This window comes from Leuciscus leuciscus (assembly GCF_965113295.1).
Source record: "Leuciscus leuciscus genome assembly, chromosome: 20".
Taxonomy (NCBI): Eukaryota; Metazoa; Chordata; class Actinopteri; order Cypriniformes; family Leuciscidae; genus Leuciscus; species Leuciscus leuciscus.
The window spans coordinates 6,103,259-6,247,437 of record NC_138744.1 but is presented as its reverse complement, the minus strand read 5'-3'; the positions used below and the strand labels follow the sequence as shown (position 1 = coordinate 6,247,437).

Below are 144,179 nucleotides of genomic sequence, written 5' to 3'. Positions count from 1 at the left end.
CTCCCAATTAGGTTAGGAAAGTGCAATATCTGTCAGCAGCGCAATACAAATATGTGTGTTTTTATCTGCGATGCGCTCCCGAGGAGAGGGGCCTCGCAGCCCTACAACTTGGGTGGCTGTTTTCAATCAGTCACGGGGCCCAATTGAATTACGCTGTGTTTTAGTGCAGTGCCCGACTCCAGACTAATGCGATTTCTGCAGCTCCCTGAAGATCAATTGATCAGATCTAATTCACAGCCCTTCCAAAGAGAAAAAGAAATAGAGAGACGGAGAAAGAGAGAGAGAGGATGCATTTTTGTGTGGTATTTTTGGCAGTCATTGACTTTCGCTTGTTCTTTCGTTGGGGTCTGAAATGGAACTTGCTGGCAAATGTTTAACTGGAATGCTAATTTGAGAGCACATTGCCAAAATCGGTCATTTCCAGCATTTCTAGCTTTATCAAATTATTTCTGGGTCATTCAATTGCTTTGCTCGTGAATCTTGGGTTAGAAAAGTCAGCGATCTCGTAGTATTTATATATATATTAATATTGACAATTAAAATATATGGCGTTTAGAGATCATATAACACAAATTTATTAGTGGGCAAAAAAAGTGTATTATTCATAAGTGTATCTATAAAAATAAATATACAATAAAAAGGGGCAACCTACAACTATTACTTTTAGATGCTATAGCTCAATCTGATATAAACCTAATATTTGTTTTTGTTGGTGTAATTTGAGAGCACATTGCCAAAAAAAATAATTTCTAGCATTTCTAACACGTGGGTCATTGTATTGTTTTTGCTTGTGAATCTTAGATCAGAAAATGAGTGATACTGTGACAAATGAGTGACTTTTCTAGCGCATTTTCTTGTTTATATATATATATATATATATAAAAAATACACTTTTTGCCCACCAGTGAATATTATATGATATATTTTATGATATATTTTCATTAAAAATGAATTATATATATATATAGCAAGAAAATGTGTGTGTGTGTGTGTGTGTGTGTGTGTATATATATATATAAAAAAAAAATATATATATATATATATATTTTTTTTATATATATATATATACACACACACACACACACACACACACACACATTTTCTTGCTATATATATATATATATATATATAAAACAAATTTAATGCAAATATATCATAAAATATATCATATAATATTCACTGGTGGGCAAAAAGTGTATTATTATAAAAATGTAAATAAATAAATAGATATGATTCTGATGTTAAACAATATTTTTGACTTAAATCAAATTTATTTTATTATTGATTCATTTATAAATTTTACCACATGAGCCAAAATTTTTAAGTTAACTTTTTTTTGTGCTTATTTCCTCTTCCCTTCATTGAACCAACCCACCCACACATGTCTAGGTCTAATGAGAGTCTAATGAAAAGCCACTTGTGCACTTGTTGATGAGTTTCGCTGAACGTCCCCCCCACCACACACACACACACACACACACACGCTTCACTCCCCAGAGCAGCTGCTCCTCCTTCTGCAATCACTCACTGCACTGAACACAGGTCAGAAATCAACACACGACCAACAGCAGAATTCCTCATACCTCTCCATATCCGTGAGTCTGGACGAGTCTCTGAAGCCTTTGGCAAAAGGGTTGCTGTCAATCTTCAGTTTGGTTATCTGTAGCGAAAATCGGAAACGACTAAATTAATCCAGCAGATCTTTTCCTCTCCCACATGATGCCATAAGCAGTAAATTAAACATAAGGCCGGATGGGATGACTGACGTCTTCCAGTAAATTGTTCTGCTAAAAGTGAATCAATTTTAAACTGTTGCCAAAATATACGTAGGACTATAATTTACAGCAGAATAAAAAGAGCTAATGGGGGAAATACTGTATATAAAAAACATACATCTAGCATTCTTGCATAAATACTGGCTTTTCTGGTGCCTTACTAGGAAATCGGTAAACTGGTTGATTTGTACTCACCAGCTGGTTCTGGTAAGCAGTGACTGCAGTGAAAACGGTTTCAGTGAAGACGAATGTGCGAAACTCCTCAGACTTTAGGTTAAGAAGTGAGGCTGTGTGATCTTTCTTCTTGATGATATGAACTCGGGGTTGGTACTTGTGCATGGAGTTTAGGATGATCTGTTAAAGGAATATGAGAGAAAAAAAATTGTGATTTGCTATATTTAGGCTATACCTGATTGTATATTATATAATAGAGTGTATTTCAATAAAAGACCAAGAACAGTTTAATAAGCAAGAATTGTGCAAGAACTGTGTGTTTATAATGTAAATAATGTCTAATCAGAGTTTGTGATATAAATACATATAAAAACAATAATATCATCCTTCCCAAACCCTTGGAGTGTATTAAGCATTTAAATAATTATACTTAAAAATATAAAAAATTATTATATTAATTCATTAAACATTATTATATATTGATAAAAAAAACACTATTATGCGTCATCAGCCTATGCTGTGTATCAAAATGTTGTGTTGTATTGTATATCGGCTTATTGAAAAACGAATGTTTTTAGATGTAGGCTATAGGTTTGACTGGAAAATCTGTAGGCTACATCATATTATTTAAAAACACAAATGAGAGAATTGGATATAAAAGGCCAAATTTCTTCTGTTCACTTTACATTCCTAGCCTAACGCACTATTCTTATTTATTCCATTAGGCTGCTACACAGAATAAAATGTAAAGCCGCAATTGCACACTGATTATTTGACTTACGTGTCCGTGTTGGTCCAGTTCGTTATTTGTAAGCTTCACTTTTTCGAAGGAAACCATCTGTTTCAATAGCTGTTCTCCTGTAAACGGCGAATCTGGATGCACGTACAACCTGTAAAATAATAACAGAAAAACATCGTTTGTTTATTTATATATTCATTATCCTTATATTATAATATATAAGGCCTACATTTCGCAAAATTCGATTTGCATTTGAATTCATATCTAAAAACAAAACCTTTTTATGTACAAATATACACAGAACGTGCGAGATTTTAATTTGTTAGAATTATCCGTACACATTCTAAGCAAATTAGACTATTAACATAAAAACATGTTTCGTTATGATTTATTCCCTTTTACAGCGGCCGTTCACAATTTAATAATTAGAAAGCAATTAATAGTAAATTCATAAAATAAAATAAAAACAGCAAAACAACGCGTAATATAAAAAGCTTCCTACCTAGCAGGTAACGGTGGATCTGCCTTTCCCGCCACAAGCCATGAGGATCTGTGGTAGGCATATCGATATCTTTTATTGTCCACTGGAACGATGTCCATAAGAACGATATATTTGGCGTCCGGATCCACTCCGGAAAATGACACGCGAATTGTCGGAAACATTCGCCTGTTGAAGCAACGTAAAGTGGCATTTACGTGAGCAAACATCATTTTTTAAAGAATAGGCCTATGTGAAACAGATATGCAAAAAATGAACTGAAGTAGCATATTTTGAATTCTGACAACAGAAATAGCCTATGTCTTTAAACAAGAATAATAGCCTTTAAAAATAACAACCTAAAAAGCGAATAATTCAATTCATCTAATAGGCTAAATTCGTCTAAAAAAAATAATAAGTCAAATCATATCATCATTTTTACCTTCCAGATTTTGTGATAATCATTTCCGTGCCGAGGTCGTGGAATTTGTCCCACAGTTCTTTAGTCTCGAGGCTGCAGGAGATCTTGGCCATCTCCTCGCTGGGCACGGTGGGGGTCGTCGGGATGAGCGGCTCGGTACATAACGGAGCTCCGGTGCCGCTGCCGCTGAAGTCCCCGTGGGTTTCCAGCGAGGGCAGGTCGCCGAGGTTTGGGTGGCACGACGACTTCTCCACGAATTGTTCTAGGATTGAAAGACCAAACATTATGAAATATATAGCCAATATGTGCAAAAAATGTATTGCAGTTGGTGTTACAAAATATATTAAAGTCTGGGACTGTACAGGTTCTAATAAAATATAAAATAACCATATAGCTAGACTACATGAACTTGGGCATAATACCGTTTGCATTATTTGCTTTAACATTGCATAGTTAGAATATACGATATGAAATGTAAAAATAATTGCATGTAGAAACACTTAACATCGCTATATTCTTTATAAAACAACAAAAACAAACAATATAATTACCCAATATAAATACAAATAGCCTACTGTGGGATATTTGTATTTGCTTTTTTGTTTATGCATGGATTTACTATATAGGCTATATGTTTTTTTTTTTTTTTTACATTTTCATTAATATCTCTGAAATGTAATAGGCCTTTTACAAACTAGCCTAAAGAAGCACCAAAAATATTATAGTGCAGTGGGCATTAAACACACCGATATTCATGTTTTTGAATCTTATATTTAGCGGTAGGTCAATTAAGACATCGTTCTTATTTTGATTGTAATGTGTAAATGTAAAAAATAAAATAAAATAAAAACTGGAAGGCATATGAGATGGTTTATGGTTCACCTATACATTTAAATCTATTGATTTGCCCGAAAATCATACAAAACCCTTAGTCAGATAGCCTACAAAAACTTTTTAATTTCATGTTTTCTTTTAGCCTGTACCTTTTTTTAAAAAAGCTTAGGAACAGAATTACTCCTCATATTGACAGGTCACCAATTTACCCCATTTCCAATATTTCCAATTCTATGACCGCAAGAGCACTGAAAGCCTGTGTAAATACTTATGTAATTTATTTATGTAGGCTATGTAAGTATTTATTCGACCGATGCTACATATAAAGGATGTTTGCCTTTATATAAATACTGCTCTAGTTTGACACTGATGTTACCGTGCGCCTCACGTGCAAAACAAAACACGAAACACTCGCCATGAAAACTTTCCCTCGTTAAAGAGTCAGATCTTACCCAGCGGCTTGATGGTATTTTCCTCCGACTCCTTGTCCTTCGATTTCCCACTTGACATGAGTGCGGCTATGGAGAACGCGTTCGCCCTGGAAGAGAGCTGTGGTTTTGGGGAAGAGGTGTACTCCATGATGCGGGTGCTCAAAACTATTCTCAACAGCACAAATGTCCAGATGAAGCCCCGAAGTTACTTTAAATCGCAAGATGATATTTCAGTCAGGATTGAGAAGATTGCAACAGGCTGTTACTTCCAAAGCGGCTGGGACATTGTGTGTGTCCTGCTCCAGTCACCTTCTAGTTCTCTTGCACAAGCAAGGTTTTCATTGTAAGTGTTGGGACACTTGCAGTCTCCTTAATTTCACTAGCCCCTCCGTCCTACACAGACACGACCAATCGTTGTGCTGCTTTTAGATCATTGGCTCTTCAACACTCTCCAATGTGAGTTTATTTACAAATCCTACTACGATGAAGGCTCAGTTCATGAATATGAATTTATTCACGTGGCGTATGTCTTTCTGATTGGCTGAAAGAGTGACGTTAGTGAGAGGGCGTCAGTGAGCTGGCGAATCATAACGAATACTTTATTGTGAAGGCGTGGCTTGTTATGAATATTAATGACCTTTTGTGACTGGATGCCTCAAGGTTACCATTCAACGTCATAAATGACGTTATTCATATTCATGAGTTCATCATTGCGATTTCGCCTTCTGGGCGCTATGATTATGATTTCAATGAAAGGGTCTCATCATGGTCAGACCTGAGAGAGCCGTCAAAATGCTAAATAAACTCCATCAGTTTTACAAGTCACATCTGTCTACACAAAAAGGCTGGTTATGTTAGCTATTGAAAACCTAAATGTCCACATTTTGTGAGGAAATTTACAGACCTTCTTAAGAAGACAAATGTTTTATCACCTATCACAATTTCACAAATTTTATATATTTGAAATCCAGGCGTTTTTAAAATGTTAAATAATTTTTCTGTAAAGTAAAAAAGTAGGCCTATTGTAAGAATTTGAAATTCTCCATTTATACTGCTTGTAATTGATAAATTAATTTGACAAGAAAACAGTCAAACAAGAGTAAAATAGTATATAGCCTAGTATATTATTGTTGTTGTTGTTGTTATATTTTCTGTATTCACTAATTCATTCTTTATCTGATTAGTAGAACTACAGTTAGGATACGTTTCTCTGTTTTTTTCTGCGTTATCCTTTTGAACTTTTGATAAGAATAAATCCTGTCTAGACGCCACCTCAAGCCACTGCTCTCCCTTGATGCCAAAATTGAGACACAGGCCCTTTGTCAAGTCAAACACTTAGTAAGCTTATGCCGATCAAGCTTGGTGAAATCATTACTGCAGATTTAAACTAACACGTTTTCCACAAATAAAGCTCTTGTCTGTCGGGTTATGCCTAACCAGTTCAATTTAGCGTGATGAGACTTTTTCACTTATTTAAATATTCATGTTGAATTTATTTATAGGCATAGGCTATAGTAGCCTACCCTAGGCCTATATGAATTACACAATAAAGGTATACCCGTTTTTGATTATTTCCTGTTAATTCACCATTGATACGTGCTTTTGTAGTCTGTAAACAAAATATATATCGTAAAAGCGCTGACTCTTGTGTTTTTTCCGCTTGAGGAATCACCTCAATGTCACTCTCTCTGGAGAGACGCAAGAGCCCCAGATCTACAGCGTTTAAACCCATTAAGGCGACACTCAAATGCAAATCCAATGCTGCAGATATATTATAAGGGACCTTGGCTGGAAAAATTAGATTACTCTGCAATTGCCAGCGGATAATGTGCTAAAAGCTTTCCCACTTAGCGTAACTTCTTACTGAATATTATTCACACTTTAGGGGCCGATGTGCCAGCCGACCAAAGGCTACTTTTAAAGATACAGCAAACCCCCGAAACGTGCCCGTCAGGTGCAATGTTGCCATGTCCGCATGTTATCAGCGACTTTGGCCTTACAGTCACGGCTTTGCTAGCGCTTGGCAGAAAGTGACCACTGTAGTTGCCAAATATCACCAACTACAATATGTTATACCATTATTAATGGATGTAGTTTCCCCCTCTTGAATTTTAACAATCTTTTTGAGTGTGTGTGTGTGTGTTTAGAGATATGCCTATTAAAATACAACATTGGTTTGTAATTTACAGTTTAGCAGTGTTTAATTTATGTTTTATATATATATATATATATATATATATATATATATAGCCTATATATATATATATATATATATAGCCTATATATATATATATATATATATATATATATATATATATATATATATATATGTATGTTGCAACTCTCTTATTATGACTTTATCGAACCACTTTGGTTGTTTTCTTTTGAGATCTGGCAACACTGTTTAAGCATGTAGTAGCCTATTCCATACTGGCAAAAAATAGTGGGAACGTAACAAACAGGAAAACACCTGACGGATACATTTCGAGGATTGCTGTATCATGGTCTGCCGTTAACAAACGACTGTTTTCCTCATTTCTGTACATCAGACGGGGATCATATAACGGTGGTGAGTCAAACTTTACAATTACTTTGGAATAGGCCTAAAACTAATGTGCTGTCTGTCTGTGGTAAACAATGTTGTTATATGAATATGTTGATATTTAGGTTATTATGGAGTCCAATCTAAACGGAATCCATATAGGTGCATTCATTTCATCCCATTTAGCCAATGTAAAGTCCAAATCATATTGGCCCAAGAAACTTTACAGCTGTTTGTTTTGTTGGATGAGTGTGACAGACTGAGTTATGTTTCCCAGTATTATTGCCTGGTTTTACATATATATATACATACTGTATATTCTTATATGCTGGTGACTCATTTTTAAATTAATTTTTATTTCCAGGTACAAAACTGAAAGCATTTTTGGACATTTGTTAAATCACTTGACTTTTTGAGCTGTCAGATTATTTCATATTTGGTGTTCATGTTGTTGGTGTTTAGACTATTGCTTTATATCCCCAAAAAATAGGCATCAACAAAATATGTTATGTTTATGCACATGCACATTGTCTTTTTATGTATAATTATCTCATGAAGTGTGAATTATATTGTCACCATTAAAATTCCTGTTAGGCCTATATTAAGTGGATTAATTATATAGTGGATTAATCCAGAGGCGTGAAATACAACAATCATCCTTCATTCAGAGGCCTCAACAGGAAAAGTAAAACATTCGGTCAGCTGTACTAAGTTGCCATGGTTAGTAATGACCTTAAAATTCTAGGGCAGCAAAATAAGTCGTGTTGCATCAGGCTAGTTCTAAGAAAAGTAGAGAAGCTTTTCCAGTTCCCCCTTTACTTCCAAGGCATGCCCTTCCCAAGCTAGCCCGGGCTGACAGGCATGCATAGGCCGACCCAGTGCCTCCGTTCATATGACTAATTAGACAAGCTTCACGCTGCGCTGTTCTTTTTGATGCTGAGCTCTAGTGCTAATTGCCACGTCCGTCTTGGGGCACATAGAGGTTAAGTTCAAATGCAGCGCCGGCTCGCTGCACTCCTCCACCCCGCCGTCTAAACCGCCCCTTCCCTCTACCCTTTTTTTGCCCTGACCTGGGCCGGGACCGGAGCCTGTTGGGGACAGGCTTGGGATCAGGCGGTGTGTGTGCAGGGAGCACGGACTGTATAGAGGATAAGTGTTCGGAGGAGAAGGAGGGGTAATGCGGAGAGGGTGTTGGACGTATCTCAGATTAGGCTCATTAAGGACTGAAAGCGAATGAGGTGTCTTTGCTCAAGCAGCGATAAATCAACCCAGGAAGTTTGAGTCTGACCTCTTGCCTTCTCATCACCTCAGACCCCTCTGTACTTCCAGCTTGTATCAGGGCCCATCGGAGGGGGAAGGCGGCCCCAAGTAAGAGTGAAAATAGCTTCAAGTCATTAGTCTTGTGTGAGTGAGTGAGAACTTGTCAGAGTGCTGCTCATAGTTTGGTTAACGCTGCGGCGCAAGTAAACACGGTGCCAATAACACTGATGGATGTGGCTTTGACTTCTTGAGGGTCACCTTTAACACTAGTTGTCTTCAGTTTACACCACCCTTACTTTCTACTGTGGTCATTGTTATGTTTATTTAAATCAAAGCTAAATCATTTATTAGAGGATGACTCTAATGTCCCAAATATTTTTGATTCAGAAATTTGGATTTTATTTTTATTTAATTTTCTAAAACATTATTCATCTTTCACAATTACCATGCAGTGGTTCTCATTGTCTACAGTAATTTGCAAGGTTATTGGCTCATTTATATTAAAAAAAGGTTCAATTAAAGTTGTAATTGAACTGATTAATCAATAATAATAAATGCTTATTTTGTAAATATACGTTTCATTGGTCCATTTTTAAATTTATTTTATACACACAAAATAAACAATTAAAGAAATATTATATATTAATAAAATAATTGATCAAATGGATAGTAAAGACTTTTAAAATGTTACAAAAGGTTTCTATTTCTATTTCTAGAGCCCTTCGTTCGTACTTTCTATTTGTCAAAGAATCCTGAAAAAAAAAATATCACTGTTTGCACAAAAACTGTTTTCAACATTGATAATAATAAGAAATGTTTCTTAAGCACCAAATCAGCATATTAGAATGATTACTGATGGATCATGTGACACTGAAGACTGGAGTAATGATGCTGAAATTCAGTTTTGCACCACAGGAATAAATTACATTATAAAATATATTCAAACAGAAAAAAATACAGTTTAATTGTTTCAGTATAAAAGTGTTTTTCCACCTGAAAAAGTGTCAGAATCACTGCCATGCACTAACCTAAAGGGTTAGTTTAACAAAAAATTAAAAATCTGTGATTATTTACTTTACCCCAAGTCTTTCCAGCACCGTAAGACTTTCATTTATCTTCAAAACACAAAGTCCCCCTGTAGTCAATAATTGTATTCCTTATTTATCCCCTTATTAATTTATCCCCGCCTCCACTCACTCACACCAGCTCAGAGATCCACTCGGCCAACTTTACTGTTTTATTTTGGTTGACTATGTTATAAAACCGCTAATAATGTGTTGCGAATGTTACACAAACCATGTTCCCGTTCACCATCTCAGTCTGCCTTCTAACAATCATCAGAAATGCTTTGAACAATCAACGAATATGCTTCGCAGCATAGTTAATGATATGCTAAAACACCGCCTGCATATTGATGTGATTGGTTACAAGGTAATTTGTGACGTAAGAAACACCAGCGATTTGAGACTCTGCTGTTTTAAAGAGAAAATACTCAGCAATGGTCTTGACTTATGAATTTGCACATGGTTTGTCTTAAAGCATTAAAAACACCACATAGACATATAAACAACATCAAAAACTTGATATAAAAATGAAATTTTAATGAAATCTGAGCGATTTCTGTCCCTCCATTGACAGTCCACTCAACTACCACTTTGTCGCTTCAAATAATTCATAAAGAGATCGTACAACTAATCCTTATGAATCAAGCAGTTTAGTCCAGTTTTTCTAAAGAGACACGGTGGCTTTATTTGATGAACAAATGCAATTTTTTGCTTCTAATGAGGCTATTTTTCTGTGTGAGGTTGAACCTCTAGGTTCACTGATCAATGTTTATATGTGAATAAAAGCCTAAATTCAATCTGTTCATCATATAAATTCATATAGATACATTTATTTGATCTCTTTATGAACTTTTTTAAGCGTCAAAGTGGTAGTTGCGTGACAGAAATCTCTGATTTCATTTAAAATATCTTCATTTTGTGTTTCGAAGATGTACAAAAGTCTTACGGGTTTGGAACGACATGAGGGCGAGTACTGTAAATGTTGACAGAATTTTCACTTATGGGTGAACTAACCCTTCAGTGTAGTTATCACTTTAGTAATCATGCCGGAGTGAACCATCCTATATCTGCCCACGTCAGTGTCTTTCCAGAGAGTGTTTGTGTGTTTGCGAGAGTGTGATAAAAGCGTTGGCATGGGCAGCCCAGTCTCTCCATGGTCACACCGGTCAGCATGTGCTCCTCACAACCTTCAAAGGTCCCCATCAGAGATGTGATTGGATCTCTCTCACTGCCTCTGTCTTTCAGCTCTCTTTATCTCTTTTCCTCCCTCTCTCGCATTGGCAATAGGAAGCGGCAGAAAAAAAAGGAGACGGCGTCCGTCCGTCCTTCCCCTCCCCTCCGCTCATTTTCTCTGAGATGCTCTCCTGTCTGTACATGACTATCGGACATTCTCCTGGTCAAACAAGTGTAAAATCTTTAAATGGGAATGTTTGACTTTGCCACAGCCATGAATAATAGAGAAGCCTGGTGGTTAAAAACTGTACTAATGTGGTTTAACACACTTGCGAAGGAAGAATATGAGCGGCCCATCCCACGGGGGAAAGGGTGTGACAGAGAGAGGATGTCTGTGATGCTGAAAGCCTTTTTGCAGCATCACACTGATGTTGTTGAGGTTTTAGCGGCGAGCGTGCGGTGATAAAAGCCATCAAGACTAGCAGGTCTCCGGTAATACAACGCTGCAAACTGCAGAGGGACCGGAGCCTACAAACATCTCTTTAAGGAGCACTTTAATTGTGTTTCTACTCGGCCGCTTCTATCCCATCCCCCTTGTGTCTCTCCAGCGGTGATCACATTTCTAAAAAGGACTAAAGTGGTAATCGTACTCGACGCTCTAAACTCTGGGCGTTGACTTGGTTGTCCTTTCTTTACTTTGACCTTTGCTTTTGATCTTTTCTCTTAACTTCCACAGATTTTCACTAGCACAAACCGAAGAACATTTTACCACTGTCTACTGGATAAGTGTGCAAACTGTATTTAAAGGGTTAGTCTACTCAAAAATGAATATTCTGTCATTATTTATCGAGACTTATTTTTTCCCCATGTGGAACACAAAGTGAATAATATTGAATGTTTGATATGTGCTATATTGCCATTGTTATGAGTTTTTGAAATGCATTAACAGACCAACGTTATTTTTGAGTAAAAAATCTTTCCGCCAACCATAGTTCTGAAATCTTATTTGCATATTCCAATATGCCACATGCATTTTTGATATTTGATGTTAATGATGCCGAACACCATTGATTCTTCATTGTCACTATGCAGTGTTATTTTAGTATTATTTATGTACTGTTATAATTTGTATAAATATTTTGAATTTGCTTTTTTTTTTGTATTTTCACATTTTTATATTTTTTATTGGTTTAAGTTTTAGTCATTTTATTATGTGCTTTTTTATTTTTTTATGGCCATTTACAGTAGGCTAGGTTTAATTTTTTTTCAGTTTTAGTTTTTATTTATTTCCAGTTAGTAATTCTAATGCTTCAAATATACATTTATTTCAGTATAATTTGTTTAGTATACGTTTTTCATCTAATACTTATGTTTTATTTTATTTCAACTTTTTTTCAAATAACAAAAATGTCTTTAATAGTTTTAGTTTTAGTTAACAATATCACAATAGCCTCGTGGGCAGCACGCCCAGGTTCGAGTCCCGGCCCGTGGACCTTTCCCGTCAACTTACTGTCCTATCATAATAACAGCAAAAATAAATCTTAAAAAAATTTGTGTGTGTTTATGTGATTTTTTTTTTTTATTTAAAATTCAACAAAGTTTTCATATGCAAATGAATTGGTGGAGTGGAAGCTTTTCAGTGAACTATAACTTAAATTTGCATGGCTTCAGAAGAGTTTATGGTGCTTTCTTTGTTCTTTTGGATCTTGACAGGCTGTGGTCACTAATGTTCTTCAAAATCTGTTTTGCATTATTCCACAGAAATCAGTCAGTGGTACAGATTTGGAATGATACGTGGGTGAGTAAATCATCACAGTCATTGATGAGTCATTCATTTTCACCAGAATAATCCTTTGAATGTTTTAAAAAATAAAAATCCGCTGTCCTGATGTATTCAAATCACGTTAGTTTATGGAAGAAGCTCAGTTCTGCACCGTATAGGGACATTCATTAAAATACAGAACAGATTAGAGGCAGAATTAGTCTGAGCATTATTTTTCTCAAATGTGCCCTTCTCAATATGATAACTCATTCTGAAGATGAAGAGCAAGGAGGAGTATTTGTGAGGTACATGTGAACAGGGGCCATGGTGATAATTTTCAGCCCAGCTCAGGACAATGTGCTGCATGTGCAAAGAGCTTCTGTTAGTATTTCTGACTTTAACCTTTGCTCTGTTTAAGTGTCTCTCCTGGGCCTTTCGCTCCTGTCACTCACAGCCTTCTGCTGTGGTTCAGGAACGCTCTCCAGGTTGCACCGCTTTAGGATTCTAGACTTATACATTGTTACAAAAAATTATGCTGTATTTTGAACTTTCTATTCATCAATGAATCAAAAAAAAAAAAAAAAAATTCACAATTTACCACCCAAAAAAACAGCATGTTAATTATTAACGTTACATAGAGGCTTAAGCTGAGATGAGAGTAGATGCCTCTCACGCTTCAAACAAAAATAGGTCTGGGCAACAAACTCAAACTCCTCTTCTCATATATCGAAATCATCCAACATTTCTCTGTAAAAATTCTCGTTTTAGACTTCTAATTTGTGACCGGTGTTTTGTTTTGCTCTATCCCCTGTGCTTCCACATTCATCAATACATCATGCGTTGAGTCTGAGTTCACTCTACCGCTGGAACTAGACTCGCGTATGGCCGTTACCGGAAGCCAGTGATTATAGTTTATAAAGTTATAAATATGGATATTTTTCTTACAAAAATGCATCGCATCGTTTTAGAAGGCCTTTATTATCACCCCCCTGAAGCCGGATGGATTACTTTTATGATGGATGGATGTGCTTTTTTGGCCTTCAAAATCTGGGTACCATTCACTCCCATTATAAAGCTTGAAAGAGCCAGGATATTTTTTAATATAACTCAGATTGTGTTTGTCTGAGAGATGATAGTCACATATACCTATAGGATGGCCTGAGGGTGAGTCAATTATGGGATAATTTTCATTTTTGGGTGAACTATCCCTTTAAAGTCAGTTACATAAAAAGGCAGATGTGCACCCTTACCCTAGATTGAATTGCTTGTTCGTCAAACTAGTTCTTAAGCACAGTCTTAACACCAAATGATTTTAAAATTCGTATCAGATTTTCAAAATGTGAGAGACCACAAACATGACGATAAAAATAAAAATAAATCATAGAATTAACAGTTTTGTGCCACGTTGTGACCAAGACAGCACACCACACACCAACAGATTCCATTCACAAACAACTAGAGTCCTAGAGATCTTGTAGTTTGTGGGTGCCTTAAGTTGATGTAACTGGCCCCAGACTGTTTGCCCCAAAAACAACCCATAAAAGTAGTCCATATGTCTTCTTGTGTTGTGAACAGACTGAAATCTACATCTCCAAAACATTTCCTTCTGTTTTTCACAGATGAAATATATGTTTGCAACAGCATGACGGTGAGTAAAGGATGACACAATTTTAATTTTAGGGTGAACTTAGGAAAGTGACTGGTTTAAAAAGGACAAAAACAGAAAGAATTTAGAAAGAGTGAAAATGTTTATCTGGCTCTGTTTATGTATGCGGATTTCACACACTTTCTCACACGTGAACTGTATTAATTTAAGAACTGTGAGGTTTAATCGAGCTCAGTCTTGATTTATGTAGGGTTTTGCAGGCTGTCGGATTGAGCCGCTACATAGTGTATCCACCATACGCATAACACAAGGGGAATTAGTCATGACACTAACATAACATTTGAGAAACTGTAGTTCAGTGAGATTCCAATAAAGGCCCATTGTTTCCCTGTGTTGTTACCTCTAGAATCTAACCAATGTCAGTCTCATGCAGAAGCCTTTTCTTAAGTATTTAGCAGAGATTTTCTCAGAGATTTGCCCTAATACACTTTACAGGGTCAAATACAGCACAATGTGAGTGTTGAAGGGACAAAAAAAACAAAAACTATTTCAGGCCTTTGAAGGTATTAGCACAGCTTGTGAATTCCTCTGTTCAGGGTGTTCAGGGGCAGATGTTGCAAATAATAATTTCTACAAATGATAATACTTTCTGTTATGTTTTATTTTTATCCTTCAGTGAAATATTATAATACTTGGTCTATTTTTTATTAACGTGACATTGATTTCATGAGAATTACAGACATTTCTAATATATATTCAAAAAATGTTGATACAGTGTCAAAATGTCAAAGCATTTAAAACTATTTTTTTAAATTTTTAATTTTAAATGTGATCTTTCAATTCTGGGACATTTCAGTTAGTATAACCTCAGATCTTTTGTCTGTCAAAATGACAAAGCATTTTATATTTGTTTTTAAAATTTGAAATTTCCAATGTGATTTTTACATTTTGGTACATTTCAGTTATCGTAACCTCAGTTCCCCCGTCAAAATGACAACGGTTTTAAAATGAGAAATTTTAGATTTTGATACATTTCAGTTAGCATAACCTCTGGTCCTTTTTCTGTCAAAATGCCGAAGCATTTAAAATTTGTTTGAAAAAATTCAATGCGTTTTTCAATTCTGGTAGATTTCATTTAGCGTAACCTCAGTTCCTTTGTAGTCTGTCAAGTGTATGGGTGAGACCAAGAGTGAAGGTGTGAAACAGACAATGCACTGGTATTCATCACTCCATGACTGACATCTGAGGTCAAGCCTCTGTTACCATGATGAAATGTTCTCTTTAGTTTAAATATACGCTCAATTAAAAGACTGCTAGAAAGGTGTGGGGGAGTGTGGCGTTGAGCCCATTTCCCCCTGAAATGCCCCATGCTGGGCACTCTCTCTGGAGGGGAAATCTTGCTGATTAGTCAATGATTGAGTTTTTTGTGAGGAGGGACAGAACCAAAAACTTCGAGGATAAGACAAGTGGTGGGAGAGAGGGTGCCAAGGGGGATGTGAAGACAGGGAGGAGGGGAGGTGAGGCCGAGGTACAGGAGGGCTTCCTCGTGCCTCCGCTGGAGCAGAAAATCTCTCTGAAATTGGTTAACGTGCAGACGGCCTTCATCTGTCGTGGCAAGGGGTCATAACTAAATCTCCCCCCGCCCCCCTGGGCTGCGTCCATTACCACCGTTGTTTGTCAGGCACATGGGGCTGAGAGTGTCACTGCTTCCCAGACGTCCCGAGTGTGGCTCATTTAGCGCTCGAATACTCCGGTTGCATTAGCACTCTATGAAAGGCGTGAAGTAAACACAGACAGGGACATTCACACCATTACAAACTGCTAGATGTCTCCTTTGCTCGTCCTGTTGCTCTCTGACAAAATATGAGTAGGAACACTTAGTTGCGGTAAGGTCTATTTGAGTTGTATTTTTACAACTTGTGCTTGTATCTTTAAATAGCATGATGTCAAGTGAATGGGATTAGGACCTCACATGATGAGGATGGAACATAACAAAGAACCATTAGACACAGTGAATTGTACCTGTAGGTTATTGTTAAAGGGGAAGTTCACTCACTTTCATGTCATTTGAAACCACTGTCATTTTTATATACTTTTAATATTTTGAATGGGCTTTTATTTGTATACCAATTTTTCATTTTAATTTTAGTTTACTTTTTTTTTTTTTAAATCAGTACTTCATCTTAAACTTGTTTTATGCTAGTTAGTCTATTTATATTTTGTCCGCTTTGTTTTAATTAATAAAAACGATGTTATAGTTTTAGATTTAGTTAACAATAAGAACACTGTTTTAAACCTGTATGTATTTCTACAATACATTAGTGGACCCCATTGACTTTTAATGTATGGATAAAATTGAGACAAAATAATCAATAATATAATGTTTCTTATAAGAAAGAAAGTTGTACAGGTTTGCAATGACACGAGGTTAGGTAAATTATGTCATCATTTTTACTTTTGAGTAGGCAACCAATCAGAAATCCATAGCAATGCCTTAGCAACCACCCAAGTCACCTTCAAGTCAAGTCACATTTATTTAAATAACACTTCATGCAATACAGATTGTTTCAAAGCAGCTTTACAGTGATAAAAGGAAAATGATTCAAGTTCATTTCGGCTGTACAGCCCAAAAAAATTGTGTCATTGTGTCATTGTTCAGCTGAAGTTAGTTCAGTGTTGATTCAGTACTGTTGTAAAGATCATCAGTTATTAAATTAGTTCATTTAAGAAAGTATAAGTCATCGTCCAGCTCAGTTCAGTTCTTATCAAATAATGTCAGTGCAGTCAAATCAATAATATTGTTGAATATTAAAGGGGTGGTTGATTGTGATTTCACTTTTTTAACTTTAGTTAGTGTGTAATGTTGCTGTTTGAGCATAAACAACATCTGCAAAGTTGCAATGCTCAAAGTTCAAAGCAAAGGGAGATGTTTGCTTTTAAAGAAATTGCTTTTTAAGGACTACAACAAACGGCTGGTTGGGACTACACGACATTCCTCATGGGTTAGTGACATCACTAACCCTAAAATTTACATAAACCCCGCCCCCGGAACACGATTTATAGATTATCAAGACAGAATATGCTAATCAATGACTAGAAGATAACTACACATAAGCTACATAAATTCATCAACTAACCATTCAGAAATGTCCTGTTGCTCCTCTGGCCAATGAACGAACACAGGGATATTATGATTCAAGCTGCATCACAAGTTAGAAACCAGATTGTGGTTTCCGAATATTCCAAACCAAATATTCTTCCAGTTCCTTTTGCTTTGAAGATCGGATTCATCACACCAGTATGGAGACGAAGCTGGTCATAGGTCTGTGCAGAGGACTTGTCTGGTTCTTGTGGTCTTTGCTGGGGGTCTGTGCCAGTGTCTGTCACCAAGTTTTTGTCGTGAATTCAGTATGTTATAATCAAATTTGTGATGAAGTCTGAAGGATGTATGATGTTCTGAAATCACTGTGGTTTTTCTGACCTTCATCTGCTTCCCATCAGACCTCCTTGGAGTCATCGTGTGAGGGTTCTCCTTATCTTTCCAGGTCTGAGGATGAACGTACAGATATATGTCTCTGAGACCTTAACCTTTGGGTTCTTTTATATACCACAGCATTGGTGTCTCTGGACTGAAAGTGTTATCAGACTGTGGATTTGAACTCTTTTCTCAGAACCTTGAACTTTAGACCCAGTGTACATGTGTTGAGGTCAGGCACAGGGAGGAGGGCTGGAAGCTTGCAGTCTGTCAAGGGGTTAATCCTGCTCTCCTTAACCCTTCTGAAAAAACCCAATTACCACCTCCCTCACCAGAGCATAACAACTGACCACATGAAAACAGTTAAAAAAGAAATTTGCACCCGGAGAACACAGTGCTACATATCTCCAAAGTCTTGTGTTTGAAACTAGATATTTTGGCTACTCTCAGGTCCATTTCACACATTTTACCAAGTTTAAATTAATTCAGAATCTTCCTTTCAATATTATATATATATATAATTCCAATACTGTAAATTATTTATACTTAGGTTTTGATTGTCTTGGCATTCGCTTCATTTTGTACAGATGTGAGTTGTAATATATGTTTACACTACCACCTAGGTGTTTACATTTTTTTTTAAATTAATGCTTTTATTCAGCCAGGATACATTAAGTAAGGAATAATTGATGACGGGCTTTTGAATTATTAGAAAAATAATGCACACCTATTACACCTGGAGTGTGCATTATTTTTCTGTAATTCAACGGCCTGAAGTCTATTATACCGCTTATACTACGGTTACCACACCTCAAAACATTGTTCAGATGTTGTATTTCAAGACATTTGTCAGGTTTTTGTCCTTAAAACACTCTAGGACTAATTTCTTACGCATCTATTCCCAAGCTTCTGTTGCCAATTCCAGGACATCATTTTAGAGCTAACAGAGGCTTAGCCATTGCTAGCCGAGTAATGCAGTTATTAGAGAGAGGGAGAGAAAGCGAGAGAGAGAGATTATTACCTGAATCTGTGTGTCTCTCAGTCTCAACAGTGTTCAGCAGCAGCATCTTTACTAATAGCGAAACTGTAAGTTTATCTTCTCCAAGAACAGCACCCTTTATTACCTCGCTAGTGAGAATGTCATGTAGCTTTTAAGTTGCTGAACTATTTTACTGATGAAATTGTCAGAGCACGTTTCTGCGCAAGTGTGTGTCTCTACTGTATGTGTGTGCGTTTGTGTGCAAGAGAGAGCGGGAGAAAGAGAGTATGTACTTCCAATAATTCCTATTGTTTACTATGTTTCTTTGCTTGTTCAGTGTCATCGTAGGTTTTGGTTATTTTGCCGTTGAAGGTTGTAAGGACCTTTGAAACAAACTGAGATAATTTGGCGGAGTGAACTGTAATGCGGGAAAGACCTGCCTGGAACTACTTTAGCCGTGCGCTTCCCTGAAAATAATTGCACACCAATAAGATTCAAGCATTCAACAGCCCCGCGGTATAAACTGAAACAAAAGTGAGACTAAAGACATTTATAATGTTACAAAAGATTTCTATGTCACAACTTTCCATTCATCGAAGAATTTAAATAAAAAACTGTCATGGTTTCCACAAAAAATATTAAGGAGCACAATTGGTTTTAACAATAATGATAATAAGAAGAAATGTTTCAAATCTGCATATTAGAATGATTTCTGAAGGATCATGTGACACTGAAATTGGAGTAATGATGCTGAAAATTCAGCTTTGCCATCACAAGAATAAATTACATTTTAAAATATATATTTGAATAGAGAGCAGTTATTTGGTGAACATAAAATACTTATTAATAAAATTATTATAAAAATGCCTACCGACCCCAAACTTTTGAATAGTTGTGGCTATGATTTTAGAATATTGAACGGTTACTGACAACATGAACATTGGCCTGTAACTCGCTTAGGCTGTATCTTGATATGTAACGTCTTCTCCTGTTACACTGGCTTGACCAATAGAGGTATAGATAAAATGCTGGAGCTTTGCTTCTAAACGGTTCCTAAGTGAGTGCCCGAATGATATCAGACCACAAGGCTGGTGCTGACAATTCCTGCAATCACTATATTTGTAGACAGTTAGCTTCTAAAGATGCCGTCAGGCCGAGGCGATAAGACATGAGCTGACCGGCTGCGTCTCTGTATGTGTGCGAGATACATGGGGTCAGCAGATGATAGCGCCACAGGATCAGAGACAGAGAACCAGTGGAAGGATGCTCTAACAGCCTGGGTCCCACAGATTACAGGAGGAAATGGCCCCCAGGAGATGCCAAGGCTCCTTGGCTCTCCTCCCTGCCTGTCAATGCCCTCCACGAATGATGGACTTTCTCCTCAATATCACAGTGCATTTCTTATCCTGTAAGGTAATGAAATCAGGCCTGACAGCACACAGTGACATTCTGCAGCGCCGCAGCATTATTGGCTAATAAACTCCCTCTTTTCTCTCTAGTCACGAGTCAGACAGGAAATACATTACGCGATGCTAATTTTATGAAAAGCACCACCATAAAGTTCGAGCTTGCTGAATGGCCCGAAGGTATAACGGAGAAATGACAACACTGAAAATGGCTTCACCAGTGTTTTAATAGGAGAATACGGGAATACTTTGTAATGGTTGGTTAACCCATTTACTCGCAATCCCATTTCCTTTAGTTAAACTTTCCTTTTTCTGAAGCTCTGTCATATAAGATGGATTCTGCACTCGGTTCATTGATTTGGCTTCAGAACGACCGGATACATATTGCGCTGATTTCTGAAACATTCTTAAAATGATGTTATCTATAAGCAGATGCTTTGTGTTATTGCTTTTTTTTGGTTGCCGATGTCACATGCCATATAGATATCCTGCAACAACTATAACTTAAATACTAGCATTGTGTAGTATTGATTGCATGACAAAATATCTGAATATGATGCAATATACCATTTGAAAGTTTGGACTCGGTAAGATTATTTTAATGCTTTTCAAAAGAAGTCTCTTATGTTCACCAAGGCTGCATTTTTGATCAAATAAATATAGTGAAAACAGTAATGTTGTTAAATATTATTGCATTTAAATAACTTTTATTTATATTTTAAAATGTAAATAAATTCCTGTGATGGAAAAGCTGAATTTTCAGCATCATTACTCCAGTCTTCAGTGTCATATGATCCAACAGAAATCATTCTAATATTCTGATTTTGGTTGTTGAAAACAGTTGTGCTGCTTAATAATTTTTGTGGAAACTATAAGCGGGAACTGCTCGCTCTCACACTCCCTGCTTTGTGTTATCAGTATTTTTTTGTGATTTTGGGTGGGGGCGCTCAGGCCTGGTGTGGAGACGCTGTCTGCCCACTCCCCCTCAAATGGAGCCAGGCTTGGCTGATAAGCCGCGTCCCAGGCCTAGCAGGGAGCCAGGCCTATCTGAGCCCCCTGAGTGACTGGGTGACACGCTCTTCCTTGGCCCAGGCAGATAGACAGGGCGAAGGACTGCACAGTGAGGAAGAGGAAGGAGGGGGATAAGGATGGAGCCATTGTCAGCGCCGCTGGGAATAATCTGCAATTTCCCAAAATTCTATGGATTTGATTAGTTGTGCAGAATGGCACATGGTCAGTCTTGTTGATAATTAAAGGGATAGTTCATCTAAAAATGAAAAGTTTGTCATTTAGTTGTTCCAAGCCTGCAGGACTTTCTTTTTCAGGAGAACAAAAGATTATATTTTTAAGAACGTTTGACTTTGATAAACAATTTTGGTAACAACTTTTCACAGAAGAAAATAAGTCAAACTTGTGGAATCACATGCGACAGAACTTTCATTTTTGAGTGAACTGTCTCTTTAAACAGCTTGCAGAACAAAACACCATTTAAACAATTCTGTAATATAGTAAACTTTAACTACAGTGTATGATGATATATTCTGCATGCCATATTTAATGTATGCCATATGATATCTCTATAGCGGTTTTCAAACTTTTCGATGCCGAGGACCCCAAATATGATGATCTTCTTTTGCGGGACTCCCTCCCTAAATGTAAATATATTTTAATTTATGCAGACACATTATAGCATGTGTGAAAATAGTAAACAAGATATTATAGAGACAGCATGCTGTTGGATAGATTACATAATTTTAGTAATCAACATATCTGGAAAATATTATCGGCAGTGTTATATGTACAAAAATGAAGAGAAACATTTTAAGTTTATTAATTCTGATTTATTTTTTTAGCTCTTTTAATGTTTTTTTTCCCCCCTGAAATTATCCAAAGACCCCTGAGTACCGACATGTGGCCCTCTGGGCGTCCCAGGACCCCAAAAAAGCCACATTTGCTGATAGTGCTGCTTTGATAGTGTCACAATTCAGTAGATATAATATCATATAAAAAGTATACGCTACACCTCCAGCAGTCATTACTTAATGATCCCAGAATTTCATTCTAATTTGCTGATTTTTCTAATTTTGAAAACAGTTGTGCTGCTTAATATTTTGGTGGAAACCGTGATTCATTTTCCCATGAATCTTTGAATAGAAAGTTCAAAAGAACAAGTATTTATTTCAAATAAAAACATTTTGTAACATTATAAAAGTCTTTACTGTCAATTGATCAATTTAATGCATACTTGCTGAATAAAAGTATTAATTTCTTAACACTTATGCCCTTAATGTATTAATGACCTCAAACTATTGAAAGGTAGATACTGTTTTTATAGTGTCCCACAACTACAGTGCTGGATGGATGATATGGTGCAACATGATTTTGCATGTTGACTAAAATATTATTATGGGGGTTAAAAGCGGTGTCCCTATCAATGATGAGCTACAAATGTACAACAGATTAGTCTCCGCTTTAGGTTTGCTATCCTATCTTGGCGCTATCTGAACAGAAGCAGGGTGGTCCACAGACATGTACATCAGTTTGTTTCTCACACATTTGAAGTGCAGAGCAGAACCGAGCTCCCACACTCACGACGTGACGTACCGCAGGAAGATGACAGCTCAACGCTGACTGAGGCGAAGCATGGCAGCTCTTCGTCTGCTGGCCGAGCTTGTTTCGGGGAGGGAATGTGGGTGGTCAAAGGGACGTTTGTGTGTTATGTGTGTGTAAGCAAAAATCAGACCAGACTGGGTGAAATTCAAAAGGATCTCGTCACTACGAAGGTATCCTTGGAAGACCATACAATTCTGTCAGGGTGACCAAAACAGTTTTGTCTGCTCAGTGACAAGAAGTGAGATTGCTTTGGATTGGTTACAGAGCTCTGATAAAGTCTCCTGCTTTTGTTTATGTGGATGAAACATGTATGTGTTAACTAATGCTACCGCCTTTGTTTGTAGATGTGTGGATATTAGACTCATGTGGTTTTAAAACTAGTTTAATGTCTCTCTTTGTTAGTATGAGAATATGTATAATCGTATGTTCGTATTTGAGCAAACACGTTCAACAGTTTGGTGTTTCACTAACTTGGTTTCACTATTTGGTTAAAATACATTAGTTAACATGAACAATGTTCAATATATTTATATTTTTTGTTTATTGTTCTTAGTTGATGTTCATTTCAACATTTATTTATACATTATTAAAATCAAAAGTTGTATTTGCTTAACAGTTAATGCACTGTGAACTGACATGAACAATCAAACCAAAATTATATTTTATGTACTAACATTAACAAAGATTAATAAATGCGTTAAAATATATATTGCTCACAAATATTTTCTACAAAAATATTAAGATGTTCAATTGTTTTCAACATTGATAAGAATAATAAAATAATCATATTCTTAAATAATAATAGATGTTTCTTGAGCACTAAATCAGCATATTGATTTCTGAAGGATCATGTGACACTGACGACTGGAGTAATGATGCTGAAATGGTGTCATCACAGGAATAGATTCAAATGTATATAAATACACTGGGAAAAAAAGCTAAATTTTTGCTGTTTGTTCAAATGGCTTAGTTAAAATGAGCTGAAGAAACACAATTGCTATACATTAGGCCTAACTTAATTTCATAGTGTTTAATCCACTTACATATATTTAAAATTGATGTTTACTTAATCCATTTGTGTTGTGATTACATTAATGATTTTTGTTGCATTAACTGAAGCTGGGCAGGGGATTTTTAGTTTCCCAACATGCTTTAATGTTATTTTATGTGTTTTTGAGTGAATGGAAAGACCTGATAATGTTTATTATTTATGTTTGACATTTAAAGGAGTTTCTATTGTGGAAGTTTTTATGTTACCATTGTGAGCTTATGGTTAGGTTGTGGATAACTGCATGTACAAAGATGCATGTTGCTTTGTTCAATGAGCAATAGCTTTGATAATGCTATAGTAACAAGAACCTTCGTGCTGTGCTTGCTGAAGACGGGCTTTTAATTGTACAACATAATCAAACAGGTATTTTCACTCAAAATCACAGACTTGAATATGTTGGATTCATATTTTTGAACTGAAATAAAAAAAATAAAAAAACATTAAGTTGAACTAAAAATATATTTAAAATGAAGATGTAAATTTGAAAGATTTAGTGAAAACACTTGCCTTAATTTTTTAGTAAAATCAAAAGGCCATTTTTTTCAGTGTTGAAAACAGTCCTTTTAAATTGTAATATAATTTCACAATATTACTGTATTTTTAACCAAATAGCTCATTGATCATGTTAGTTTGAGTAATACAACTATAATGAGAGCTTATTTTAAACTGTAGATTTAAAGTTTTATAAAGTCTTCTGTGGCTGCATTTATTTGATCAAAAATACAGTAAAAACAGTAACACTGTGAAATATTATTACAATTTAAAATATCTTTTCTATTATAATATATTTAAAAAAAAATATTTATTCCTGTGATGGCAAAGCTGAATTTTCAGCATCATTACTCCAGTCTTCGGTGTCACATGATCCTTCAGAAATCATTAAAATATGCAATGTTAAAAACAGTTGTGCTGCTTAATATTTTGGTGGAAACCATGTTAAATTTTTTCTAATTTATTTGAAATAGAAATCTTTTGTTACATAGTTGTAACAACAGTTGTAAAAGTATACATTTCTTCCAGAAAAAAAGAAAGAAACAAAATGCAACTTTTAAGCGGTATAGTGTATATGTGTGTATGTGCGCGCACTTGCAGCTCTGAGACACTGTGCAGAGCCACAGCGCTCCCTCACACTCCGATAGTGCGGCACGGACACCAGGCCAATCCCAAGAGAGGCTATGAAAAGCCAAAGAGAGGACGAGAGCTTTACCGCAGTGTTATGCTGAACTATAGTGGGGCAGCAGACAAAAGAGAGAGAGATATTCCAGAGAGAGAGAGAATGCGGAGTGGTAGACGGTTAGAGAATGGCTATAGCAGGGTTTGATAGGAGCCGGCAGGGGGAGGTCTGCTCTGATAAGAGGGAGACAGGCAGGCTGGAGAGGGAAACAGCAGAACTGATAGAAGGAAACTTTCCTTCAGCAGGCTCTCACACCCTGGCCAGTGTGGGCACCATTTAGGTCAGATTCAGAAAGAAATCGATCAGAAAACAGGGCGAACGCAGTGGTTAGAGCATGTGCTCCCTCCAGAAATGATAATCCATAGTGATCATTTAGAAGATTGAATATAGTCTGCTTTGTGGTCTCTACCCAAATAATGTCCTCTGTGTTCTGTCTGTTAAAAGTGGCAAAAATACCAAAAAAAAGATGCAAAAGGTTTGTGATGTATCATAAAAGTCATGTTGTAAAAGGATATGTTACTGTTGTATGAAAGACTCTTAAGTTTATATCAGTTATCAATTTATTCATCATATGCAGGGACCTTATTAGTCGTGCATTCTTTTTGCATATTTATGCAAATGTGACACTCGAGGTTTGTGATTGGCAAGACAAATTAAGATCAAGCCTTCTTTAAATTTGCACATTATTTTACAGGGATATTAAAAATGTTTTAAGTTAAAGTAAAAAATTTGGTTTAAAAAAGTATTTAAAATATATATATTTTATGTATCTTTATTCAGCAAGAATGTAAGATCAAAAGTGACAGTAAATACTTTTACATTTGTTAAAAAAAATAAATATATTTCCAGTAAACTTTCTGTTCATCAAAGAATCCTAAAATAAATAAATAAATAAAAATCACAGTTTCCACAAAAATATTAAGAAGCTGAACTGTTTTCAACATAATTATAACAATGATAAGAAATGTTTCTTGAGCAGCAAATCAGCTATTAAGAATGATTTCTGAAGGATCATGTGACACTGAAGACTGGAGTAATGATGCTGAAAATTCAGCTTTGATCACAGGAATAAATTACATTTAAAACTATATTAAAATAGAGAATGGTTCCTTTAAATCTTATTAATATTTCACAATATTTTTTATTTGATCAAATAAATGCATAAGCATAAGAGACTTTTCAAAAACTTAAAGAAATCTTACTGACCACAAACTTTTGAACAGTAGTGTATTTATCATTTTAGTTTATCATTTTTATTTTATCATCATATTTGTGCGTCTATTATCAAAAGTTCTCAAGCTCCTGTCTTAGGCTATGATCTGTCCGGTGTCGGACTTGTTTGGCTTAACTATGTTTCAGGGTAAACAAAGTGTGGAAAATTTAGATTTTAGCCATTTTTCTCACTTCCAGTGTTGGAAAAAAAAAAGCCACTGCTTCAGCCAACGCTTTATGATGGTGGCAGTTTCTCAAAGCTGGATCTCATGAGGCTGCGTGAAGGTCATTCACTTTGTTTCGTCTCAGCTTCAGTGTCTCACATTCATCATACTCTGTCTTCGGTCAAGTCAGTCAAATTTCTCTTTATCTCCTCACATCTTAGTGAAAGGGGTTTCAAGTGCTCCCATTCACCAAATTAGTCTGCTACTCCAGATAGGAAATATGATGTATTCTGTCAGCTTTTGTGCACCGTTAATGATCTGATATTCTTTTGTAATAGACAGACAGACTGAATGACAAAAAGACAGACGGACGGATAGATAGAGAGAGATGGATGGATGTGGCCCAAAGTTAACATTTCATAATTGTTTGTTAACTATGCTTAAATTAATAAATTGCTTTAGGAATCTTATTGTCTGGTAACATTTTGTCATTTATTTCTCTCAAATGTTTAGTGGGTTTGAAAAACCGCTGCTTTAGAGCAACCCTCCCGAAAAGACCAGCTTATTCCAGCACATGGGTTTAATTTAAACACAAAAAGATCAACTTGCTGTGATATACTGAGCGTTTGTTAATACAAGGAGCATTGAGCAGGGAAATACCCTATAATACCCGTAAGTCTCCTTTAACATCTTCATTAAAAACAGACCTGGCTTTAACTGTTGATTGTGATATTGGACAGTGAAGCCCTAAGGGCCATGACACCCTTTCTGTCCAAAACAAAGAAACAGATCCAGTTCTTCCAGAAGTCTCCCTGACAGCTGCACCTGCTCACCCGTCCTGCACCGCAGCCGCAGAAACTCATATTGCTGATTGTGCGTCATTGACAGAACCAGGCTTGGTGTGTATGAGGACCAGGAGTGTCTGGTGTGGCCGTGGACCCATTATCCACTCACTAATTGCTAACAGTTAAGAGAAGAGATAACAGTTTTGGCCAGTGGAGGAAACAGTTATGTATTATTAAAAAGAATTATGAAAAACAAGAAATCAGACAGGTGGTGGGGTGTAGCAGTAAAACTCAAGTTGTTACTTAATAAAATAAAATAAACGAATAAAAAAAAATATTTTCCGGATAATATTTTAATAATTTACTTTAGTGAAATGACAATATAACAAAGTTATTTACTTTTATTAAAACAATTATTTAATTTAGGTGTCTTTCCTGCACTTTTCTCACACAGAATAAATGTTTCTATATTTTAGGAAGGGGTACATTTGTATGGGTACTTTGGTACCAAAAAGTTTCATTCTAAAGAACATATGGATGTTGACAAAGTTTTTAATCATTCACCTTAACCAAAGTTAATATTATTTCTTCTTAATTCTGCTTTTTGAAGTTTGGTTGGAAATCAGGAAATGAATTGTTCTACTGACAGCAATAGTTTTTAACATTAAATAAAGTCTGTATATAGTTTTGTAAAAAATATAAATAAAAAGGTAACACATTTTTTACATTTTCCAGATAATATTTTAATTATTTGCTTTAGTGAAAAGACAATTTAAAAGACATTTGATTTTGTAAAATACATTTTTCAGGGACTAAATCAGAGCCCGTCTAAGGAGAGCCTGTCCACTCCCTATTAAGTCCTATTGTACCGAATTTTGGTTGTAGTTCCACCAGAGTTCCACTGGGGGCGATCGCCCATGAGTGCAAAATGAATGGGAGTCTATGGGGCTAGACGGCTAAATTTGTCTCTTTCACCTGATTGCCGTTGAGAAATCTCAGATTTGATTGTAGGTTTTGCAAGTTCAACATGGGTTATAGGTCGAAAGTTGAATGAACGAGTACTTATGTCCTTTCGATTTCTTACAGGTTGAGTTGTTGTTGCCCATAACACGCTAGCATTCTGCTAATGAACGCTGATTGGTCAGTGAAGGACTGATTACGACCAGAGATACCGCTTGATGGCATCGTGGCATCCGAAGCGGGACCAGAAACAAACAAAACAAAAACTCTTCTAGCACATGTATTTACCTGTGTCAGCTGTGTTGTCGATGCCTCGAGAGAAAATAAAGTGCAGAGCGCGAAAGCACCAAAGTGACTGAAGGATTGCCGTAAAGCAGTATCTCTGGTCGTGCGATGTGTATGACGTCATTGACACTTTAAAAGACTTTTTAAAGCAAATAAGTGACTAAAAAATCTAACACCCAGCAATGTGTAATTTCTTTGCATCTCCTTTCGAATACAACATTCAAATTACTAGACAAAAAATGATATCCTGAGAAAAGTGGATTTTGATGGGTATAGACCTTATGCGCCAGAGAAACGCGGGCGCCGCCATCTTTAGAATATTATCTTTGAACTTCCGTTTTTGCGGTCGCTCTGTATATTCCTATGGCATTGCTGTCCAGGAGTAATTCGCTTTTGAAGTGGATTTACTTAATGTAAAGTTAACGAAAGTTATCATGAGGATTGTAATGTTTAAAGCAGACGACTTAACAAATGTCAGTCGACCGGGAAGATTTTAAAACGAGCCGTTCATTCATAAATACGCAATATCGCTGTGAAAATACAGACCGGAAGTCAAAAGACAATGAGTGCAGCGCTTAAAAGGGGCGGGGCTACATAAGGTCTATAGCGTCATAGACCTCCATTCGTTCTGCACTCGTCCTGTGAGCGCCCTCATATGGAACCAGAGTGGAACTGCAACCAGTTCAGAAGCCGGAAGTTTACTGAGAGTGAAACTTCTCCCCTTATTAGACATTCTCTGGACTAAATGTAGAATTTAGAAACCCTTGTTATTAGCGACACCGGTGGTCGTTATGTGAACTGCAGCCAGCAACTTACTGCTCATGCTCATACAGGAGACTGAACGTGATTCAAGGCCCTGGTATACTAATAATGAAGTTCTTTTTTATTCTTTGTAAAAAGAAGTTGGAAATACCTTTGCAGTGATATACTTTTAACGCACATCCAGATGCTGATGAATTTAGCTTTCCTCAAAAACTAAAGAAACACAAAACAAAAAATGACAGTAGTGAGAAAACAGAAGTTAAGAAAGCATTTGATCGTAACTATGTGGCTAGGCCTATTACACAAGCTTTGCAATTCACCGGCATCATGTGGACAGATTAGGTTATTAAAATAACACTCTTATGATAGTTTGATTATAAAGTATATTTAATAGATTAATTCTGACTTGAATACATCAAGTACAGCACAGAATGGCTCTTTCGGCATTATCCTGAACATTGTATAAGCATTCAATTCAGGAGGGGTGACTCTCGGGAGCGTGCGTAAACGTCACACCCTTTGAATTTTCATGGCAAAAATGTCCCGAGTCCTTCACACAAAAATCAGTCTACATGCAGGCTTTCATAGGAAGTCGGGGAAGGTCTCGTAAGTTTTGTCACAAGCTGTTCGCACATTGGCAATTAAAAAGCGATTTATACAGTACATGACAGTTCTTACATATAGCCCCTTTAATTTAGTTGTCTACATTGCACTTAATATTTGTCTCACACGCAATAAACATTTTTATATTTTAGGGAGGGGGTCTCTTGCAAGGTGATTGTCATATTTATGGGTCCTTGGCATCAAAAAGTAAAAAAAAAAATTCCTGTGCAACATACGAATGTTGACAGTGATTCAATCATTGACAGGAGAAGAATGCTTCGGTGTCAGGGGGAATGATGAATAAAAGCCGACGTGATGATTTCCCTCTGCTCTGTGGTGCTACTGTGGTGAAAAGGCTTTGAGTTCGGAATGTCTTGTTTAGGTTTAGGGTGATTTAGGGCTATGGAGATGAGTGCTGAGGATGCTCTTTACTGCTCTGTCATTTGTCAGTGAGTGGAGAGAGAGAGAGAGACAAAACCATGGTACACTACCTCTGCCCAGCTCAACTTTAGAGATCCTGATGAGAGCCAGGGATTAACTTTGGCTCCTGACTCCAGATTCCACTGGCTGGGGTTTGGGGGTCTGGGGTCACTGACTGATTGGATGAGACTCGGTGTCTGCTCTTGACCGATCTCTGACATGGTAACACTTAAGGGTGAATTCACTAAACGTTTGGACTTCTTTAATGCATAGTATTTCAGTGCAAAAAAAAAGAAACGTGTCTCATTCACTAAACACCCACAATCCAGTTCAGCCGGACACAAAATGCACTGAAATTGCTCTGCGCTAAATATTTTATATTAAGTTATAGTCTTTTCAGCGCAATCACGTCTGCTGTTTTTTTGTATATTTGATTCGTTACGTGTCTATACAGCGAAAGTGTTTATGAATATGGTTGTCTTTTAGTTTTCGGAATTATGTTTAATATAAAATGCATAATTTCTGCCTATTTTAAGGGAAAATATAATTTGATGAAAAAGTGCATAAAAATTCACATGTATAAATGTGTATATATAAAGATATAAATTTAATATGATTTTGGGCTATTCTTGACAGTGCAAAAAGAAATATAGCTGAAAAAAATCCATACTATTGAGCCCTGGATTGTCTATAATAAGTATTTTAAAAATGTAATTAATCGTTTTAAGATTATTTAATTATTTACAAGTATGAATGTAAATATAAACTTATAAATTGAAATAATACAAATTAAAAATGCATATTTATCAAATAAAAATATAAAATGTATTTTTGGTTTTGGGAGCAATGAAAATGTTGACAAAGCAAGTAGAAATCTGACCTAGCAGGAAATAAATCCTTATTGTTGAGCCCTTAAAATAACATGGATACAAATTGTACGTACTGTATGTTATGCATGTCATGTCATCTGCAGATTTTCATAAACCAGCAGGTCATGTCAGACAAAGTAGTGCATTAAAAACGACCTCTCTACATGTCTCTTTAAATAGCGGAAACCTTCCTGATTCTGAACATCTTCCCTCACTGTCTCTCAGCAGCGAGATCAAAAGAGCATGAGGGGCGATGATGAATGTACGAGCGTTGCAGACTCTAATCCCTGTCCAGCCTCTCTGTCCCCACAAATACCCTACACTGAAGAAGAAAGAGGCCTAGAGGAGAAAGAAAAGCACAGGAGACAGAGAAAGTGGAAACAGGCTTGCTTTCCCAGACTATGGCGATAGACTTATCTGCTATAGGACAGTCGGGCAGGCCTGCCTCAGCTCATTGGTTCTCATCAGGAGCAGCCAGCCAATAAAAGATATAAGTCTGAGAGGAGCCAGCCAATAAAAGATAAGACGGTGAGTGTATCTGTGATTTCCTTAGTGGAGAGTACAGATATTAATTATGCCACAAATACTCACTGTGCCATTTGGTCCCATTATATAGTGCATTTAATACAATTGGGAACCAAGTACCAGTTCTTATTCAATGTTTGTGTCTGTGAGCGGTTCTCATGCTTGCATTCTTCCATGATGAGGAAACAGCACTGCAACATCTCTACTGAATCTATAGCGTGAGACAGACCACTTGATTTAACTTTTGTAAAAAAAGATGGCACCTACAAGAGGATAAAAAATACCAATACCCAAGTAATTACATTTAGTAATGATAATAATCACTTTTTCCCCCGCCAAAGCTATAGTTCATTAGTCTAACTGTGGTGATAGATATTGATATTAGTATTCAGTTTGATGCTGTCATAACTCACAAGTGTGCACTGTAAACCCAAATAAGTTAGCAGAACTCAAAAAATTTAAGGCAATCGATTGGCTCAATTTTTTACGTTTTGAAATTCAAAGTTTAAGTAAGCAGAAATGGCAGATTTTAAGTTTTTACTTAAACATTTCAAGTTAAGAACAATTAAAATCAAAGTACACTATTTCATTCTTTTAACTTAAAACCTTCATGTAATCTCAATGTGAACACTTTCATTAATATTAATTTAGAGTTTTAACAAGTTAGTTTGCTAACATACTATTATGTTATCATGCTAACAATAGTATGTTATACAGCACTTGCTGTTTAAGTGCAACTATATACAGATTTTATTTGCTCTCAAATCAAGCCGCATGCATGCACCACTTGTCACCATGATGGTAACTATCCTAAAACCAACATTAACAGAAATTCTTCTAAATTAGCATAACAAAACATTAATCAATACTCAATCTCCCACTTAACATTAATCTTGAAAAAAAAAACACACAAAAAAACATTATATTGCACTTAATTTTAGCATTTACTCTCCCATTCAAGTGCCATCGGCAAAGCATGCCGGGAAATAGACATCCCAGCCGTTTCACTTAAACTTAAGTTTGTTTAAATTAAAATAAATAATTTCATAAAACTCAGAACAATGAAACAGTTCAGTTTACTTAAAATATATCAGTTCTGTGAACTTGAAAGAAAAAGAAAGTGCTAAATACTCATAAAAGTTCATTTGACTGAACTAATTAGTTTATTTTAAGTTTGTCCAACTCAAACCAATTAATTATTTTGAACGTTAGGGTTTACAGTGTGTTTATCAAGTATTTTAGCATGATTTTCCACCCTGCTGGTTTTAGATGACTTAACATCTGGTTTGTTGGTCTGTTGGCTGGTTTAATAGCAACCAGTCTATAGTCTGTTTCCTGCTGGGTTGCCAAGTTTGGCTATACTTTTAAACTTTTGATTTCCCCCCTCGTGGGTTAAAGGTTTGACATATTGCATAAATTATATTTGACTGCACATAATATTAATATGAACATAATATTTGATGTTCTACCAGTGATAAAACTGTGAAGGAGGGCCACAAAACTAGAGAGCCTTTGAGCTGTGTTGATATGTGTGATATAGTGGTTTCCAATTTGCATAACAATGTGTTATGAATTTTAGGGAGCGGCATATTTTGGTTGTTCCATCACAGCAGATTATGTTCATTTGGCTACTTTTGGGATATTTTAGACCTCTCAGCCCTGATTTACTGCACAAATAAGTTCTTTTTTAGTGAATCAAATAATTACAGCACAGCAAATCAAATCTGATTCTAAAACAAATTACTCTTATGCACAGGTTATTTTTAGTGAATCAAACTCATGTAGCTTAAAGGGATAGTCCACCCAAAAAAAATTTTTTTTTTGTCAGAATTTACTCACTCTCATGTTGTTTCAAACCTGTATTGATTCCTGTGTTCTGCAGAACATAAAAGAAAATATTTTGAAGAATGTTGGCAGTTTCGCTTCCCATTGACTACCAGTGTACGGACAAAAATAAAATGGACATCAGAAACTGTTATGTTGCCAATTTTCTTCAGAATATTTTCTTTCATGTTCCACAGAAAGAAAGAAAAATACAGGTTTGGAACGACATAAGGGCGAGTAAATAATTATTAAATTGTCATGTTTTGGTGAGCTATTCCCTTTAAATTATAGTTACAGCAAGTTGTTCACAAAAAAAATTTAGTTAAAGAAACACATTTAGTCACTAGTGTCTTATAAAAATAAATGACTGAAATATGATACCGCAGTTTTTTGTTTATTTTTATTTAACATATAGATAAGGGTGATTATTGGATTGCATGTATTCCCTACTTTATGAATATATGCTAAAAATAATAAACATACCAGGACAATTTAGTTTCATAAATTGCACAGCTCTGCTAATCCATTGTTTTTATCATTTGTTTTTCACGATTCCTGTCAAACTGTAGTTGAACGATTGAGACTTGTCAGTCACGTCCCCAGGGCAGGACTCCCTCTATTCAACATATGCACTGGGAATAGTTATATAAGGTCGCAGAGAGTCAATCCCGTTACAGATGAAAATGTAGCTCTTATTGATCCCGCAGACTTGATTTTAGTCTTTTCTTGTTTCATCTTCCCTCCTGCTTATTCTTCTTTAGCCTTTTTTCCTTTTTTCATCCTCCTGTCATTCTCTCTATTGTCTAACTCTTGTCTGCTCATTCGTTCTCTCTCTCTCTTTTTCTCTTTTTATTTTCCTGTATGGATTCCACAGTCAATTTGTTTACCGACCACTGTAACTACATCCATTAGTCTGACCCTAAGAGCTTGAGGACAGGCCTGTGACAGCCATCAGACTAATGCAGCTCTGACACAATAATTACACAATGACCTAAAGAAAGGGCCCTGCTGTCCCGTTGTATGTGCGGCAAGTAAACTTGGTTACCGCAGCGTCCAAGGTTCTGTCCAGCGCCACCCCCATAATCCACCAGCTCCAACAAAGCCTCTCTGAGACGCATGTGTTCGTGTGACAAAGGAGAAATTACGTTGAATGTTGATCAATTCTTCTTGTTTTACTAACAAGATAGCTGAAATGACCTCAGTATTATACTCGTCTATATGGCAGATCTTATGTTTTCAAAGTTGTTTCGTCTGTCTTTGTAATGTTTCTGCTAATGTTTACATTTTAGTTCAGAGAATCAGTCAAATTCAGTGATGCAAGTCTAGGATAATGAAGGCCTTGTGTTTCAGTTATTTTTACCATAGTAAAGGGATGTTGTAACAAATACGCAAAGCAAAATTACAATAACTTGCATGCATTATGTTGTCCGAGTTGTCAACACTAAAAATATCCACAAAAATGTTGTATTGTTGCATTCAATTCAATGGAGCTATTTAAATAGATGGGTTTACGACTCATTGTAGTAATTAATTGATTAGGTTTTACAACTGATGAATTTACAGATGTTATTTGCTTATTTAGTAATAGTTTCTATTATTGCCCATACAAACAAGACTTTTATTTTGTATTTTTTTTGTGTGTTTTCAGGCATAGAGTATTATTATAATAACCCAGATTTGTTTTTTTTTGTTTTTTTTTACTTTGCTTTGTTTTTCTTTGCTTTATTTTTATTTTTTCTTCTTCTTTTTTTCTTCTTTTTTGATTTACTTTGTTTTGCTTTTTGTGTGTGTGTTTTGTTTTGCTTTGCTTTGCTTTGCTTTTTTTCTTTGCTTTGCTTTGTTATTTGTTATTAATAATTAATTGATACGGTTTTACAACAGATGAATTTACAGATGTTATTTATAGATGTTTATTTATTAATAGTTTTAAAATTATTGACTATAAACTATATCATTTACTATTATTGACCACACAAACAAGAATTATTATGTTTTCAGGCATAGAGAATTTTAAAAAGATCCCAGATTCTGGTTCGCTTTGTTTTGTTGTTGTTTTTGCTTTGATTTATTTTTCTTTCTTTTTTCTCTTTTTTTCTTTTCTTTTTTTTGTTGCTTTTTTTCTTTGCTTGTTTTTTCTTTTCTTTTTTTTTTGCTTTGCCCACCCCCCCCCCCCCCCCCCCAATTTTATATTTATTTCTGTCTGTTTTATAAGTGACTTTGAGTTATTAACATGCATGTTTCATATTTTATATTCATATTTCACATATTCTCGTATTTTTCAGCACCTTTGCATCTCTGTTAAAAAGTTCGTCAAAATAAGGATATACATTATGTTAATATGAAGGAACTGTTTTTGAATTACGCCATGATCCCATGTTTTTGAATCACGCATTGCATTGTGGGTTAGGGTTAAATGAAACGCCCCTAAACTTTTCATTCAACTTTTCATAATGTCCTAGCATCTTTTCCATTTTTATACAGATTCTTTCCTTACACTGTGCAATGTCCAAACATGTCCTTTGCGGTTCCGTTTTCACATGCGTGTCTCCTTGTACTCAGATCTCAGTCTTTACCTCTGCTATGAGGTATGAGCCCCCTCTCACCACTCGCTAATGACGGACAGCTGAAGGCACACTCTCAGGGCCCCAATCAAATTTACAGCCCTCTAATTGGATTAAAGAAAGCCAGGGGGAGGGCTTTTATATCTGTGTCATCCTTTCTCTTTTTGTCCTCTTGTTTGCGCTTTGGCCTGCGTGCAGGGGTGGCTTGTGGCGGTCTGAGTGATGGACAAAAGCAGGAGCTGTCAGCGGAGCTGGGGGTTTGAGCCGAGCCAAAGAGGGGCCGATCCGCCGGTCTGCTGCAGAGGCATGGCCGCTGCAGTCAATTTTGATGGGTGACAATGTTTTGTCTGCAGGCTGAGGATCTGTCCACAGACTGGCTGAATGAGAGGACGCTATCCACGGCTGACACTGGGAGCGAAAGCAAAAAGGCAGGGCAAAGAGTGAAACATCACTTAGCTCATTCCCGCACTGCCAGCGCATCCATTCTCTAGTACCACGAGTTCAATGCCAGACAAAGCATATGTCACTCCTTGTTTTTCTACCGCAAATAGCAGAACTGAAAATAGAAAAGAGCATCAACTGGAGCAGAAATTATGCATTAGAATAGAACCTTTTGTGTATTAAAAACAAGATGAGATCAGTTATAAACAGTGCAAAAAAATATGCTACTATTCAAAGGTTTGAGGTCAGTGTGATTTAAAAGGCAAAAATGGAATTAATACTTTTAATTCAGCAAGGACTCATTCAATGTATCAAAAGTGACAGTAGAGACATTTCTAATGTTATAGAGATTTTCCTATGTGGTTTTTCAATTTACAAGAAAAATAAAGTCTGTTGTAAACATAACTTGATGATACTTTGACATTTTGTTCTACAACCTAAACTGCACACACTCACACCCCAAGCTTTCTTATATAGTTACTTATTAAAAACATACGTTTTCAAAAATGCTTCAAAATTCATGTTTTCGCTATGGGTGTGTTTTACAAATTATTGTCAAATTATGTTTAACACAGGTTTTATTTTACACATAAATCAAAAATCCCCATTAATAGACCCTACATGAAAAGCGGCGAATAAGTGTTCTGGGTTTTGATGTCATACCTGCAAGTCTTGAAAAAATGTATCATGGTTTCCACAAAAATATTAAGCAGAACAACTGCTTTAAACATTGATAATAATAAGAAATGTTTTTTTGAGCAGCAAACCAGCATATTAGAATGAAGGAAGCCTGGAGTAATGATGCTGAAAATTCAGCTTTTCAATCACAGGAATAAATTACATTTTAAAATATATTAACATAGAAAACAGTTCATTTAAATTGTAAGAAAAAAAGCAGAGAAAAGGTTCTCGTAATTGTTTATCCGATAAGTTTACAGACATTTCCTTTAACCCTAAAAAGTACAACACAATGCAATGTGTAAATCAAAAAATCAATATGGAAATTCCTTCATATTAACATATACTGTGTCCTTAGAGTGTAATATTTCATAATATCACCTTTTTACGGTATTTTTAATAAATAAATGCAGCCTTGGTGAGCATAAGACACTTTTCCAAAAACATTTTTAAAAATCTTACCGACCCCAAAAGTGTAAATGCTATATTTGCAGAGTTCAAAGGTGCTGATGCTTAGAGTCAACAACCTCTCAAAACACAAACACACGCAATCGACTGGCCGCATGGTGACTGTCTTCCTGTCAGTGCGTTGTTCTGTTTCCTTGCAGATTTTATGATCAAAGTGTGCAGAAAAGGCCATCAGCACCTCAATTAAATTAGTTTGAGAGGTTACATAGAACAGTCATTGGAGACCACAGCATCAGCACAGTGTGTGTGTGTGTATGTCTGTTCGAGCATGTACACGTAAACGCACACGTGACGGCCTTGCTGTGCCTCTTCAGAGAGGTGGCAGCAAACACACTTGTCACTTTCTGCATTGTCAGCAGTGTTGCCGGGGTTCTTGACACCCATGTGTATGTTTTTTGGGCCTGTCCGTGGGAATGGGCAGGAATAGCTTCCTCTATCAGCCAGTTCACACAGGATCCTGTCACCTTCCTCATCCCTCACCTCACCGCTGCCATTCTTATCCCAGCAGGGCCGATGCCACTGTATGGACACTGTCCATGCTGACCACAGGACCAGAAACCCAGACCACTGCAAGGGCCACCATAGATAAGAGACTTCAGTCTGCTGCCTGACAGCTTAAAATTGCGTCTCAATGTAAGTAATTAAAAGATTGACGAGCTTTACTTTTGACAAATACTGGACGTTATACAATGATTCACATGTGCATAAAATAAAGATGAAGCTGTTTTATTCTACATTAGGGTTGCCATGACCAGCTGTGGAATAAATTAATAATTGACACAAAAAATTATAAATTTCTCAATCCTCTGGGGTAAACAAAAAGCTAAAAAATTGATTTGTAAATTAAAAATTGTTATGAATTATTAATAATATAATTAATATAATTTCAAATGAAAGAAATCAAAATAAAACACTTAAAAATACATATTTTATAGTGGTCATGTGACCATTAAATGACATCAGAGAACCATAAACATGCACATTTATTGTTAAATTGTTGAAATATTAACAATAACTTTTGTTTTTGACAATTCCTTTGGTTACTTAGTAAGTAATTGTTTTAGGTCAAAAGTTATGTCATTGGTCATTGCTTCATCCATGCAGATAAGTGTCAATACAGACAGAGTATAAAACCACTGTCTCATCCGTTGTTTAGTAAGAAAAATAGGAACAAGCACATTTAAAAAAAAATATTATATCTGTGTTTGATGTGATGTTTCCCATAAAATGTTGGACAGGAGTTGATTTTACCTATTTGGGATTAAATGGATCCCCCCACCCCCACCACCACCACCACCACCAGCAGAAATATGGTTCGTTTTGATTGCATGTTGACTGTTGACTGTTGGGCGGGACATATCAAGCAGCTCCTCCTCTTTTTTTAAAATACCCAATAATATTTTGTTTATATCACAGCTCAGCCAGAGCTGTTGAGCTCGGTAAAGCCACATTTGACACCTTATGACAGTCACAGTCTAATAGATTAGTCTAACCCTTTTAAATTGAATATGAAACGTTACTAAAGCAAAACAGTGATCATAATCATGCTGAGGATGTGTAGTTTGAAAATTGTGTAATTTATGTTGATATTTGGCACCTGTGTTATCTCTTCTACTCACAGGGCTGAGTATTTCTAAATGTTTCTCCTCCCAGTCTCCATATCGCTTTAGAATATAGCATTTTGTGTAGAATTCAAATGGCTCTGATATGTTTTGTGGTCTGCGCCGACTCACGCATAAGATCCGCTCTGCTATCGTGTCTCTGGACCGGAGCAGACTGTGTGTGCGCTGCTGCGGTTCGCGTGACGCTAACGTGAAACCAGACTTCACTCACCCCAATGGAAAGCATATTTACACTGTCTGGATCGTTCCCTATCCCCTATATAGTGCACTGTGTACCATTCACCATAATGGAAAATAGTAATTGTGTGAACAAGTGCCTCAGCTTCAGCTTCTATTTATAATGTAGGGGGCGGGACGCTGTAGATTCTACAGAGCATTTGATTGGACAGAAAATCTGACGACAAGCTGAAGTGCAGAGTGATGTCATCAAAATCGTTGATTCATATTGGCAGAAGTGAGAGACTGCTCATATATTCTAAATGCGATTTTTTTTCATTGTTTTGGAGCACACTAGCTTATAGATAGCCTTAAGCCGTAAACTTCAATTTTGATTTCATGGGGACTTGAAAGAGTACCTACAGCTACAGTACATCACATAACAGCAGATATGAGCATGTGTATATCACCATCATTGACAATATAACTGTATCAAACAGCTCGCGCCCTCCTGATCTTCTCTGCGTGTGAACTGCTGAGCTGTCTGCAAACAGCTGAAAACAAACAGAGCGTCGGAGCAGGACTCCTGTTGATAAACACTTCAGCAGCTGCCATTCTGCCATGTAGACCGTCAGACAGACTCAAGACAACTTAATCCTGTCCCACTTATCTTCATCCCTCGCTTTCAATCTCTCTCTCCATTTAACTCCATCTCCCGCTCTCCTCAGCATACTTAGAAGAGGCGTGTGAGGCGAGAGGGGGCTGTTTGTCTTCATGAAAATCATTCTGGAAACCTCCGTGCCCCGACACCAATGCTAACATACTGCATGGATTGTCACATGACCCCATTATGTTACATGTTTAATTCATTGCATAGCCTTTTGGAAATGATGTATATTACAAACTTGTGTATATTATCGCAATAGTAAAAGTGTTGATATTTCGCACACATGCAGTGTTTGATGAAATAGCATGCTAACATACTACCGTATCTACTAGGGGTATAATACGTGTATTCGTCCCGAACCGTCACGGTACGGATGTCATGCTTCGGTGCATACAGTCAGAAGACGACTCCAATCCAGAAGGGGGCGCGCGCACGGTAATGCAATGCTTTTTGCTAACCGCCTCAACAAGAAAAATAGCAGAAGAAGAAGCAAAACAAGTTCATATAGCACGCAAGAGCTTGCAAGTAGCCTATACGCTGAGTTTCGATAAATTAAATAAACTGGGACGGCAAAAAGCGTCATCCTGTTTATATTCTATATTTTACAAAAGCACAATGGTTTGTTTTTATTTGTGAGTGTATTGTACACAAAATAAAAATAGACCCTAGATGCTTTACTCTTATCTGTATGACCAGATAAGAGTTGTTTCCGCTGTTATGAGACAAAATCATTTGGCATTGTGTTGTGGAAGTCTCACTACAGTCCAGTGATGAAATATGCGTGTCCTAGAAATGGGAAGCCGCAGGTGCCACTTCACTCGCCGTCTCCTCATGGAAAGGTGAAATAGGCTCTGATGTAGATGGCACATTTTCTCCTTCTCGCTCATCTTTCCGTGATTTCTTGAAAAAGCGTAATATTGAACTTTGTGCATCCGAACTTTGTCACCACATGTTAATGAGCTCTCACTTGCAAAGAAAATGACAGCGTAAGCTACAACACGTTAATCAAATCAATAAGTTTGAAAACAGCAGTTGCATTTTACTGCACAGCATTGGTCAATCTTTAAATTAGAGTAACAAATCAACAATTCCTTAATTTGTAATTTTAAGCAATGAGGAATCTGTGGGGTGGGGTGGGGTCAGAATGTTTTTTTTTTTTTTTAAATGACATCATCCAGATGTGCCACTCCCCGGAGTTAGGCAGAAAAAGACTACAGGAGTGCAAAAACTAATCTCTGCACAGGTTTCATTTTTCATTATTCTATTTATTTTGTTCATTTATAACATACTTTTTCAGTTTTTTAGCTGATTGTGACCAGATACCTTTTGTTTGTTTACAAAAAAAAATATTACCTATGCAAGTGTGCATTCTGTTCACTGCTTAGTGCTTAATACACTAAAGGAGGCTGTACTGTACCAACTAGGGGACTAACATGCCGCTATAGGTGGAACAAACTGTAATTTGCAATTTAATGACAAGAAACCTGCATTGGGGATTTGCTGCTTTTTCCTGTACCGAACTCCTATCGAACTGTGACCCCAAAACCGAGGTACGTACCGAATCGTGGCTTGTATGTACCGTTACACCTCTAGTATCTACATTGCAGAAATAGTAAGTGTGGAATTCTTGTATAATATTTCGAATTTAGCTATGTTCTTCGGGTGTGTGCATATATTCTCATCGCGATCCAGACCCTCTTATTCGATAGCAGAGCGGGATGCCTGAGGATTAGCGGTGAGCACAGAGTAGCGGCTCTGTTTTCTCTCCCGATCTCCCTCCGTCCGCAGACCCTTAAGTACCTGGGATCGTGCTGCTGGTAATAAATATGTGGAGGCTTTAGTGTAGTGTAAACACGTCCCTTGTACCAGAAGGTGTAAACCTCCTCTCGGTTCGTTTTCGGGGGGAGTTAAAAACGAGGAGCCTGTCTCCACCTTGTTGCTTTACGGTGTGTTTGTTAACCTGTGACGTCCAAGTTCTCACACAAGCACCTTAACCTCTCTGTGAGTCAGGTGTTTATTTCTCTGTGTGTGAATGAACGCGAGGATGAGTCCGCTTGAAAGTTTTTCCCACATAGATCTTTGTGATTTAGCATTAGTTCATTCCTCTGGAGGCCATGGCGTGAGCAAAAGGCATTACAGGACATAATAGGCCTTTTAACCCCTAACTTATCTCGTGCATAGATCCCATGCATCACTCCACCAAAGGGTGGTGATTGGAGAAGGCCATGGCCAAGAGCAATGGCCGTCCTTCCACTGGAATGTACCCTCACCTTCATTTTACCCATTAGCCCAGGAATCAGCAGTCTAGTGCCCCTCAAGTATGCTTGGGATTTGGCTAGGATTAGTGCGTTACAGTTTGTGATTCTGACTGATTCTCATGAAGCTGCTAATGGACAGGAGTCGACTCTTTATCATGACGCGTCTTTATATTAGCACAGTTACTGTCACCATTAACGTTCTTCTGAAATGTGTGATATCTTTAGAGAGAACATTGACTCAGGCAAGCAACTATTACTACTGTTCATACTTTTCGTTATGGATTTGAACAAACCCCTAAGCATTAAACTTTGGCTTGTATCTCAACCTGCACTGTTTGTGCTGCGGACATCAATAATGGCATCAATGATGATGCTATTACTTTTCTAAGCAATCAGACTTATATTTTTTGCCTGGCAGACAATAAAATAGAGGGGAAAAAACTCATAGAGTTACATTGAAGGAAGGATCTGAGCAGAATATTTACTAGAATATATTTGACTTAGCAACCACATAGCATTGCCAAAGCAACCACCCAGAACACCTGAGCAATCACATAGCAACACCCTGGCAACCATCTAGAACACCCTAGCAGCCTCATATCAATGTTCTAAAAACCACTCAGAACACCTTAAAGACTGAACACCTTAGTGCCCAAAACACCCGGACAATTACTTAGCAACTCTCTGGCAACCACACATATCATCCTAACAGCCACATAGCAATGTGTTATAATCCACTCAGAACATCTAAATAACTGTATCGCAACTCCCTGGTAACCATCTAAAACACTTTTATAACTGCATATCAGTGTGCTAAAAAAAACACTCAGAACACCTTAACAACTGCATAACAATGCCTTGCCAACCTCCTAGAACACATGAACAATCCATATCAGCATGCTAAAAACAACTTGAAACACCTTAGCAACTGCATAGCAACACCACGGCAACCATCCAGAACAAAGCAATATTTTTTTTTTTTCATACCTTTATTGAAATTATAGTTCTATATTTGATTATTAAGAGTCGTTAGATCTCAAAAGATCTAAAAACAAATAAAAAATACAGTAAAAAAAAGTGTTATTGTGAAATATTATTACATTTTGAAATCTATGCAATTTATTCCTGTGATGACAAAGCTGAATTTTCATCATCATTTCTCCAGTCTTCAGTGTCACATGATCCTTCAGAAATCATTCTAATATGATGATATGCTGCTCAAGAAACATTTCTTATTATTATCAATGTGGAAAACAGTTCTGCTTAATATTTTTGTGGTAGTGTACATTAATTAAATCAATTGCATTTGAAGTTGACAGAAACATCAAATTAAAGACTTTTTAAATACTAAGTGGACATTCTCAGCAGGTGCAGCTTGACGTAATGAGTGTGTACGTGATGCATATCCTCTATCTCCCCTCTGTGAATCACATCTGAACCATTAGCGGCTTTTCTCTGTGCCATTTTAATCAGATGAAAGCAGTAGATAATGCCCCCCTCCACAGCTCCATCAGTCTTGGCTGCCGGGTGGGATTTTAATTGGCCACAACTGGTCCGAGATTAACAGAGGAGACCAGTGGTCGCCCCCCTCTCTGATGGCTATCAGACATAATTACCTCTCCTCATGCAACACACTCTTTCCATAATTTCACATAATCTCCGGGCGTCAGCCTTAAATCACCTGAGCTTTACGCACAGGTAACATTTGGTTCTTGGCTTAAACACAAAGATCTGATACTTCTCACAACCTGAGGTGTTATTTTTCAGTATGAATTTTGCTCACAATTATGAGACCAAAGTGTCCATATGAATTATCTCAAAAGTCAAGGTTCTTTGCCCAGTCCTGGGGGGCCTTAGCGAGAAGAGGAAATTTAAACTGTGCTTTTGTGTGAGAAAGTGCAAAGTGTGCTCCATCGTTGTCTCCAAATCCTCCCAAAGCTTCAGCTGTCATTACTCTGTTCCTATCTATGTAAATGGCATAATTCCATACATCAATGGCAACGACGACAGCCGGAATCATGGGTAGATTATGTTCTTACTGAAAGTGAACGTGACCCTTGAGGCACAGATGAAATGTGATTCATATGAATGTAAGAACATTTGAAGTCTAATCTTATCTTCCTGTATGACAAAGATGAATGCGAAAGCACAAGTTCATCTATTGTAACCATCAGAAATAAAATAAATGGGCTGCTTAAATCCATCAATTAACACTTATGATTGGACATATCTGTTAAAAGCAACTTGTGGTTTCAGAGGTGTGGTTATTTTTGTGGTTTCAGATGTGTGCTGTATTGACAAAAATGTATTCCTGTCAAAACACAGATTCCAAAGTCCTCAGGGCAGTGTGGAAAGCTAAATGCTATAATTACTCAGTAGCTTTCATTTGTGTTATTTGACAGTTTAAAGAGTTTAAAGAGTTTTGTGTGTGGGGGGGGGGGGCAATTTTATGTCTTATTTGCTCAAACGTTTTATCGCTTTGGGTAAGACTTCCTCTAATTGGAGAATAATTTCTTAGGAATAATTCACAAAGAGAGAGAGATAGAGAGAAATCTGTCATTATTTACTATAAACCTCATGTCATTTCTGTAAAAAAAAAAAGTATTGTTGGTTTAACTTAAAAAAGTAAGTTCATTGAAATAAAACAAATTGAGTTAATACAATGAATGAGATTGTTTAATAAATAGAAATTCAAAATATGTGACCCTGGACCACAAAACCAGTCACATGGGTAAATTTTTTGAAGATTTGAAAAATTTAAATTTATTCATCACCTGAAAGCTGACTAAATAAGCTTTCCACTGATGTATGGTTTGTTAGGATGTGACAATATTTGGGCCGAGATACAACTATTGAAAATCTGGAATCTGAGGGAATCTCCTTTAAAGTTCTACATTTATGTTCGCGATTGTGCTGCATTCACTTACGAAAATAAATGTTTTATATCTTTACAGTAGGAAATATACAAAATATCTTCATGGAACATGTCTTTACTTAATATCCTAATGATTTTTGGCATAAAAGAAAAATCTATAATTTTGACCCAAACAATGTATTGTTGTCTATTGCCACAAATATACCCGTACGACTTGTGACTGGTTTTGTGATCCAGGGTCACATATTATGTTATCCGAACCGCATTAATTATCTAAGTTGATTTGACAAAAGAATTAAAGTTGTGATAACAAGTCATGAAAATAAATGTTTACATGGTACAGGTCCTGATGACTGGGCCTGTTCGCACCTGGTCACTTCATGCATTTTTACGGATCGGACAGCAATCCGATTTGTTAAAACTGTTCAAATTAACTCTCGGCCATATAAATGTGTTGCCGAAAAACAAATATAAATCCGATCAGCTATGGTCAAAAGTGTTGGCAGTGACATAAATTTTGTGTTTTGCTAAGTTCGCTGCTTCAGTCATTGTGGTGTTGATTCACATTGTTTTAGATTGTTGTGCAAAGTGATCAGATGATTTTAAATAATTGCAAAAAGCTTAATTGGCAAAAAAAACAAACACAATTTCACAATTTCTTTGCCACAAAATGACCAGCTAACATCATTTCACTAATCATCAGCGCATGGGAAAGTCTGAACAAGCACTATTATTAAGTAATGAGTAATCATTGCTATAAAAAGCAAGAAAGAAGTGCTTCCAATCATTGTGTTCTTGCGTTAGTAATGGGTTACCTCCAAAGAAAGAGGTGCAACCGTCATCGTTTTGCATCGAAATGGCCTCACATGCAAGGAAATTGCTGTGAATATTGCACCTCAAAAGAACCATTTACTTAATCATCAAGAACTTCAAGGAAAGAGGTTCAATTGCAGTGAAGGAGACTTCAGGACGTCCCAGAGCATCTATCAAGCACCAGGCCGGTCTCCTCGTGAGGAGTCGCTGCAGAATCGTGTCACCAGTAGCAGCAGGTGGTTTTGAAGATGAGTGCATCTGACAATGGCCTGGCAGCAAAGAAGCCACTTCTCGCTAAGAAAAACATAAAGGACGGACTGAAATTCTGCAGTAAGTACAAGGATTAGACGGCAGAAGACTGGTGCAAAGTTATTTTCTCTGATGAAGCCCCCTTCCATCTGTTTGGGACATCTGGAAAATTATTTTCTTCAGAAGGAAAGGTGAACCATGAGTCCTGTGTCGTGCCAACAGTGAAGCATCCTGAGACCATCCATGTGTGGGGTCGCTTTTCATCCAAGGGAGTGGGACCTCTCAGAATTCTGCTCAAAAACACTGCCATGAATAAAGAAAGGGGTCAAAACTTCCTGCAAGAGCAACTTCTCCCAACAACCCAGGAGAAATTTGGTGATGATCTGTGCATTTTCCAGCATGATGGAGCACCATATCACAAGGCAAGAGTGATAATGAAGTAGCTCAGAGATAATTACATTGACATTTTTTATCTGTAGTCCTGGATCTTAATCCCATAGAGAACCTGTGGTCAATCCTCAAAAGGTAAGTGAACAAGTCCACAAATTGTGATCAACTGCAGGCACAAATAGATCACCATCAGTCAGGATTTGGCCCAGAAGCTGATATCCAGCATGCCAGACTGAATTGTAGAGGTTATGAAGAAGAAGAATCAAAAATGTTAGTATTGACTTCTTGCATATATTGTATGTGTTTGCCAATAAAAGCCTATAAAACGTATGAAACCATTTACATTGATAAAAGTGTGTTACAAACTATCCAGAGAGTTGTCATGACTGAAATGAAGTCATTATTCACTGAAAATCTTGACATCTGCCCTCGGCAATATGCACTCCGTGCAATATTTCAGAGTAGTAGTAGCAATGTAAAGAATTGTTCTTTTGAGTCAGAATCATTTCAGTAAATTGATTGACTCAGTTCACAAAACCACTCTGAATGATTTGTTTATTAATCTTCTTGAGTTCAACTGACTCAAACCAGTAGCTGTGCAACCGCTCATTTCAAGGGGTATATCAGTGAAGAATGACATAAATTGTGTCTGTTCCTCACACAAAGCTATCTAATGACTTGGAAAATCGTGTATGAGTCATATGAGTATGATACTTTTATAGTGGTCTGCCGTCCTTTTTTGAAGCTTGAAATCTTCACATTTTGGGGTGAATTATTATTTTAAAGGTTAAAAAAAAAATATTTTCAGTTATCATCCTGACAGAGGAAAGCAGCCTACTCTTTTCCCATTGAGGGATAGCAAGTTTTGCTCCTGGCGAACTTGTTGATGAACTGTCAAGTTCAGAACAAAAGAGATCTCTAACAAGGTTATTGACACAGGGAACTTTCTGTTCCTTAGCAAAACAGTGTTGCCAAAAGGTTTAAGGCAACACTCACAATCATTAAGTAGCTTGTAAAAGCAGCAACCTTTTCATTCATACTCTGGGAAATCGGATGTAGTATTTTACTGGGAGGTTATTTTCATGTCAACTTGGGTATTTTTTCTCCAGCCTGGCACGAGGGCTGTAGTTCATGAACTAGCATACAGAGCTGACTGAAACTGAACGAGTCCCGGAGAGAAAATGAATAATAGGCCATGCAGGATCTGACCTTCTCAACTTTGTATTCAAGACTGATTCTCTTCTATTTGAGTGGATGTTATTGCATTTTTATATACATATCTAAAATGCTTTAGAACTTTGAGATTCAGAAATATATCCAGGTTTGAGAAGAGTTTCACTAGCGCACAAACGGCCCATACTGTAAATATTCTCCGGCTGCTTTTTCTACTACGGCTATGCCAGAGGTTATTAATCTTACATTTTTATTTGTTAAAGAGATAGTTGTCACTTCAGAACACTTAGCCAAACTTGCATGGATTTATTTCTTGTCCTTTTATGAACTTGACCTTTTTGGGTTCCTATTGACTTTCATAATGTAGACAAAAACAGCTCAAATATTCTTTAAATATCATATTTCACAGAATAAAGAAAATCAGTTCAGGTTCGGGGCGACATGAGGTCAAGTCTCTTATGTTCACCAAGGCTGCATTTATTTAATCAAAAAATACAGTTAATAGCAGTAATATTGTGAAATTTGATTACAATTTAAAATAACTGTTTTCTATTGTAATATATTTTAACATGTAATTTATTCCTGTGATTTTTTTTCAGCATTATTACTCCAGTCTTCAGTGTCACATGTTCCTTCAGAAATCATTAATATGCTGGTTTGGTGCTCAAGAAACATTTCTTATTATCAGTTCAGTGTTAAAAACAAATGTGCTGAAACCATGACACATACTTTAAGGATTGTTTTATGAATAGAAAACTCAAAAGAACAGCATGTATTTAAAATTGAAATATTTTGTAATATTATAAACGTCTTTACTGTCACATTTGATCAATTTAATTTTGATTAATTAAAAAAATCTTACTGTACTGTGAATGACAGAATTATCATTTTAGTTTACTTTAATCAGAGATATGTAGATTACAAGTAGTTTGTAAGATTCATTATTGTTTGGCGACCATACAGCTAATAACTGAATAAAACAGGCTGCAATGCAGCAAGAAGTAATATGAGGGATTTCTAAAATAACGAAATAAAATTGAATACATTTACCAGTAATAATTTCTCACTCATATCACGCCAATGATTAACTCTTTCCATTGCAAAAAGATGGCGTGTTTGGTTTGCCAACCTCTGATTTATGCAGTCTAAAGGCCTAAAGTCCAATACAACTAAACAAGACAGAAATATAAAAAATACTTTCATTGCCATTTTTCTCTCTCTCTCAAAAAAAAAGGATACTTGAATAAACTGTTCAGTAAAACATATTGGATTGCCTCAGAACAAAATTGCGATAAATCAGCAAGAATGAAACAATTTGGACTAAAATCGGTGAATAGTTAACTCCATTTTCAAAACCAGCATAATTTATCTATGATGCTAATATTTCCGTTTATATTCAGCTGTTGCCACTTCTTAAGTTACGAGCAAGAAGCTGCAACTTAAAATGGAAGATTTATGTTTCATCCCTGTCGATCTTCCTAATGGATCAGGATGACTGTTGCGTGTGTATGTTGTAGCGTGAGTGTTCAAGCATGGTAGGAGGCACTGAGACATGTGAGGAATGCAAACAGACAGTCGGCTTTACAACTCTTTGGCTCCAGTTCTTATCAGGCCCCTTTAAATTCACCCCAGCACAGCAGAGCCAGAGAGAAGCATGTAGTTTGAGTATGCGAGCAGGGTCAGGGTTCATATTCTGACCATCAGCTGATGTTCTCTTTCTTCCAGAACAGTGGCTTGAGGTGTATTTTGCACCCTTGCAAGGGTCCTTGGCCTGTAAAAAGTTGAAAAACCGTGGATGACGTAAGCACACGAGTTACTTGTAAGGCATTACACCTAACTCTTCCCATGAAAACTAGTGTTGCAGTGCCCTAAATCAGGGCTGTAGATTATTTTCTCATACTGAGTCCTTTGCGTATTAACTCTCATTCTCCTCTTCCGCTATAGATGATGTCACCAGAGAAGGCCTTCCAGTGTGAGTCATCTGGGAGCGGAGAAGGTGGATTTGGATCCCAGGTCCAGCTGACCTCTGGAGCTTCTCACCCGAACTGTTTGTGGAGCCAGACTTCAGATTAGAGCGGCTGCATTTCTCTGCTCCTTTGACTTGCTTTCTTTTCTTTCTGTTGAACTTGTCCGTCACCCCTTCCTCCCTCCCGCAGTTCATGCTTTCCAGATATGTCACTCCAGCAGGGATATAAAATACTTTACTTCATTGCTTTACTTTATTTATGTAATTTATGGGGGGAATTGTACTTTACTTGAGTACTATTAAAAGTGAATAGGTGTACTTTTACTGAAGCACATTTTTTTTCTTATTCCTTTTTTATTAATTTATCTGCTTTAAAGTGCACCTCCTACTTCTGGAGTGGACGGTCAAATAACAACAAATCAATACTGTACGATGCCAAACAGTGTTGCATCAGTGGGTAAGCATAAGGAAATACATCACTTTTACACTACAGTATATGATTTATTTATGCATGGTATCTAACACATAATTCATTCAGTTGCATAAAGGAGTGACGAGTGAGTCATTAGCTTTACACTACTTCAAAATTAAACTTACGTGAGACTTTAAGTTCTGTTGTATAAAATGCATAACTGAAATTGAAATAACTTTTATTTCTCTTTCTGATCAAATCTATTTCAGAGTTGATTTGTGTCATCTTTCATATGGACACCCCCTTCTAATGTCATAACTCAACAACATGGATATCATTGAGTTTTAAAGTTTCCCACTGGCCACTGGTAAATATGATATTTCTGACTTCACTTGTAGGACATGTTATTGCAGGTGTTAAAAAAACAAAGACCATAAACTATCCTATTATATATATTTATATTTTTTAATGTAAGTGGATGGATGGATGGATGGATGGATGGATGGATGGATGGATGGATGGATGGATGGATGGATGGATGGATGGATGGATGGATGGATGGATGGATGGATGGATGGATAGATAGATAGATAGATAGATAGATAGATAGATAGATAGATAGATAGATAGATAGATAGATAGATAGATAGATAGATAGATAGATAGAAAAGCTTTTAAATCATACTAAATTATGTTTTTTTGGAAAATGTAAAAATGCAGACCGGTTTCTGTGATGGGTCTGTTTAGGATTAGGGAATTTTGAATATACCGTTTGTACAGTACAAATCACTATGTCTATGGAAAGTCCCCATAAACCATGAAAACACAGTGTGTGTGTGTGTGTGTGTGTGTGTGTGTGTGTGTGTGTGTGTGTGTGTGTGTGTGTGTGTGTGTGTGTGTGTGCGTGTGCGTGTGCGTGTGTGTGTGTGTGTGTGTGTGTGTGCGTGTGCGTGTGTGTGTGTGTGTGTTGGGCCTATAAACTGTTGGCTTAAAAGAAGAGAGATTTTATGGTGTTAACTGTCTTTAAACATGTTGTTGTTGAGTTTCACCATCTTTCTGGTTTGTGTTATTAAACTATATGCCTCACTCCACTCAAATGAGTGTTTGCTAATTATCAATCTCTGTTCCAATCAATGTGATGTCTGTGTCCAGTGTCTGACTGTTATTGGTGCGAGAAAAAAGTGGTGTGTGTGTATGTGTGAGTGTGTGTTTTGCTTGTGAGCGAATGACTGGGATAAGAAGAGGGTCTTGGCGCCACAGTGTTGATCTTTTAGTTCTGTCTTTCCTGACACCCTCCCTTCTTCAATGCCAATATCTAAGCACTGTACAACAGATCTTACACTAGCTACTCATCTTTCAGCATTCCCGTTTTAGTAGGCACGGCTTCAAAGCTCTCCCGTGCCATCATATCAGCTCAAGACACCACATATCATAAAAACAAAAAAACGACTCACTCATGGCTGTCTGGATATGAGAGCCTGCAATGGTAACCTGGCAATGAAGTTAATTTTCCTAATACACTGCACAAGTCGACTCGTTGGTCCTTAAAGCACTAGAAGGCACTGGATACCAGCCGTTTGAAAATCAACACAGATAATCACCACGACAGCGAGCACGTGGAGAACACAATCAATAGCCGCCGCTCACAGCAAGGTCACACCGTGACATGCAAACAAGCCCTGGCTTTCCTGTCCCGCATGCTAAGTAGCCGTGACTGCTACTTGGGAGATGTTTGTCTCTCGGGGAAAGGCATTGCAGTGCCATTGTTTGTGAAATCTAATAGGCTTGTGTTGTGTTCGCTCGCTTTGTGCTGAGCAGTGAGCTTTATTCCCTCGTCGCTTCAGCAGCCTGTTTGTCCATTAATGCTCCATTAGGGAAATTAGTGCTGTAATTGGGGAGGCGAGAAGAGATCAGGAGACTAAAGTGAAGGAGACGTGACTGTTAGTCTTAAAGGGCCGGTGGACGTGGCGCGACCAGTACCTGCTTGATGTTAAGGGAATTACTAACAAAGTGAAAATGTTAATTGATTTACTCTGAAGCTAGAATATAAAACAAGAGTTGAGGAAATGTAATGACACTAAATGCTTACATCTACATTCTAAAAATGGAAGCATTTTAAAAATGCTTTTTAAATTTACAGTCTTTCTTTTTCCCTGGAAAAAGCACCAAAAAAGACTCATCCTGCACTCACATGTGTATTTTTATTTTTTTTAAATCTTTCATCTGTCCAGTCAAATTCTCTTTCTCTCTCTGTGGAGAATGTCGCTCCTCCTAACACCACCTTCCATTGCCACTGACTAGTGTTATCAAGTAATGGTTTATGGCTGTGACAGAAATCACAGCCTTCTGGCTATTTTAAAAAGCCACAAACCCTTTCATAAGTCCCACCAAAACTTCCTGCTTCAAAAGGAAACACATCAACACAGGAAGGAAAACGGCTTTTGTCAAGCCACTTTATGGGGTTTCAGATGTCTCAGAAAAGCTGATGCCACCTGTTTCAATATTGTATTATCTAATCCAATTACATTTTTACCCTACTATTCAAAATTGTGGGGTCAGAATAAATTTTTTTTTTATAAAGAAATGAATACTTTTATTCAGCAAACATGCATTCAATTGATTAAAAGTGACAATAAAGACATGTATATTGTTACAAAATATTTCTATCTCAAATAAATGTTGTTCTTTTGATCTTTCTATTCATCAAAGAATCAAAAAAAAAATTATCATGGTTTCCACAAAAATATTAAGCAGCACAGCTATTTTCAACATTGCTAATAATAATAAGAAATGTTTCTTGAGTACCAAATCAGCATATTACAATGATTTCTGAAGGATCATGTGCCACTGAAATGATGCTGAAAATTCAGCTTTGCATCACAGGAATCATTTTTTATCATTTAATCATTTTAAACCGTAATAGAAAACAGTTGTTTTAAATTGTAATAATATTTCAAAATATTACTGTTTTACTATATATTTATCAAATAAATGCAGCCTCTGTGAGCAAAAGATATTTCTTTTTAAAAATCTTACAGACCCCAATCTTTTAAACAGAATACTGTTATAACAGTGTGCAGTTATGTATACATGTACTTTTGGATGTGCATCTATCTCCAGTCATGCAGTAAATACTCATTTATGATAAGAAAACCTTGTTTATTTAACAAAACAGAGGAGGCAGAGAGATGGAGGCGGTAGTGCGTGTGTGTTTCAGGGTGTCTGTTTGTGTGAACTTGCCTGAAATTCTCCAGGTCTGCCCTCTTTGTTATAAGTGTTCTTAAAGTAGCTGGCAGAAAAGTGCTCTTTTTGATAAGCTGCAAGTTACTGAAAGCTAGCTAGAGTAATCCCCACTTACTGTATAGACGCTGCGATATTTGCTGTAGCAACATAAACCTGAGTTTGATAAATTTAAGCATTTAAGCAATGTCATTTTCAATATTGTATTTTTCTGTCTATACAGACCAGGGCTGCGTTTCCCAAAAGCATCGCAAGCCTAAGTTGATCGTAGAGACCATTGTTGGCAATTGTTCTACGATCAATTAAGGCTTAAGATGCTTTTGTCCAAACACTGTCCTGCAGAGTTTAGCTCCAACTTGCTCAACACACCTGCTCATAAGTTTCTAGTACTATATATGCCTAGTAAGACCTTGATTTGCTGGCTCAGGTTTGTTTAAGTGGGGTTGGAGATTAATTCTGTTGGACACTACAGGAGTGGGATTGGACACCCCTGCTGTAGATGTCAAATGGTTTTCATATGTAGATTAATCGTTTTACTTCAGAAGACTAGTAATATGTGACCCTGGACCACAAAATCAGTCATAAATAAGCTTTCTATTGGTGTATGGTTTCTTAGGATATAACAATATATGGCCGAGATACAACTATTGAAAATCTGGAATCTGAGGGTGCAAAAATACTCACAAAAATAAAATGTTTTATATATTTACGGTAGGAAATTTACTAAATATCTTCATGGAACATGATCTTTACTTAATATCCTAATGATTTTCGGCATTAAAAGAAAAATTTATAATTTTGACCCATACCATGAATTGTTGGCTATTGCCACAAATATACCCGTGCGTCTTACGACTGGTTTTGTGATCCAGGGTCACATATGGAGTCATATGGACAAATTTTTTGTCTTATTCATAATTGAGAAGCGTTAAAATTCTCATTTTGTGTTCCACGGAAGAAAAGTGGTATTAGGAAATTATGAGTTTTCATTTTGTGTGAACATTTTGTGTGTTAAATGTGTTGTTCTGAGGTAAATGAAGGTTCTTGACTCCTTCGAACACACTATCACTGATGTGATATCATTCTCTCAGGTCTGCTCACGGCCCGGTAGCCATTACTGTGTGAAAGGGAGTCGGGCTCGGACCCCCGTGGCTTCCTGCCAGACTAATTTCCTCACGCTCTTCCTGAACAAGACATCATTTGAAATGAAATACAACCACTTCTTCCTTTGCCTGGTGGTGGCAGGCTTTAAATAGCACATCTGGGGACACCAGTTTGTCCCGCCACCCTCATGCACGGCCCAAACCCCCGTACATGATGATTCATGCTCTGTTTTCTCTCGAAACAGCTCAGCATCCTGGCATTGTGAGGACGGCCTAAACCTCGGGCCGAAATAAGCATGAAAACCGTGGACGTGGATTTTCCCGGGTGGTCGAGGAGATGTCAGTCACCATGGCAGAAAATTATTTCTGCTCATGACAGCTCATTTCCAGCCTGCTGTTTATTTGTTCTGCTGTGTTTTTTTTTTTTTTTTGGCTGGGTAATTTACCCCAGATCGGTGCTCCTAAAGTCTTGTCCCGGGGACTTTTAACAACTTAGATTTTAGCATCTCACAACTGAAAGCTATTGATGAGCCACTAAAAGGATTAGTAGCATTAAGGCTAACTGTATTCAGATATGACTAATGCCCGAGCAGGACCCGCAGGACTGAGAGGTGTCAAGGCAAATCGTTCAATAAGGCCTCCATTAATCCCCCTTCATAGGCCTTGTTTACACCTGGTATTTAGATGCATTTTGGTCGATCGGATGACTAGTAGACGAGGGAGAAACATACCCGTTTACACCTGGTGTTTTAATCCATCTCTTTTGTCCACTTTCAACCACTTCTGTCCTGATTTCTTCGGTCTATAGGCGGGTAAATGTATGGGTTTTTCCAGATCTTTCGATCTAATGGACAAAATAAGCTTGTGCAATTTGCATATGAACGCACCTGGAGAAATCGCCGAAAAAATATACGGAGAACAGCTTTCGTTTTTCTGCTCTAACAGCCGCAAGACCAACCCGAACACTGTGAGTGCGTGTTCCAAATCAGGAATTATGAGAGAACATTGTGCTTGGTACATTTTTCATCATTCAAACCAAACCAAACCAAAATCCCATCTGGCTTGTGCACTTCCCATAATGTTTATGCTTTAAGTAGGCGGAGAGTAGGCATCTTTTGTGGCTGTTGAACGCATTCGATCACATGAGCGTCTACACTATACGAAAGCAATCCGGTCAAATGCGCTTTCGACAATATCTGAAAGTGGTCGAAAGTGGACAAGCTCAAAATGTTTTAGACCCCGTTTACACCTGTATTAAGCGTCGTCCACTTCTGATCCGAGCAACCCAAACACATCTTGATACCAGGTGTAAACAGGGCCATAGACCAAGAATCAGACCAAGTCATGGAAACCAAGTCATTTGAATGCACATCTCTCATCATCTTTCCTTAGATAATGGTCGTGCTCATACTATATACTATACTTTATACTGACTGCGTATTTATTTTAACAGGTTCATTCTAGAATACACTCTCTGACGTACTATCTACAACAACAAAAAAACTTTATTATTTATTTTTTCTGCTAAGGTGCTCTGGATAGTTTAGTGTTGCTATGCTGTGGCGTCTTGGTGGCTGGTTTCTGGCCCAATTCTCTTTTTTTCTCCCTATTTTTGGCTCGGGTCCTTCTTTCAATGTAAGTGTATGGGAAGTGGCCACATTGGTCCTTGCAGAGTAATGTTTTTCAAACTGAGAGGAGGAGTTTGGGAAAGGCCCTGCCACTTTTATTCCATTAGATGATGACAAAAGGGATTATGTGTTAAGAGGAGTGCCATTGGAAGGATATCAGCCATTAGACCCTTTTCACTTTTACTGACCACTTTGCTGATTCTATGAAATACTATTAGGGTCTTTGGTGGCAACACTCACCACATGGGGCTTCACTAAACTGTATGAGGGCAACAGTGCTGTAATTATGGGTGTGAATAGGGAGATTATTCCACACCTGACCCTTTTATGAGATTGGGAAAATATATAGGAGCCTCTCTGGGGTCAGAGTTTATAGGTAAAGGATGAAGGAGATATCTGATTTCAGCATTATAACATATTGTGATTTCATAATAACAGAGACCTGAAAGTCAATGGTTAAGTTACACAAAATTGGTTCACAGGTCACCAGTTGGTGTGATTAAACTTTACTGTTTATATTAGCATATAATGATAAATGCTGGAGAAAATTCTTCCTCTGTTTCACAATAGCTTAATTTTGATGTCATGTTGACTTTTATTTAAGATTCGTAATATTTATCCTTATTTATCATCCAGATTCCCATGGCATTCACCAACATCACCGACCCATTCCGGACAACTGGAGGATGGCTGTGATGCTGCAGTCATAAGGATAAAGGTGATATTCTTCCATAGCCTTGTAATAGAATAACTCAATCCCTATAAAAGCAATTGTAAGGTTATTATCTTCTTAGGGTCCCATTTGTAGCGAGTAGCACTTAGGGAAGGAGAGCTCGAGACTAATCTCATAGTTGGGTTTCTTAGTCATCAGATTTACCTTCTGCCAGCCACAGTGAATGTCATTGTGGTTTTTATCCATCGCTAATTCCACTGAGTCTAGTGAAACGCTTGTGAAAGTTGGAAAATGAATAGTAGTGGATGACCCTGGCAAGGTGTGAAGTTGTGGTGTGGTTGGATGTGTTACATTTTAAAATTCATTAAGCTGTGCCAGTTTGCGTTTCAATCTTATTGAATTCCATCTGTGCATACTTACAGTGATTTGCAATGACATCAGTCATTTTTAGCTATGTTTCCATCCACCTATTTTTGTGTAAATTTTGGAATGTGGTATAAAGAAACACCGGATGGAAACAGCAAAATGCACCTAAATAAAAATCAATTAAGGCAGATAATTTTTTTATTTGATAAGAAGAAATGCGCATTAAAGGGTTAGTTCACCCAAAAATGAAAATTCTGTCATTACTCACCCTCATGTTGTTCCAACCCCGTAAGACCTTCGTTCATCTTCGGAACACAAATTAAGATATTTTTGGATTAAATCTGAGAGCTGGCTCACTCCTCCATAGGCTTCTAAGACATTATAACTTGCTGGCCCAGAAAATGTATTAAAGACATCGTTAATATAGTCCAAGTGACTACAGTGGCTCAATCTTAAGTTTATAAAGCGACGAGAATACTTTTTGTGCGCAAAAAACAAACAAAAATAACGACTTTATTCCACTATTCATTTCCTTCTCTCTGGGCCTCGAGTTTTTTCACGTAGTGTTTTAGCGCAGCGCGTCTGTGTTGCACGTCACACGTAGGCTCACTATTGGCCGACGCTGGTCATGTGTGTGATGTGTGTGACGTACAACACAGAAGCGCTGTGCAGTTATACTACGTGAAAAAACTCGTGAAAAGCCTATGGAGGAGTGATCCAGCTCTCAGATTTAATCAAAAATATCTTAATTTGTGTTCCGAAGATGAACGAAGGTCTTACGGGGTTGGAACAACATGAGGGTGAGTAATTACTGACAGAATTTTCATTTTTGGGTGAACTAACCCTTTAAACTATGATGGAAATACATTTACCGAATAAATTCCTGGATGCGCAAAAATAAATCTCATGTGACTTCTCCTCAACAGTGGATGTGATTGGATAACTGGACTAACTAGCGGATCAGTCTCATTAGTCAACATTAAATGTTGGTTTGGTCATTCTGAAATGCCAAAGTGAAAGTCTGTCATGACAATGGTTGGGCATAATTACCTCCCAGAAGCGTCTTAAACGATGGCGTTCCCAAACACCAGGCATCCGAACGCAAGATAACATGAAAGTGTTTATTGCGTTTCATCTGCATGCTCTGAGGCACAAGTCATTTATAATGTAAGCAAAAAGAACCACAGTGGCTTCCCTGAATGCAACAACTTCCATTTTTATTACTGATATTTTGCACCGATTTCCCAGGAAGTGAGGATTTTGTTCTCTTGAACACATGTCATGGAAACGGTGCTTTGTTCGCAAATGTTTTATGCGATGTTCCAATTTTGCACATTAGTTAAAATCTAAACCTGGGATGGAAATACAGCAACTGAGAGTTGGCGATGTCTCACAACGTGAGCAATTGGAAATGCTACAAAGTTGTGCTTTGTTGAGTTTACATTTATGCAAATTAGCAGTGGCATAATGTGCAGACTAGTACAGACAGTGTTGGATAATGTGGCACACTTTTAAAAAAGTTATTAATATTTAGTTATTTTGTAAATATTCATTCATTCATTCATTACTCATTTAGCAATATTTTAGATGTTTCTTAATTTCTATGGAAACGTTTTTATTTTATTTTTTAAAACTGTGTTTTTTATTTTATTTTACTGACTGATGGTATCCTGCAATCCTACATTTTCCTCTTAAGGGCCGGCCGTCACAGGGGCTTTTATAGACGATGGATGTCACAAGTGTCAGACTAAATAAACGGAGTGCAGCGCTGCTTATTTGTATGGCGTTAACAGGCGCGCAAAACCCCAAAGAGCCACGAAAGAGCCGGGCCGCCACCCAACAAGCAGGTAAGCATGGGAGATGGCCAATTCCCACACACAGAAGAATTCGCTGGCAAAATATACACCGGACAAACGCTCACCCGCGCATACACACGTTTTAGCAAATAAAAAAGGCCTATGAGCGGGCCAGCTCGTATTGATCTTCTAACATAGGATTATACAGTCTGGCTCTATGGGCTTACCCGCTTTAATTCCCTCACAAAATAGATAGACTGACTTTGGCTCTATACATATCTGGATCAATGCAAATGTACTTATGCTCCCATGGTTCAATTTTAAACGAATTCCATTAGCCATAAGTAAAAGTTTTCTAGGGTAATGTGATTAGGGTCCCCCTCACCAACAGACTTTCTACTCTTCAAGCGGTGAAATGTTTCTCTTTTTTTCCCCTTGCGCCAGGAGCAATATCCCTCCGACAGATGCTCCTGTGATTGCGGTAGTAGCGGCGTAAACGCCACCTGTCTCCTCTCCTCTCTGTTCCTCTTTCTGAAACACCAGTTTCACTCAGTCTCACAGGCTCTCTGGTGTCCTCTTCGGTTATTCCCGAATCAGACTCCTCCAATGGCATCATCTAATAAAAGCTACCGGCGTGCTGCCTCTCTCCTTCTTAAAAACAAGACTTCATTATTAGATTTAATGCATGAGTTGGATGTCAGCTGGCATCTTTGCCTCCATCTTAAATGCTAAAACACTGAGCTGGTGTGACAAGTGAGACACAGGGCAAAGCTCTATGTAACTGTTGCAACTATGGTCTATGGTCTCTTTAGAGTGTATTTCTAATATTGTTGGGCTATATTTATTGGTGTTTTTAATTGATTGATAAAATATCACCAACATAAAATATAACTTGGTCTAAGAAAATCTAACTTAAAACTATTTATTTACTTAATTTTTTTATTAATTTTTATTAGGGTATATTTATTGGTGTTTCTGAATGCCATTATTCTGGAAATAATGGCAACATAAAACTTCTCCAAAAAATGTTTTTTTTTCATGTTTATGTAAATATGTTACATAAACATGAAACAGGTCATGAAAAAATTTTTGAAAAAGTTTTTCAAATTTCTGCATTTGAATTTTTAATTTTATTGGGCTGTTTATTAGTGTTTTTGATTGATTTCAGCAGATTGAAAATTATGGCAACATAAAATCTAACATCGCTATAAAAACTTCTCAGAAATATGTATTTATTAGTTTGATTGTTTATTCAGTTTTATTTATTTAAATTTATTTATTTACATTTACTTATTTTCCTTTTTTTTTCTTTTATTAGGCTATGTTTATTAGTGTTTTTGATTGATTTCAGCTAATAGAAACTAATGCCAACATAAAATCTAACATAGTTATAAAAACTTCTCAGAAATATGTTTTTTTTTTTTTTTATTGTTTATTCACATTTATTTATTTAAATTAATTTACTTATTTTCCTTTTTTTTTCATCTTTAATTAGGCTATATTTATTAGTGTTTCCCGACAGACAAAAATGATTGGCAATAATTTCTTTCTTAAAATGTTTTTTTATTTATTTATTTATTTTTTATTTATTTACTTTCTTGAATTACTCTTCTTGAATCATAAATTATTCATTAATAGTCCATAATAGAGTGCATTAGCGCCCGTCCCCTTTTTCCACAGCGTTGGTTCCAGAAGTATTTTTTTCCTTCATTTTTCCCGGGATTTTTATTTTTTTTGAAGTCTTTGTTAAAGATTTATCAACCATGAACCAGGCTATGAGGTGAATCACAACAAAAAAGTTTAAAAAAAATCGAACAAAGGTACAAGACTGTATAGGCTACTACAGCTTCCTGCACTGCGAACAGCATAATCGAATAAAAAACAATGGAGAAATATAAAACTACTTATTTACAAATGTTTATGGAGCCTATATATTTTAAGTTTATTGCAAAATATGCATATATATATACAAACGTTTCAGTATTTTGAGGGAGATCTAGTTGATTTGCAGTGCTTCATGGGAGTGGGTGGAGCTAAAGAGCTATTTTCAACTCTCTGATTGGTGTAATTTTCTGTACACCACCATGGGTAATGTAGTTTTTCAACAGGAATTCCACTGTTAAACACGATTATTTAAAACAATAAGCTTAAATAATGTAGGCTGACGGTTATAGCAGAAGCAAATACCACAGATTAACATCCTCGTCGCTCACAATAGGTGTATCTTTAAAGGTTTATAACAACAACAACAACAACAACCTTTATTTATAAAGCACATTTAACACAATAAAAATTGATCCAAAGTGCTGTACATAGTGCATAGCAGGACTACACTATAAAAAACAACAATTACAAATTTCCAAAAGCTAAGGAATAAAAATGTGTTTTCAGAGTTATAAGTTATTGTTCAAAATCAATTTCCTTATGGAGAAATTGAAGGCAGTTTTTACCTCCTGAACCCGACTGTTGTCCTCTATTACAAACATTTTAGTTATTTTTCTCTTGCCTTGAGCTTTTCCCTTTGCATTACTTTTTTTGCATACTTCATCTCATCTTGATAAATTCTCTAAATGAATTACATCTGACAGACTTATCTATTCCTGATTAGATCACACCATGTCTTTTCCCATATGAAGGTGTTGATCAATATGGACCCGATTATGATCTGTTCAATTACGAATGCGTCATCAACGCGTTACTCGCACGCTTACCCCTAATCCTGTCATGACATCAGGCTGTTTAAAACGAGCTGCCAAGGAATACAACTAACCACTGTTCGTTGTCCCAGGCAACTCCGCAAATTAAAATAAACAGTCCTGAGGGAAAGCTCTCCCACCCTCCCAGGCCCTCGGCCTGACCCTGAGCGAGCGAGAGAGAGAGAGAGAGGCTGACCATGAGATGGAGAGAGAGAGAGAGTGGTACTAGATGATGATGGCTGAGGTTGCTACTGTTCGCTGCAACATACAGGCCTGCAAAAAACCTCATTGTCATCGCCAGAAAAACAGGAGACAGCCATTCAGTTGTAAAAATTTGCTGACAAGGAACATTGTCTCCGTTTAAATAGAGAGGATAAATGTGAAGATGGATTCAAGTCATTAGGCTCAACCTAATCAAATCACTTTTGGCCATTCATAGCTCCTCGGGCTTCTTGAGTGATGCAGACAATTGAAAATAATTTTCTCCCTGCATCAAGCGCATGCCAAATTGTTAAAAGGAATGAAGAATAATTTTCTCCTTTTTACTAAGTGAATCCACACCACAACATTTTCTCCCTCTTTTGACAGACAATCAAGTCTATTAGACTTGAATATTCGAGTGAGAAACATGGCCATTTTTTCTCTGAAACACCGTACAGCCACTCAAACGTGAGACATGCGTCTTCCTTTATTATGGCGTTATGGTCATTATTTTTGTTGGTCTGGTATTAGTAAAATGTATGGAAATGGCTTCCTGCAGTGATTAAGTACATTTATTCATATGTATCTTAATATATTGGATGAAATATTAAACTCAGTTCATATTAGTTCCAGTGGTCATTAATGGTTCAGTTTTAAATAATTTCCCCACTTCGGTTTGAGGATCTTGCGATGTTCCCGGTTGCTACACTACACTAATATCTAGAATGGGAAATTGTCATTTTATCAAGAAATAATCCAGGTTTTTCTTTAGGTTTTCCTTAATTTATTCAAAAAAAAAAAGAGAGAAAGTGATGTAATTAGAATATTGTTTTAATTTGTACTGAATCTATAGATTTTTTAATGTTTTTAATGGCATTTTCAATTCTGTTACTAACAAAAACCAGTTCCATACTGACTTTATTCTCCAGGAAGAGATGTTTTTTGTGGGAAGCAACAGTATAAATAACACTGAAAACTATTTTTTTGTATCAGTTTTGCTTGTCTTACTTTAAAACAATTCCCTCATGTTTGAAAGAACACAGAAATCATTAGTAATTTCGCATTTAAAAACATGAAAGCACTTTATTTCCATCCTGTTCAGTTTTTTTTTTGTCATATTCAGTTCAGTCATATTTTCATTTTGTTGCCATCTTTTTAATTTCCTTATCAATTAATTTATAGTGTCTGATTTTGACCAGAGCATATTTCTGAAAGTCTTTTTCTAGAAAGACAACCTTAACTTAAAGTCCAAATCTATTCATATTCATTCAAATATACTATAAAAGATACTGAAGAACAGCTAATTACCCTCTATAACATCCATCTATATAAAATGTCTTCTTAAGGGATATATAACTGAGATATGAACCACAGAGTCAGCAATTGCCAACTTGATTTCGCGCTCAACCTCTCTTTCCGTTTTCTTTTCCCTTGTCCATGAGAACAGTCTCCACCCAGAGTTACTGGCATTTCACTGCAATATAAACACCACAGAAACCCAAACAGTGCATTTGCTCGTGATTCTGCTCACTAATGTTCATGACTATTTATATTAGCCATTTATCTCGTAACATATACTTTTGTCCTGCACCCCTGCAGCTTTTGGCTGCATACCATTTTTCCTTTTTTACCGAACATGTGTGTGTCTCTGCGAGATTTAGAATCAGCAGTTGTGCAAAAACACACACACACACACACACAATGGCCCACAAAACACCATGTCCAAATGTGTCCAGAGGTTTATGTGGGTGAAGATGTATACCGTAATTGTGATTTTGTGTGTGTGTGTGTTTCTGAGAAAGGTGCAGGTCCAGCTGCGTGTGTTTGTTTGTCTTTGGTCTGTGTGACCCGGGACACTGACAGACGGCTGAGGCTGGTGGACGCCCGTGTGCCACGGTCATGAGAGATATATGGTTCTGTGAACTGGGTTCACACCGCGTCCCTCCCTGGCATCTGGGTTCGGACCAGCGCATGTGTTCGTCAACACGGTGCCCCTCCATTGCCTAACGTGTCGGGGTTTCCGCCTAATATAGCCAAGGTGTGTGTGTGTATTATTTTTTCCTTATTGCTCATGACATTTACAGTCTCTGTGAAATGCTGCCGTTTTATGATGCCATTGTTCGGGTTTCTGTGAACCTGGAAGTGGGAAGTGACTGTGATATTGACAATCAAACACACAGAATAGTGTACAGTATATCGAACCGCAGCAGTTTTAGCCTCATATGTCAAAATGTCAGAAATATACAATAGATCCTATTCTGTCACCAACAACCAGTTAGGCTTGCTGTTTTCAAAACTTACCTTCTTAACAATATATATATATATATATATATAGGGGAGAGCGGGGCACAAAGTAACACTTTTTGACTTTCTCAGTTTGTGTAAATCTACTTATGGTTCAGAGTATTTATTTTTTCCCACATTAATTTCCCACATGTCTAGTACAATTATGTGTTTTTGTTTTATTAATACAGTATATACTTTTTTCTTGATATACCCCGAAAGAATGGAAATGAAATGTGACAACATGCCCCATAGGTGGGGTACATAGTAACATGTGTGGGGCACATTGTAACATAACATATGACAGCTTAAAATGTTATCTGATCTAATAAAAAAAAAAAATATAAAACAAACTAAAATATTTTCTAAATAAAATACAGTTAAAAAACGTTTTCATATAAAATAATGGCAATTTTTAATAATTAAATATAAACTCATTTTTGAGTTTTGACTACGAACACATGAAAACACAGCTATACAACATAGTTCAAAACAAATAAATAATTAGTAATTTCTGAACATTGACTCTCAGTGTTTATTCACCTTTTTCTCACGTTTTCTCAATAAAATTTATAAAAGTATAGAATATAATAGCATATTTCTAATAGGGGCACATTGTAACGCAGTGTTACAACATGCCCCCGCATGCACAACTGGGATTTAAACCCTGCTAGTGCCTTCTGCTAGTTAGCGAAGCATTAAATAACTATCTCAACTGTTAAATAACATCTTGGAGATTAAAATAATATCAGATTTGTCTTATTTTAAATAAACACAAAAAATAGAGATGAAAAATTTACTTAAGTAAGAAATTTACTTTTGTTATGGTTTAATAAATGTCTATGGATATCTTCCAAAAAAATAAAAAATTGGCGGAATTTTTTATAGTGTTGATATGGCAACTAGTAAATACACAAAGTTTCGTCATCCAAGCATGTGCGGAAGTATTTAAAACAAGTGTGTTACAACTAGCCCCGCGTTAGGTTGTGCCCCGCGCTCCCCTATATATATATATATATATATATATATATATATTAGGGCTGTCAAAAGATTAATCGCGATTAATCGCATCCAAAATAAAAGTTTGTGTTTAAATAATATATGTGTGTGTACTGTGTATAATTAAATTTGTATATATAAATACACACATGCTTGTATATATTTAAGAAAAATGTGTAATTTTTATATAAAAAATATATTTATATATTATATAAATTATATATAAATATATACAGTATATGTATGCAAATATTTCTTAAATATATACATGCATGTGTGTGTATTTATATATACAAAATAATTATACACAGTACACACACATATATTATGTAAACACAAACTTTTATTTTGGATGCGATTAATCGCGATTAATCTTTTGACAGCCCTAATATATATATATATATATATATATATATATATATATATATATATATATATATATATATATACATATATACATATCACTATTATGACAGGCTATATTGTCATTGCAATGAAACTATTTCACTGTAATATTGCAATAAGTTTTATTGCAATGACAATCTTCTTAATAAAATATTAAAGATTTTATTTGATCACATAAAAGAATTGGCTATATTAAGTTTATGGAAAAGTATTATTCTCCCAAAATAAATGTGCCAAATATATATCTGTATTTATGCATATAGCTGAAGAGAATAAAATGTAAAATGTTCATATTTACTAATATACACATATACACACACGAGAATATGATATAAAAAAGAACTAAATTTAAGGGAAATAAATACAAAGTGCAGTTTAACTTACATGAAGCCTTACATTTCCAAATTAACATTTGCGAATAGTGGACACGATAAAAAATTACCTTATTGATTTTATTCGTAATAAATGGCTTAAAGGGAGATATAATTTGCTCTTAAACGCTCATATGGTTGCCTTCTATCCTCTTTGTGGGCAAGATAATTAATACTAATGACCTCAGTTGTCAGTGCCAGTAATTTCATAATAGCCTTCGGAGGACTTGCTCATTTATTTTGGAGAATTAATTAACGTCTGATAATTATCAATTCTATTAATTACACGTGTCAATATTTGGAGGGAAATGAGCATCGCTTTTTTTTTTTTCTCAGACTGTTTCTTATATGTTAGTGTGGGTAAACAAACAACAAAAAAAAGAAGAAGAAGAAGAAGAACGAGACAGGCCTCCCATATTTTTCACCCTCCCATATAAACAGGACCGGCCAGATAAATGAGTGCGGTGAATTCATACACAGGGAAATAGCCAGTGTTCCGGGAACAGCTATAATCTGTTTCTCTTTATCATTCGTCCGGAATGACACCGTTTAGCATCGCTCCTCGTTCTTCGGGACTCCTCTGCTCAGAATTCCAGGGCCGGCCGATCTGCCTCGGACGGCAAAACTAAATAAAGATGTTTAGTGACAGGCTAATGAACAAATGGGCCCTCTTGATTTAACCTTGATGAATGGTCCGGCCAGGTGTTTTCAATAACGACAATAAGCACTGCAAGCCACAGGCCCACTGATACTGGTATAATGCATTATTAGACCATTAGAGGCTGGGGATGGGAGACCACTTACGCACTGGCCTATCAATAATGCTGTGTCCCAGTCTGCATTTAGGCTCGGGGAATTAGTCATACTGATATTCTATTTAATAAAAAATCACGAGAAGACGCATAAAGAATCTCATTACATTTTAACAGGGTTACAGTAACCCGGGAGGACCGCAAGTTTAATTTTCATAAGAGCATCCATTCTTCAATTATGTCAAGCAGAGAAAATGTAAATGGCAAATGGAATGCTAACAATATCTCTACAAGCGCATTGGCAGATAGAAGCCCAGGGTCCGGACGGTGCCGTGCACGTGCACGTGTGTTTATGTGGAAGTGTTTCAGAGAGAGGACAGGGAAGTGCAGTGGTTTGTGCAGTGTCGGTTGGGATGTCGAGCCATTTAAATGCAATGCAATCAAAAGATAGGGGTATTTCTGCAAGTTAGAGACCGAGAATTGGTGTGACTTTGGTAGCGCTATCTATCAGCTGTAGTTGTTTCAGATGCCAGTGTAAGTGAGAGGTGTCAGTCCCCCCTCTCCCCTCTCCCCACGGTGAAAGCGCTTACCCCTGAAGTGTCAGTAGCAGTATTGGCATGTGGCTATCAGCGCCCGGTGCTGTGGGGCCTCTGCAATAATAAACTGCTAATTGAAAGGCGCTCTCAGAGAAGGCCTGTTAGCGGGGAGCCAAGTTGCTGAAAGATTACTGCAGCACGCCGGCTCGCTTAGGTGCTGAAAGAGCCTATTACGCCTCTGCTCTCTACCTGTAAGGGGTGTTAATACAAACCTGTGCTCTCACTTTCTCACTTTTCTTTTTTTCCAATGGGCTCCAACAAGCGAGGCTAGTGTCAGGATGGAGTCTGGGAGTAATGTGGCAAAGTTTTCATAGACAAATTTGTCCTGAGACTCACAAACACATAACAGTAATATTTTTAGCACAAGGTTTCATTAGTTAACTACTTTAGTTAACATGAACTGAGAATGAAAGATACTTCTACCGCATCTTAGTTTATGTTCATTTCAATATGTACTATGGAAATTAAATGTTGTATTTGTTCACATGAGTAAATGCACTGTGAGCTAACATGAACAAAACAATGAACAGCTGTATTTTTATTAACTAACATTGACAAAGATTAATAAAAATTGTAGCAAATGTATTGCTTATTGTTAGTTCATGTTAGTTAATACATTAACTAAAGTTAACGAATGAGACCTTATTGTAAAGTGTTACCAACATAACTTGATTTGACTTGGATTCTCAAACGTTATTTAAGATTGAAATGATTACAACAGTCAAAATAATATACATTATTAAAAAATGAAAGAGAAATAAAAAAATATTGATTATCTAAAACATGTGAATATTGAACATATAAAATATATATATGAATAAATATGAATATATAAAAACCGCAGAATATTGTTAAAATAAATAGTAATTTTTTAAAATAAAATTGGGAAGTATTTAAATAAGTTATGTTAGTGTTTGATATATTGCCTTTTAATAATAATTTCATAATTAAAAGAGAAATTACTATATTGTGGCAATGAGAATGGGGGGGGGGGGGGTCTAATAAAAAGTCATTATTATTATTTGTTGCTTTTTTAAAGAAAATAATATTTTCAGATAATTAAACTTTTTGAGCCTTGTGACTTTTTTTTAATGACAAGTTATTGAGAAATTAAAAATGATTGTATTGCAATATATATATTTTAATTAGGTAGGCTATAGTGTTTATAGTGTTATTACACATATGGATATATGTTACACATTGTTTTAGTGTTTGATATATTGCTTTTATGCTGATTTGTTTAAAACAATAATTTATAGTTCAATAACCCCTCAAATACATTACTATATTATGGTAATGAGAATCATTATAGAAAATAATAGGACTATAACAAAAAAATTGGGGTGAAATTGGTTTATAAATAATAATGGCACAATACAAATTATCATAATGGCCTAACAGCCTCTATACAGCCTTTATACAGCCTTCAAAATATAATTTTGATTTTTTTGTGAGCATAACATAGGCTATTTTTGTGTGATTCTCCAAGTTCTCTCCTCACCTAGCCATCTGAAGTCGAACTGAAAACCCTTTCCCCCCCGCCCCGCCTGGGCCTCCACATGTGCCGGACCTTTAGAAAGCTGCAGAACAGGGGACTGTGTGCCGCCCGGCCATGCAGAAAGCTCATAATCTTTTAATACGCACCGAGGAAGGAAAGATTAAAACATTTGGGTGTTGACAAGTGACAGAGAGTCTCTTCTGGTGTGTAAAGCATTCTGAAGCCGTCACACACCGAGGGGTTCTAGATCATCCCAGACCCTCCACTTTAATTAAAGTAATTGGCTTTCCACATTTCTATCTATGGACGATCAGGTATATCTTTGAGTAAGAGGCTTAGTGGAAAAATATTTCGCATAATTAGGCAAAAAAAAAAAAATGCAAGGAGGCCACTGGCGATGTCAGACCAATGATTGATTTCAATCCGAAATCCTCTCTCAGCCTGTTCGCTCGCGGTGTCCGCACCACCCAACTACTTAACAGTTTGTTCTCTGCGCTTGTATTACCTAAAGAGGAGCAGCTGCAACTTTATAGCAAAGCTTCTGTGTATTGTGTTGTGTTTGAATGAAAAGACATCTTGTCGGAGTAATTGCATTACGGACCCAGTGTGTCTCAGCTGTGGTGCCATATGTGTTTCTGTGCGTGTAGGGGAGGAGGTTCTGTGCTATTTCAACAAATAATATTGTCGTAGGCTGCTGACAGAAATATCTTTGCTTTTGCGGCATCAGGCCCAATGTTAATATCTTCTGGTAAATTATGTTGGGTTTTTACTGCTCTCTCCCAGTAATTACCCTGTCTCTTTGCAAAGCCTGTTGCAGTTCATTTCTCTTTATGCTCACACCCACTGACGGCCTGTGGCATAAGTCCATCACATGACGGCATGTTCTGCACATCGGTCTAATCATATGGAAGAGATGATCACAGGGCAGGAAATCACTGAACGGGGCCAAAGGAAACAATCTTTCTGCACTGGACTAAGCCAATCATGTCCTCTCGCAAACCCCCAACCACATCTTACCCGCAAAGTGCTTTTGATACAACTCTGATTAAATGCTCGACTGAAAGGGGCCTGTTTTTATCGCCACAATACATTAACTTAGCAGAAGTTTTGATGTATGTATGTGCCACAGATTGTAGCCATTTGGGTAAAAATTAATGTAAGATAATGGGATATTCACCCCAAAAAATAAAAATGTGGGCATCATTTATTCCCCATTATGTCATTGCAAACCTGAAGTATGTTCTTCTGTGAAACACAAAAGAAAACATTTAGAATGTTTCAACTGATTTTATTCATAAGACGAAAGTCAAAACAACACTGGACCCTATACATTTTTTTAGATTATTAAAAATGATAGACTATCTGAAACAGTTATAGATTATTTGTGACCCAAACCAGTCATAAGTCGCACGGGTATATTTGTGGCAATAGCCAACATTGAATGGGTCAAAATTATCGATTTTTCTTTTATGCCAAAAATCATTAGGATATTAAGTAAAGATCATGTTCCATGAAGATATTTTGTACATTGCCTACCGTAAATATATAAAACATTTATTTTTGTGAGTGAATGCAGCACAATCGCGGACATAAATGGACAACTTTAAAGGTGATTTTCTCAGTGTTTAGATTTTTTTGCACCCTCAGATTCCAGATTTTCAAATAATTGTATCTCGACCAAATATTCTCCTATCCTAACAAACCACACATCAATTAAAAGCTTATTTATTCAGCTTGCATGTGATGTATAAATCTCAATTTAAAAAAAATTTACCCATGTGACTGGTTTTGTGGTCCAGGGTCACATTTGTTAAAATAAATGTGTATATATATATATATATATATATATATATATATATATATATATATATATATATACACTCACCTAAAGGATTATAGGAACACCTGTTCAATTTCTCATTAATGCAATTATCTAATCAACCAATCACATGGCAGTTGCTTCAATGCATTTAGGGTCACATTTGTTAAAATAAATGTATGTATATATATATATATATATATATATAATATTAGTTAGTGTTATAGTGTTTCATATATCATATATTGCCTTTATGGGTAATTTTATTAAATAAAAAACTAAATTAAATTGAATTGACCTTTATTGACAAGAAAACGTAAACATTTCTCATAATATCCTCTTTTTATGTTCTGTATAAATCAACCATTAATGTTTTATTTATTATATATATATTATTTATGTATTATCTCTGTTTACTAAGAAATGATAGGAATATTTGAGCATTTAAACAAAGAATACACACACCACACCTAAAAGAACAAGTTAAAAATGTCCAAATCCTCTCAAAGAGCCTGTATGTGTGTACCTTAGGGATAAGACAGGGAGCAGAGACTGATATCAACATGTGTGTGTGATCACCTTGGAGAGGCATCAGGTGACTGTAACACACTGAGAGGACGGAGCATCTGTAATCCTGAAAGCGCTGTATTGGGATTAAAGCAAGGTCTGCGGTCAGTCTGAGCAGGTGTGCCTGGAGAGACAAGAGCGGATAGAAACCTTAAAGGAACAGTTCTAGGAAGATTTATTCACAAAATAATGAATTTTGAAGATCATAGTTTAATAATCAATTGAATAATAATACACAAAGCATGTCGCAAAGGGAATTAGGCACAGACACACTTTTCTTGTGCTTTGCTCAGACAGCTGATAAACTCTCACAGTGATTGATGCTCTGTTCTCCGAGATAAATGGCATCTGTGGGACCCAGGAGGATTCTAATTGAATTGGTTTCCAGAGAATACTAATGGGGCGTAATGTTGAGATAACTGAAGCCCTAAGAATAAGTGATCATTGACAGCATGTGTTTCTTGCCAGTAATAAACATGTCACACAGACGGGCAAGTCAGTAGCTGCAACGCAATTACCTCACTGCACCACACACTGCGCTCAAACCGCTGAGATGTTAGAGAGAATAGCCAAATGCAAAATCATTTCACAAATATACTACTCTGAAAAGTTCCCAAAAGTGTGCAAACATAAATAAATAAAAAATGTAAATGTAAATAAAGAAAAAGTTTATAAAAGTTTTTTTGAAGGAAGAAGAAGTCTCTTATGTGCACCAGGGCTGCATTTATTTGCTTTTTTGTGGAAATGATCAATTTTTTTTAGGGCTGTCAAAAGATTAATTGCGATTAATCGCATCCAAAATAAAAGTTTGTGTTTACATAATATATGTGTGTGTACTGTGTATAATTATTTTGTATATATAAATACACACACATGCATGTATATATTTAAGAAATATTTGCATACATATACTGTATATATTTATATATAATTTATATTATATATAAATATAATTTTTTATATATAAATTACACATTTTTCTTAAATATATACAAGCATGTGTGTGTATTTATATATACAAATGTTGTTTATGTTTAAATATATTTATTTAATTAAATATGTATATAGTGCCAGTCAAAAGTTTAGAAAATGTTTTTGAAAGAAGTATCTAATGCTCATAAAGCCTGGATCTATTTGATCAAAAACATCTCAAACATCTCATCGACAAATCTGCAGCAACTGCGTGATGCTATCATGTCAATATCGACCAGAATCTCTGAGGAATGTTTCCAGCACCTCGTTGACTCTCTGCCACGAAGAATTAAGGCAGTTCTGAAGGCAAAAGTGGGTCTAAACTGGTACTAGGCAAGGTGTGCCTAATAAAGTGGCCAGAACTATATAATTCACCAAATTGAATTGGTGTTATTTCATAGTTTTTATTACTCGAATTTGATTGAACTCATGCATTAAACTGTTTTGACACTCGCATATATACTTACAAACTTAGTGCGGCGAGAGAGATTGAGGGAGAGAGAAAAAGAGCTCAATGCCAATTTTCACTGTCCCATGATTATACTGGCACGCCTTTAGCCCATCTGTGAGATATTTGAGTTTTGGGGAACCTTAAGGGCACAGAAAACCCTTTACATAAACAATGATCCCTGATTCACACTTCAGCCAGCCAGGCCGCTCATGCATGTGGTCAGTGGGTGGCTTTCTGAACGTCCTTCTGATAATACTACATTTTACCATCAGATTGAACTCATCACCTCTTCAGGGCAACAAATGCAGAATGTTAGTTTATATAAAATTTATATTTTATTTAGAATTAAAAGGAAATTATTTAGTGTTATATAGTTAAAAAGGGCACTTAGGTATGCATCACTTTTCAATCTAAGTGCATAACTCAAACAGGACAAAAAAAAAATGTGAATAAACATCCTCCCACCCACCATGCCTTAAATGATGACGCAGCTGCATCTGCTTGTTGGCTTTCATGATGGGCCAAGTGTCCTGGCAAGCCGAGCGCCTGGACAGGAGGTGTCATCAGCTAACAGCAGAACCTACGCTCTCACCCTCCGAACGGGCCAGATCTCAGCTATGTTTGCTGAAAAAACAAATTCCTTCAGTGTGGCCACAAGCTGTGCTAACACCACAGACATTTTCAGTGGCACCCCTAACCATAACTTTCAAGATGGGCACCGTGTCTCGTTATTGTATTTAGGTTATGTCTAGCACCAGTGATTCACTCGGAGGCAATGAAAGGCCATGGTGAGATCAGTACAACGGCAGAAAACAATTCATCGCTTGGCACCTGAGACCGGCATTGTACGGACACCGCTTCTAGGTAATGGATGTTGCACGACTGTCTGTACCAGCTCATGCATTATTATGGGATTAGACTAGGCTCAAAATGATCATCATCATCATAGCGTTATGTGAGATAAAAAGCTAAACCATTTAAACCAGGTAAACAACTCAAGCCGAGAATTTGTAATGAAGAATATAAGCTAAATATTTAAAAATTGCCATTTGCGTTGACTGTCAACGGGAAATTAATTTATAATGAATTAATGATTAATTAATAATTGCTCAAATAATCATTTGTTATTAATAATATACATATATACACACGTTGTAGGGTAAGTCTCCCCACCTTAATTTATTTCTCCTGATCATGGATGACACAAATTCTCATCTCAGCACTTTTGATGAACGTATTGTTACTTTTATTTTAAAATTATATTGTTATTATCATATATGTATATGTTATTAAAATGAATGGGGTTATTATTCAGTATTTCCATGAATTTTATGTACATTTTAGACATCTTCGCTTTCATTAAAATCTATAGGTTAGTTGAGTGAAATTAAATTTGCATTCATAGTGATGCTATTATGACATTTCTTCAATTAAAATATTGGAAATTAAATGTCACAGAATGATTTTTGACTTTCAGATGAATCTCTTTTACTGCGATTCTGCTTTGTCTGTCATTGGTTATTCAATTATTCGACTAAATTGTCAAAATTCAATTTTAAATAGAATACTTGATTTAGTATTGTATATTAATGACAATTTAAAAATATATAAATAATACAAATTATATCAAAAGTCATACATTCTGTAAAAATGTACCTCTTTGAATAATTTTACATTTTGTTTTATAACAACTAAACTAGCAAATGTTTCTATTTATTTCTTATAATAACACATTGACTGAAGCATCATCATCCAGCACCTGCTAAACTTGTGTCTAAATATGTTCAAATTTAAAAGTAGATACACATTGTTCTTCTTTATGTCTCCCTTAATCATTAATATGTTATAATAATTTATTACAAGGAATTAAAACAGCGTTATTTCTTTCTATGGGAACCAGACAAACTGTATAAGTCACTGTATCCGTTCGGTTCTCATGCATGTTTTCCAGTGAAAGTAAGCTTTTTCTGATCCCGAGGTCAAAAGGAAGAGAAACGTTTGTGATGTCACCATCAAAAAGGAGTCCAGCCATAATTCTCAGCATGTTCCAAACTAAACAGATTCCTGTTGCTTTAGTTCCATCAGCTCCTTGCCCACTTCAAGAACTTTTACTCAACTTATTGTTCAAAAGGTTACACTGTGAACTCACATAAATGTTTCACAAAAGGCTTTTGGACACATAAGCCACACTTAAAAATGTATGACTTTTATTGCTAGCCTAAATACAATATTAAACCAATGTAAACAAATGATTCCACACATTTAGAACTAAACATAGCCTACATACTTACTATTTTAAGCCATTTTTACAAATGCAATAACTGGAGCCAAACTATAAATGAATGTCTGAAGACTCTACTGCCCTGTTTCACATGCAAGGCTTAAGCCTATATAGCCTTTAGGCCTACATATATCTGTTGTTTGATTATACAAATCCCAACTTCTTTTTGTGAAATTATTGTGCTATTTTCTTCTAAATAAATGTTTGGTTATGCAATGCACCAGCATTCATTCCTTTGAAATGTGTGGGGTTTTAATTGTCCCATACTTTTTGGTGCCTCTGTATCGATTTGCTGCATCACAGCGACATCAAGCGGTTGATTTCATCAGAGCACATGATTCCTGAGTCAGTGTATTCCGATTCCAGAACAAATGACTCTTATGGGCCGGTTCTTTTTAGTAATCTATCTATCTATCTATCTATCTATCTATCTATCTATCTATCTATCTATCTATCTATCTATCTATCTATCTATCTATCTATCTAGGCTAATCAAATTTCTAATCTATCTAATCAGTTTTTAATTTTATTCTGATTATTTATTATCTTCTGTCTCCTCAAATTATATTAGGCCTATAATTTGGCAACGGACTGCTGAAGTCAATTAATTTAACAAGAATATTTCCGAAATATATATTTTTCAAAAAATACTAAAAGATTTATTAGTGGAAGTGTCAATGAACTGTAATGAATGAACGTTAGATTCCTTATGATTCCCTGCTCCAGGGGTTTTCACACGAATTAAATTAAATGAATTGAATGAATTGATGAATGAATGAATGAATGAATGAATGAATGAATGAATGAATGAATGAATGAATGAATGAATGAAAAGACGTAGGCTATAAATAGATCAATCAATTATACATTAATAATAAATATAACGGCACAGTATGAGTAAAACGGTTAATAATGCAATGTAATAGAAACTAAATATTTTCCAAATACTATTTTACACATATCAGTAGCCTACAAATGAGTTCTTAATACACGAAAAAAAAATATGTCTGCCTTTTAAATTTTATGATTGATGAAAACCGCGCCCCTAGGCTACATGTAATTTAAAGGATATGTTATCTACCAGTATATAACTGTTATGCATTTTATTTAAATGCATTACCGATTGGTTTGACGCTGGTTGCCGAGATTCTTTACCATCATCATGGCTACCCACAGGGTCTTTAATCGCGTTGCCATGGTAAGTGACGCTGACAGATGAGCGCTGCGTCCAGACGGGGGCGATGCCCGCTTCATTCAACAGATCACTGAAGTCCCAGAGCTCTCAAACTGTGCAGACACACAAATGTGAGGCGTTTGGAAGAGTGAAACAACTGATTGCATCGCGTATCTACGCTCCTGTTGTTCCTCTATTACGGACAGAAATATGAAAACATGGTAGCTAAAACGAGAAAACCAAATGTCAAGGACCAGAGCAGCGAGAAGGACAGGAGTCAGTCCGTCTCGGGGAAAAGCAGGCGTGGGAAAGATGGGAAAGGCTCGGCTTACCAGACTAAAAACGGACTTTTTGCTGGGTTCATTAGAAACAAATTGGGGTTGAGCCCATCTGCTTTTGCAAGAGGAATAACTGTGCTTGTTCTCGGTAAGGCTTTGTTTCTTAGCCGCTAGGTAGCTAACGGTTATTCAGATTAGCATCTAGCATGTTCTCAGGATCAAGCAGCTCGGCTGGTAAACAACAAAGTTGTATAGAGCTTTAATTCTTAAATTACACTAAATTACCAGTTTAAAATCTGGGTGATTTGTGAATGCTCACATGTTAACTGTACTTGGCAACCAATCAAATTTAATTTCACTTCAGTTATTAGCCAATGATGACCACACATGTAACGTTCCTAAGATTTGTTCATGACACCCACCCAGAGTTTTAACACAAAATGTTAATTGATTCAAATAATGAATCTGTATTAAACTAAGCAATTTCTACACGTCATCTTCTAGACTAGAGTTTGGTTGGTCAGATAAGAGTCCTCCAGTGAATGTGGCCACGTAGCGGTCTGTCTGTCTGACCTGGGCAAAGTCACCTGACCTGATATATTTCTCTCCACAGCTGTTATTGCGGGATTTTTACACTGGTAAGTAGCTTTAGACTTTTAAAACTGATAATAATTTTCCTCTGAAGACTAAATAAATTGTCCTGTATATCTCAGGTATCATCTCTCACGTCTATTTGAAAATGACAGACACTTTTCACACATGTCGTCCTTGGAAAAGGAGATGGCTTTTCGAACGGAGATGGTTATTACTTCTTTCTTGAATTCACATATGTGTGTGTTCATGTATATATGTTTTACATACACTGGTTTGACAATGAATCTGAAACACCTGGCAGACCACAATAATTTATTAGTATGGGCTTGGGTTACAGCATCAATTCATCTTGGAAATTACAGATACAAATCCTGCACAGTGGTCAGAGGGATGTTGAGCCATTCCTCTTCCAAAATACCCCAAAGTAGCTAAAAAATATTTAGATCTGGTGACCGACATTAAAACTTCACTATCATGTTCATCAAACCATTCTTTCACAAGTTTTGCTTTGTGTATTGGTGCATTATCATGCTGATGCCCGCCACCCCCTTCAGGGTACAATATTTGAGCCGTTAGGTGCACACGGTCCTTTAGAATGGTTCAGTAGTCCTTGGCAGTGATGCGCCTGTTAAGCTCAGTAGAGAATGCCATGATGTTGCAGCCCAAAGCATCACACACTGATCCACCGCTGTGCTTCAATCTTGGCAGCAACAGTCCGGGTGTTAAGCCTATTTAGGGCTTCTCCACACCATTACTCCCATGGATGTGGGAAAGACAGTGAAGGTGGACCCATCAGAGAACAATACATGTTTCACATTGTCCATAGCCCAAGATTTGCACTGTTGACACCATTGAACCCGACATTTGGCATTGGCACAAGTGATCAAAGGTTTAGTTATAGCAGCCCGACCATGAATATTGACTGTTGGAGCTCCAGACAAACCGTTTTCGTAGAGACAGGAGAGTCGATTTGTGTGTTTAATTCTGCAGTGATTTGGGCAGCTGTGGTTTTATGTTTTTTGGATACAATCTGGGTTAGTACCTGGACATCCCTTTCAGACAGCTCCCTCTTGCGTCAACAGTAGTTACTCCTGTTGGATGTGGTTCGTCCTTCATTGAGGTATGCTGACATTACCCTGGAAACCATAGCTCTCGATACACCACAAAGACTTAGCCTGGAAATCCAGACCTAAATCTAATAGATTAACTGGTCTGGCGTCGACTAATGAAAATCGGCCAGCTCGAGGGGCGGCACCAAGCATGCATTTGAAAATCTCGCTACACACAACTGGATAACACTACGACCAATCACAACAATAAACCCCATACACTTAGCTACCAGCGGAGCTAGCTGGTAGATTAGACTCTTACTGTATCCGGTCGGCAAAATAGCAAAAACGTTCTTCTTGCAAAGGAACGATTCGAGCGGCGTCTTCTGTTCCTGTTTTAGATAAAAAGCCAAGTCTAACTCGATCATTGTAGCGGCCAAAGCCGTTTCAAACAACGTCGCAGCGCTGTCGCCATCTGTTTAACTCTCCTCTGGCCCGCTTATATCAGATAACCCGATGTGATTGGTGCAGCTCAGATCGAGGGGCATATTTAATGAGCATCATTACTCGACACCATAGTAACTCGCTGAGCAAATTGAACTTGTGCTCTCGCGAGAACTCTGTATTACCAGGGTAACAAAGACTTGCTGTCCCGGTCACAGTTGAGCCACAGAGACATGGACCAATGTGTAATATCAGTAAAGGTTGGCCACCAGGCTTCGCATATATAGGCATGAAACCCCCAACGCTATATTGGCCAGTGTTTCAGTTTCATTGTTCAGCCTCAGTGTGTGTGTATACGTTACACTTTTCACCTTTTATAGGGACTGTATTACTCATATTTCAAGACCATCATTGAGGCTACTTCCTTCATGGATGGTCTTTACATGATCATGAATGACCGGCTCACTGAATATCCTCTGGTGATAAACACTCTAAAGAGGTTCAACTTGTACCCTGAGGTAAGATGATTGCCATCTTCTGAATGTCAATGAAATGTCTTCATGCCACAGTTTTTGCTTGAGCTTTGAAATTAACTTTCTCTTGTACTGCAGGTGGTCTTGGCCAGCTGGTACAGAGCATTCACCAGCACAATGGATTTCTTTGGGTTCCCTACAAAGATGTGTTGGACCATCAACAGAGGGGAGGGTCTGGATCCAGTGGAGAGTTGTGAAGGTATTTGACAAGCCTTGTTTGACCCAAACATCTACTTGTTGTTAAATATTTGAGCTTTTGAAGTAGAGTACATTGTAAATAACACTATGAAATGGGATAACTTTATTTATTATTACAATCACCTTCTAATTTGTCTCACTGTCCTTGAAAAGTTTCCTTGTTTGTAGTTACAATTAAAATGCATGCTTTAGAAATGTCTTAAGCCTATTTTTGCACTTTCAAATTTTTCACTTGCTAACACACTCATCACAAAGATGTTTATTTTTAAAGTGTTTTTTGAATGTGCGAGAAAAAGTGAAGGCAGAAGGTGCCATTTTATTGAATGTGTGACTGACTGTGTTCTTCATTTTGCAGATATTTTACTTACTTGAGTGGCTTTTCCACAGGTCTGGGAGACCCTGCATACTTCTATGTCACCTTTGTGTTCCTGTTAAATGGGGCGATGATGAGTCTGTTCTTTATTTATGGAACATATCTAAGGTAATAGAGCCTAGATGGCCCATTAAACCCCTCAGTCAGAGGAGAGTCCTTTCGATCGATTCAGAAGAAAGTGGATCTTTAAGAAGTTCAGTTTTGATTCCAAATGGTTGATCCTAACTGTGTTGTTTCAAAAACTAAATCAAAACATGCACTTTCTATTTTGGCTGTTGTAGTGGCAGTCGACTGGGTGGCACTGTCACAGTTCTGTGTTTCTTCTTTAACCATGGAGAGGTAAAGCTGATGTTTTCTTAAAGGGATACTTCACAGTTTTTTCATATTAAACTATGTTATTCCTTTAACTAAGATGAGTTGATGCATGCCTCTCTCGTCTCAATCGCTCTGGCGCGCGGCGACACTTTGATAGCACTTAGCTTAGCCCAGTTCATTCATTAGGGACCAAACAGAGATGAAGCTAGAAGCGACCAAACACCTCCACGTTTTCCCTATTTAAATACAGTTACACGAGTAGTTACACGACCAAGTATGGTGACACAAAATAAAACGTGGCGCTTTTCTAAGCGGGTAAAAAGGATAACTATAATGAATGGCGGAATAGCTCTTGGAAGCACTTCGACTCGGCGACTAGCTTCATCTCTGTTTGGTCCCTAATGAATGAACTGGGCTAAGCTAAGTGCTATCAAAGTGTCGCTGCGCGCCAGAGCAATTGAGTGCATGCACTGAGACGAGAGAGGTATGCATCAACACGTCTTAGTTAAGGGAATAACATAGTTTAATATGAAAAAATGGTGAAGTATCCCTTTAAGCATGTGTGGATAGTGTTTTATTTCACTATGTACAGTCTCCTAGTATTTAGAGCTTTCATCTCTGTGTTGAACCCTTGACTCCCAGAGTACTCGGGTCATGTGGACGCCACCTCTGAGAGAGAGCTTCTCTTACCCCTTCCTGGTTCTGCAGATGCTTCTGCTCACATGCATCCTCCGGTAACTTGCTTTATTCCTATGTATTCCTACTTCATATTAAATCTGTCATGCTCACGTTCACTCTTTATATTTGTACTTTGAGATGGCTTAAGATCTTTTAGATTTTATATAGTCATCTAAGACATTTAAGCAATCTTTGTTAGTTTTTCCTCTAACCCATCTACTTTTAGTTAAATCCCATGTAATTTAATGCTGCGTTTGTGTTGATATGTACTTTATTTATCATTATAAGTACAGATTTTAATTGTTCTATACAATTAAGATTTATTCTTATTGGAAATTTTTAATTTTTGGAAGGACAAGGAACCCAAGCAAGCATACCATGATGGCTCTGGGAATCTCCAATGTTTTCTTCATGCTGCCGTGGCAGTTTGCTCAATTTGTCTTACTTACCCAGGTAAGTGATTGAAGAAATGACTAGATGGTAAGCCAAACGAAATGCTTAGTGTCTAAATGTTGATATTTGAAGGGAGTACAGGCAAGCAGCCAAATATAACATTTAGTTTCTGCAACCTTTCATCCTTGAATGTCCCGCTGAAATTGAACACAATTACGTCTGACTTTTACACTAGATAAAAGTGTTCCTGAAATAATAGACATACACTACCTTTCAAAGGTTTGGGGTTGGTAAGATTTTTTATGTTTTTAGTTTGATCAAACATAGTAAAAACACCAATATTGCGAACTGTTTTCTATTTAAATGTTTTAAAATGTCATTTTTTCCTCTGATGGCAAAGCTCTTTAGCAACATTAGAAATGTTTTTACATTTGATCAATTTAATGCATTCTTGCTGAATAAAAGTATTAATTTCTCTCTTTCAAAAGAAATACCTTCCTCATCCCAACTTTTTGAATGGGAGTGTATGTTTCCTAAAAAGAAATGTATACAGTTCACTTCCAGAGTCAGACTAATTTGTAATCATATTTTTGCCTGAAGAAAATTGACTGTAGATAAGTCTAACATGATTGCATGCCTCAGGAATATCACGTTTTAAACTTAAACCTTTATGAGAAAATTGTTTTGCAGCAAGATAGCAAAGGATGCAATGACAAGAATGTTTGTGTGTTTCACAGGTTGCATCCCTTTTTGCTTCATATATCCTGGGATATCTGAGTCCGACGAAAATGCAGTCCATCTTAGTGACACACATGGTAATGTAAAGTAATCTAGACTTAATTGATGGAGCCACAAAATTGCTCATGTTGTCTTTCTGATTCACTGATGAACTGACCGCACCTCACAGATCTCCTTGGCCGTCTGTTTTCTGCTAATGTTCGGGAACTCGATGCTGCTGACGTCCTTCTACGCCTCTTCACTGGTTTCTATCTGGGTGAGTTGGACAGTGTGAGGTCTCATTACTGTATTCACATCCATTTGCTACTTGCTCTGGATTAGATGGTTTATCTTTTTAATGAAATCTGAGCGATTTCTGTCCCTCCATTGACAGCTACACAACTACCACTTTGACGCTTCAAAAAGTTCATAAAGAGATTGTAAAACTAATCCATATAAATTGAGTGGTTTAGGCCAAATTTTCTGAAGAGACACAGTCGCTTAATATGATGAGCAGATTGAATTTAGGCTTTTATTCACATATAAACATTCATCAACTCACACATCAGTTGTGGTAAACGGAAGCTCAAGCATGTTCACTTGATGTACGAGAACCAATGACGTTTATTCTCGTGTTACACTGCATGTTTGAGCTTCCTCAAGAACCAATGAGGTTCATTCTCGTGTTACACAGCATGTTTGAGCTTCCTCAAGAACCAACGACGTTCATTCTTGTGTTACACAGCATGTTTGAGCTTCCTCAAGAACCAATGAGGTTCATTCTCGTGTTACGCAGCATGTTTGAGCTTCCTCAAGAACTAATGAGGTTTGTTCACGCACGCCAAGACAAACATACTGTGAAGAAACCAAGCGGCAACCTTCCTGTCACTCTCTTTAAACCAACATAGAAGTGATTTAGACTGCAATTCATCGACTGGCCTTTAGAGACAAAACAAAAGGGAGTCAATCCCATATACCCCCCCATGTTTACAGCCTGGTGCAAAAAGTGGTCTATATAGCTAATTTTGGCCCACTTTAGACTTCAAAAATGCTCTTCAGAAACCTACGAGTGACGTCACGGACACTACGTCCATATTTTTTTACAGTTTATGAAAGAAACATCAGCTTTACTGGTTGGTCTTCTTTCGTTTCAGGGGGTTATTGCACTGAGGGACCGTTTGATTGGTACGTTCAAACCTGGAATCTTCACATGGGTAAGAGCACATCCAGTGTATGCTGATGCATCAATAAAAATGTGCCTGACTAACCAAAAAATTTACTAACCAAAAACAATTGTGTTGTTTTTGTTAGGTCATGCAGTGTCTTGCATGGGTGGTCTCCACTGTCATCCTGAAATTCATGCTCTCTGTGATCTTTGGGGCATCAGATGATGTGAGTCAAATGAGAGCAGTGCTGTGAACCATATTCTGTTTTCTCTTGCTGTGAACATCAGTTAGCTTTAGCCTGAGGGGTTCTTTAAACAGTTCTCAGGACTTTTGACTTTTTTTTTCCGTCTTTTTCTTCTTTTTCTTTTTTTGTTAAATAGGCCCACATCAGCAGTCTTATCAAATCCAAGTTCACAAGCTACAAAGACTTTGACACGATGATGTACACGTGTGCAGCTGAGTTTGACTTCATTGAAGCAGAGGTGGGCGATGTGATCAGGACAATCTATTTTCTTGCAATCACTGAAAGCTTTTTTTCACAAGCTCATTTCCTGTGTTTTCAGACTCTCATCCGGTACATCAAAACCATGCTGCTTCCAGTTAACATGCTGATAGTGGGTTTTATTGCTGGAAGGGTGAGTTGTTTTCTCTTAGATAATGGATGGTTTCCCTCTCCTAAGTTGTGTAATGTGTGCCCTGCTTTTATCTGTTTGCCCCAATATTCTTCTAAGTCTACGGTTTTCCATCAGTTTTCTGAGTTTATCAGTTAGTTTAGAGTTTAGCCTTTTATAGAGGGGAACCAAGTTATTTACGTACTAATACTCCCTGCATATGCTTCCTCATTTTGCTTCCTGAGGACAGACTCTGCAGGATGTTGTCATTTTCCTCAAAAATGAGAGGGCAGAAAAGTCAGAGGATGATGAAACAGAGCAGTAAGTATTCTATGTTTTCTATTCTATTCTAGTATTCTATGCGTTCTACAGTACTATTGGCATGATTGTTTTGGACATAAATGGTGAACAGAAAAAATGGGGGGAAATGTGATAGGAAAGAAATTATATTACTCTGTGTGTGTGTGTGTATATATATGAAGAGTTCAGATGCAAAAGCCTCTAAGTGCCATCTGAAATTTTCTTATAGAATGATCATTTTTATCAAGCTCGTATATTTAAATTCAATAATTTCACTTAAATGGCAATGAAGATTACCTATTGTCATTTAAGTGAAATTACTGAACTTAAATATACGAGCTTGATAAAAATGATCATTCTATAAGAAAATTTCTGATGGCATTTAGAGGCTTTTGCATCTGAACTCTTCATATATATATATATATATATATATATAATACACATACAGTGCGTGCAGAATTATTAGGCACGTTGATTTTCTGATCATATTTTTTTTCCAGGCACATTCAACCAATTCCAAACCACATTAATTGTAATAACTACTATTCATTTTGTATTTAATCATTTATAAGTGATATATAATTGTTCATGAAGGCTGGAAATGAAAAACGCCTTATATTCAGGTGTGCAGAATTATTAGGCACGTTTTCTTTTACAGATAAAATAAGCCAAAAAAGAGATTTAACTCTTTAAAGAGATTTAAATTTAATTTTAAGAGATTTAAAATTATTAAATCCCCATGAGAAGGATGCAATACTAATGCAATACTAGAAACTGCAGTTAAGGCATGACCATTGGACAGTGAAATACTCATTAGGTCAGACAAAAACAGGTGAAGAAGAAAAAACACATGTTAACTGCAAAAGAATTAGGAATTAAGGTGAAGAATTAAGTGTGAAACCATCAGGAACCCTTAAGTCTCCAGCGCCACCATTTTCCAGAACTACAACTTACCTGGAGTCTCCAGAAGAGCAAGGTGTCAGGGTCTCAGAGACTTGGGTTAGGTAATGAATCCTAAAAATGACCCCCACTTAATAAGAATCTCAAGCTGAAGTGTAGTAAAATACATGAAGACTGTTTTTTATAGGCTTTATAGACAGACAGATTGAGAGTGACTCTTGAAGGACCAGCACCAGATCCTCTTGTACCACTCTTTGAAGAATTCATCTTCCAGAATCTGACAGTAAATTTTGGGAGTTAATTTTTAGTCCATCTCTGCAAAATAGACTTCAGGGTAGGAGATGGACTAAAAATAAACTCCCAAAACATATTAAAACGTATTCTGGAAGATGAATTCTTCAAATAGTGGTAGAAGAGGATGTGGTGCTGGTCCTTCAAGAGTCACTCTTCAGTCTGTTTGACACTTAATTCTTCAACTTAATTCCTAATTCTTTTGCAGTTAACATGTGTCTTTTCTTCTCCACCTGTATTTGTCTGACCTAATGAGTATTTCACTGTCCAATGGTCATGCCTTAACTGCAGTTTCTAGTATTGCATTAGTATTGCATCATTCTCATGGGTATTTAATAATTTTTGACTTTTCAGTCTGAGGTAAATCTCTTTTTTGGCTTATTTTATCTGTAAAAGAAAACGTGCCTATTAATTCTGCACGCACTGTATGTGTATTATATGGTTTTATGCCAGTTATTTAAATATTTTGCTGTAGTGTGTCAATAGGAAATATCAGTTTACATTTCCAAACATTCCTTTTTCAATTAATTGTAATAATACAGTGAGATCTTTGTATGTACACGGAGTCTGACAACAGCCGGTGCGCTCCACACAGAGATCCTGAATAATAATCATTTAAACATACAAATGTTTTGGGTACAAATGTTTTGAAAAAGTTTTTTTATGCTCACCAATGCTGCATTAATCTGATAAAAAACAAAACAGTAAAACAGTAATATTGTGAAATATTGCAGTTTACAGCAACTGTTTTCTATTTTAAGATATCATTTATTTCTGTTATGGCAAAGCATAATTTTCAGCGTCATTACATAATAGACTGATTTGATGTTCAACAAACATTTATTTTTATTAACAATTTTAAAAATAGTTGTGCTGCTTCATATTTTTGTGGAAATTTTGATCGTTTATTAGGATTATTTGATGAATAGTAAGTTATAAAGAACAGCATTTATTTGAATATTTTGTAACATTATAAATGTCTTTACTGTCACCTCACCTTAAAAAAAAAAAAAAAATTTATTTCTTTCAAACGTTTATGTTTTACATTGGACTTTGCCCTTCAATATAAAAAATGTTTTCTCTCTCTTGCAGGGCCCAGGTGTTGGCGAAAGGAGTGGTAAGATAGCTTTTACCAAAATGATGTACAAAAAAATATGTGCAATAATATAGTGACTCATGGAGTACTAGTTGATATCCAGAGGCTATATTTCTCTTGTCATGGTTGTGTCCATTGTTTTTCTAGCTGGTGTACCACAGTCTGCAGCTGGTGGCGTTTACAGTGCTGGCTGTGCTCATCATGAGACTGAAGCTCTTCCTCACTCCTCACATGTGCATCATGTCCTGTTTAATCTGCTCCAGACAGGTGACCCGACCATTCACGCTCTATTACAAACCTTCTTTTCTTCACCAACGCACTCCAAAATATTCAGAATGCAACAAATCTGATTTGGGCTAAAGCTTTAAAATCTAAGATGCGGTTGGACTCACTAATGTTTTGGGTTTCTTTGGCTCTTCATCTGCAGCTGTTTGGCTGGGTAGGAGAGAAATTTAAACTTCAGATGACAGTCGTGGGAATATTGTCCATCATGGCAGTTCAAGGATTCGCCAACCTGCAGAATCAATGGGGCATCATAGGAGAATTCAGTAACTTCCCTCAAGAAGAGCTCCTGGAGTGGATCAAGGACAACACAAGCCCTAGTGAGAAACTCCTTCACTTTTAACTGTGCAAAATGAAACCACTCATTTAATGAACAATTTCTGACTCCTGCATCCATGCAATATTCCTGTAGATGCTGTGTTTGCTGGTGCTATGCCCACCATGGCAAGTGTGAAACTGTCCACAGGCAGAGCCATAGTGAATCACCCACACTATGAAGATGCAGGATTGAGGTAGACATGATTTAACATACATTTTGTCTCTCTATTTAAGTACTTGTCCAGTTATTATATTCTTATGAGATTGTTCTGTGTAAAGTGTTTGATTTCATCTTGTCATTATTCAGAGAAAGAACAAAGATGGTGTACTCCATGTACAGCCGAAAGCCAGCTGAGGAAGTAAAGCGAAACTTATTAAAGCTGCAGGTGGACTATTTCATCTTAGAGGACTCATGGTGCACCAGACGCTCCAAGTAATACTTTCAATTACTACCACTGAGTTTGATCATTTCTTATGGAAGCTTGTTTCTACAGAGCCCCACACATGTGGGAAAAAATATACATGTATATCGTAGGGCTGGGTGATATGGCCAAAAAATCATATCTCTGTATTTTGTAGTTAAATGGCGATATATACGATATATTTCTCGGTACTTTCTGCATTTTTCTATATGGATAAAGAAAATCTGTATTTATTTAAAAAAAAAATATTTCACCTCCTGCCCAATGATATCCTACAAACAATGTTGATATTGAAGGATATGGAAATTTAGTGAATGTAATGTAGGCTATGCAATATATTATGTGCAAAAAGGTGGTTAAAATCACATTACATTCTAACATTACAATCTAAAAACAAAAATAATGCTTTTGTTTTTAAATTGACTAAAGGCTAAACTAAAAATGAAAATAAAAACAAAAGCACAAACTAATTATATTAGCCTGCATTTTTATCACTTTCATAAAAATATACTTGTAGGTTTAAAATTCCACATATGGCACATATACTTTCTAACATTTACAGATGGAGAATATACCTGTAAAATGTAAGTTAAGCACTGAGGAAAGCACCACATCTCAAATGCATTAAACAGCGCAAGTGTTTATCTGTCAGTCAGCAACAGTAGTCAGAGCATCTGACAGGGCAAGCTGCTTTAAACTTGTCAACTATATCTTACCAGTTATTTTGAAGCCCTTAATATAAGCTTGTGTCATGTTTAGGACAAATGGTACTATGTACCAGTGTAATTTGTTCCCTTGTTTTAGTTTCATCAAAACGAGGGAACAAATTAATGCAAAGTGGCTACAATTTACTAAAACAAGAGAACCAATAAAGTTGGGGAAAGTAATTATAAATTTTTGTCCGCATGTCATGTGTGGGGCTCCGTATATTTCCGACAGGGAAATAATTGTGATGAAGTCTGAAAAAACTAAGTCGGAAGTCGCAACTCTGAAGAAACGTAGTCGGAAGTAGCAACTCTGAAGAAACGTAGTCGGAAGTAGCAACTCTGAAAAACGTAGTCGGAAGTCGCAACTCTGAAAAAAACGTAGTCGGAAGTCGCAACTCTGAAAAAAGTAGTCTGAAGTCGCAACTCTGAAAAACGTAGTCGGAAGTCGCAACTCTGAAAAAACGTAGTCGGAAGTAGCAACTCTGAAAAACGTAGTCGGAAGTCGCAACTCTGAAAAACGTAGTCGGAAGTCGCAACTCTGAAAAACGTAGTCGGAAGTCGCAACTCTGAAAAACGTAGTCGGAAGTCGCAACTCTGAAAAACGTAGATGGAAGTAGCAACTCTGAAAAACGTAGTCGGAAGTAGCAACTCTGAAAAACGTAGTCGGAAGTCGCAACTCTGAAAAAAACGTAGTCGGAAGTCGCAACTCTGAAAAAAGTAGTCTGAAGTCGCAACTCTGAAAAACGTAGTCGGAAGTCGCAACTCTGAAAAAACGTAGTCGGAAGTCGCAACTCTGAAAAACGTAGTCGGAAGTAGCAACTCTGAAAAACGTAGATGGAAGTAGCAACTCTGAAAAACGTAGTCGGAAGTAGCAACTCTGAAAAACGTAGATGGAAGTAGCAACTCTGAAAAACGTAGTCGGAAGTAGCAACTCTGAAAAACGTAGATGGAAGTCGCAACTCTGAAAAACGTAGATGGAAGTCGCAACTCTGAAAAACGTAGTCGGAAGTAGCAACTCTGAAAAACGTAGTCGGAAGTAGCAACTCTGAAAAACGTAGTCGGAAGTAGCAACTCTGAAAAACGTAGTCGGAAGTAGCAACTCTGAAAAACGTAGATGGAAGTCGCAACTCTGAAAAACGTAGTCGGAAGTAGCAACTCTGAAAAACGTAGATGGAAGTAGCAACTCTGAAAAACGTAGTCGGAAGTAGCAACTCTGAAAAACGTAGTCGGAAGTAGCAACTCTGAAAAACGTAGATGGAAGTCGCAACTCTGAAAAACGTAGTCGGAAGTCGCAACTCTGAAAAACGTAGATGGAAGTAGCAACTCTGAAAAACGTAGTCGGAAGTAGCAACTCTGAAAAACGTAGTCGGAAGTCGCAACTTGTTTCTCTGTCAAAATTGTGATATATAAACTCGCATTTGTGAGGAGAATTTTTAAAAAAAAAAAATTTTTATGGCAGAATCAAGCTTCCATAATTTCTTGTATCTCACACGCGTTTCTTCTTAATCTCCAGACCCGGCTGCAGCATGCCTGAGATCTGGGATGTGGAGGACAGCCAAAATGCAGGAAAAGTGCCACTTTGCACTCTCATGACGAGGGATTCTCGTCCTCACTTCTCCAACGTCTTTCACAACAACATTTACAAAGTCCTTCGAGTTTCCAAAACAGTGAGAGATATGAGATAACAGCAGATTTCCCTCTACGTTACTGTTTTGTGTCTTTGATACGTGTGTATATGCACAGCAATGATTATTTTTGTAAAAGTCAGATCTGTTTTTGAGACCTGCTTCTGCCACTTTGGTGTCCGTTTTGTTTTGATCAACTGTATGAAATGTTTAAACTGTGGCGAATCAGGTGATTCACCGCCGAGAGTCCATCAGTATTATATCTGCCCTCAACCATCTGCTCTCATGCTTGTTGAAATGTATTTATTTTGTCTGGATGTCTGTGATTTTTGCCATCTATGGCATATATGCTGGTTGCATATGGTCCAGAATATTGTTTCACTTGATCTAAATCATTTCACTTTTTATTTGACTCCTTTTAGGATTTTTAACCTGTGACGTTTCGTAAAACCCTTTTTGTGGAAAGTTTTAAAGTTTACATTTATATATCTATATTTTACAAAAAATATATATAGTTTAAGGGAGGATTATGATAATCTATAGTTTTTTGTTTTGTTTTTTGTTTTTTAGTCTACCAACTCAGTTTTATTTGTCATCTGTTGTAGATAAAATGCTTGTTACTCTGTTACTTTTAGGTTTTGAGTGTAAAAGTCCCGGTCAGTGTTATTAGAGAAGTTATCTTCTGAAATAGTATTTTTTTATCTCATGGTTTAAAAATTTTGTCAAGCTCAGTTGTATTTTCATTTGGATCATGTCAGTGTCATTTTCTCTCTCTGTACTGAGGTTTACCAGTGTTCAGTATTCTGTTCATTTCCCATCGGCCACTGAAATGCAATTGTCAGGAAATGGCAACAGTTTTTATCTCAATTGTCTTTTCCGATGTCATGGAATAATAATAGTCCTTTAAAATCAAGCTGAGGTAACTGTAATCACTGCCATGGAGTTATTAAAGGTACCAATTTGTAGCATATTTTCTGTTGTAATTCAAGTGTCCTTTACATTTTTCATTTGACGTGCATGTGAACTGTAAAAGAAATTCATGTTCTCGTGTGTTTTTTTAATCTAATGTGAGGTACTAAACATTTTGTATTTCACTAATTAAATGTTTTGTTATTTTAATCATTCATTGGGTCTTTGTTGTTTGTGTAAATATTAAGGCATTAAGTATTTGTTTTAATCAACTGTATTGGACAATGTGGCCAGTTAATTCGGCTGATGAAGCAGTCCACAGGTCTTTTTGTTTTTAAATTGCTATCAAGAGCAGACATATATTTGACAAAGTCCTACATTTTAGTTAACTTCTATGGAAAGGGGTCTTTAAAGCTACACTATTTAACTGCTTATAAAACTACATATTTCTTGTGGAAGATCATTGTTTAGGTTTTGCTTCGGATCTGCACGAAAATGGTTCGAGGCACCTGTGAACATGGATACAGGACATACATACACAGCATTATATATATATATATATCAGTGGGGATCTCTTTAAGACTGCAAGGGAAGCTCGGCTTCCCCTATAATGTAAAAAAAAATATTATACTATTGTGTTAACATTTGGACTAAAAATGCGTTAGAAAACGTTCATCTTAAAGAAGAGTTCGTTCAGAATCAGCTACATATAACAGGTCGGCTGACTCGACTTCCTTCTCATTCATTCCCGTAGCGTCACAGTGCATTTCCCTGTTGAAGCCCAGCGTCCATTGACTTCTGTTTTTTTTCAGTGCTTCGAAACTAGACGGTCATTGGATAAATGCTACGATTATGTCCCGCCCAGAGACGCTCAGCGAATGAGGAGTGGGCTGGCCTGGACCCCGGGCTTCTGCGTGATGATTGGAGGATCTGTCGAAAGGCTGCGTCTCCTTTTGATTGACAGCGATTTCATTCAATAAAAAGTCGATCCCATCGCAGATTTTGCAAGTGTAGTCGAAAGACAAACTGCTGCAACCTATTTCTTGGGATTTGCTTGTCGAAATTGCTAGCCAATTTTCATAATACATTTCACACAATTATATATTTATACCTTTATTATATTATTACTTATTACTAATAATAATATAAAAAATATAATAATTAAAAAATAATTATTAAAATAATTAAAAATATATATTAGTAGTAGTATTATACTTTATTATATTATTACATTTATACAATTATATTTAACTCTGCTGGCCATTGAGAGGACACTGGTCAAGTCACTGGAAAAGACGCCTAGTTGGTACGGCAGGGTCACAGAACATTTTCTTGAAAAGGAACGTACGTATGGACAGTTTTTATGATGTAGGCCGAAAATGAGCTTCCCCTCTTTGAAAGACCAGCAGCCGCCACTTATTTATTTGTGCGTGTGTGTGTGTGTATATAATTAACCGGAGATTCATGAGGGTTTTGGTAAAAAATGTTAACGTTCGTTGTGAAACTTTTGGCTTCATGCTACCCACAGCCGGAACTACTTTTCTCCGTGTATGGATATGATGTGACGAACCGGCGAAACAGGTATGAATGCAATTTCCTGCGAAATCCGTCCTGATCTTTATATACTGTCTATGGTCCTGATAGCTCTGAAACAGCTTATAAATCATTATAGTTTTATGAAATTATAAAATAGATAGTTTGAAAGATGAAAGAGTTTTTTTTTTTTTTTACTCCCATTTGAATAACTTTTCTTTCTTTTTTATTAAGTTACATAGTGTAGTATATCATTAAGACTATTCAGGGAAATATCGAAAAAATAATGAACACACGGTAGATTAAAGACAACAGAAACAGTTATTGCTTTATTAAACAACTTCATTACAAAAGACAACTCTATCCCGTTGTTTGTATATTGTACAAATGCAATGTATCTCCTATTTAAATCTTGATTTGGCCAGTTCACAAAGGGAAATATCTGTCTGAACTGAAATAGTACATATACATTGTGCAGACAGAAGCTCAGAACACCACGGCAGCAATACTTGTTCAGAGTCCTACTGTGAGGCTTATACAGTAAGGTACTAATGGTGTATGACACAAAACAATCTTCCAGATATTCAATATTACTCTCACCCGCACTCCAACATTGATCAAATTTAGCAAGTAACTTACTGCAAGAATAAAAGTGTACAACCTACTGATTTAAAAACAATCATAGAGAGCCTTCACATGTAGTAGTCAGAGGTATTTCATTTTCATTGTGGGATTTATGAAGTACTGTGTAAGCATGAGGACAGTAAGCTAGTTCACTACTGCAAGTAAACTCTACTCATTTCAAATCAACTACACTTGGCAACTTGAAAGAATACATAAAAACAACATAAAATAAATGGCAATTGCTCTGTTGGAGTATCATAAATATTGCAAAAAAGGGTCTTCAACATCTGTAGCTTTTAAAAAAATGTTTTCAGCGTGAAAAAAATAGGGTTGGGGGGGCAGAGGCTGCACCTTTTTTTTGTCCAGTGTTCAAATTAAAAGACATTTCTCATCAAATAAAAAGCATAAAGGAGGATCTTGAAACACTGAGGAGATTAAGTAGTGTGGGGAAAGAGTGCAAAAAAAGAAGTTTCCTGAGACTGCTCTAGATTAAATAAGTTGTTGTGGTGATGGCAAGCCTATCTAAAGTGCACATTAACAGCGCTAACAGAAGAGGAAAGAAATGACAGGCCAACAACACTGCAGCAATCCTTCTGCCCCATCGCCTCCGCATACTTGACCATTAAATGACCGTTAATAAATTAGTTGATTAACACATTGTACAAATCAAAAGTACTAACAATACAAAATTCTATTTCATAACACTAAAAAAAGAAACAATGTAAACATGAAAAAAATGGGGGCAAAACTCTATAACACAATCTAGTTTTAATCGTCCTGACCTGCTATTCATTTTCAGAGTGACTGCAAGAAAGAATGTAATCATTTGTTTAGTTTATTCTCATTCTGTGCTATCAACTGTTCCGTTTTTAATATAGTATGTGTACATAAATCATCAAGCATTCTGTCAGACCGTCAGTGGGAATGACATTTTTACAATTAAAGTACAATAATAATAATTTATTTTGCATTCAGGTTTATTTATGTCCTTCGTGTGACATTTTAAAGTGTTCGCTTTTCACGTTATTTTATTTTTTTTCTTCCAAAAACCGTTTTGGAAGGTCAGTCATGCAAGCTGAATGTCACTACCTTTGGTCTCAATGAGACATTTTCTCATATGTGCATTTGTTTCTTTTAAATAGCAGCACTCTGCAACAAACAGCATTTTAATGTGCTGAAAAGAAAATCATCTTAAAGCGATGACTTGAAAACCGTGGTACCATGAAAAACAGGAGTTTTGAGTGTAAAACTAATTCTAAAAGACTTTCTCTTTACTATATATCTTGAGAAAAATAAAATAATCAAATAAAATCAAAAATCAAATATGAAACCAAAGAGGACTGGGTTCTTCATAACATACCCTATGTCTGAAAAAATTGGTGCTTTATTCATATTAAAAACAAATTGTACAAAATAAAAAAGGGTTTGTTGGTGTGGTTAAAAATAGAAACTTAGATAAATATACCTGGAACTTTCTCAACGCACATCTATCGGGCACGTCTAACTTTGGCTTGGCTTAGGCAGGTTGGTAGGGCTCACAGAACAGAGCAACACTGTTCCAAACTAGAGGATTCTGGGAAGGGCCCTGCAGGGTGTCCACAGTGAGCTCTCTCATATTGACGTCTCTGCATCCACACATTTATCCCCCTGCTCGTCCTCCACGTTGATCTTAATGCAAGCCGTCTTCTCTTCACTGTAACGCAAAGAGAAAAGATGAAGGGAACATTTGCAATAAAAGTCGCCTAGCACACTTTTCCTAAATGTTATTATCACACCACCATACTAGCAACATACAGTCTCACATTAGATGATGTCATACATCAGAAATGTGCAAAAGCATATCCAGCACACAAACTTTTCACAGGCATACTTTTTAAACAATAGATAAAGGCCTGGTCACATGAAAACAAATGCGTATCATCGAAACGTATAAAAGTCTAAAGTTGTATGTGTGTGTGTGTGTGTGAGAGAGAGAGAGAGAGAGAGAGAGAGAGAGAGAGAGAGAGAGAGAGAGAGAGAGAGAGAGAGAGTGTGTGTGTGTGTGTGTGTGTGTGTATATATATATATATATATATATATATATATATATATATATATGTCAAAATAAATTATACATTGAATACAAATATAACAACATTTCTTTGTTTATTTAAAAATGACTACAAAAAATATAAAATAAGGCTTGACAACTATTAAGACTTAATAACTTTTATAAATATATACTTTAATAAAATACATAAATATTAATTTTGTATATAAACGTTTTTCTTTTTACAAATGAGCCAAAATGCATTTTTTTTATTCCTTAACAAAAAATACTTTAAATATTTATAAACCCATCATTACCTAAGTATTTGCACTAATGCAATGATATGCATTAAAATGAAAAATTGATGAACAGGCCTTTACTGTTTAAAATGTACAGCTCTACATCTTTTACATCTATACAAGGAATAGAAGCAATGAGAGGAAGCAGAGTACTGTGATGTGAGAAGTGTTTAAAACAGGGATGAGGTCAGAGGTTAGGAATGGCTACCTGGCACTATGTTTCAATACTTTGGCACTGTCAGAGCTCATGGCAACAGCTTTCCACACAGCAGTTTTGGCCATCTCATCAGATATGTTAACCACAGAGGGGTCAATGCTGCAGAGAAGACACATCAGAGCACTTACGGCTGGTCGGACACACTTCATCACACTCTTTATCTCTTTCAGGTTCACCAGCACTGTGCTTGATGGCCATTTGATTAATAAAGCATGAAACAAAACATCAGATGTACAAAAGACAAACCCTCCCAGCACAGACCCTTCATGTCATTTCAGAGGTGAGCATTGAATGATGTTCATAAGCAGGGGTGCACATAACTGGTGAGCAGATGCGTAGCAGAAAACGTGGAGGGAAGCACTTTTGAGTACCAATATTTTTAGGGTTTACTTAATGGAGTAGGACTTTTCTCCATCTCAGGCAATCATGATGATAACAAGTGTGTTCATTAATATTAGTGCTGTCAAAATTAACGCGATAATTTTTTTCCAGTATAACAAAAATATTTTATGCAATTAACGCAGTATTTGTTTTTTCATCATCCTTTGACTAGCATTACAATATATGACCATGCTCTAATTTAAGCAAATGCTTTAAAACCATTCACGTGTGATAAGACACAAAAGAGAACACGGTGTGTAACAGTGTGTGTAACTACTGGCACGTGCGTCTGTGAATCTCCTGTCTGTGTGACACACACTCGTGTCTACAGAAAGGCACGCTTGAACAGACAAAAACACACACAATTATGCAAAAATGCCCATTTTGTCGAGTATCCTCGCAAGCACAGTTAAATGAGTCAAATGAAGTCTCAAATGTACATTAAGTGTTGTGAAGAAATATGATGAGCAGATCCAGTTATGTGCACCCCTGTTCATAAGCAATATGTCATGTTAGTAATCAAAGCATGTTTGATTAAGTCATCTCTACCAGCAGAAATACACAGATTTATTTGCTCCCTTGCTTAAAACTAAACATCAACCTCTTGGAATTGGTTTTCTTCTGTAAGGCCCGTCTATTGCATCTAGATTAGATAAAGTAACTAGGAAAAGGGACACTAAGCAGATCTGAGACAAAATGAATGACCTTCCCAAACTTCTACTAAAAATAAATAAAAACACCCTTTTAAAGTTTTTTGGACTTTGAAAGCAAAATCACATTCACAGGGCAACCTGAAATGCAACTAGTGGTTTAATAATACCACACTACACTACCATTTAAAAATTTGTTGTCAGAAAGTTTTTATTAGAAAGTAGTAAGTATCTTATTCTCACCAAGTGTACATTAATTTATCAAAAACACAGAAAACCGTTATTTTAAATTGCAATATTTCACAAAATTAGTGTTTAACTATTTGAATATATTTTTAAATGTCATTTATTTCTGTGACGGAAAAGCAGAATTTTCAGCATCATTACTCAGAAATCATTCTAATATGCTGATTTGCTGCTCAAGAAACATTTCTTATTATTATCAATGTTGGAAACAGTTGTGCTGCTTAATATTTTTGTGGAAACCATGATACATTTTAGGATTCTTTGATGAATAGAAAATTCAAAAGAACAGCATTTATTTGAAATAGTAAAGCCATTTATAGGCTGCGTCCAAAATCGTAAAAATGCTGCTTTCGGAGGATGCATTCAAAGGTATGAAAGCTTCAAGGCACGTCAGAATCTAATGTTAGCTTCACTTCCTGTCTCCTGAGATACCTTCTGAAGGCAGCATAGATGTATCCGTCACTGCCTTTGATATCCCACAATCCTATTAAACCGTTACGCTGCCTCAGAAGTCTGTCCGAAATCAGTTTCAACAAGTCAGCTGCCTAAATTTTCAGACACAGCCATAATGTTACAAAAGATTTGTCACTTTTGATACTTGCAAAAAAAAAGTATTAATTTCTTTAAAAAAATATTACTGTACACTACCATTCAAATGTTTGGGTTCAGTATGTCTAAATTGTGTTTAATCATCATGGAGGAAATCTCTGGTTTAACTTTGAGCACAAATTTGATATGAATATAATTTTAATAATGATTAATCATAAAATATCTTACCACATAATTGCATAATTGGCTTGTCAGTATCAAGAAATCTAGAGAGCCATGTGAATTACTTTGGCCTTGAGAGTAAATTTACATAACTTGACTTCAACTGTCATTTGAATGTTTAATGAAAGTCTCTGCTCTAATTTTAATGCCTCTAATAATTATGTAAATAGAGTTAACCCTTCCCAATGCTCTTGAAACCTGTTAGTGAAGTCTAACAAGTGTATTGGTCAAAGTCAAACAGTGGTCTGTCAATGAGCCTGTCAGTGGCCTGCCTAATTTGTTTAGATATTATTAAGCACTGGTTTACACATGGAATGTTGATTACTGAGCATTCAAGGTAAATCATAAGCAACAATCATCATCTGAAGCTGTTCTGCATTGTTAAAGGATGAGTTGAATGAGGTCTGTGTGTAGTTTCCCACCACTGTTAACCAATGCAAAGCTGTCAGAAGAAGATTTAGACTCGTAATCATGCACTCACACGGTGATGTGCAAAATACTCTGTGTTAATCAGATATAAGTGATGATTAACATCGTGAGCTGGGGCAAATTCCAATCGGAAGAAAGCATCCTATGCCCTACTCACTCCGAAAGGGAGAGCCTTTGAAGTGGGGACTTTGGAGGGAACAGGGCACTTCTTTACTTCAGGCCCTGCATGTAGTCACATTTACCCAACGCATCTACTATTAAACACATTTCTTACCTATGAAACTTATTTAAACTTAAAATTGACAAAAATGTGTGTAATATATCACACAAAACAGCTTGAATAACTCTGTTTATACATGTTAACTCAAACTCTCCCACATGAGGATCATGAGGATTCGTCACCCTGGGTCACATGACCATACTTCCTTTAGGTGACCTTCGCTAACAGACTTGTGGAAGGGCCCTACATGAAGGGATTCAGTTTGTAACACCCCTTCCAATGGCGTCCCCTTCCCAAAGTGCCTTTCAAGGGTGCAAAAACGCAGATTGGAATTCGCCCCTGTAAAGAGGGAGTATGCAGGAACAAGAACACAAACAGGCCTGCGGTATAAGCAAAAGACCAACCACTCCGCTCGTGTGTTCCTCATATGAGGTGCCGGAGGCTACACTGTCAGATCTGTCTCAAAAGAAACAGGTCAAAACTTACTGAATGAGGCCAACACAGGTTGCTTGAAGGGTATCTCTCGCCAAAATGCAACCGAGGGTCTTTTTGTTAAATCTACCCGAGGCGAACTTTCGTTTAAAAGCATAAATAGAATGGAAACGCCACTTTTAAGTTTGACCGTATTTTGGTTTTCGGTCAAATTGCCTGTTGAATGGGAATGCATGGGGCACTACTTAGCCTGGTTAAAACCAGACCCTTCTCAGTTGAAACTGAGTATAGGGTCTGGCGAAGCTATGTAGACAAATCATTTCCAAAGGGGCGTCACCAACCGACGTAGCTCAAATTCCTCTGGGCGCAATTGGATAGTCATAAAACCAATCAGATCGATGAAGGAGATGACGTATGCTTCGAGTGTTGTTCTTTGCTCCGGTTTTAACGAAAACGGTAAGTTTAAATCGCTCAAAACAGACGCGATAACTGATTCGTTTATATACTGTCTATGATTCGAACGAGTGATGTTCCACGGCGGCATCCATCTTTGTAATGAAATCTCCTTCAGCGTCGCTGCGCTGTCGTCATCATGTAAATCCCTCCCCAAACGTTTCTGATTGGTGCCGCGATTTCGGCGGCACAGAAATGAGTTTGAATGGGCTCTTCTCCAGACTATCCTGGAGAGAGAATTAAAATTCGCCGGAAGTAGTCTGGGTTTTCCCAGGCTAGGCACTACTATGATAGCATCAAAAATCGCTATTTTTAAAACACGAAGGCGGCTCAACACAACACGAAACTTATTAAGTATCACCAGGGGCTCTGCACATGAACTCGAGCATTGAGAACATTGTTTGTGTACACAGAGTTTACTAAAAATAAAGATTTTAAACAACTCACTGTATCTGTGTCCGCCGGCATTTTGTCAGTCAAAAATAGTCGATCTCCGAATGCAACGTAACAGGGAGGAGAGTAAAGATGGAAAGCTCCTAAAGCTTAGTTCCATATAAATTCAGGGATAATTTGTTGTTTTGTCGTTAGTGAAAATCAATATTGACCTTGTATTTGAAAAAAGATGCTCATATAAGAAACAGTACTAAAATTCAGAGTCAGTTCATTCGCATTCAGAGATCGACTATTTTTGACTGTCAAAATGCCGGCGGACGGAAACAACAACGGCTACAGCGAGTTGTTCAAAATCTTTATTTTTAGTAAACTCTGTGTACACAAACAATGTTCTCAATGCTCGAGTTCATGTGTAGAGCCCCTGGTGATACTTCTAAGATAGCATCAAAAATCGCTATTTTTAAAACACTAAGAAGGCTCAACACAACATGCTTTGCTTGAAGTGCCCCGAGCCCTCCCATTTAAAAGGCAATTTGACCAAAAACGAAAATACGGTCAAACTTAAAAGTGGCGTTTCTATTCTAATTATGCTTTTAAACGAAAGTTTGCCTCGGGTAGATTAACAAAAAGACCCTAGGTTGCATTTTGGCGAGAGATACCCTTTGAAAGAAACCCACACAAAGAAATGCCTTATGAGAAGAAATGCTTATAATGCTGCAGTATAAAAGTATTTTTTAAGTATGTGACTAATGAACTGTCACCAACCTGACTTTAAGGGCCTTCACAGGGATTCCCAGGTGACCACTACCTTCAAAGGGGATCTCTATTCGTCCTGCCTCCATCATGCGCTGTGCTTCCTGTGCAGACACATTAAGACAAGAAAGGTGCTTAGTAAAAAAAATCTATTAAGATGGAGCTTCAGAAATATTCTAAACCTGCTTATCATCAGGAGAAGTAAAACAAAGCATCACATTGATGTTAAATGCAAATGAAGAGGTACAGGAGAGCAATCTTTAAAATTTCAGTCTAATTACTGATCAAATACCTCTTTTGCTTTTTTCTTTTTGTCATCTTCCTTTTTCTTCTTGCTTTCTGGCATTAGGTCATCCAACCAGCTAAGCTCCCTCTTCGTAAAGCAGAAATCTAGAAGCTTCCGCACAAATACCAGAGCAAGAACCTACAGAAGATGAATACAAGAACTGAGTAAAAAAATAAAAATAATAAATGCAACAATGGATGATGAGCAGTGCAATCTGAATGAAGATTAACAAAAAATCCCCATTTCAAAATGCAATCTACGAGCATGCAGAGACCGAATCCAATTTTGTGCTGCTTTTTGAGGAAATTCTGCAAAAAACTTGGTTAAAACTGAGTATACTTTGTACTTAACCCTGTAGCCGAGAGCCGATAGTGTAATAAATGTGACATTTAAACATTTAAATTCAGAAAGCTATGCAAGTAATATGCAATAATGAAGTTATGGTGCATATTATTTATATATGTCACTTTGAAAGTACTGTGTTCTTGCGCCTTTTTCACGTTGCAAGTAAAATTACATTTAAATCAACAATATCTGTTTATGTACTACAGAATTTTACTGGATTACACTTGAAATCCCATTTCTCTACCCCAAAAAATACATATTTTTCTCAACTTCTAATCCTTTTTTTTTTTTTTTTGGACCTTTATTTAACCAGGAAAGTCTCTCTGAGATTAAAAATCTCTTTCACAGGAGAGTCCTGGCCAAGAATGGACAGCAGTTACAGTCACAACTTACAGATTAAAACAACAAATATACAATTAAAACACTTAAAAACAATTGCAAATCAATGAGTCTTCTTCGAGTGACCGAATAATAGATTTAAAATGTTCCATAGGCACCAGAGTTTGTCATTTCAATTTCGTTTGGAGTAAATTCCATTCAAATGGAGCTGCGTACATAAAAGCCCTTTTTCCCAGTTCAGTTCTTACAAATGGAACAGAGAGAGTAAAACAATTATCAGACCGGAGGGAATATTTCCCAACACTTTTCTTTTGAATTAGACAACCTAGATACAAAGGCAACAACCCCAGAATAGTTTTATAAATAATTAGGTAATAATGAATTTTCCTTCTAATAGACAAAGATGGCCAGGCTACTCTATTATACAATATACAATGATGAGTTAAAGGTTTGCAGTCTGATATAAATCTTAAAGCGCTGTGATAAACAGCATCCAAAGAAGAAAGAAGTTGAGAGGAAGCAAATTGATACACCACATCACCATAATCGAGTACAGGCAAGAAAGTAGCAGAAACTAACCTCTTTCTTACATTAAATGAAAAACAAAACTTGTTTCTAAAATAAAACCCAAGCTTTATTTTAAATTTTTTCTTTAAATTAGTTATTTGAGACCCAAAAGATAATTTATCATCGATAATGATGCCAAGATTCTTTTACTAACTCAAATCACATTACCTCGCGAAGTCTGGAGAGGAATAAAATTGTCTACCACCTGTTTCGAGCTTGAGAATAACATGATTTTAGTTTCATCTACATTCAGAACAAGTTTTAGTGTATGAAGCCGAGACTGAATAACATCAAAAGCCGCTTGAAGCTTAAGCAAGGCTTGCTGTTTCGAAGGTGCACCACAATACATGACAGTATCATCTGCGTAAAAGTGAAAATTAACATCTTTATATATCATAATCAATACTGTTTATGTAGATAGTGAATAAAAGAGGCCCCAACACGGATCCTTGAGGAACACCTTTAACAATCTCCAATAGCACAGAATGGGGGAATGTTACTCTAAGACAGCAGATGGCGCTTGTGGAACAGCAGAAATGCAGCCGATACCCCCGTAACCCCATGAACAAAGCAGGCACTGGTTTCTGCTTCTGGACAGTATTTAAATGTTTCAAACAGACATTACAATTTTTGTATTCGCTATGTTCATCACAGCACCAAATACTTGAAGACTTAATAGGCTATTTATTTTCAAACTTAAACATTTTTACATTTTAACCTGGACTAAAACATGGCCTAGATATTGACTGAAAATGTTTCTTATTCTTTATTAGTTCCATTAATTAACATCAACTAACAAAGAAAAATACTTCTAAAGCATGTATTAAACTTAGTTAATGTTAAGTTTATTTACTAATACATTATTAAAATCAAAAGTTGTATCTGTTAATATCTAATGGACCTGAGCTAAGATGAACAAACATAGTACAGTTGTATTTTTATTAACCAACATTAACAAAGAATAATAACTACTGTAACAAACGTAGCTATTGTTCAGTGTTAATGTTAATACATTAACTAATGGGACCTTATTGTAAAATGTTACCTATTGGTCTTTATTTTCCATGTATCCTTGTATCACTTTATTACGGTTTTACTTCATAAAACTGCATTGCACCCATAAAGGTTTTTTATGCACTCTGACATTTTTTTACTTAAATTTTGTGTGGCAAAGCATAATCCAATCAAATTTGAGACGCATTGGAATTAAAGTGTAAATGCCTTTTGTGTATTTGATCTTTTTTAGCCAAACTGCATGTTAATGCCAGGTGTAAAGGGAACCTATGAGTGGGTGAGACTTCATATTTACCATCATAGGGAAGACCACCGCGGCAGCAGTCGCTTTGATGACCCACAGCAGCACCAGGCAGGTGAGCTGAACTATTGTGAATATGTGAACCTTCCACAGCGGCACGTATCTCAGGTAGATCAGGTCAGGCTGGTGCTTTGCAGGCATCCCAAACAGCTTAATACGGTCAAAGAACTGCAGTGCAATGAATACAAACAACATGACCACAAATTCATCAGTCTTAGATTGAGCTGCCTTTGTGAAAAAGACCATCAGTCCTGTATTGTGAATATGAAAGTGCACTAACCTGTATGCCTTTGAGTGAGGACACACCCATGTAGAGGAACACTCCATACAACACAGGCATTGGTATAAACTATGAAGATATTACAAAAAAAAAAAAGGGAAAAAATACCATTAACCCTGTAAAGCCTGACATAAATAATAGTCCAAATTTTTGTTTAAATGAAAGTTTAAACAAAATATTAAAACAAATAAATATTTCAAATGTGCAAATACCGTATGTTTTTATAAAGTATCATATTCGATACATCAGGCTTTTAAGGCTCATATAGTATGATATAGGATTTTATTTAGAGGCCCAAACTGTGCAAAAATAAGCAATTTGTTGCAGTTGCTGATATTTATATGGCCAAAAAGTAAAATGAAATTCTGATAGCTTATAATGTATATCACTGAGATCTTTATAACAGTATACAGTAGCAGACAACTTGCATAAAACTTAATATATTTTTACATGATTTTTCCAAAAAGTGATGTATGGATAATCAAGTAAACCTAAATTGCTTCAGTTCAGCAAGTGTTCATCTTGAAATATTAAGTATTTTTACTTTATATAATATCTATGTTATCTTTAATTAAATCAGTAAAGATTTCACAGCAAAAGGACAAATGACCTGAAGGAGGACCTTTTTAGAATTATACTAAAAGCTATCAATCAGACGACAGAGGGCATGTAGTAGATTGTGTACGACAGGTTTTTCAGAAAAGTTTTGATCATGTTGATAATTTAGAGGCCTTAGATTTTTGTGCATCAAATATGATACAGTAGAATTTTTATACATACATTTTATAAAAAAACAATTCTGCACTATAAACTAAGCGTACCTTTAGAATAGATGTCATAAAGACAGAGAGACCCATAAGCACAAAGATCATGAGTCCGGTAACCCTCTGCTCACGGATGCCGAGGAACTTGGGCTGCTCTCCCGGGGCCGAACACTCCGACTCCACCTTCAGGCTGTTGACGTGAGAGATGGAGAGGACAGTGGCAGCGACGAACCAGGGCAAGCCCATCACAGAACACACGCCGAGCATCACGGCCACCACCAAAAGGTCAAGATGATACCCACCGCCTTTCTGCAGCAGAACAGAACCATGAGCACCAGCACCACTGCAGTGCTCTGATAGGCTGGATTAGGTGTTTAACTGACCTTGAGCTTGTGTTCTTTACGATTGATGATGACAGCGGTGATCTGCTGATCCATGAAGATGAGGATGGTGCACAGGAGGGCAGGGATGGCTGCTGCTATCAACGTCCATGTGGGGTTATCACCCAGAGGTGAGATCAGCCATCCCCGATTCTTAGAGGTGGGCTACGGGACAGAAGAAAAACACTCTTTTTATGATAAACATAAAATGTGATTTATTAGGGGTGCACAATTCTTGTGCCATTTCGGTTATCAGAACCGGTTTTATTTATTGGTATCGGTCGATGTCGGATATTTTAGTGTACATTCTCCTTTCTCATATTTTTACATGTAGATCATCTTTGGCGTGATTTAATGCTCAAATAGCACTAATAATTTAATAACACAGTTAAATCTTTTTCAGATATCTAAATGAATATCAGTTTTTCATACAGTACATCATGTCGTGATGCCCAAATTCACTTGTAACATTTAAAATGATTAATTTTAGTTTTAAGTGCTTTTATTTTTTATATTGGTGCTCAGGAAACTTCTTTATCAATGTTGAAAACTGATTAACAGCTGGTTAATATTTTTTGTGGAAATCATGATAAAAACTATTTCAGGATTCTTTGATGAATAGAAAGTTCAAAAGTACAGTATTTATCATGATAACTCTCAGAATAGTAAGTTTTAGCATGTTATTGAATATGGCAATGTCAATGTATTTGGTCTTGGCAGGCTTTATAGAAAAACAGGACAAGAGAGGTTAAATCAATAGTCAAAGCCCAGCATGATAACAGACAACAGAAACAGCTGGGGTGGTTTTAGAGTCAACTACACCCTGCTAAGTGTGTTTTCTGTTTGTTTTGGGCTGCTTACAACAAATTTGACCATTCAGATGATGATACACTCATTACAACTCTTTTTGGAGATATAAAGCTGCATAAGTAACTTCTCTGAGAAATATTGACTCCAACTTTTCTTAGTAAAATAAACATGGAGCAAATTTGGGGGAGTGGAAACAACGGTCAAAAGTCCAAAAACCCTAAAACCAGCCAAACATGTTTTCTTGCATTGAGTTTAACGACTCATCAGATTACGATGAACAAAAAAAAAAATAGAAAATACCATTTACAGTACCTCAAATCTATCTGGGACATGTAGTTTAGGAGAGGGGATGCCCACCAAGTAATCAACCAAGGCCATAATCATGATGGTTATAAAAACAGCAAAGTCACTGATGGAAGAGCGAACCTGTAGTAGAGGATGGAAACTAAGCGTTAGAGTAAATGACACTGTATCAGCACATGGTCAGGTGGAGGAATGACTCTACTGACCTTAGTGGGGAAATATCGCTTGGTCTTGAACTGCTTGAGGAACGATGACAGGAAGAAAGTGGTGAAGAAGAGAATGACTGACCAGAACAATACATCAGGGATGTACGGGCCATTATATCCACAAGCAGGACCCACAAACTCGCCTTGGAGTACCTTGCAATCCTTTAAAGAGAGGGAGAAAATGACAATTACAACAAATAATAATTAAAGATGTTATTTATTTAGATATGGATACTCTTTTAAAAAAATCATCGTTTTTTATTAAATGAAATATAAATGCATATAGTGTTTTCTTTTTAGGTGATATTTCAAACAGGTCAAGCTTCGATGATCAAGAAATTCTCTTGAACAAAAAATGAAAATTATTTTACTTTTATACTACAATAGTATACCTATTGTATACCAATAGTATACCCACCTCGGGTGTGCATTATTTTTCTAATAATTCAACGGCCTGTCGTCAATTATTCCTTACTTATTAAAGGTTCCATATAGATTTGATTTAGGAATAAATATGCTGTTAAGAAGTAGTTTAGTCATTTACTAATAAACGAGAATCTGGAAACTGGACACCTATTCTGATGTCTTTTTAAATTGGACAGAAAACAATGATAAAATAACTATTTTAAGTATGTGTAAATGCCGTTAATAGTATTTCATGTTAAAAGACACTTACACAGTAGTCTGAAAATATGAAATGCTTACTTTCACATTAAGCTCACTCCAGTTAATGGTCTCAGGAGTAAACCCTGACTGATTCCATGCCTGTACCATCTCCTCTGTGGTATTGGCTGGAGGTGAACACTGACATCTGAGGGAACAAATATTAAATAATTAGAATTAACGGGTCAAGTTTATGTTTAATCTAGCCTCTGAATATATGGTCTATTTATACACCAAGTTAAATACTTCCTTACGTGTAAAATGTGAGGTTGTCCAAATTGTCATGCATGTTGATAGGGTACATCTCCCCCAGTTGGAAGAGTTTCTCCAAGGCCTCATAGATGAAAATGATGCAGATGAGAGCAGCGAAGGCTTCCTCTGTGAATCTTGTTATATAGCACACCAGAGAGCTGGCGTCTGTGGCAACCAGCACAAGGCACAAGAAGGCCGTCCACAGGCCAATGCTAGTGCGCAGAGGGAGGTAGGACAGATTGTAGTCACTGTAGAGAGACAAATAGACATGTTATATGTTGCTCTTTGTAAAGGCATCTGCTAAATTAAGAAATATAAATATCTTCTACTGTCTGGATTATTCATGTAATCAGGAATGTGTTTTTCTTAACTTCAATATAGAGCCAAGCCAAGCAAATGACGCATATTTAAACACTTCAAACAGTAGAATTAAACAAGTAGGATTAAAATGAGGCTATGCTGAACTTAAATGTGTTTGTTTGTATCTCCAGAGCGTTGTGCCAACTCTTTTCTGCACCAGTAGATGGCGCCACGGTATGTATGGTTTAAAAATCAGCCTATCCTAAGAGAAAACAATCTCTGACAACTGAAAAGACTGAGTAGTATTTACTCTTTACTGAAACTTTTTTAATGGGTAGTTGATGAAATGTCAAGCAATGACTGCACTGTGACAGGTCACACTTAATTTAAAACTTTTTTTAAACAATAGTTTGTTACAAGCCAATCATTTGGACAAACAGTTAGTGCTGATGTTTCATATAAACATCTGAAATTTCATTAAATCATGAGTTTGTCAGCGATATAAACTGAATTGATTCATTAAGATGAACCGTTTGAACTGAATTAATAGAATGTGATACTGCAATAAAAATCTATATCTTATAAACAAACATAAAATAAACATACATACATACATACATACACTCACCTAAAGGATTATTAGGAACACCATACTAATACTGTGTTTGACCCCCTTTCGCCTTCAGAACTGCCTTAATTCTACGTGGCATTGATTCAACAAGGTGCTGAAAGCATTCTTTAGAAATGTTGGCCCATATTGATAGGATAGCATCTTGCAGTTGATGGAGATTTGTGGGATGCACATCCAGGGCACAAAGCTCCCGTTCCACCACATCCCAAAGATGCTCTATTGGGTTGAGATCTGGTGACTGTGGGGGCCATTTTAGTACAGTGAACTCATTGTCATGTTCAAGAAACCAATTTGAAATGATTCGAGCTTTGTGACATGGTGCATTATCCTGCTGGAAGTAGCCATCAGAGGATGGGTACATGGTGGTCATAAAGGGATGGACATGGTCAGAAACAATGCTCAGGTAGGCCGTGGCATTTAAACGATGCCCAATTGGCACTAAGGGGCCTAAAGTGTGCCAAGAAAACATCCCCCACACCATTACACCACCACCACCAGCCTGCACAGTGGTAACAAGGCATGATGGATCCATGTTCTCATTCTGTTTACGCCAAATTCTGACTCTACCATCTGAATGTCTCAACAGAAATCGAGACTCATCAGACCAGGCAACATTTTTCCAGTCTTCAACTGTCCAATTTTGGTGAGCTCGTGCAAATTGTAGCCTCTTTTTCCTATTTGTAGTGGAGATGAGTGGTACCCGGTGGGGTCTTCTGCTGTTGTAGCCCATCCGCCTCAAGGTTGTGCGTGTTGTGGCTTCACAAATGCTTTGCTGCATACCCCGGTTGTAACGAGTGGTTATTTCAGTCAAAGTTGCTCTTCTATCAGCTTGAATCAGTCGGCCCATTCTCCTCTGACCTCTAGCATCAACAAGGCATTTTCGCCCACAGGACTGCCGCATACTGGATGTTTTTCCCTTTTCACACCATTCTTTGTAAACCCTAGAAATGGTTGTGCGTGAAAATCCCAGTAACTGAGCAGGCCCATCTGGCACCAACAACCATGCCACGCTCAAAATTGCTTAAATCACCTTTCTTTCCCATTCTGACATTCAGTTTGGAGTTCAGGAGATTGTCTTGACCAGGACCACACCCCTAAATGCATTGAAGCAACTGCCATGTGATTGGTTGATTAGATAATTGCATTAATGAGAAATTGAACAGGTGTTCCTAATAATCCTTTAGGTGAGTGTACATGCATACAGTCACTAATTGCAAATTATATCATTTGAGAATAATGCCTGAGGTATAGAATAAGGAGAAAGGAATGACACTATAAGGAGCGAATAAGGAGTGACACTCTATTGAAAGTGAGTCTCTCTCACCTGCAGAACTTAAAAAGAATTTTCTCAAAAACTAGAACTGGCCCAGTGCTGCCCAGGATAGTGAGAGGCTGACCAGAAAACAGAGAGAAGGCCACACCGGTCAGTGACGCTCCAAACAGAGACTCAATGGCACTCTAAAACAAAAGCAGACAAAAAGGATTGTCATCAAACTGTGGGAGAGTTTCAAGCAAAGAAAACAGCATTCTGTGGAAGTAGAAATTAAACATTTAAGGCACAGGAAAGGGCTACTCTCAGAGCTTTAATCCTCCATTGATCTTTCCAGGCAGAGCCTACAAGTCTGACTCACTATGTTGTTTTTGGTGGCTTCCCCCAGAAGGCCTCCGAAGGTGATGACGGGGGACATGCAGGCGCAATAGAGGAAAAGGATGGAAGCTAAACACTGCAGGCTGATAGCGTCCTTCACATCTCTCCAGTAAAACGGAGCTTTCCGCCTCACATCTAGCACCAGACCCCCGAATATCCTGTGACAATTGAATGACAAAAAAATTCAACCAGGTCATATTTCCAAAAGCAGTGAGTAAAATAAATAATAATTTGAAGATGTCAAACAAACAACAGTAATAATAGTGTTGTTATTTAAAAGTAAACATACACACTTCATTATAATAAAATAGAAAATAAGCATCACTGTTGGTAATTACAGTGGAGTTAACTATGTAAAGTCACTACATTAAAAGGAAATAAAATTAGGAAATGCATTTGAAAATGATATTATTTCTCATTTTGTTCTAATGGCTGTTTGGGTGTGCTCTTAAAACACGTCTTAATGAACGGCACTCTTACACAACCGTCTCTGGCCGGCCACTTAAGCTGCACATCAGAGGGGCGCCACTGTTAAATCTACTGCCTTTATTCAATACCTCCGACATGAAAGGCTTAGATAATTTGCACCATAAAAACATTTTTACCCCCCTCCACTTAATGCGTTTATAATAAGGTCCTCCTTCATCAAAAGAGACTTAAGTAAATCCAACATTACCCTCTCTCTCTCTCTCTCTAACACTGTGATCAGCAGGGTTCAGCTTTGACACGCATTCATTCGCATGTCCTTAAAGTCCAGATACCTTAATGGCTTAATGTAAGAGCACAACACATCTAAGCATGTCATTTATATAAACCCATCAGCCATATTTAGGGAATCATACATAACAGAATCTCAATGTTGAAGCCTCATATGAATCCATATGAAAACTTTTATGACCAACTTATAATATGGGTGATGTGTGTAAAAGAGTGTGCAGTATATAAGTGATGAGGTTGTACTAGCTCTGACCGTCCTGTCCTCTTGAGTTCAGGTCCAGTGTGGTGTTCCTCTTCATTGATTATCTCTGATAGTGGAGCAGAGCCATTAGGCATGGAAGGCATCTTTCTCTTCTCCTGCAGCCATGAAATTGAAACAACAAAATGTAAGAGGCTAAAAAAAAAGAGCAACAACATCACCCTGTTAACCCTGTGGCTCATGGCTGGCTTCTTGCAGTGATTAAACCAACAACCTTCTGGTTACCACCTCTGAGCCATAAGCACTACTCTACAACAGCCCCAACTCCATATCTTCTCAGGCGATGATTACCTGAGACGGGACGCTCTTAGGCGGCTCGATTCGTATCGTGGGGTCCCATTCTCCTGGAGGCAGCACTGTCACCTGGTCCAAGAACTCATCAATGCCAGACAGAAGGTCATTCCTGTCTTTGGCTTTGTACGCGACATCATGAAAGATCTGTCATGGTGTTAGAGAAGGCATGAGCATGCAGTTATGCAGACGTAAATGGAACTGCTGCAATCTTAAATTTGTGATTATGAGTAAAGACAGTCTGAGCATAATTCAAAATCATCTCATACAGATCTACAGATCAAAAGTTTGGGGTTTCATGTTTTTTGAAAGTCTCTTTAGCTCACCAACGCTTCAATAATTTGATCTAAAGTATAGTAAAAACAGTATTGTGAAATTTCACTTTTCACACATATTCTAAAGTATAATGTATTGTTGTGATGGCAAAGCTGAATTTTCAGCATCATTACTCCAGTCTTCAGTGTCACACGATCCTTTAGAAATCATTCTAATATGCTGATCTGGTGCTCAAGAAGCAGTTCTTATTATTGTCAATGTTGAAAACAGTGGTGCTGTTTAATATTTTTGAGGAAAGCATGATCAATTATTTGATGTATAAAAAGTTAAAAGAACCATAGTTTATCTGAAATAGAAATCTTTTGTAACATCATGCCTTTACGGTCACTTTTAACCAATTTAATGCATCCTTGCTGAATAGAAGTTTTTTGTTTTTTTTACTTACTCCAAACAGAGGTTTTTCTGAACACAATTAAAATGCTACTGAAGGCTTAAAGCAGGTTTATCCTGATCTTTATGGACTTTTGTCAGGGTAGATGCCATATTTAATCTGACATGAATGAAATCGAGGCTGTGAGGTTCAAAAGTCTGTCCAATATGCCGAACTGTAGTGTAACTTGTCATCAATTGTTCAACTAAGGTCGGAGCCATATACTTGTGGGCAGCACGTGAAGGCTTTGTGGTTCAGAATCGTTATGGTAATTACAAAATAATCCTAATTTGCAAGATGCAAAGGTTGTAAAAAATCAGACATGCCCTATAAACTTAACACAATACAACTTATTATTGAATGGGGTGTACTTTATCTCTCACAGCATTGTATTCATTCAAATAAAATTATATTTACATTTATGCATTTTACAGATGCTTTTAAATCAAGGTATACATTTTTTTCAGGTCATGAATTCTCTGGGGATTGAACCCACTACTTTGACGTCACTAGGGACATGCTCTACCGTTTGAGCTACAGGAACGCAGACTAAGAAATACAGCATTGTTCAAGGGAGAAGCCTCACCTCATCTGTCATTAAAGTAGCTATAGACCTGCCAATCTCATGGTATTGGCCCCCTTTACCGAAAGGTCCCAACAGCAAGAAGAGAAACCTGTAAATAAGTTGAGGAAATAAATGAAACTGCAAGAAAAGATTGCATAAAAGGCTTCACATACATACATACCATAAGAAGAAACCTACTGAAGTCTCGCTGAAGTGTTATTTGTGTGCATTTATGTAAATGAAACTTATGTTTTCATGGGTGCTTGAGTGCTACCTTGTTGGAACAGGAACTTCGGTCAGTCCAGTGAGAAGAACAGCAGGTGAGAGACGGATGAAGGCAATGATTGGACGCTCAAGGAAATCAACTTCCCCCACCAAAACATTCGAAGCCTCAGCGCCTGGAGGAATTTTCTTCATGAAATTCATGTCCACCTTAAGAGCACAAAAATGTAAAGATCAGGTACATAGTGCTGACATTGTGTGTTTCTTCATGAACCTCAAGAATGGGGTATTGGTTTGCTGGGAGTGTGCAGTTGGAGCAATGCTGCCTTCAGATGCTATCGGGATTATCGTAATAACGAGTTTCCTAGTTAAACAATTGCACATGAACGACCTCCCAAATCGTATTTACCACTGAGAATCTTGGAGATAATTTTGATGCCCAATTCCCAGAGTTGGACGTGCCATAAACTTTAAACATGGCGGAGGGGAGAATGATTTCTGCTGTGACTGGTATTCTACATCGCCTTGTATGTGAATAATCATTTGAAGCTCATTGTATGTTTTATATACAGTGAAAACAGCCTATTAGAATATGTACATGGTTGTCTATGAATGAGATGCTAAATATATAATTTGGCTGTAATACGATTTTCCCGTTAAACAGGCAAAAATAAACCTGGTCTCCTCAATGATTCCCGTTCTTTCCAACAACAAAGCATTTGAACACGACAAGCTAATAATCACAACTTCAGAAGAGGGAAGTAGGACATTTTATGATAGCATGTGAAGGCAGCATAAAGCCCAAAGTATACAGGGATGCCGTCACACTACACATTTTGTTCATTTGACTTCCATTCATACGCATGCGAATGCGTCAGACCGGAAACGCATGCTCATGCGAAAACAAAGCCACTTGAAGGCAAGCCTGCAAGGTTAGCAAAAAAAGTGTAACGCCTGTTAAAGCCGCGGTCACACTAGACTTTGAGCATGCAAAATTCCTTGGACACTGCAATGATGTCGTGCTCTCCAGCATCTTTTTTATAAACATGAATTCAAAATATAACAAATAGTAATACATTCAAAATGTAAAAATAAACAATCTACAGCTTTACTGCAAAAATTCTTCTTTTAATTCAGCAAATTGGTCATGCCGTGACGTATTGATATTCTGCTGGTCACATGTCTTCACGTGATGTGAATTTTTGAATCCGATCCATTTTTTTTAAAGGATGTCAATGGAGGAGAGGCTTTACTGCCTTGCCTAATCTTCAACATGTTTGCTCTTAAACATTAATTTTGGATTGGTCTATTTTTAGAGTTTACAACAAAAAAACACTGTTTTATAAGAGCAGACAATTGCGCAACAGGTATGATTCAGTATACGGCACTTCTCATTTATTTCTATGATATTCACAAACAGTGACTATCGACTATCACACAACTCAAAATTCAAAGACGTCAAGGATGTAATGTGATTGGTTATGAAGGCACACATGATCCAAGTTAGCCGTTACACTTTCGCCAATGGTAGAGTCACAAACCGTCGTATCACCCAATAATAAGACCATATTCAATGGAATATTTCACATTTCACAGCATCCAAAGCTCAATTTTGGAAAACTTGTTTGCAAATTGATGCGCATTCGTATCACGTGAAGACGTGTGACCAGTAAAAGATCGATATACGTCACAGCATGACCTCCTGAATTGCAAGAATGCATATTTTTGCAGTAAAGTCAAGTAGATTGTATATTTTTTTCATTTTGAATGCATTATTATGCAGGCAGTTGACACATGCACTCAAGAATGTTTCATATTTTTCAAGTGTCTCTGCTATTTTTCCTCCAGAAATTATAACCAATACAAATGTCTTTGTATTCTTTTGAACTAAAGTTGCGGCTATCTCATAACAGCCTCACACAATCGCTCGTCAATCTGGGCGTCTATTGTTGTTGCAGTCTCTGGTATTGTTTTGTTGTTCCGTCTCTTTAAATGGCCCGGGTCAGTGTTGCCAACTTATGGAACAACTGATTAGTGCAAAACAAATTCAATGCACATGTGCGATCTGCACGTACAGTACACATGTACTATTCTGGTGACATAATTTGCATCACCCGCAATGTACGCGGACCCTCGCATAAAGTATACTTTGGGCTTTTAAACCACATTCCACAGTATTACAAAAACCAGACCAGGAAATCAAACTAGTTTAGTCTAGTGATTTTTTTATTTTATTTTTTTGGTAATCATGCAGTAATTAAAAGGTTTCAAGACTTCAGGAACTAAATTTCTGCCAAACTCTGGTGAAGCCAGTTTAACATGGTTATCAATGATACTTCACATACACTATGAAACACACAAAAATAAATCTTGAACCATTGACAATGAACAAAAGCAACAATTACACAACCAGCTAATATACCAAACCACTGACATGTGAGAGAAAAGTGATATTTCACAATCCACAGGACAGCAGAATGTAGACCAGTTCAGTCTGGAGAAATGTTTTTTCTCTTAGCGAGTCACGTTTTTCTAACCAGGATCAGTATACGTGGGAAGATGTCACCTAACTCCTAACAAAATAGGACATCATCTGAAGTTGAGGGTCAATTGCAGAATGAAAATAAGTTATTGGAAAAACCCAGGTACTTTTAACACCCAAAAAAACATGGTCTAACTTCTTCCAAGACAGGTGAACATTCGTTGAAAAACAGGTTTCAATCGCATTTCAGTCTAGGGTTTCAGTGTTATTTTGAAACAAAGCTGTCATAATGAAACTATGACCGTGAGAATTTGTTTAAACCAATACTTCACTATGTTTCAACAGCAACTTCAAGTAGAGCCTCTCTTTGTCACCCTACTGGCAACAATAGCTGCAATACAATACAGCATTAATAGTCTCAATGATAATGAACATTAAACAATTTTTTTTTATATATATATTTAGAGAGTATAAACAAGTAAATAAACATGTAGTAAAATAAGTATCAACTCATTTGCAACATAATATAATACTGAAGACACTTTAAAATAAGCTTTAAATTCGTAACATTAGCAAATGCATTCGGTATCATAAAATAAATACTTCTATGAAGTAAGTAAAGCCTAATTCTAGGTTTTACAGCATGCATTAATCTAGATGTATTATGAAAAAAGAATATAAATTAACAATGAACAGTTGAAATTAACATTAAAAATAGTTTTTCACTGCCTTAGACCTAATGTTAACAAATTAAAACATAATATTATAGTAACACTTTACAATAATATCATATAAACTAAAGAATTAATCAGTTGACCGCTATTTAGGACTCACCCCAAAACTAACCTGTGTTAACATCCCACAAGAATATTGCTAACAAAATGACCATATTAAGGACAGAGATTTTGAAGTTTTTGCATTTTCCATTGTGAAGTACGGCAACATTAAAACTGCAAGACACTTCAAACATCACTTATCACGACACACAATACAGTAATCAAAACATGGTTAACCACTCAAGAACACATCACAGAAGATCAGAGCCACAAACACAACCTCATGAAGCACTCGATGACGACGACGACACACTGGAAGACAGTTATAATGGGGTAAAGACTTACTGTAGGCCTTTTGCTGCCCCTTCCCAGAGAGCTGCAACTACAGTGAAAAGAGGATTGGCTGTCCTGATACCAACCAGACAGACATGGAGAGTGTTCAGTGTTCTGAATATACCTGCCATCTTGCCATGAGACTTATGGTCAGAACTTTCCCCTTCCATTCATTAAACAGGTAATTTGATGCATTTAAAAAATGCTATTAAAATTTCGCCCTGAGGTCCACTTCAAAAATCTTTTTGCACCATTGTCCAAACAAATCGTACCTCTCCATCCCACACTTACAACCTCCGTGAAAAGCCCGAATTACATTGTGACATTTGAACAAAAGTGTTGGTGGTGAAAACAATCCCTCCGAAACTGATATGGAATTTTGGCTGATATGGACAACTGATAATTATTTATATTTTATTAAAATTCTATTAAAATTGTGATTTAAAATGTGTTTTTAAGAGCTCCAGGTTTGCTGTGCTTGTTTGTAGGGCTGCAAAATATATTGTGATTACATTTTTATTATTATTAAATAAAAAATAAACAAAATAAATATATTACTACTGTAATAAAATGATTGTATTTAAAAAAAAATTTTAATTGTATTTAATAAAAAAGAATAAAAATGTTATAGTATTGTATTATTATTTATATCCGATACCTCGTCCTGGGTCGACATTTCATTCAGTAACATTAGGCAGTTTTGATTGATATGCCGTTAAATGTTGGTTATCACGTTATTTTACATATGCATAAGATTACATAATATTGCTTGTTTCAGTTTCTTTTTCGCTTGTGTTTTGATCAGGATAAAAATCAACGTATACGTGTACATATACGCAATATGTATAATAGCGCGCCCTTCCATATAACAGTGAAAAACGGAAAGTCAGAAAATTCCGTCAATGGTGGAGAAAGAGTTGAAAGTCCAAAAGTGCTTCAAATTACACAAAGCATTATTCACAGTGCTTTCAAATATTAAAACAGGTTAAACAATCCTTCTCATCCAACAATTATTTCACAAACGGGCTTACTATGAATCACTGGGATTAAGAAATGATACATGCCACAGTCAAGTTTCTTTTATAAGAGTTAAATGACAATAGGTAGATGAACTGAAAATTATTTTTGATATTGTGTAATATAAATACTGTGTTTTTAGGTTGGTGTTTTTGGGGAGCTTGGCAGCCCCTGGTCACTGTGCACTTTAGTAGCATGGAAAATAGCATGAACATTCCTGTCCACGATCTTCTATTATGTTCCAAAGCCAAGAGAGAAAAATTATGAGGAAAATAAATGACACAAATGTCATTGTTGAACTATTCCTTTAAGCGATGCCTAGCCACAACATTTACAACAGGATGTGTTGCAGAGGAAGCTCACCTTGCTAAAGTCCACAGTGCTGTTTTCCCGGCTGCCACCAGCGCCATTCATACGGCTTTCACTGGGTTTACTGTTCTCCAGGTTCCCCGGGGCCGACTGGGGGGATGCAAGGAGACCTGTTGGGATGAAAAAAAAAAAGGGAAAGTGGTGGAGGACAGTGTTATATGTGTGTTGAGCAGGAAAGGTTAACTGCACACTTATTGTGTGGTCTAGTGTGTGGACATGCAGAGCAAGTCACATGCTTTCTGGATAACATCACACAGAAGTGTGTACGCTCGTGGATGCTATGCCGTAAGGTTGAATTGTAAACGTTTAGAAAGTGATCTTTCAGATTTTCCAACCCACAGATTTTGTTGGATAGGAATCAAACCTTTTTTATGGAATGACAGGATGAGTTTATTTGAGGAGAGCATTAAGGCTAAACCATTAAATGAGGTCACCATGAACCGTTCCTGGCTTCTGTGAGAATTTTAGCTTCACACGGCGATCGAAAAACATCTCCCAATATCCATAAAGAGGCACAGTAAAACTGTGTAGGCCTGGGGTGACATTTCATGGAAACAAGCTCTCCTGCTATCTGAGCCTGCCGCTTGACGTCACGCCAACTTAAAAATAAAGGGAGCAAAATGACCCTCCTTCTATGGTCTTCCCGGTAAACACATGGAATGGAAATCAGCCATTGCAATTGTTTAATGTCACTGCCTCCTTGCTAGCGCCTGGTCAGGCACTCAGAAGGGAGGTTTGCGTGCACGCGAGCTGCACACTCTGCCAACATGAACGCAGCAATGTGCAACATGGAGCAACTCCATGACATCACCCACTCCCATTTCAACAGGCTCAGTTTACACTTGAAGTGTACTCCAAGAGGCCAATGACCTAAAGTGTCACAGGAAACTTTCTGCTCCTCAGCATGACATCATTTATTAGCAACTGTGAGGTACTACCACCCTTTATAGTTTTCTTAATTTGTGGTGATTCGTTTTATTGATCTGGGTTCTTGTGTGCATATGCTCCAATAGCTAGAACAGAACCCTCATCGATTGTGGAAGACTTTTAACAAACCCAAGACAGTAGTATTAATAATACAAAATAAATATGTCAGAGGTGCAAATATAAACACTTTTTGAGGCCACTGTACTTCATGACATTTAAGAATGCTTAAAAGTCTGGTCTAAAATAAAATAAAACTATAAAACATCAAAGAGAACACATGAGCACTGCAGATATTCGGTATACACGTCTGCATTCTCAGGGAAAGATAAAACGGGGTGCCAAGTTTAAATGTCTCATATGGGTAGTCAAGCTCTTTTGAAATCATCTGATTGACTGGACATGGTGAAACTCAAGAAAAACCTGTGGGGACACGGTGTGACACAAGGAGACATTAAAATACTTAGGGTGAGAGAGGGAAAAGTGGGACTGAGACAGGTCAGAAAGAGACAGGAGAGTGTTGGAGGTAATGTGTTGAAAGAAGCGTGTATTACATAATCAGATTGTTTTTACTGACTAATACAATTGATTTGAATCTGCTTTTGATTATTTAAATTGATATAAATTGATTGAATTTGACTGCAGATTTGGGTTTATAATTAATGAAAAATATAGAGATTTTAAAAATATTTTATGTTAATATATTTATATAATAATATATTTTATATTTTATGGTTAAAATGCAAGCTTTTTTAATGTATAAACACACACACACACACACGTACACTTTCCTGCTGAAGTTTGAGTTAAGCGAGATGTTGGTGAGAGATTTCAGGTTTACATTTACATTATTCATTTTATATTATACATAAATTTTTTTATATATTTTTTTTTTTTACTTTTCAAAAGTTGGGGGTCAGTAAGATTTGTGTTTTAAAACAAGTCTCTTAAGCTCACAAAGTCTGCATTTATTTGATCAAAAGAGAAGAATCAACAGTAATATTGTGAAATATTACAATTTAAAATAACTTTTCTATTTTATTATGGTTTAAAATATAATTTAAGTGATGGCAAAGCAGAATCATTATTACTGTCACATGATCCTTCAGAAATCATTCTAATATGCCGATTTGCTGCTCAAGAAACATTACTTATTATTATTATCATCATCAATGTTGAAAACAGTTGTGCTGCTTAATATTTTTGTGCAAAGCTGCAAGCATGATACTTTTTTCAGGATACTTAATAGAAAGATTAAAAAAAAAAACATTTGATCAATATAATGCAGCCATGCTGAATACAAGTATTCATTTATTTAAAAAAAAAGAATAAAATCTTACTGAATAAAATAAAATAAATAAAAAGTTTTTAACAGTAGTGTATGTGCCATAATCGGACACAGTGTAGCACATTAATTTCTTATTTAATGTAATTTCTGGACTCAAACACTCATGACAAATCTAAAAAGAGTGTGAGGCTGAGCAAGTGTATCATGCAGGAGACACATCATGCTGATGGGCTGGATATTTGCCTGACTGCGGTAGGGACAATTGCTGTGCCAGCCTGTTCGGGTCATGAACCACCTTCTCATCCTGAGTGGCGAGAGACAGTGACTGCGGTTCCTCCTCCTCCTCGGGCGGGAACACCACGACCTCTGGAATGTCCTCTCTCTCTCCCCGCGCCACCAGCAGCTCAGGCCCCTGCTGAGAGGGTCCTGGGGAGCGGAGAGATGATGAAGCGCGGTGGGCGGTAGGGGGGGTGTTTTGAGGGGTGGCAGAAGGGGTGGAGTTGGCGCTGGGCAGAAGCTGGTTGAAAATGATGGAGGAACGGGAACTGCGGGAGTCTCTGGAGGGACGGCGCGAGCTGGGGGGAGTGGAGGTGGAGTAGGTACGTCTAAGGAGGGACAGACGGGAGGCAGAGAGACCCTCCCCTGATGGGACCAGTGCAGGAGGTCAAAAAGGATGAGGAAAAGTATGAAGAGAGGAAAACAAAGTAAACAAGACTGCGGATGGAATAAAATAACATTGATGAATAAAATAAAAGCAAAAATGTTGAGATGAGGGAGTTGGGAAGGTTAGAGTGAAGTGAGGACGTGAGATGGCGGCAAGAACGGAAAGTGCAAATCAGTCACGATTCAACAGCCAGAAACATGACCATCACACGCTGATCGTCAACATTATAATAAATCAGGACCGAACCCACATTCAACTCTGAGAATCAGAGCTAGGCCTGTTTCACAGAAGCAGCACTCAAGTAGCAGTTCAGAACAGAGCCAATTTTTCTAATGCAACACTCTCAACTACTGTAATACCAATACTATATTTAATCAATATAATATTTTGCTATACAAGTTATGAAGCAAAAAAAAGGAAATATTATTTTCTATGTAGGTACTACATTTGTACAGTAGGTCTGTCTGAATGACTGAATCCAAATGATCCAAGCAGTTTAAAAATAGATTTTGGTGTTTGAGTTCTGCTCAACGTATATTAATCACCATTTGTATGTAAGCTACTGTTCAAAAGTTTGGGGTCAGTAACATTTAAAAAAAATTTAATTAAGAAATTAATATTTTAATTTAAATTGTTAAAAAGTAAAAGCAAAGTTCCACTTCAAATAAATGCTGTTCTTTTGAACTTTATATTCATTCAAGCATACAGATTATTTTTATTTTTTTTATACAATATTTAATAATATTACTGTTTTTACTATATTGTTTATTGTAAGAAATGCAGCCTTGGTGGAGCACGAGAATTCTTATTTTTAAAATATATTTAAAAAAAATCCTACCGACCCCAAACGTTTTAATAATACCGTATGATGTCACTATTCATGAAAATTAGACATCAAGACGATATAAATAAATAAATATTTATAAAATATAATTAAATATATAATGTACCGTAGTAACCCATAATTATTTTCTGTATAACGCCGCTGTTCTGTCACATTTCTTGTGGAACAGGCCTTGACCATGACAACACCATGACTTGAGCTCTTTATTGATAAAGTTTTTAGTGTGAGTAAAGACAGGAAATGCATCCAACACAGCAATCAGTCAGTGAAATGCACCATGCACTTCACATTCAAACCCAATGCTTTTAGCACCGAAGAAACGGATTATCTAGTCACATACACTCCCTGCCGGACGTCTTTAACAACAGCTGGCCACAGGCACAAGGACCCTATGCACCCCTACTTTCCTTAATTTCTTGTTTTTGAGTGGGAACAAAAGATCAATAAGCAGTGGATTTAAGAGAATCTAATTAATATTAGAAAGAAAGTCAAGCACAGCAAAAGGTCTCACCATTCCTCTCAAGCAAATGCGGGTCTGAATGTTTCTTGCCTATGTCGGCGAAGGAGCGTACGAGCGGGATGCGATTGCTGAGCTTCTTCTCATTCTGGTGGTGATGCCTCTTCATCATGGCTTCCCGCACATTCTCCCTCAAACTCTCATCCAGCTGCTCGGACGCCACCATGTTGTCCAATACCATGTCTGGGAGCAGAGAGACCTTCATTATTTTAGATGTTCATTGTGTTCATGCTGAGATATAAGAGTTTATCTAACAGCCAAATGTTACCTGCTATCTCCTCAATGGTGTTTGCTCTCATGTCCAGCATGACAGTGCCATTGAGAATGCAGCTCCGTAACTCAAACAGGCTGTGCAGGGAAAGTGTGGCGACATAAGGCTTACTCCAGCGATCTCCTCCATCCTCTACATCCTCCTCAAACTTCAACCACCTGCAACAAATAGGATTTGATGTTGACCATGTATTAAGACAAGTATTTTGACACATTCTGGTGGACAAATGTTCAGGTTGTTCATAGTTTATGTGATGAACTACATCTGTGGTGAACTTGAGAGGAAATTACATCATACAAAACTATCTTTTTAAGTCCTTCTAAAGTCTTTGTGAAAATGGCAATGAAAAGTGTTGTGATAAAAGGTCTAGCTTTATGTTGTTAGCAGAATATATGCCACTTGGTTTGATAGTTTGTTATTAAATACAATGACTTTCAGACATTTTAAAACGTGTCCAAATACAAATTTTGGGGCCAATGATACCATTATATTTTTAAGACCAAAGCTGAAGTCCATGTCTAAAGAACAGAGTGGCAACTGGTTCATATAATAGGGCATTAAAAATGTTTTACATGTGTTTTATATTATATTCATACCCCAATTTGCTTATAAAAAAATAAAAATAAAAAAATAAATAAAAAGAAGCACATTTTCCATTGACAACATTTTGGAACTGGTACACTTTTGTTCTGTTCATCAGCCAATGCAAATCATTTCAAAATGGACCTTTATTATGTAGTGACTAAATTAAATAAATATATAATGAAATTATATGTTGCAAAAAAAAAAAAAAAAAAAATTGAAACAAATGAAATACATAATTTTTTTATGTAACATGATGAACCCACCTGAAATACACCTTAAAATTAAAAACTTAATGAATTACAAAATGAAATACACATTTTAATAAAGTGAAGCAGACAATATAAAACAAATCAAATAATCACAAAATAACAATGCAAAATGAAATGTTTCAATCAATAAATTAGTCTAAAAGTGTATTTCATGCCTTATTTTTTTATTTATGCTTACATTTCATTGCACTCATTTATTTATTGCAACATTCCATGATGCATTTAATAACTTTATATATTTATTTAATTTAGTCAGTGTTAAATCACTATAATTATCAGCTAATTAATCATTTTGGCCAATATATATATATATATATATATATTATATATATATATATATTATATTATATTATATATATATATATATATATATATATATATATATATATATATATAGTACAGTAGTTTACAATAAACCAGTACACACAAGAACACCCAATACACACATGCACTCTCAGGCTTGTGTCCTCACCTGGCTGTCTCCTTCCACTCGTAAGCATTTCCTTCACGGAAGGACAGCTCGTCGAGCTCAGTGAAGAGGTCATGAGGAATGTGCTCCTCATCATCATCCTCAGTGCCGAGGATAAACTGGACCCTCTGTGAGGGAGTGTCTGCAGCCATGAGTAAGAGAGACCAATGCCAATGAGTCAAGATACTTAGACAAAATAGACAGGAATAAACAGGAAATGATTACCATTCCTTCATTAAAATTAGAGACATTCTAGACGGTTATTCTTACCGTACGCTGGTGATTCTCTCCCGTCCTCTCGCTCAGACCCTCTGTCCTTCCTTTTCCGATGGTGTTTGTGACCACGATGGCGATGTCTACGTCTGCTTTGTCTTCCTAAAGGTACATGCACACCCACATAAACTGCCCTGTGACCTATAAAGAGAAAGACTTTATCCACCTGTCCTGTACTGCATGTGAGAGGAGTCCCTTTTAAAGGACAAGAAAAGGACACCAAATACAACGCACAAACAATGTTCCAGGCAGACACACAAGCTGAATTATTCGTTGTCTGAATTGCCTATCTCAGAAGTAAGCACTTCCTGAACCACATTTCAATGCGCAAAAACAAAATGTTCCAGACAAACTGCAAACAAATGCACAATGATGCACAAGATCTACCCAAAACACATGGACTCCATCCACTAATAATAAGCACAGGTTTATATTAGCACTTAGTGGTGTGTGTAAAGACATAGCAAGTTGTCTAAAAAAACAACAACTTTAAAATAAAACCCTAAAAGCAAATTTAAGCATCACAACAGTCTAACTATACAGTATGATAACTGGATATTCAATTTGAGATTTGTTAAATATTACATTTAAAAGTGTTATTAAATTAGAATTGTTCTCAAAACATAAACTTTGATTGCATGTTATTTTAAGGTGACGAAGTTACATTATACTTACTCAAATAAGTAAGTAATATTAATTAATTACATGTATTTACTATAGATTTACGGTTAGGGTTTGGTTTAGGGTTAGTTATGCCCAAAATAATCTAAATGTAAAAATAGGGGGAATAAACATTCACAATATCCCATATCATTCAATACAGAGAAAAAAAAACTCTTATATCGGTGGATAACCAATATGGTACCTGTATATCCACCAAGAAAACTCTAGCATCATGGAGGCCGGTATTTTTAAAACCAAACGACACAAGTGCTCCGATGTTCCAGTACAAATATCCCAAACTTCTGTGGAGCAACCCTCCTAAACTCAATATGACACTGTGAACAAACTGTGCAAGAAACCCGGTGTGCTTTTAAAAAAGACATAAATAACATCTTAACTGTCTCTGGCGTGCTTTAAGGAAAGCTTAAAAGTTAAGTCTGCCACCCATGCTTGAGTTTTTGTGTTGAAGGTAGATTTCTGGGAAGCAGAACCTGCATGCGTCACAAGAATGATGTCAAAAAGAAAAAAAAAAGAAGCTATTTGAACCTAACTTCATTCAGCCCGGTTTTGTGCAGGGAGCGCCCACAGTTTCAGGGTGGGTAGTGTGTGAACACATGTGTGGTCTGTGTAAACGCCTGCTGTGTCTACACACCAGTTTCACACGCTTGTCTAAGCGGAGAATGTCAGCCACAACAGCTCATGAAAACATCTTGCAAATTTTCCAGACACATAGATGCACTGCAAATCACTTATCTCATGTGCATCAATCCTGCAAAGCATGTACTCCCCAACTTGAAGTAAACAGAGTCACTGACTTCCATACACACTGGGGTCAAAGGTCTCCAAAGCACATCATTAAATCTAAATTAAGCCTCTAATGGCAATTAGATGGTTTTAGTCAGATTACATGCAAAACAGTGCCCTATTTAGATGGAGAAGAAAGTAACGGCGTGGATACAAAGCAACACATTCAACGGTAAGCAATACGGAAAGGGGGGTGGAGGTGGGACGACCAATACTAAACCTTCCTCCCACATTATCTCGACACTCCCCTAAACACCAGCTACAAAACAACAGCCCTGTGCAGAGCTGCACGCCTGTGAAAACCCATCCTGGTCCCCTTACTAATTACAATAATCAGCCAAGGCACTCAGTCGGCAGGGAAACCACAGAAAATGATAAAGATATCAAAGAGCATGAAGCTGAAGAGCTAAAATTGGCACCAAAATGACATGAATCATTGACCTACGTCTGTTACGATTACATCATTGCATGTGTCTGGCAGAACGGCATGAACAAAGATAACAAAAGAATCCTGTCCGAGGTCTATAAATTAAAGCAATATAAAAAAATAAATTTTTTTTTTAAAAGAGTCTGTATTCATTTACTCATCCTCATGTCACTCCAAAAGTATGTTAGGCAGAATGATCACGCTCTTTTCCATACAATGAATGTAAATGGGAACTGTAGTTATCAAGAGCCAAAAAGGACAATGAAAGTAGTCTATATGATTTATGCACTATATTCCAATTTTTCTGCAGCCGCATAATAGCTTTGTGTAGAGAATCATTTAATAGAAATATTGAAAATATTTATAAAATATTGAAAATATTGGCTTGAAAAATCTGAGACAGCTGAGGTCACCATTTACTTTCACTGTATGGAAAAGAGCAGATATTGAAGCTAAAGAAGCTGATTTATTAAGTTCATTGTGCTAAAGAACTTGAATCGGCTACATAAGAAATGCAAGAAATATGCTTTTTAAAAATCATTATACTGAATGATACACAAAGGATTTCCTGTTACTTCCCTTAAAAACTACATTGGCTTTCAACAAGAAAGTGAAAGAGAACAAACAGGAATGTTCAGTGCAAGATGGTGTTTTACATAAGAAATAGAGAGTGCAGTTAATGCTGGAGGGCACAAATGCATGACCCGAGCAGCCCCAGTTTAATTAATTACATCTTGAGCAATTGTCTAATCCATCGTAATGCTATTAAAGTGAGCGGGAGGCCAGCGCAGCACAGCCCATACATGCTACTTTTAAAAGGAATAAATTAGATTTAAAAAATGTATTAAAATAGAAACGATTTATTTAAAATTAATATTTCAAAATATGAACTGTTTTTACTGTATTTTAGTCAAAGAAATGCAGCTTCGGTGCTCATAAGAGACTTGAAAAAATGTTACGAACTCAAACTTTTGAACTGTAATGTAAATGAATATAGAAATACATAATACCTAATATTTAATTTAATACTTAAACATATAAATAATAATAATAATACAGAAATAATCCAATTTAATGATAACAAAGAAAACATTTGTCCACATTAAATTGGTCTGTTTATGAATATAATCAGTTTTTCAATCTTGAATTGGATTATTAATGCATATATATCAGTACATATCGGTCCGCCACTACTTACAGCTTTGTTTCATTCACTGGCGTCATAGTAAGGGAATCAATTCCCAGACTATGAATGCCATAATTGTAAGAGCCAGATGTAGGTCATATGTTCCCTCACACTATGTACGAGTCACTTTAAGACGGAGTTCCTGAGGAGTTTTAGACATTCCTTGCCTTACTCACGATCTGACAAAGCGCTGTGACCAAACACCAAGTGCCTCCTTTCCAACATGTACAAGCTTCCAGAACACATGCAGAAGGCTAGGGCAGCCAATGGCCAATGAGAAAGGAGGCGGGGGGGGGTGAATAATAACCGCAGATATTATTCACTGTAGACCTCCATGTGCCAAAAAGACCAGATGGTATGCTTGAGGATAAACAAAGCATATGATTTTGAGGAGTAAATAAAGGAGGGGGTTATGTGAAAGGAGGGAGTGACTTACTTTCAAGCTCCTCTTTTTCAAAGTTTGTGTGGATGGTAGAGCTGGTTTTTCCCTGATCAACAACAGCTTCCTCATCATTGCCCTGAATGAAGAAGAGATAAAGGTGGATGAATGTGTGTCACAGAGTCAACAATCAATCCATGGCAACACGAAGGGCAGCCATTCCAGTTATTGTAATTGAGAATTGTGCAATATTTAAGAGTTTATAACGTAATTGGGCTGAAGACTATTGTTTTTGACAATGCTCTCCTTGGCACAAAACTGAAGGAAATAGGTCACAAAATAAACAACTAGAGTTCATTTTGCGTCACATGAACCAAAGCATGTGGACAGCACTGCTACCTCAGCCAAAAAGAACATAGTAACTAAAAACTGAAATACACACGGCATGTCCACAGAAATATTAAGCTAATTAGTGGCTAAAGCAACGATCACAATTACTATTGCTCATACTAAGATTTTGCGATTGGAAAAAACTCCTAACCTAAAATATTAAACTTTGTCATGTACTGTAACTCATCCCACATTATTTAGCTAATGACATAACGACATAAATTGTAGCCAAATACATAAAATATTTTTATACACACACACATTATATATACATTACCGTTCAAAAGTTTGGGGTCAGTAAGATTTTTTTATGTTTTTAAAAGAAGTATCTTCTGCTCACCAAGGCTGCATTTATTTGATAAAAAAACAATGAAAAAAACAGTAATATTGTGAAATATTATGACAATTTAAAATGGCTGTTTTCTATTTTAATACATTTTAAACTGTAATTTATTCCTGTGATCAAAAGCTGAATTTTCAGCATCATTACTCCAGTCTTCACTGTCACATGATCCTTCAGAAATCATTCTAATATGATTATTTGATGCTCAAGAAACATTCATTATTATTATCAATGTTGTGTACAATTTTTTTTCCAAAATTCTTTGATGAATAGAAAGTTCAAAAGAACAGCATTTATTTAAAATAGAATATTTTCTAACATTATAAATGTCTTTACTGTAACTTTTGATCACTTTAACTCATCCTTGATGAATAAAAGTATTGATTTATTTTATTTCTTTCCCCCCAAAATAAAATAAAAATTCTAACTGACCCCAAACTTTTGAACGGTAGTGTTTAATGTTACAAAAGCTTTAGATTTCAGATAAATGCTGTTCTTTTGAACTTTCTATTCATCATAGCATCATGAAATAAAAATGTAAATAACTGTTTTCAACATTGATAATAATCATAAATGTTTCTTGAGCATCAAATCATCATATTAGAATGATTTCTGAAGGATCATGTGACACTGAAGTCTGGAGTAATGATGCTGAAAATTCAGCTTTGATCACAGGAATAAATTACACTTTACTATATATATATATTCACATAGAAAACAGTCATTTTAAATTGGAATATTTCACAATATTACTGTTTTTTGTTTGTATTTTTAATCAAATAAATGCAGTCTTGGTGAGCAGAAGATACTTCTTTTAAAAACATTAAAAATCTTACTGACCCCAAACTTTTGAACGGTAGTGTATTCAATTATTCATAATGCATTTGATTTTGATGATCTAATGATCATGTTCTTACTGTATCAAAAATGGTTCTGCTCATCAGTAATTGAACACTTAAATATCAAAATATGATGTATTGGCATCAGTCACCACTAACAATTTCATCAGAAAGTAAAAAAAAAAAAATATGTTTTAACCTGTGGCCATAATAACACGTCTCTAAAATAAGACGTGCTTTAAGACCATATTATCAACTAACAGCTGCTGTCAGTGTTGGCACCTGTCTTTTGTGCAGGGAAGCAGGGAAGATCTGAAAAGTGGTGGGAACACATTAAGGCATTAGTCTGTGAGAAATAATTATTGTCTCCTAAAAAAGTGATGGGGATATGTCCCCAAAAATGATAATGGTTTCTCCGCCCTTGCTTATCGATGCTCCATCATGAGGGACTAGGGCACAGGACGCTTCAACTAAGTATCATTTTGTCTAAGTCCGGGCTTAGACTAAACTTCTTTAAATGCATGCTGCACATGTCCACTTCCAGTCTATAATACGTCTACTGCACAATATTTTCCAACCACATCGGTTTACAAAGGTTGAGTCACATTTGGTGACCATGTAAACGAGTGGCTAGAATTGTTACATGCTGCCCACTCACTTTTATACAAAGACAATGAGCATAAATTGGGCGCAAACCAAGTTAACTACATTTTCTCTATTATCAGGACAAAGCCGCAATTTACAGGCACAATGATTATCGTGAAATGAGAAAAATGCTCCATTTGCAGCCTAGAAACGATCCTAAAGTATACTTGGGGGACACAAGAGTGCACACTAGAGATTGTCCAGAATTTCCCAAGAGATCCCCGCACGTCTATGAGAACGTTTTGGTGGTCGCTGTAGAAGGAGCTGGTGATTATGTGACATTTTTCCAGATGCGACCCAGGGTATTCTCAGGACTATGCATGAGTCCCTCTACTGCATATTTGTTTCAATTCCCCAGATAATACCCCCAATTCCCACAATTCCCAACCATTGCTTCTGCACTTGCCAAGTCTCCAGACAGAACGCTGCATAGGTCTGTGAGAAAACAAAGTAACCTCTTCCTTTTCTGTGACATCACTTAAATATATATTTAATATATAAATACAATTTTATATAATATTATATTGTTATAAATATATTATTGTTTATTTTAAAGTTCTAATGTACAGGTATATATGTATATAAAAATGGCAAAAGAACCAAAACCTGGTTCAGGTTTTACTGTGTAATTACTGTGTGATTTCATGTAATATTCTAATTTTCTGGGATTTTGATTTCGTGGGTTTCATAAGCTGTAAGCCATAATCATCAAAATTATAACAAAGGCTTGAAAATATCTCACTTTGCATGTAATGAGTCTATATAATATATTAGTTTCACCTGTTAAGTTGAATTAAGTTGAATTCTTGAACTAAATCAACTTTTTGATGATATTCTAATTTTATGACCAGCACCTGTATATACACACACACACACACACATTAAACATATCTAAACTAAAATCTAAGAATAAATGAATCAACCTTACTAATCAACCTGCACATTAGAACTTTAAAATAAACAATAGACACAACTACGTCCTCTGGGCAGCTGCATGACAAGGATGATGTAACTATGGTCACATTCACAGCTATTCTTACCTCGAAACTATTTCAGGGCATATTTTTCTGAGCTCATTCAAAAGAGCACAATGTAAAAATAAATTCTGCCATAACCATCCGACAATCGCATAACACGTTGGCCATCCCAATGTGAGAAAGCCAATAGTGCCAGGGCTGCCACATGTCCTGAATCATCAATGAGGTTACCTTAAAATACCTATCAGCAGAACAGTTCTCAGAAAAGGGTTAGGGTTAGATTTTCAATAATGTACACTAGGCTTGCTACGATAGAAGCGACACCGGTTACATCATCACTAGACCACACCGCAACCCACCGATTTTTTTTTATTATAATTTTTTTAAAATATTAAATCATTTAGTTCAGTTAGACAACAGACACTTAAACTGAACATGTCTGCCAAGTAAATCATGAGCCGAACAAGAGTCGCAGCAAAGATCAGCAGCAGGAGTCAGATTGCGGAATATTTGGTGTCAAATCGAAATGTAAAAGCGTCTATTTAAGTGAATTTGTCATTGCACTGTTTTGTTGTTGAGTTTTTCATTAAGAATAATAGGCTAATGAACTCACCATTCAAGCAATCTGCCCCGAATTGGCGCTAATTTGTACCCTGGAAATCCAGAGTTCTCGCCAGAGCACAAGTTGAATTTGCTCAGCGAGTTACTCTAGTGTCGAGTAATGATGCTCATTAAATATGCTCCTCAATCTGAGCTGCACCAATCACATTGGGTTATCTGATATAGGTGGGCCAGAGGCGAGCTAAACAGATGACGACAGCGCTGTGACGTCGAAGTCATTAATAAACATTGCAAGATGGCTATGGATTAACACCAGTTGTTTGAAACGGCTTTGGCCGCTACAATGAACGAGTTAGACTTGGCTTTTTATCTAAAAGAGGAACAGAAGACGCCGCTCGAATCGTTCCTTTGCAAGAAGGGCGTTTTTGCTGACCGGATACGGCAAGAGTCTAATCTACCAGTTAGCTCCGCTGGCTACTTCAATTCAGAAAACACTGAATATCCATTTTTTTATGTGTACATTAGGGATGTGACGGTGAGGATATTTTCTCACCGGTTGATCGGCGTGTGACAACACCGGTAATACCGGTTTCACTGGCGGGGGGTTTTAAATCGCGAATTTAAAGGCAAACGTAAAATGCGCGCGTCCGCACAGGCATTCATAAAATGCGTACGGCCGCATGTGTCCACGGGCCGTGCGCATTTTATGAATGCCTGTGCGGACACGCGCATTTTACGTTTGCCTTTAAATTCGCGATTTAAGACCCCCCCGCCAGTGAAACCGGTATTACCGGTGTTGTCACACGCCGATCAACCGGTGAGAAATTATAGCGGGGACAAGATTATATTAGCACTGTTTGTTGTATGCATTTGGCAAGTGATAGAGCGTTTAGACCCCAAAACTGTGACATTGGATTGGTACAAATGCGCAGTATTCATAGATTTTAACCTGTAGAACGTGGTTTATACACACACAAAACGCATTTTATGACACAATCATGGGGATACACATTGATATTACTGGAATCAAAGTGTCTCAAAGTTTGCTAGACTATATTATGCTGTGATATGTGTGTTTTCTTCCTGTACATTCCAGTACAGACCCTTGTATAAAAAACCCAAGGCTCTGTCTCAGCACGGGCCGAGCCAAGCATTCCTGAGTGCCATGGCATCAGATATCATCCCAAAGGGCAAAACGCAGCAAAGGGTACAATGTGGACTTACAATTTACCATAACAACACGTGATAGGCAAGGTGTCTTGAGACCAGTGACACGCTTTGCCCCTTTTTCATCAGAATGCCACCAAATTTCAATCTCATGTCAATTAAATGTCAAACTAAACACGATTTGGGATAAATAGAGAATCACGATTTTTTATTATTTTTTTCAAATAGAGATCACGATCCTCCCACGATTCTGAACAGACAACTAAACAAAATAACAAGTAATTTAATACAGATTCTGCCAAAATGTTAATTGCTGCTGTCTATTTTTAACTGTTTAATGAATCTGAATGAACCGTTTAAAATATCGGTTTGAATGAATGATTCAATGACTCACTCATAAAGACTTCACTTGTTTTCATTACTTGATGAATCAGAATTGTTTTGAACAAATCTCCTGAATGAATGATTCAATTCTCTATTTTGATTGCTTCCGAAGACATCAGTGTTTGTATTGGAGTTATAAACTTTTATCCCAGTTTTGTGACACTTTCTTTATAACACAGAAATAACGATACTGTGGGCGAAGACTGTTTGTGAAGCGGTTTGACAACTGCTGTCTCTAGCTCATCGGCAGCGCCGGCGCAGATTAGATGTTTAATAGACAGGCGAAATGTCATTAAGGAATGAGATTGCGATCTTTTAACAATTAATCGTGCAGCTCTACTAAACACACTATACTGTGTCCTCAAGGCAATATTTTGAAACAGAACCCACAGAGCAAGCACCAAGCCAAAGCATATTTGGATGAGCTACGCAGAATCTGAGTTATATGCCAAGCTCAAAAAAAAAAAAAGAAAACTGCATTAGGTCAGACACACAACAGTGAGTCAAAGAAAAACATACCGAGAATTTCGTAGCTCCTCTGGTGGTCCTCAAATTCACAACATCTCCCCAGAAGTCCTGCATTTTTCACAGACCCTGGGGAGGAACTTTAAAACTTCGTCACTTGGAGAAACTCAAACTGCACTTAAGACCACAAAAGCTTCAATGATGCAGGTCCGGAGATACTGATCATTCATACAGCTCATAAATATGGTCCCCTAAGTAAATGTTAAAACCAGAGATCAAAAGATCACCTTAAGTTTTAAAATGTTTAGGCTACTTAAAAGCAAAAAGGAATGACAAGCTACAATCAGGATCTGTGGAAGAGGAAGAAGTCTCCACGCACTTCCTAAAAAATGGCAGTCTGCTTCAACCAAGATCTGTCACTCTGACTAGGAAGCAGAAGTGAGAGAGAATCCGGCAAGACTCTGCCAGTGCACAGTTCTTATGCTGACGTCGGACGGGTCTCACTCATGGTTGCAAAGACCTAAACAAGCGGCGATATTTATATCCGAGAGCCGTTTCAGTGTGTGAGGGTGTGTTGTTGTGAGCGTGCATGTGTTTTTCCACGAGCACTGGAGCTATACATGGCCTGAGCGCTGGGAAGCAAGGACAGAATGCCATTGCCCTGAGGCGTTAAAGGGCACAAAGCAATATAGGCTACTATATAATTACAATATAATCATATAATCCTGTGTAGCACAATCAATCTCTTATTTACAGTGGCCACACCTTTTTGATTATTATACGAATCATAAAAAAAAAATCATAGCACAGAGACTTCTTTTCTATCATTTCTTTACATTCCATAAATCAGTTATTAGTTAACATTTTGTGAGAAAATATGATGATATACAAGTTAAGGGAGAGTTTTTAGTTACAAAATGCACAGTTGGACCAAAGAGTTCCTGCGATATAAAGGTGTCAGAGAAAAGAAAAAAAGTCTAGTAAAAGTTGTGATATCAAATGTGTTAAAGAGAACAAATGTTGCTATCACACAGACACAATGCTACTAAGCCACTGGTATGCGCACACTGATACTATGCTCATGAAGAGGAAGAATGCATACGTGTTGCCCCTGACAACAGAGTAACCTTTGTAGGAAGTCGTGCCATTCAGCCAGTGAAGCTGTTAATGCCTGTAATTAAAGCTGTGCAGTCTGTATGAATGATTGGGGAATTAATTGAAGAATAATACAAATAAAAAAGTCCCATTCTATTCTAGGAGGAACCACTGTTACATTTGTTTCTAAGAATTTTCAAGTGCATGCTTCAAGAATTCACTGATTAATAAGCGAATATTGTATTTCGATGAGCTGACGATTTGCAAAAGTTAACCAATTACATTCCCACATTTGATTTTTTTTTTTTTTTTTTTGGTAGGCCTACATTAGGTTTATTTAACAGTAGCATTCAAGCAAGAACTACAACTGAAATTAAATGATCGAATGTAAAAAATTAAGCACTGCTTAGTCTTCACAGTATGAATTAAATAAATATACACTGATTATTAAAGTTACAAAAGTTATTAAAGGACAAGTTCGGTATTTTACACTTAAAGCCCTGTTTTCAGATCGTTTCTGATGAAATACAATGGTTAAGATTGAAATTTGGACAAATGCTGCTGGCCCGAGAATTTTCGGTTTCTGTGGTAGCACCCCCCCACCTCCACAATGGTTGCATAGGTGCACTGGAATAATCCGAGTGGTCAGGGGTGTTCACTGATATGCTCACACAGAAATCGCTGCAAAAGATGCTTTCCAACAGGTTTTATCGTAGTTTTTCATCCAATACAAGTCAATGGAGTTGGACAAAAACTACGATAAAACCTGTTGGAAAGCATCTTTTGCAGCGATTTCTGTGTGAGCATATCAGTGAACACCCCTGACCACTCGGTGAGTTTCAAGTCTTTGTAAACGAAAGTTTAATGCGTTTTAGGAAGGATTATTCCAGTGCACCTATGCAACCATTGTGGAGGTGGGGGGGTGCTACCACAGAAACCGAAAATTCTCGGGCCAGCAGCATTTGTCCAAATTTCAATCTTAACCATTGTATTTCATCAGAAACGATCTGAAAACAGGGCTTTAAGTGTAAAATACCGAACTTGTCCTTTAAGTCAAGAGCAGTGAGTGATATTCTCTTCGTCTTTTGTTGTTTGATTAACATTAAATGACATAGACAGCGGCAAGATTATTAGGCTGCTGTCACAAGACGTGACTTATTCTGACGTGACGTGACACAAGACGTGACACAACGCGAGTTGTGAAAAGACAACGCCTTCCCCCCAGACTGCCACTATGGGCTGTCCAGTTTGGTTTAGGGAAGACGCAGGAATGCACTGGCCGGCGCATGTTTTTGATGAGACTGTTCCACCCCTTCCGCTATTTTTTATTCAATGCCTCTTCTTTTCCACACACCACCCCTGTGGCATTCTTGTTTTTCAAACATCATCTCTCCATCACCATCATTATATCCCCTCCCCTGGCCCTAATAACCCACGAATTTCCATCCCCCTACAGTAGAGTCAGGAAAAAGCGGGTTGTAAGCTTACGGGTACCCCTAATTACGCCAAAATTGTCCCTCCTGTGAGGGGTAGGTTTAGGTATGTAAACTAATTAAACCTAATTCCCCCATGCAGGGTAGGTTTCAAAGCTGCATTATGTCATATAACCATTCCAATGACTCCGAAGCTGTTCGGTTAAGATAAAAAAATTACTTAGTTCACCTTTAAAGGACATTTTTTTTAAAGGATTGCACGGATCCTTTGGAAACACATCCAATTTATTTTCCATCTGTTTACGTTCATTTAAGACATAACCGAGTGTTTACGTGAATACTAGCCAAGGCGGGCATTTTGACATATTCGGCCATATAAGCGGAGGAAGAGAACTGAATTTGGGATCTTTCTCTGCGCCGCAACAACTTGAGGCTGTCTACACCACACGGTCTACAAAGCGAATATTCCAAATCCATTCGTCCTTCATGTCAGAAGTATAGCGCGAGTGCTTGGAGTATGTCAGAAATAGAACGAGGCATCGGTTTACTGTCAGGGATTTGTCAAGTGTAGACAGCATCACTGATTGGCTGCGTCCAAAAGCTTAGGCAGCTGACTTGTTGCCTCGCTGCCCTATCAGGCAATGACTTCTCGGGCAGCGTTTGTGCATGAATGTACCTCACGAAACTGATTTCAGACAGAATGTAATAGTTTGATGATCTATAACAAAATAGAGAGAGCTTTGGTTATAACTAAGTGAATATTTAATTACTACAATAGTAATTTTATCACTAGAAAGTAGAAATTACATCAAAAGTGGGAAAATGTTGGTCAAAAACTTACTTTTGCACACAAACTGACAACCAAACGTGACTTTCAGACGCCATCTTTATTTTTTAGCAGAAAGCAGCATTTATAAGCTTTCGGACGCAGCCATTATAATGGCAAATTCTGGCAAATTCTATTGTCTTTCGATGCGTTGTGTCGCTTTCGTCCGATGTAGACACGGTGCTATTGTATTAAAATCATTCAGTTATCGCAAGCTGTTGCGATATACATATTGTGATATGTACATTGTTGAGGTCTGGCCCGTTAACTAAGTATTTTAAATCTATTGCAGCGATTTGTGAATAAAATACTGAAGTAACATATATACAATTATTATTTTGATAACACTTTACAATAAGGTTCCATTAGTTTATACATTAATTAACAATGAGCAATACATTTGTTACAGTATTATTTATTATTCTTTGTTAATATTAGTTAATAATATTAAGAAAGACAACTTTTGATTTCAATGATGTGTTAGTAATTGTTGAAATTAACATTCACTAATATTAACAAATGCTTTAGAAGTACTTTTCATTGTTCATGTTAACTATAATATAGTTAACTAATGTTAACAAATTGAACCTTATTGTAAAGTTTTACCATACTTTTCTCATATACGCTTTGAAAAACATAAAACGGACTAAACTAATACTAGGCACTGGCAAACAGACTTTGCACTGCTGAACACTCTCAAACCCTCATCTAAGATTAACAAAATCTTTTACGGCACAAAAATGTGAAACAACAAAACCCACTTCTGAAGAAATGTTGACTGTGATTAAAGATTCTATAGAGAATCTAAATGAAAAAATCTCACCAATTCTGTGCTCATTTATGAAATATTTTTGTCATTTCATAAATATTTGTGACCCAAAATTAAAAACTTCAGTATTCTGTTACATTTAAATCTATTCTGCAGATTCTCCCTCAAAATAAAATGTTTCCGGAGTCTCTCTAGGCCTAGTTAACGCACATGTGACCATTGTCATTACGTCTGATTAATTCTGAGATATCACTCTCAACATATGTAAACAAATGGAACCAGAAAGACTTGTGAATTAGCTGTAAGTTAACAGAGCAACTGTGTCGACTACTGTACACTGACAGGTCACAGAGCCTCATCCTACAGTCCCCAGCTACTCTAAACCTGCTGAGCTTACGGCTGTGCCCTCTGTGGCCTTTTCAACAGCATTGTCTGAGGGGTCCCAGCTGCCCCGTGAGCTGCTGATCCTCCAGCCAGAGAAACAATGACAAACTTCCTGTCTAATCTTCCATTCTGAACCAGTGCTGTAACATTACCACAAACTCAACGAACCATGAAATCTTCCCGATAGAGTCACGGCAGAGAACAGAAGAGGAGCATCATTGTCCTGAAGACACCTGAGTGATGAGTAGTAGTGAACAGGAGGAAATTAAAACAAGGCTCTTTTGTTACACAACAGGAACTCTGGACATTCCAAAACGTTCCGATAAATAGAATGTTAACTTTATTTAACGACATCTGAACAATATACATACTTATGCAATAACGCAGAAGCATTTCCTTATTTTGGATTCCAGTCTAACTCAGATTTGTTATTTGAACCCTTAATCATCATTACATAATACAAACAACATACCTGCACCGACATGAGACTGACAATTGAGGGGAAAACACAAGAGAATGATGGTATAAAGTCAGAGACTGAGACAGAGTAAAACTGTAAATAAATGAGTGTAGCGAGGGCACACTGGTTACTGTTTATATGAAAACATAAGCCCTTATGTTATGCTTTACACACTTTGAAAAGATAAAACAAAATGTAACAATATTCACACTGCCAATTTAAATGTCAATTAAAATAAACTCTCAGCCACTGCTTACTGTAATTAAGTGCTCCACTTAAGATGTTACTGCTTAATTTACAAGCATTGTATTTACTTATATGAGCTAATATACTTAAGGCCAATTTATACTTCTGCGTCGGGTGCGCGTAGAAGGTACGGCGTAGCATACGCATTGACGTGTACCATACGTCGTACCCTTCGCCGTACCCTGACGCGCACCTCCTCAAAAATGTAACTACGCGTCGCGGCGACGCGGACCGCAAGATCTGTGATTGGTCGGCTGGATAGCATCGCGTTTCCTCCTACACTCTGCAACGCCCGCCCGCCATTTTTAAATTCCGAAGATCAGTGAAGAGCCATGGAAATAGACCAAGTGACCGAGAGATTGCTTGAAGAAGTGCGGAAATACAGCCATCTGTATGACTCCTTCAGTCGCCATTGCTCGTAGAAACCTAAACTCAAAATAGCCGCGAGGAATGTAAACACAGTGGAACTGGAACATTAAAACCCACCCGCGCCAACTAGCGTTTCGGCGGTGTAACTGCACATCAACACAGACATTCGCAGAAGTATAAATGCTCACGACGGCGTCACCTACGTGCGTAGCCTACGACGTACACTACGGCGTACCCTCGACGCAGAAGTATAAATTGGCCTTTACACTTAAAGGATTGGTTCACCCCAAAATGAAAATTTCCTAATAATTTACCCACCCCAATGCCATCCAAGATATCCATGTCTTTCTTTCCTCAGTGGGAGAGAAATTATGTTTTTTGAGGAAAACATTTCTGGATTTTTCTTCTAACAATGGACTTCATTGGTTACCATCGTTTTTAAGTCCAAATCAATGCGGTTTCAAAAGTCTTTGAACAAAAACAAAACAAATGTATAGACTTTTTACCTTCAATAGTTCGGATTGAGCTGATCAACAAACGGACAGGGAACTACGTCATCACGTTGAAAGGTCACGCTGGCGCCGGCGGAAGTACCGCCCCACTGTTTACAATGCGACCGTACGTAGGAGCAGAGGTGGGCACAAATACATCAAAAACTATTTTGTTACAAACTACAAATACTGGCTCATGAAATGTAACAAAATAAAATACAAAATACTGATGTGAAAAATGTATTTAAATAAAATACAAGTAATTAGTATTTTGAAAATACAAAAATACTCCCACAATAATCTTAAAGGGTTAGTTCACCTAAAAATGAAAGTTCTGTCAGTAATTACTCTCCCTCATGTTGTTCCAACCCCGTAAGACCTTCGTTCATCTTCGGACCACAAATTAAGATATTTTTGATTAAATCAGAGAGCTGGATCACTCCTCCATAGGCTTCTAAGACACTATAACTTGCTGGCCAAGAAAATGTATTAAAGACATCGTTAATATAGTCCAAGTGACTACAGTAGCTCAATCTTAAGTTTATAAAGCGACGAGAATACTTTTTGTGCGCAAAAAAACAACAAAAATAACGACTTTATTCCACTATTCATTTCCTTCTCTCTGGGCCTCGAGTTAGTTCACGTAGTGTTTTAGCGCAGCGCGTCTGTGTTGCACGTCACCACGTATCACACACATGACCAGCGTCGGCCAATAGTGAGCCTACGTGTGACGTACAACACAGACGCGCTGCGCTAAAACACTACGTGAACTAACTCAAGGCCCAGAGAGAAGGAAATGAATAGTGGAATAAAGTCTTTTTTTTTTTTTTTTTTTTTTTGCGCACAAATCTTTGTGCATCCTGGACATTGCCATTGCCAACATCAGACCGAAAATATGGCAAAATCATTTACTATGGTGATAAGCATATGGTGATTTTTCTTAAGTATTTAAGTATTTGAAATACTCTAAATACACTCCCTCAAAATATTTTGTTACAAACTACATTTTATTTTTTCCACAACTGCAAAATACAAATTACAAAATACACTAAAGTAATTAAATACGTATTTAAAATACATTTAATTGAAATACTGCCCATGTCTGCGTAGGAGGATAGTTCAAATAGTATTGTTTGCTATTACATATATAGTAATAGTATTCAGTGAATATGAATATGAATAGTATATGAATAACATTCTGATGAATATGAATAGTAGTTCAAATAGTATTGCCGGCGCCGGCGTGACCTATCGTTCGCTAGATAACCTCTTCTTCAGCTGTGATCGCGTACAGCCCGTTTAAACACTTCAAAGATTTTTGAAACTGCATTGATTTGGACTTAAAAACGAAAAATCCAGAAATGTTTTCCTCAAAAAACATAATTTCTCTCCAACTGAGGAAAGAAAGACATGGATATCTTGGATGGCATTGGGTTGAGTAAATTATTAGGAAATTTTCATTTTGGGGTGAACTAAGCTAACCCTTTAAAGGGATAGTTCACCCAAAAATGAAAATTAGCCCATGGTTTACTCATCTTCATGTTATTCTAGGTGTATATGACATTCTTCTTTCAGACGAATACAATCAGAGTTATATTTTAAAAAATGCCCTTGCTCTTCCAAGCTTTATAATGCCAGTGAATAAAAAGTGATCCGCACGGCTCCGGGCGGTTAATAAAGGCCTTCTGAAGCGAAGCGTTTGAGTAAGAAAAATATCCGTATTTAAATTTTACAAACTCTCATCTCCAACTTCCGCTAACTGTCGTATGCGCGTTCACAAGAGACTGGCGTTTCAGCGTATGACGTAGAGGTTAGAGCAAAACAAAACACCGGTCGCGCATATTCTACGTCACACGCTGGAACGCCAGTCTCTTATGAGCGCTTGAACGACAGTTAGCGAAATTAGGCTACAGTTTGTAAAGTTTTAAATATGGGTATTTTTCTTACACAAACGCATCGCATTGCTTCAGAAGGCCTTTATTAACCCACTTTTATGATGGATAGATGCACTTTTATGAACTTCAAAACATAAAAAGCCATTCACTCCCATTATAAAGCTTGGAAGAGCCAGGACATTTTTTTAAATAACTCTGATTGTATTCGTCTGAATCTGAAAGAAGAATGTCATATACACCTATGATGACTTGAGGGTGAGTAAATCACGGACTAATTTGGACTTCAATCTTAAGTGTTCATATTCTGAAAGGATTATGTGATTATGACTTTTTTTTCTGGAATAGTACATCACTATAAAAGGGAAATGTGACAGTGACATACAACCAGAGGAAATTTTCTGTTTTTTAAAAAGCAGATCATACTCAGCTAAAAAATAAATGTATAGAGAGAGAGAGAGAGAGAATAAACACTCATTATTGCTTGTATGTTGCTATACAGTATTTTCAAAATGTAGCACAAAAAGACGAGGACATTCTTTTGAAGGAAGAAAATAAAACACAACAAAAGATATAACGTGTATATGTTTATAAATACTTACAATTATTTTTATCTTAGAGAGAGAGAGAGAGAGAGAGAGAGAGAGAGAGAGAAATACTCATAGTCTAGCGCTCGTCTTTCACCGTTATTGTGACGCAATGATCTGAACGACACTTCCTGGCAGCAGCGTGATCACCCCAAAACAATGAGAGTACATTTCCACACCGATACAATCTCAAAACAAACACCTTTCACGTCCACTAAGACAATATGGATGATCCTGGGTCGTTAACGACCAAGAGAAAGTGATGCTTTAAACCAACCCCACCATCCATTATTACCCTCATCCACGACCCTTTTCTTTCTTTGAAAGAAACGCGCGCAGAAACGCTTAAGGCATCCAAACTCTCAACTCTAAAGAGACAACAACAAATAACTTTATGCTTACTGTGGTTAAGAGTGGTTTCATCTGTTCATTGCTATCTTCCTCCATTTGTTCAAACTGCACTTCTTCCGTCCCTCGCCGGAGACTGATTTGAATATGATATTTCGAAATGCCCCTTCTCTCGTGTCACAGCCACTGAGAGCGTGTGAATGGTATTTTTACATATATCGGGGCTTGGCAAATCCCGCCCTTGTTGAGATTGACAGGTTGTTTCATCCGTTCACTCTCACACGACCGGCTTTTTTCTTAGCCAATAACATCGTCGGAACGACGCTGGAACATGAATATTAATGAGAAAGGGAGGGGCTAATTGGCTAGTGGGTGGTCTACAAATAAATCCATTAGGGAAGAGAAAGAGCTCGCGGTGACTCGGTGAGGATGAGCATGATGATTTGAAAGAAGTATTATAGTGTTATTATTAGGCCTAATGGGAAAACAAAAAGGAATGTCTTGGTAAAACTATCCAACCTCTCAACAGCCTGAGTAGGGATTGGTTGTTCAGCAGGGGTAAGCCTTTACAGACCCTTGACCCCCACCCTGACTCCCAGCCACACCATAGTGAGTTTATAATAAAACCTTTTTTAAACATTATTGCATAATGCTAATGAAATCATAATTCAAATTTCATTGGTAGTTGTCCCCCTGCTTGACTGGGTTGTTTTACAACAATAGATTGGATGACAAATAACATGTAGCCTATTGTAAGGAACATATTTATTTACATAAAGAGTTCAAACTCAGGATTTCACAAACATTTTTTTAAGCCAATGACCCATCTGTTATACACAAACTGTTTCAAGACCCAAAATGTATAATTCATTGTAGTTTTTACAGTAGCCTACTAATAGTCAGTATTTTTCTGTTGAATCATCCTTCAGTTTCGTTTAGATCCTTCATCTGATCCTTCATTTTTAATGCCTACTGGAGGTCCGTCATATTGCACATCACAGCTGTAACTGGTCACTTTTGTTTTTTTGTCAAAAATGTTCATTTAAACTGTGCTGTGTTGTGGCAAATGAGGACTGAAACAATACAAAGCATTTGTATTAAAACTTTTTTTTCATTTTATTTATTTTTATTGATGGAGTTATACAGTTAAGGTGGACAAAGATTACATAAATTTGTTTTATTTAAAAATTAACAAAAAAACAACAATGAAAGACTATGTCTTAATACTAATACCATTGATGATGAAAAATACTTCTTTATTATTATTATTATTATTATTATTATTATTGCAATAACAATATGACAATACAGAGTCATACAAAACACTGTATCAAAAATCAAGTATCCTTTTCAACAAACGAGATGTCTTAACAGCTATACGTCAGAGAGTCAGAGTCAGAGAGTCGTACAAGATGAAAAATACTTCATTTGTGTTACTGTGGCATTAATGACAATCAGTAACAACACATTTTTGCATTTTATATAAAACAGGAAAAAAAAATTCACATTATGACCGATATTGTATAGATTCATTTTTATTTAATGTTTTTTTTATTGATTTTTTTCTTATTGTTTTGCTTTATTAAACCAGTTACTTCAGGTAATTGGAACCAAGCAGAGATTGCAATATTTATTACTCGAAAATGTCTATCTTTGTACAGGGATGCCCCCTTGTGGTTCATAACTTCTCTGCATGTATTATCCTTTGATGTGGGCTACAGTAAATGGATAGAGGCCTAAATTAGACTCTAAACATAATGTCACATGACTTTATTTGGTGTTTCTGTTCCAGCATTTAACTATTTAAATATAATGATTAACATAATACAAATAAAGGCAGTTTCCTGTACTGTGTTACAGTACTGTACTGTACTGTACTACAAAATGTACTCTGTACATTTTAACAAATCAAAAACTATCATGGTGATCAGTTATTGCATTGCTCTTACACATCTTGATCTTAGAAAACTCTCTTATTTACATTCTGTCATTGAAGCTGAGTCCAAAATCCTTGTGTCAGAAGTGGGATTTGAACCCACGACTCCATCCGGAGAACAGAATGCTCAACAACAACTTGTTGAGTCTGACGCCTTAGACCGCTCGGCCATTCTGACAACACGGTGAATCAGCGATTAACTCAAACATGATTATAATTACTTCCTGGACTGCAAAGTGTGCCATGCTAATTTCTCTTTTGATTCTCTAAATGCCTCAAGATCAACCAGTCTTCTTTCTTTCTTTTTTTTTACTTCCAAAATGTAGGATATTTGTTCTTATGTTATAACATCCTATCTACAGTATATAACCTGAAATCACTCAGTGTTTACATCTTGAAACAGTGTAAGAGAACCATTCTCTTCATATTTTGTGGAGGTGGAGTCTTGAGACTTCTTACTAAGAAAATCAAAAACAAAATGAAAATGGCTCAAGACAAACACACCGTCAACATCAGTAATGACTAATTTCCTACGTATTAAGTACCATTTCTTCATATACTACTAATATGAGTGGATTCTAAGTTGGGAGCTGAAATATTGTTACTTAGTGTGAGTATTCTGCACTTCTGTTGTCTGTCTCTATGTTTGTGGGTTAAAGCTAGAATAGAATAGCAACTATCACATATCAATCCTCTTTATTTGCTTATTGTGCTCTTACGTTGGTTTTTGCACGAGCATATCATGTACAGATAGTTGTTTTGTAAGTTCTAGCAGATTTTATGGTGTGACATGCAGGATCAGGTGAACATGCTCCTTCCCAACTTTGTTTTGGACCACCAGAAAATAGTGAAATCCCCTGTGCCGTTATCTTAATTTGTACTTTTAAGTCGCATTGGGGAAAAAACAAAGCTAAATCTAAACCGACTGTCCTCGCCAGATTAGCTTCTCATGTGTCATCTCAGCAACTCTTCCAGTTAATCCAGATTTTCCGCTCAGGGAATGTTCACAGTGACATTTGGTTCCTCTTCACTTTGGTTTCACTTTGACTGACAGTAAAGAGAAAACAAATGCTTTTTATTTCTGTATAGGCTTAATAAACTGGAACCAATTTTAGAGTACATTCCCATCAATTCCCATCCCAACACATATCTCTCTCAGTGTGTTTAAAGATGCCTAGACGTGATGATGTGACCAGCATTTTGCAGCAGCCAGCGTCACTATTTGACCAGCGTGTGGTGTCTAAATTCATGACGATCAGGCCAAAGTTCCTGGGGGTAAAAGACTTTAATTGTTTTATTTCTGCAACATGCTAATTTTGATTTGGGGGAAATGAGGAAACAGAAGCTGTCTTGTTTTATATCTTCCAGGTTTTGGAAATAACAATAGGTATAGGGATGATTGTCTTAACAATCTGTACAGGATTTTTGTATCTCCTCTGGTCATGTCTAATTGTAAGTATTTTATTTCAACACCAGGACAACATTGTGCAATGAACAAATACTCAATAATGTTCATTTTCTTCACTGTAGTCAGTTTTAACCGGAGCTGTGACAGTATCAGCTGCATGCAAACGTAACGCATTCAGGG

General features: G+C 36.7%; 4 protein-coding genes and 1 long non-coding RNA gene across 14 annotated transcripts in view; 3 read left to right on the top strand and 2 right to left on the bottom strand.

Moving 5' to 3' along the window:
- Nucleotides 1–5,218, bottom strand: part of tbx20 (T-box transcription factor 20) — an 8,794-nt gene extending 3,576 nt beyond the window's left edge. For 2 of the 3 annotated variants that reach the window (XM_082149151.1, XM_082149152.1), the window contains exons 1-6: nucleotides 4,874–5,218; nucleotides 3,609–3,849; nucleotides 3,191–3,355; nucleotides 2,731–2,839; nucleotides 1,971–2,129; nucleotides 1,585–1,660 (exon numbers count right to left, since the gene is read on the bottom strand). In XM_082149151.1, the coding sequence (XP_082005277.1) occupies nucleotides 1,585–1,660; nucleotides 1,971–2,129; nucleotides 2,731–2,839; nucleotides 3,191–3,355; nucleotides 3,609–3,849; nucleotides 4,874–5,000 (877 nt within the window). In that variant the 5' untranslated portion in view covers nucleotides 5,001–5,218. Of the gene's footprint in view, nucleotides 1–1,583; nucleotides 1,661–1,970; nucleotides 2,130–2,730; nucleotides 2,840–3,190; nucleotides 3,356–3,608; nucleotides 3,850–4,873 lie in introns of all 3 variants that reach the window. The other variant, XM_082149153.1, reaches the window with a different exon arrangement.
- Nucleotides 5,219–50,064: 44,846 nt separating this feature from the next.
- LOC309483255 lies at nucleotides 50,065–59,173 on the top strand. The gene is made up of 4 exons (XR_014200528.1): nucleotides 50,065–50,140; nucleotides 50,365–50,462; nucleotides 56,703–56,784; nucleotides 58,802–59,173. It is a non-coding gene; the product is annotated as an uncharacterized lncRNA (long non-coding RNA).
- Nucleotides 59,174–76,015: 16,842 nt separating this feature from the next.
- On the top strand, nucleotides 76,016–93,362 carry dpy19l1l (dpy-19-like 1, like (H. sapiens)). The gene is made up of 22 exons (XM_082148889.1): nucleotides 76,016–76,392; nucleotides 76,858–76,882; nucleotides 76,958–77,045; nucleotides 78,712–78,849; nucleotides 78,943–79,063; nucleotides 79,450–79,543; nucleotides 79,717–79,774; nucleotides 80,393–80,484; nucleotides 80,782–80,881; nucleotides 81,559–81,636; nucleotides 81,729–81,815; nucleotides 82,693–82,752; nucleotides 82,850–82,930; nucleotides 83,085–83,186; nucleotides 83,268–83,339; nucleotides 83,566–83,636; nucleotides 85,899–85,923; nucleotides 86,050–86,169; nucleotides 86,330–86,504; nucleotides 86,597–86,696; nucleotides 86,810–86,935; nucleotides 89,145–93,362. The coding sequence occupies exons 1-22, from the start codon at nucleotides 76,185–76,187 to the stop codon at nucleotides 89,314–89,316; spliced, it is 2,193 nt and encodes a 730-aa protein (XP_082005015.1). The 5' UTR covers nucleotides 76,016–76,184; the 3' UTR covers nucleotides 89,317–93,362.
- slc4a7 (solute carrier family 4 member 7) lies at nucleotides 92,001–140,864 on the bottom strand. Of its 8 annotated transcripts, none has more exons than XM_082148862.1 (27): nucleotides 131,810–133,020; nucleotides 126,042–126,123; nucleotides 122,523–122,666; nucleotides 122,256–122,394; nucleotides 120,927–121,087; nucleotides 120,653–120,841; nucleotides 118,877–119,275; nucleotides 116,416–116,531; nucleotides 115,048–115,110; nucleotides 111,497–111,654; nucleotides 111,244–111,331; nucleotides 109,952–110,098; nucleotides 109,655–109,758; nucleotides 108,668–108,842; nucleotides 108,361–108,494; nucleotides 106,108–106,353; nucleotides 105,896–106,001; nucleotides 105,191–105,352; nucleotides 104,994–105,107; nucleotides 103,875–104,036; nucleotides 103,549–103,800; nucleotides 102,728–102,796; nucleotides 102,442–102,615; nucleotides 99,888–100,019; nucleotides 99,608–99,699; nucleotides 94,859–94,966; nucleotides 92,001–94,015 (listed from the first exon to the last, which is right to left on the bottom strand). In XM_082148862.1, the coding sequence occupies exons 1-27, from the start codon at nucleotides 131,870–131,872 to the stop codon at nucleotides 93,934–93,936; spliced, it is 3,861 nt and encodes a 1,286-aa protein (XP_082004988.1). In that variant the 5' UTR covers nucleotides 131,873–133,020; the 3' UTR covers nucleotides 92,001–93,933. The 8 variants fall into 8 exon arrangements, with proteins under 8 accessions (XP_082004988.1, XP_082004993.1, XP_082004994.1 ...); XM_082148867.1 differs by having other exon boundaries at nucleotides 120,692–120,841; XM_082148868.1 differs by lacking the exons at nucleotides 115,048–115,110; nucleotides 131,810–133,020 and adding an exon at nucleotides 140,710–140,864.
- Nucleotides 140,865–142,883: 2,019 nt separating this feature from the next.
- Nucleotides 142,884–144,179, top strand: part of LOC309483199 (uncharacterized protein) — a gene marked incomplete at its 3' end in the record, with an annotated part of 2,704 nt that continues 1,408 nt past the window's right edge. Inside the window, exons 1-4 of the mRNA XM_082148858.1 lie at nucleotides 142,884–143,201; nucleotides 143,751–143,866; nucleotides 143,960–144,043; nucleotides 144,122–144,178. Of these exons, the coding sequence (XP_082004984.1) occupies nucleotides 143,762–143,866; nucleotides 143,960–144,043; nucleotides 144,122–144,178 (246 nt within the window). The 5' untranslated portion in view covers nucleotides 142,884–143,201; nucleotides 143,751–143,761. The remainder of the gene's footprint in view (nucleotides 143,202–143,750; nucleotides 143,867–143,959; nucleotides 144,044–144,121; nucleotide 144,179) is intronic.

Bases quoted from the DNA above. Each gene is read 5' to 3' on its own strand.
- dpy19l1l (XM_082148889.1), top strand. From the start codon at position 76,185: ATGGTAGCTAAAACGAGAAAACCAAATGTCAAGGACCAGAGCAGCGAG. The intron at 79,775-80,392 runs GTAAAGCTGATG...CTTGACTCCCAG, and splicing joins TCTTCTTTAACCATGGAGAG to AGTACTCGGGTCATGTGGAC. The intron at 82,931-83,084 runs GTGAGTCAAATG...TTTGTTAAATAG, and splicing joins TCTTTGGGGCATCAGATGAT to GCCCACATCAGCAGTCTTAT.
- slc4a7 (XM_082148862.1), bottom strand. From the start codon at position 131,872: ATGCAGGACTTCTGGGGAGATGTTGTGAATTTGAGGACCACCAGAGGA. The intron at 111,655-115,047 runs GTAAGTCTTTAC...TGTGCTCTTAAG, and splicing joins GGGGCAGCAAAAGGCCTACA to GTGGACATGAATTTCATGAA. The intron at 94,967-99,607 runs GTTGGTGACAGT...TCTTCTCTGCAG, and splicing joins GTGAAGGCCCTTAAAGTCAG to CATTGACCCCTCTGTGGTTA.